Genomic DNA, 144,179 nt, shown 5'->3' with positions numbered 1-144,179 from the left:
CAAACGGAAAATGCAAATGTGATCGCACACTACATCCAGCGACTCTGCCCTCCATGCTGATGAGACATTGGTTTATATTTTGGCCAAGCATATTAAGCCACTCCCCGCGTCAAGGTCGTCTCAATTGAGTGGTCCCTAACTCTTGTTCCTACCTGTTCATGGGCCATAACAGCCACATGAAATCCAGGGAATGCAGGTCAGCATGCAAGCCAAGTACACTTTGCTTGTAACCCCGTCCGGTGCCATTACAGTTTCATCGGATCCAGGGATTCAAGTACCAACATGCATGCTGAAACCACCATATACTTCTCCTGGAGCCAGATGGCTAATGGTAGGTTCTATATAAGCAGACTCAGTTTTATACTGACTTTAAAACCAGCCTCCAGGACAGATTAACTGGTCAGGTGTGCTTGACTCAAAGGAGATCGCCACGCCTCCAATATATGTTACAAAGAAAAAAATTATAGGGGGTTGAGTCCGCACAACCTGCCTGCAGGTGCACATCACTATGGCGAAATACATACACAAACGGAAAATGCAAATGTGATCGCACACTACATCCAGCACTCTGCCCTCCATGCTGGATGAGACATTGGTTTATATTTTGGCCAAAGCATAGTAAGCCACTCACCGCGTCAAGGTCGTCTCAATTGAGTGGTCCCTAACTCTTGTTCCTACCTGTTCATGGGCCATAACAGCCACATGAAATCCAGGGAATGCAGGTCAGCATGCAAGCCAAGTACACTTTGCTTGTAACCCCGTCCGGTGCCATTACATCTATGAAATAGCCCGAAGCCTCAAGCAGGCTTCGGAGCTTATTTCAGGACTATACCAATACAGGCCACTAGGTGGCAGCATTGTATTGGTATAGTGCAAATGAAGTCTTCAATGATGGCTATTTAGCCATCAATGAACACAATGGGCAATCTAATGATTGCCAGTTATTGTCACCCAAGGTGACTTAAAAGAAGTAAAAAAAAAAAAAAGTAAAAAAATGTTTTTACAAATATAAAAAAAAAAAGTTCAAATCACCCCCTTTTCCTTAAAATAAAAATACTTAATAAAAAAAAAAAACATCATGGGGATCGCCACATGCGAAAATGCTCATACAATTAAAATATAACAATATTAATGACATACGGCAAATGGCATAACTGGAAAAAAAAATAAAAACAGCCAATTTTGTCACTTCAACTACCCAATATTTCTTTATAAAAAGTGATCAAAAAGTCGCACACACGTCAAATCAGTATCACTAAAAGAACAGACCGTCCCGCAAAAAATGAGCCATCACACAGCCCCGTATACATAACTGTAAAAAAGTTATAGGGGTCAGAATAGGGTTATAAAAAATTATGTTTTTTTTCCTCAAAGGTTTAAAAAAAAAAATCTGTATTAAAACACCAGAAAAATTATACAAATGTGGTATAGTTGTAACCATAGGTAAACTGGATCAGTGGCTACACCAAACTGGAAACAGATGGTAAGGTGCTCTACCCAGCGACTCACCCCAATGTCGCAAGAAACAAGTAATAATGATAGTAATTGGATTTGGGAGGCACTCAATATATCTGGGGTTGTGTGTATTAACCACAATATACATGGTGTTATTAATAATTTATTATATTTACAGATGAGGCAATATAATGAGAAAAATAAAAATATTAAAAAATGTTATTATAGTTGATCAAATAAATAAAAAATGAAATATTAAAAAAGAGTCAATGAAAATAAAAAAAATGGTATTAAAAAAGTGAAGCCTCAATATAGTCACGGTGTATGGAAATATAGGACATTCACTATTGATTAGTCATTGTAGATGCCATTAGTATCCAGTAGGGGGAACAGTTGTGACAGAGTTCTTGATGATCCAAGTCCGTACCCACTGCATAGTAGGTGAGTAACTCAGTGCAGAGCGATATAGAATCGCATAGGCTCTTCCTTGCGGCTGATCTGCAGCTATGTGTGTCCAAAGAGTCTTTCCTTTCGTTTTAGCGATGCTGCAGGAACAATATGTGTCTTCATACAATAGGATAGGAAGAACACGTTCTAAATAGGCCAAATGTTCTCTGGTAAACTGGAATGGTCTGTTTGGTATTCACAATGGCCTGCAATAAATTAGTATTTGAAGCTATAGCTATATTCTATATATGCTGTGCACAGGAGAGAGTGTCCGCTGAATTAGCGATATGCCGCTCCAGAATTAGAGCACTTATTAGGCTGATCAAAGACTGTATTAATGTGAATGGTAAGGTTTTCATCTACATTGCCAGTCCAGATGTCCGCGGGAAGAATGTCGCCTGGCCGAGCTCTACCTGCCCATGGCGTGGCGTCCCACGTGAGCGGGAGCTGCGGCGGGGTGCTTGTTCTTAAGGTTAAGGATCCTTTGTATCGACCGGCTGGTCTGTTAAATAAAACGGCCAGGCTGGTGCTGAACTGGTCAGCTCTGGGCACCTCCGAGGTGAGGCAGGGGACACCAGTGTTTTGGGTCCCCTGCCAGCACTGCGATTGGCTGGAACAACGCTCCAGCCAATGGCAGCGCTATAGCTGCACAGGAAGAGGCAGAACCTCCCTGCATGCAGCCATTCTAGCCGGTGACTGCATGCCGAGAGGTTCTGTGCTTCTCTGTGCTCAATCTGCTGGGATTTGTGGTTCTACCATAGCTTTCACTGCCTTTACTGCTCCTGTATAGAAGAACAACATCTGGCACATCTGCTGCAGTGATTTTTTTTTTCTTCAGCAGAAGTTCCAGATCCCTAATCCACTCCCCTAATCCCTATTGAGTTGGCCAGTGAGGGAGAAGAGGATGCCACTTTCCTCTACTCCTCTACCCCCTCATCATCATCATCGTCCGCCGATGAGGAACCCTCTAGAAGGCGCCCCAGGGTAGCAGCGGAGGCAGCCCCCCAGAGTGACCCCATATAGACCCCACCCCCTGATGATTATCAGCCCCAAATTCCGGATTTTGTGGGTAACTCGGAATACAGATAGCCAGTGCGGGCTTCACAGAACAAGATTTTTTCAAAATCTTCTTCTCTGAAGATTTTGTAAATTGAATGGTGGCCCAAACCAATTTGTACGCCTAACAATTTATAGCTCAGAACCCTACCTCGCCATATGCTAGACCCCTAGGTTGGACCCTAGTAAGTGTAGCAGAGATGATGAAGTTTTGGGGGACTCCTGCTGCATATGGGCGTAATAAAGAAGTCAAACGTTAGACAATATTGGAGTTCGGACATTTTCTACCAGACTCCAATTTACAGTCAGACCATGACCCAGCAGACTTTTGAGTAAATTCTGAAATTCCTATACTACAACGACAATACACATTGCCCACCCCAAAATGATCCGACATTTGACCGTCTGTTCAAGGTTAAAAGATGAAAAACAGCATGGGTTTACTTCAGGGAGATCATGTCAAACTAATCTTATTGATTTTTTCGATTGGGTGACTAAAATAATAGATGGAGGAGGTGCAGTAGACATCGCTTATCTAGACTTTAGTAAGGCTTTTGACACTGTCCCACATAGAAAGCTTATCAATAAAGTGCAGTCTTTGGGCTTGGACTCCCATATTGTTGAATGGATTAGGCAGTGGCTGAGGGACAGGCAACAGAGGGTTGTAGTCAATGGAGTATATTCAGACCAAGGTCTTGTTACCAGTGGGGTACCTCAGGGATCTGTTCTGATACCCATATTGTTTAATATCTTTATCAGCGAAATTGCAGAAGGCCTCGATGGTAAGGTGTGTCTTTTTGCTGATGACACAAAGATTTGTAACAGGGTTGATGTTCCTGTAGGGATACACCAAATGGAAAAGGACTTAGGAAAACTAGAGGAATGGTCAAAAATATGGCAACTAAAATTTAATGTTGATAAGTGCAAGATAATGCACCTGGGACGTAAAAACCCAAGAGCAGAATATAAAATCAGTGATACAGTCCTAACCTCAGTATCTGAGGAAAGGGATTTAGGGGTCATTACAGTCATGTGAAAAAATTAGGACACCCTTTGAAAGCATGTGGTTTTTTGTAACATTTTTAATAAATGGTTATTTCATCTCCGTTTCAACAATACAGAGAGATTAAAGTAATCCAACTAAACAAAGAAAACTGAAGAAAAGTCTTTTCAAGATCTTCTGTAAATGTCATTCTACAAAAATGCCTATTCTAACTGAGGAAAAAGATAGGACACCCTCACATGTATTCCCTCTTAAATTGGCTCATATCTCACACAGGTATATCACACCAGGTGCACATAATTAGTAGATCGTTACTCTGCATGTTGAATGAGGCTTGCCCTATTTAAACCTCAGACATTTAGTTTGGTGTGCTCCTGACTGTTGAAGTGAGAGTGAGCACCATGGTGAGAGCAAAAGAGCTGTCAGAGGACTTCAGAAAAAAGATTGTAGCAGCCTATGAGTCTGGGAAGGGATTTAAAAAGATCTCAAAAGATTTTGAAATCAGCCATTCCACTGTCCGGAAGATAGTCTACAAGTGGAGGGCTTTCAAAACAACTGCCAACATGCCCAGGACTGGTCGCCCCAGCAAGTTCACCCCAAGAGCAGACCGCAAGATGCTAAAAGAGGTATCCAAAAACCCTAAAGTGTCATCTCGAGAACTACAGCAGGCTCTGGCTACTGCTGATGTAGAAGTACATGCCTCTACAATCAGAAAGAGACTGTACAAGTTTAACTTGCATGGGAGGTGTGCAAGGAGGAAACCTTTGCTTTCCAAGAGAAACATCAAGGCCAGACTGACATTTGCCAGCGATAAAGTTGACAAAGACCAGGACTTCTGGAATAATGTTCTTTGGACAGATGAGTCCAAAATTGAATTATTTGGACACAACAGCAGAGGACATGTTTGGCGTAAACCAAACACAGCATTCCAAGAAAAGAACCTCATACCAACTGTGAAGCATGGAGGTGGAAGTGTCATGGTTTGGGGCTGCTTTGCTGCAGCAGGACCTGGTCAGCTCACCATCATAGAATCCACGATGAATTCTACTGTGTATCAGAAGGTGCTTGAAGAACATGTGAGACCATCAGTTAGAAAATTAAAGCTGAAGCGGAACTGGACCATGCAACATGACAATGACCCAAAACATACTAGTAAATCAACCAAAGATTGGCTGAAAAAGAAGAAATGGAGAGTCCTGGAATGGCCAAGTCAAAGTCCAGATTTGAATCCCATTGAGATGCTGTGGGGTGACTTGAAAAGGGCTGTACGTGCAAGAAACCCCTCAAACATCTCACAGCTGAAAAAGTTCTGCATTGAGGAGTGGGGTAAAATTTCCTCAGACCGATGTCGAAGACTGGTAGATGGCTACAAGAACCGTCTCACTGCAGTTATTTCAGCCAAAGGAGGTAACACTCGCTATTAGGGGCAAGGGTGTCCTATCTTTTTCCTCAGTTAGAATAGGCATTTTTGTAGAATGACATTTACAGAAGATCTTGAAAAGACTTTTCTTCAGTTTTCTTTGTTTAGTCGGATTACTTTAATCTCTCTGTATTGTTGAAACGGAGATGAAATAACCATTTATTAAAAATGTTACAAAAAACCACATGCTTTCAAAGGGTGTCCTAATTTTTTCACAAGACTGTATTTCAGAAGACTTAAAGGTAGGCAGACAATGTCATAGAGCAGCAGGAAATGCTAGCAGAATGCTTGGGTGTATAGGGAGAGGAATTACCAGTAGAAAGAGGTAGGTGCTCATGCCGCTCTACAGAGCACTAGTGAGACCTCATTTGGAGTATTGTGCTCAGTACTGGAGACCATATCTCCAGAAGGATATTGATACTTTGGAGAGAGTTCAGAGAAGAGCTACTAAACTGGTACATGGATTGCAGGATAAAACTTACCAGGAAAGATTAAAGGACCTTAACATGTATAGCTTGGAAGAAAGACGAGACAGAGGGGATATGATAGAAACTTTTAAATACATAAAGGGAATCAACAAGGTAAAAGAGGAGAGAATATTTAAAAGAAGAAAAACTGCTACAAGAGGACATTGTTTTTAATCAGAGGGGCAAAGGTTTAAAAGTAATATCAGGAAGTATTACTTTACTGAGAGAGTAGTGGATGCATGGAATAGCCTTCCTGCAGAAGTGGTCGCTGCAAATACAGTGAAGGAGTTTAAGCATGCATGGGATAGGCATAAGGCCATCCTTCATATAAGATAGGGCCAGGGGCTATCCATAGTATTTAGTATATTGGGCAGACTGGATGGGCCAAATGGTTCTTATCTGCCGACACATTCTATGTTTCTATGTTAGGCCCGTCCTTGACCACTTTAACACCAAGTTTGCTGAGGTGTACACCCCTGATGAAAAATGTATGCGTAGATGAGTCCCTGTTACTTTTAAAAGGGAGGGTTAGATTCTGCCAGTACCTGCCTAGAAAACGGGCAAGGTATGGCATAAAAATTTACAAACTTTGTGAGAGTAGCTCCGGGTACACCCACAAGTTCCGCGTTTATGAAGGGAAAGATTCCCGCATAGAACCCACAGAATGCCCCCCATCCTAGGAGTTAGTGGAAAGATTGTGTGGGACTTACTGCACCCACTGCTGAATAAGGGTTACCGCCTCTATGTGGATAACTATTATACCAGCTTACCCCTATTCAGATCCATAACTGCCAGAAGTACTGTGGCTTGCGGCACAGTGCGCAAAAATCAGAGAGGCCTCCCTAGATCCCTGTTAGGGCAACCACTGAAAATGGGTGAAAGCAGGGCTTTCCTCCATGAGAACATGCTGGTTAAGTACAAGTACAAGAGGGATGTCCTTTTACTGACTACCATTCACACAAATACCAGCTCCCCTGCCCATGTGCGAGGTACCACTACCACTGTCCCCAAACCAGTTTGCATCCTGGACTACAATAAGCACATGGGAGGGGTTGATCTTTCAGATCAAGTTCTGAAACCCTACAGTGCCACACGAAAAACAAAAGTGTGGTACAAAAACCTGGCCGTACGCATTGTACAGGTGGCAATGTGCAATACGTAACTGCTATTTCAATCTGCAGGCCACAGAGGGACTTTTCTTCAGTTCCAAGAGGTGGTAATCAAGGCCCTCATTTTTCAAAGCCAGGCTGGGGAGGGTCCCAGTACTTCTGGAAGTCATGGTGCCCGCGTTGTACCAGGGCAACATTTTCCAGGTCAAGTACCCCAGGCAGCAAGGAAGGGAAGGACCCAAAAAAGATGCAGGGTGTGTTCCAAAAGAGGGATAAGGAAAGACACCATTTACCACTGCAAAACCTGCCCTGAAAAACCTGGCCTGTGCATGCAGGAGTGTTTCATAATCTATCACACATCCATGGAGTATTAATTTCATCCTTGATGTACCCTGTAATTTTGCCACCTTATACCTCTGATTTAGTCTGCATAGCTTACATATCCACTTTTCACCAACCACTACATATTCATTTCTGTGAAACACCTGTTAGGTCAAAAGTGCCCTTTCCACCACTTAAAATGTTTCTTTCTGAAATGGGGTCACTTCTTGGGGTTTTTCATTTCTGGGGACCACAGGAATTTTTTTAAATGCGACATGGCAGCTAAAATCCATGTCTGCCAATTAAGGCCTGCAAAAAACATATTTTGCACTTTGCCTCTAGAGGCCTGCTGGGCGCCAATACAGCAGGCTATGAGCACATATGGGGTGTTCGTAAAATAGGAAGAAAATGGGGAACATATACTGGGGTGCATTTTCTCCTCTAACCCCTTGTGACAGTGAAAAATTGGGGTCTGCTAGTAATTTTTTCAAATGTGTGCTTTGAAATGCTTCTCTTAAGTAATTCTGCACCTGTTTGCTAAAAAGTACCCTTTCCACCACTTAAAATGTTCGTTCGGGTTTTTCATTTCTGGGAACCTCAGGAATTTATTAAATGCGACATGCCACCTAAAATCCATGTCTGCCAATTCAGGTCAGCAAAATCCATATTTAGCTGTTTGTATCTAGAGCCCTGCCCATACATCATTTTTTTAGCACATTTTTTTTAGCACATATGGAGTGTTGGCGTATTCGGGGGGAAACGGGGAACAAAATGTGGGGTGCATTTTGTCCTGTTAACCCTTGTGAAAGTGAAAAACGCGTGAAAACGCCCAATGGGTCTAAGTGCTCACTACACTCCTTGAAATATTCCTTGAGGGATGTAGTTTCCGGAATGCGGTCACTTTTTGGTGGTTTCCACTGTAGGGCCACCTCGGGGTGTCTTCATATGTGACATAGCTCCCAATTACCATTCCAGCTAAATCCTCTCTCCTAACCGCCATATGGTGCACCTTCCACTCTGAAGCCTGCCATGCATGCATCCATACATCATTTTTTGAGCACATATGGGGTGTTGCCGTATTTGGGGGTAAATGGGGAACAAAATGTGGGGTGCATTTTGTCCTGTTACCCCTTGTGAAAGTGAAAAATGTGGGTGTAAAGCAATTTTTTATTTTCACAGCCGAGCGTTTCCGAATTCTGTGAAATGCCTGATGGGTCTAAGTGCTCACTACACACCTTGAAATATTCCTTGAGGGGTGTATTTTCCATAATGGGGTGACTTTTTTGGGGTTTCCAATGTCAATTATTCCGGAGAAATCTGCCTTCCAGAAGCCATTTGGTGCTCCTTTCCTTCTGACCCCTGTGGTACGCCCATATAGCAGTATACAAGCACATATGGGGTATTGCTGTAATCAGGAGAAAATGGGCAGTAAATTAGGGGGTGCATTTTCTCCAGTTCCCCCTTGTGAAAGTAATTCTCGTGGGGCACCTAAAGGGTTAACAAAGTTTGTAAAATCAGTTTTGAATACCTTGAGGGGTGTAGTTTCTAAAATGGGGTGATTTATAGGTGGTTTATAATATGTAAGCCCTAGAAAGTGACTTCATAACTAAACTGGTCCTGAAAAAATTTGGGTTTGGAAATGTTCTTAAAACTTTTAAGATTTGCTTCTAAACTTTTAAGATTTCTAACGTCCCCAAAAAATAAAATGTCATTTTCAAAATGATCCAAACATGAAGTAGACATATGGGGAATGTAAAGTAATAACTATTTTTGGAGGTATTACTATTATAAAAGTAGAGAAATGTAAATTTGGAAATTTGCAAATTTTTTTATTTTTTGGGGTAAATTTGAAATTTTTTAATAAATAAAAATGAATTTTTTTGACTCAAATTTACCACTGTCATGAAGTACAATATGTGACGAGAAAACAATCTCAGAATGGTCTGGATAAGTAAAAGCGTTTTAAAGTTATCACCACATAAAGTGATTTCAGATGTCAGATTTGCTAAAAATCGCCTGGTCCTTAAGGTGAAAAATGGCAGGGTCCTGAAGGGGTTAAACACATTTACCTAGGGTGATCCGCTCCGCTGGTGAACTTGATGCCCAATCAGACGGCAGAAGCTCGCCTGTCACAGCTTCACACAACGCATCTATTAAACCTCTTCCCGTCCGCCCATAGGATATAAACGTCCTATGGGTGGATCTCTATTTCTGAACGCACGTTTTAAAACGTCCGTTCAGAAATTGCAGCTGCACGCTAATCGTGCAGCTGCTGATCGGGTTGCCCGCTGTCAGTGACAGCAGGGCAACCCAGAGAGGAGGCAGGGACAGTGCCCAGGTGTCCCTGCCTTCAGGATCGCTGCAGACACAGCGCTCACCGAGCGCTGTGTTTGCAGAGCAGGAAGCGCTATGCGCTTCCTGTTCCGGCCCGGCGGTCATGTGACCGCCGTGACCGGAGAGTGCAGGGGCTGTGTGAATTATGCTGTACAGCCTCTCTGGGGGGTGCATTTCTTCTGTAACTGGGGCTACTATGTCAGCCCCAGTTACAGGAGAAATCAACAGTGAAAAAAAAAAGAAAAAGTGAAGCAAATGTCCCCCAGAGGTCTTGTATGACCTTATGGGGGATGAAAAGTGTAAAAAAAATAAATAAATAAATAAAGGGTTGAAAAAAAAAAATTTAAAAAAGTTTCACATGTAAAAAAAAAAGTCCCCAAGTAAGGAATAAAAAAATAAAAGTTAAAAATAGAAAAAATAAAATAGACATATTTGGTATTGCCGCGTCCGTAAAAACCAGCTCTATAAAAATATCACATGAGCTAACCCCTCAGGTGAACACCGTAAAAAAATAAATAAAAAAACGGTGTCAAAACAAGCAATTTTTGTCACCTTGCATCACAAAAGGTGCAACACCAAGTGATCAAAAACGCGTATGTCCCACAAAATGGTACCAATAAAACCGTCACCTCATCCCGCAAAAAATGAGCCCCTACATAAGAAAATCTCTCAAAAAATAAAAAAACTATAGCTCTCAGAACATGGACACATTAAAACATAATTTTTTTGTTTCAAAAATGCTATTATTGTGAAAAACTTTAATAAATGAGAAAAAGTATACATATTAGGTATCGCCACATCCATAACAATCTGCTCTATAAAAATGTCACTTGACTGAACCCCTCAGGTGAACGCTGTAAAAATAAATAAATAGAAACTGTGCTGAAACAACCAATTTTTTGGTCACCTTGCCCCATAAAGTGTTATAATGAATGATCAAAAAATCATATGTACTCAAAAATAGTACTAATAAAACTGGCACCTCATCCCCTAGTTTCCAAAATGGGGTCACTTCTTGGGAGTTTCTACTGTAAGGGTGCATCAGGGGGCTTCAAATGGGACATGGCATCTAAAAACCATGTGGAGTTCCTTTTCTTCTGCGCCCTGCCGTGTGCCCATACAGCAGTTTATGACCACATGTGGGGTGTTTCTGTAAACCGCAGAATCTGGGTAATAAATATTGAGTTTTGTTTGGCTGTTAACCATCGATGTGTTAAAGAAAAAATTGGATTAAAATGGAAAATCTGCCAAAAAAGTGAAATTTAAAAATTTGATCTCCATTTTCCTTTAATTCTTGTGGAACGCCTAAAGGGTTAACAAAGTTTGTAAAATCGGTTTTGAATACCTTGAGGGGTGTAGTTTCTACAATGGGGTCATTTATGGGGGTATCCACTATGTAGACCCCACAAAGTGACTTCAGACCTGAACTGGTCCATAAAAAGTGGGTTTTGGCAATTTTCTTAAAAATTTGAAGAATTGCTTCTAAACTTCTAAGCCTTCTAACGTCCTAAAAAAATAAAATGACATTTCCAAAATGATGCCAACATAAAGTAGACATATGGGGAATGTTAAGTAATAAATATTTTATGAGGTATCACTTTCTGTTTTAAAAGCAGAGAGATTGAAATTTAGAAAATTGCAAATTTTTCAAATTTTTGAGTAAATTTGGGATTTTTTCATAAATAAAGGTGAAATATTTTGACTCAAATTTATGACTATCATGAAGTACAATGTGTCACGAGAAAACAATCTCTGAATGACTTGGATAAATAAAGGCGTTCCAAAGTTATTACCACATAAAGTGAGATATGTCAGTTTTGCTAAATTAGGCCTGGTCAGGAAGGGGGCAAATGGCCCAGATGGCAAGTGGTTAAGGGCCTGTTGTGGTAGCCCTCAATGCGGTTGTCCCACAATTCCGGCCAGGCCTGCTCTAAAGTAATTAGTCACTCCGCATTGAAAGGACGCATGGCCAAATAAAATAGGATTTTCCAAGAGCAAAATAATAACTGTAAAATGGGCTCCAAATGTGAGCTGACAAACTGTACTGAGCAGGCTGGACTTGCTGAGACAATCAGTAGGAACTAGATCCACCGAGTCTCCCTAGCAACCATCCGTGAAAAATGGACCTGACATGGATGACATCCGTGAGGGATCCATGTTTTTCACGGACTCATTGACTATAATGGGCGTGAGGGATCTGGGAACACAGACCAAGATAGGACATGAATCCGTGCTAAAACACGGACCCGCGGACCGTGCTAAAACACTGAAACACACATTCAAATGAATAGGGACGTGTGCTGTCCGCGGATAACACATACGTGAAACACTGAGATGTGAATCAGGATTTAGACAGCGATCGCTGCCTGCTCACTGAAGGATCAGATTGCATCATCCAATAAAAGTATATTGGTGGGAGGAGTGTGCAAGAGCTGAGTGAGACAGGACCACAAGAAACATCAAAGAGACTGCTGCAGTGAAATAGGAAGTTTCTATTATAGCTTAAGTGCTTTATTCAGTACTTTCCTTTAATGTCCTGTATGATCATGTGGCTGCTTCTGAGTGGCTGTGAGAAAGTTAGCTTATTGAAAGGTTAAGTGTGCTTTAACTGCTCATTTGCATGTGGGCTAAAAGTACTTTTTTGCCAGAATTAAATAAAGGACTGTTAAATGAAAGGTATCATTGCATTCAGGTTTGCCAGCTCTACAAGCAATTTTGTCTGGTTTTACACTATTTCTTGGTGACAGATTTCCTGTAATGGGTTGGACCTTGACTTTCAGGGTAGCTATCTGTAAGTGGCATTAGAGTTGGGGTGCAAGACCTGCAGCACTTGGGCCACATGCAGTCCTTAATACCATTCTATGCAGCCCCCAAGCATCTGGACATAGAAATGTCTGTGTGGCTAAATATAATGTCCATGTCAGGGAAGAGTAGCACGCAGTGCACAGGCCCGGCGCTTTAATAAGTCCGACCAAGCGGCTGCCTTAGGGCGCAGAGACAGGGGGGCGGAAAAATGAAAAATTTTTTTCTTTAAATACCCCGTATTTTTTGCCCCTGGGTCTTATGGGGCGAATACTAATGAAGCGCTTCATTAGTACTGGAGGACCGGGAAGCAGTGATGGATCTGTACTCACCGCTTCCTGGTCCTCCGCTCGGCTGTCTGCTGTATAGGGCTGTGCACCATGTGACCTCACTGTGCGTAGCCTTCACAGCTGACAGCCGAGAACCAGTAAGAAGAGAGAGAGAGCACTTGTGGTGAGGTGCGGCGGCGTCCAGGAGCAGGAGAGGTAAGTTATTTTTTTATTTTTTATTTGCGCTGATGACTGACATGTGGGGGCATGATGGCGGGCATGATGGCTGACATGGGGGCTGATGGCTGACATGGGGGCATGATGGCTGACATGGGGGCATGATGGCTGACATGGGGGGCATGATGGCTGAAATGGGGGGCATGATGGCTGACATGGGGGGCATGATGGCTGACATGGGGGCTTATGGCTGACATGGGGGCTTATGGCTGACATGGGGGCATGATGGCTGACATGGGGGCATGATGGCTGACATGGGGGGCATGATGGCTGACATGGGGGGCATGAGGGCTGACATGGGGGGCATGAGGGCTGACATGGGGGCATGATGGCTGACATGGGGGCTGATGGATGGGGGATGATGGCTGACATGAGGGGCATGATGGCTGACATGGGGGGCATGATGGCTGACATGGGGGGCATGATGGCTGACATGGGGGGTATGATGGCTGACATGGGGGGTATGATGGCTGACATGGGGGCATGATGGCTGACATGGGGGCATGATGGCTGACATGGGGGGCTGATGAATGGGGGCTGATGGCTAACATGGAGGGCCGATGGCTGACATGGGAGGCTGATCTGAGGCTTTGGGGGTCTGATTTGAAGTCTGATTAACATTGGGGGTCTGATTGCTGGTCTGACCTGAGGTGCAATGGAAAATATTTTTTTCTTATTATCCTCCTCTAAAACCTAGGTGCGTCTTATGAGCCGGTGCGTCTTAGAGGGCGAAAAATACGGTCCTCAAACCAGCGATTGTCTGAAGCAGAGAGAAGATACCAGGACCACACAAAGGAGAAGCCAGCTGCTGCAGACGGGACCAGGGCTAGGTGTGCTGCGAGGAAGGGGGGGGGGGGGGGCGCCCTGGTAGTTCAAGAGCAGGGATGGGTAAGTACTAACAGTGCACTGTGTAGCTATCTCTTGTATTTAAGTTAGAGAGTAGGCAGTCTATGCATATGGTTCTCTCCATTGTAGATTATGGGGGTTGTGAAATGTTAGGCTGTTACCACAACACATGATGAACTTGAATAGAAAGATGCACATGCAAGTATGGTCTCCTTTATGGAATCCTGATTGAAGAAGAAAAGCATCCCATTGTTCCATTGAGGGTCCAGGAAGTGAAAGTTGCCTGTCAGACATTTATTGCAGTGCATGGGGAAGTCATAATGACAATTTCTGTAATATACTTTAATTACTGAAATTGTATGTTTCTATTAGAAAAATAGTTCTGAAGTGGCCCGTTTCTTGCATTAGCAGTGCTCCCTATGTTGTATTTACCGAACTGCTACTGCCCTAACTGCCTACAGCCTATGCTATATAGCCTTAAAACTGTATATATATATATATATATATATATATATATATATACACAGCACAGAACAAAAGTTTGGACACACCTCATTCAAAGAGTTTTCTTTATTTTTATGACTATGAAAATTGTAGATTCACACTGAAGGCATCAAAACTATGAATTAACACATGTGGAATTATATACATAACAAACAAGTGTGAAACAACTGAAAATATGTCATATTCTAGGTTCTTCAAAGTAGCCACCTTTTGCTTTGATTACTGCTTTGCACACTCTTGGCATTCTCTTGATGAGCTTCAAGAGGTAGTCCCCTCAAATGGTCTTCCAACAGTCTTGAAGGAGTTCCCAGAGATGCTTAGCACTTGTTGGCCCTTTTGCCTTCACTCTGCAGTCCAGCTCACCCCAAACCATCTCGATTGGGTTCAGGTCCGGTGACTGTGGAGGCCAGGTCATCTGGTGCAGCACCCCATCACTCTCCTTCATGGTCAAATAGCCCTTACTTTCAAAGTTTTCCCAATTTTTCGGCTGACTGACTGACCTTCATTTCTTAAAGTAATGATGGCCACTCGTTTTTCTTTACTTAGCTGCTTTTTTCTTGCCATAATACAAATTCTAACAGTCTATTCAGTAGGACTATCAGCTGTGTATCCACCTGACTTCTCCTCAACGCAACTGATGGTCCCAACCCCATTTATAAGGGAAGAAATCCCACTTATTAAACCTGACAGGGCACACCTGTGAAGTGAAAACCATTTCAGGGGACTACCTCTTGAAGCTCATCAAGAGAATGCCAAGAGTGTGCAAAGCAGTAATCAAAGCAAAAGGTGGCTACTTTGAAGAACCTAGAATATGACATATTTTCAGTTGTTTCACACTTGTTTGTTATGTATATAATTCCACATGTGCTAATTCATAGTTTTGATGCCTTCAGTGTGAATCTACAATTTTCATAGTCATGAAAATAAAGAAAACTCTTTGAATGAGAAGGTGTTTCCAAACTTTTGGTCTGTACTGTATATATATATATATATATATATATATATATATATATATATATAGTGTGGTGATGTGAACAGTGAAATGTGTGAGAAAGTCCGGGAAGGGGTGTATATCTCACCCAGATTCCTCAACTGGGTGAGGTAAATAAGGTCCAGGATGGTACTGGCTTCAGCAAACATAGTTGCTGAATCTAGTTTTCTTATGTAGTTAATGGGCTGGATTTTTTTGGACTGGGGAAGGTAGGCTTGGTAGTGGGACCTCCCCAGTCCACCCCTTTCCAGGGCCTGTTTTTCCATAAGCCTGAGGGATCTCCAGGTGTCATCTGGGATTGTTAATAGTGTTGAGCGCGAATACTCGAATTGCAAATTTTTATGGCGAATATTGGCACTTTGAAAATTCGCAAATATCTAGAATATAGTGCTATATCTTTGTAATCACGGATATTCTAGTTTTTTTTTAATCAGTACCCATGATACCTCACTGCTTCTTGCTTGGGCCAATGAGAAGGCTGCGATATCTTTGACTTTAGAAGTAGTGTTGATTGTGAATTTTCGTATTGCGAATTGTTATTTCGTATTTTACGATTGCCGATTTACGATTGCCGAGGACTGGAGATCACGAATTCTTAAATTCACGAACATATGATGAATAGTCGCCTAAATAGTCACGAAATACCGCGAATTTGAATATTGCCCCTGCCAATCATCACTGATCGTTAAGGGGAAATAAAAACCTGTCCCGGCTGTCAGTTTGAGAGAGAGAGCGAGAAAAAACTTTTTAACAGAGTGCGGCTGCGGCTCTGTGAGTGTGGTCTCAGCCGGGCTAGGCTGAGGGGCCACGAGGCTGGGAGATAGCCTGGAATTTGGGGGACTCGTATTTGCTACAGCCTGGAGGCTGCTGGACTATTTGGCTGAGAAAGCCGCACCTGAAACAGTGTGTGAACTGAGATGTATAGGTGAGTCAGAGAGACACATCATATTTGTTTAGTTAGTGTCTAGACGGGCAGGTGTTTCTTTTGCTTTGTTTGTGCTGGTGTGTGAAGACTGCCAAATAAATGCACTGTTTGGACCTTAAACCTGGTGAGTACGACCCTCTAAGAGAGCGATCCCTGACAATATATATAGTTATAGTTCCCTACCTGGCTGCTATCTCTATTACTGTTCCTGTGTAAGCCGGGAGCAATGTGTAAGAAGCGGACAGCTACATGAATTACTGCAAGTCGTAAGCACTGAGCGCTTGCTATTGAGAAGGCAAGAAAACAAATAACAGCTGTTCTACACTATATAAGGACAGCTGTATATTATAACTGTCCTTATATAGTGTAAAACAGCTGTTACAGGTCTCCCTGCCTTCAGGGAACTAACATGGCAAAGCTTCACTTTTCACATATGATAGGAGGGAGGGGGAGTGGGAGCGACTCAACTCCATAAAGGCACCAGAATTCACTAAGTCAGCGGTCCTTAACCACTGGGCCGCAGCCCAGGACCGGGACCTGGAAGATTGTTTGGCCGGGCTTCGGCAATATAGAGGAGTGGAGACGCCAGGCGCATGTGTGCATGATGTGCACATCACACATAGCAGGCAGCCCGTACATAGCAGGCAGCCGTACAACTATGATGCTGGCCAGCCACACCAATGATGAGAGAGTGGGCGGAGGAGGAGAGGGACTGTGGCCACTGTGCCACCAATGATAATTAACCAGAGGACTTTTCATGGGTCCGGACTTTATTAACTAAGTAGCAGGACATGTAGAGCCGCGCCCAGGGATCTCCCTACACTTACTATTATATCTGGGTGCCGCTCTGTTCGCCCGCTGGGGCCCCCGTTACCGTCTCCTGCGCTGTATGCTAATTAACACTATCGGAACACTGGGGAGGAGACATCAGTTTCTCTCCCTGGGTGTTTCTTCTCCCTGGCTGTAGCGCTGTACAATCACTGCACAGAGCGTCACAGCCAGGGAGAAAAAAAAACTCACCTTCTCCCTGGCTGTGACGCTCTGTGCTACGATTAAACAGCGCTACAGCCAGGGAGAAGGAACGCCTAGGGAGAGAAGCATGGGAGACGGTAATGGGGGCCACAGCAGGCGAATGGAACGGCGCCCAGATATAATAGTAAGTGCAGTGACATCCCTGGGCGCCACTCTACATGTCCTGCTACTTAGTTAATAAAGTATGGACCCCTGAAAGGTCCTCTTAAAGATACAGGACGTGGGTGCGGCACCTGAGGGGTTAACTGCTGCACCCGCCTCCTGTATCTGTAATAAGGGTTAATTATAATTGGTGGCGCAGTGCACCCTCCCAGTATTAAAAACATTGGTGGCGCAGTGCACCCTCCCAGTATTAAAAACATTGGTGGCGCAGTGCACCCCCCCCCCAGTATTAAAATCATTGGTGGCAGTGGCCACAGGGTCCCCTCTCCCCTCTTCCTGATTGGTGGCAGTGGCAGCTTCTGATCGGAACCCCAGCAGTGTATTCCTGGGGCTCCGATTGGTTACCATGGCAGCCAGGATGCTACTGAAGCCCTGGCTGCCATGGTAATCTCCCTGCTACTATGTGCACTATGCACAGGGCAGCAGGGACAGTGTAAAGTCCAATTCACCCTAATCAAGCTATATTGAGTTTAATAGGACAAGGGATGGAAAGATCCCAGGTTCTAGCTCCTAAGGGGGGAAATAGTTATTTAAAAAAAGTTAAAAAAACACCAAAATATAGTATAAAGTATAAATCACCCACTTTCCCAATTTTACATATAAAATATATAAACAATAAATAAATAAACATATTACATATCGCCACGTCTGAAAATTCCAAACTTTAATTAATATATCAAAAAAATTTCCTATGTGGTGAGCGCCGACACAGAAAGAAAAACAAAAAACCAGGCCCTGCCCACCCTTAAGCCCCGCCCCAGTAACCCCCGCTCCCTTCTTCCCCACCCGGTCCCTGGGAAAATTGTCTTGCATGAAACTGGTCCTTGGTGCAAAAAAGGTTGGGGACACTGCGCTAAGTAGTACTGCAGTGACTGCATCACCCACAATTTGACCAGGTGGGAGTTAGGCTTGCTCTCCAGCGAATTGCTAAGCTTGTACAGTTGTTTTGTGCCCACATATTCCATTATCAATGGCTGATGGAGTAGGGGAAGGAGGGGAAAAAGTAGTCTGAGTGGGAGAGGCAATAACTGATGATGACAATAACAAGGAAGTGTACTGCACATGGATGCACATTGATTTCCTGCTCTTTATTTGCCCTGAGTACCACTGTCATTGCCAATGCCATCACTACCATGGCTATAGGTGCCACTACTACCACCTCCACTAACATAGCAATGCATGGGGTCCCCTGCTTCCCCTTGAACCTTGTCTTCGTGGCTGTCCATACCCTGACTGTTCTCTCATAAGTCATCAACAGGAAGTACCTTCCATAGCACATGGGGTTTTGTTGCTTCTTAGGAAAATGTTCCCCACTAGTAGGGGACAGTGAAGAAACAGAGGATTCAACTGAAAGACTTTTCTGGGGTTGCAAGTAGAAGGAATAGGTGGTATGCTATGACCCTTTGCTCTAGGGCATGGCGTGAGACTCAGGAGTGACATCCACATCATACTGCTGTGCCTTAGATGGGAAGTCAGCCATTTAGTCTACAATGTCATCCTCTTTGTTTTCAATAATAATGTGGCACCTATGGGAAGCCAGGGAAGACTGTGGCCTAATACTGCTACTACTACTACTACTACTGGTCAGATGTTCTGCTACTGCCCACATCCTGACTCTGGGATGACAAGGCCTGGGTCCATTTTCCATACATTTTATTGTGAGGCCGATAATTGAAAAGTCACGGGTTTGGTACACAGATTATTAAATGGTACTAGCAAAATTTAAATGTCCCTCCTCTTCTAGAAACACACTGCTCATTTGTATTGACAATTTACTTCCACAGGTATAACAATGCAATGTATGCGGTAAAACTATGCATTCAATAACACGAGTGTAAAGATTGCGTTATTGCAGTTTTGCTTTTGCTGTAACTACCCATTATTTTGTAGCAATATGCAACGTGTTTAAAAAGATAGCATAGTTGCCAAAAAATGCTTTTGCTATAACTGAACGTTATCTTTCAGTAATATTCAATGCATTTAATAACACAGGTGTAATAATGGCATTATTGCCGTAAAATTCTTTTGCTATAACTTATTATCTTGCAGTAATATTCAGCATGTTTAATGACATTTTTGTACGCAATTCATCTGAAACAAATCGCAAGAGCTTCGGATTCGTTTGGAGGAAGAATTTTTGGGAAATTTGTAACAAATCTGATTGGTTTAGAATGGATTCTCTCATCTCTAAGCTAAATGTATGGAATCGGTACAGGACCTACATCTGTATATGGAGTCATAAGTATGGAGGTTGCATTGCTAACACCATAGTAGATTATAGTAGATTTAGCAACTGCCTCATCATTAATACTGAAATACTGATATCTAAGCTTAATGAAAGAGTTTCCACTTGAATGAAAATCTCCTGGTTTCCAAATAGGCTAACTCTTTCAGGGAAAATTGCTTGAATGTGAAACTATAGCTACGTGGCCTTTTAAAAGCAGACCTTGACAGCTTCCTCCTACTACTTACCCTATGTGCTGTGATAAGCATTTAAACGTATGCTGGAACTGATAAATCATTGTTTAGCTATGTCTAAAAGGGCCAGTAAATGGTATGAAATTGCAGCAGTGCACTAAACGGTTATTTGATAATGAATGAAATTGTTTGAAAATACTGTTAAAATGTCAAGTTCTTACATACAGGCGATTACTCAGGATGGGAAGGCAAACACAGAAACAGCACTGACATCATAAATATACTGCTACAAGTGCATTTATTTGAACAGAGTAAATTGTACGTGCCTGGTGCAAAGCCTTATAAATGGATACCTGAGATAATTTAAATCTGTGAATGTAATTGCATTGGTTTAACTTATTTAACTCTCTTTACAATATCATTTATAGAAGGCTATGTAAGTAAAGATAAAAATGATGATAAATTCTTAAAATACTAAGGAAATAGAGATTGTTTTACAATGTAATTATATTGTCAGATAAAATTATTATTCAAATGTACAAACAGGACAGGGAATATACATTAAAAGTCCATTACTATGAGCACAGATATCTTTTGGAGTGGCATTTTACTCATCAGTGTAATTTAAATTTACGTCTTTATTATCTTATTAAATATGGTAAAGGAAAAAGTGCACACATCCTGCTTTAAAAAGAAACCTGAATTAACTAACAATTTTCAACTTTTTAAAAAAAGGATTAGACTTTAAAAAAAAATTAAAATATGAACTTTTATAAATGTATCTGGAATGGATTTCTAGGGAACATTTTTCAGTGGGTTGTCCCAAAATAAAGGGGTTCTCCAGGCTAGAGATATTGATAACCGATCTTCAGCATATGCAATAATGTGCAGGTGCACACTACCATAGTTGACATGCACAAGCTAACAAAAAGTATATGTAGCAACACCCTACACCAAGCACACAGATACATGCAGTTACTGGAAACATGGATTAATTTGAATTGCATTACTGCAATACTTACCATACATAAAAATCTGAAGTTCTTTGTACACAGTTTTGAACAAAACTTGTGTTGTGTCCATCTACCAATGGCAAGGTGGCTTATACAGATGGGAACCTATCAGAATTGCCTTGCCTGTGCATATAGCCTACAACATTCAGGGCAGTATAGGATCCTGCTATAGTATATTCTGTTTAACCCCTTAAGGACTCAGCCTTATTTCACCTTAAGGACTTGGCAATTTTTTGCAAATCTGACCAGTGTCACTTTAAGTGCTGATAACTTTAAAAAGCTTTGACTTATCCAGGCCATTCTGAGATTGTTTTTTCATAACATATTGTACTTCATGACACTGGTAAAATGAAGTCAAAAAAATTATTTTTTATTTATAAAAAAATACAAGATTTAGCAAAATATTTTAAAAAATTGCAAATTTCCAAGTTTCAATTTCTCTACTTCTATAATACATAGTAATACCTCCAAAAATAGTTATTACTTTACATTCCCCATATGTCTACTTCATGTTTAGATCATTTTGGGAATGATATTTTATTTTTTGGGGATGTTACAAGGCTTAGAAGTTTAGAAGCAAATCTTGAAATTTTTCAGAAATGTTCAAAAACCACCCAAAAATGAACCCATTCTAGAAACTACACCCCTCAAGGTATTCAAAACTGATTTTACAAACTTAGTTAACCCTTTATGTGTTCCACAAGAATTAATGGAAAATAAAGATACAATTTCAAAAATTAACTTTTTTGGCAGATTTTCCATTTTAATAATTTTTTTCCAGTTACAAAGCAAGGGTTAACAGCCAAACCAAACTCAATATTTATGGCCCTGATTCTGTAGTTTACAGAAACACCCCATATGTGGTCGTATACACCCCATATTTTGCTCTATATTACACTTTTTGTGAGGCAAGATAACAAGAAATAGCTGTTTTGGCACCGTTTTTATTTTTTGTTATTTACAACATTCATCTGACAGATTAGATCATGTGATATTTTTATAGACCAGGTTGAAACGGATGCGGCGATACCTAATATGTATACTTTTATAAGTTTTACACAATGATTTCTTTTTTTAAGCAAAAAAAAATCATGTTTTAGTGTTTCCATAGTCTGAGAGCCATAATTTTTTCAGTTTTTGGGCGATTACCTTGGTTATTCTGGTGGGAGAGCAGGGCGGCATGACGTGAGTTCGGACGTGCCGCGATCCCCCCGCCCCCAGCGCCGGCTCCAGCTCCGGCCCCTGCAGCAGCGATACACGCGGTCCTCCAAGAGCCGCTGACTGAATGAATCGCCGGGTACACAGCGCCCCAGGAGGAAGCATGGTGGGGCGAGCAGCGGTAATAGTGCCAAGTGTGTGGCTTTGAAATCCCTCAGGAGCTGTGTCTCCCCCTTGTTCACCCGCCTCTTTGCCCCTCCACCGCTCTCGGCGTCAGTCCCAGCTCTGCAGCGTTGCCTGAGATTTCATATGAGCTGCCGTGTGAGTAAGCTGTCAGCACGTATGTACTGCGCTCCAGGAAGAGCAGGTTTTCAGTGCCGAAGGAGCGGATAGAGCCCTCTCCAGAAGTTGTATCTTTGCCTCTTCCTGTCCCACTCTTGGAGCTGAGCATTGTAAATGGATGTGCTCCCCCTCTCTCCACTCCTTACAGTGCACAACCGGCTCTCATAACAGTGCAACAGTGTAACAGTGCGACCTACACCATAGTGCACAACCCACCCCCCTTTTCGCCCAGAATCACTGGGGGTTACTCCTTATCGTGAAGTCCTTCCTTCAATACTGGATAAAAGCAGCTGCGCCTCACCCAAAGACGCTGCCCGGAACTGCCGCCATGTTATTTTTTAGGGGGGCTGCAGTGCCAAGGCTTATCTCTCCGCTTGCTGATATTTAACGTGGGTGGAAGGCGTAGAAAATACCTGGTCCATCTCTACCTGAACAGCCTTCCAAGATCCGGGAATCTTGGAACTTTGGAACATCGGGAGATTAAGGAACGTAAGACTTTCTGCTCTTTGGTATTTTACTACTGTATGATAATAATAATAATAATAATAATAATAATAATAACTTGATATACCAGGGGAAAAAGTTGTGTATCCCTTTCTCTCGGCCTAAGATAGACCTATAGGAGTGAGAGGAGAGGGGAGAAGGAGGAAAGAGGAAAAGGAGGGAAAAGGAGGGAAAAAGAGGGTGTAAGGGGGAAAAGGGGAAGGAAAAAAAAAATAAAAATCCAGTATGGCACCCAAGCCACAGAATAGAAAATCGGTTGGCAGCTCCTCACCAAAGGGTGGTACAGCTCGGAGTAATATTACGCAGTTGGACAAATATCTTAAATCCTCACCTATACTAAGTAAGACAAGAAGTAATCAGAAGCAGCCAATGCAGATAGAGGACGGTGAAAACCCATCAAACAGAGTAGGAGAAAGTAAAGAACCAGAAATGGACAATCAGATATGTAATATTGATCATAAGTTAACAGGGATACTGGATGCGGTCAACATAACTAATCAAGCACTAAGCACTTTAACAAACACGGTGGAAGCAGTACAGACTGATATCTCAGTAATAAGAGATGATCTAAATAAAATGAGACAACGCATTAAGGAATATGAAACGCTCACCTCTGAGTTGCAAAAAGACACCAATCAGATAAAGAGGAGGATGGAGAGAGTGGAGAGCGATAATAAGATGCTGAAGGAAAAATTGGCAGATCTGGAGGACAGATCTAGGAGAGGCAATTTTAAATTGGTGGGCTTCCCGGAAGGAGTAGAAAGAAATGATCCAACAGAATTTATTCAAAAATGGCTCTCGGATAATGTATCATCTGCAGAGGCAGCCTCATCATATATAGTGGAGAGAGCACACCGCATTCCGACAAGAAAACCTCCACCAGGCTCAATGCCCAGACCCTTGTTAGTTAAAATGGTCTCTTCTAGAGATCGGGACTATATTGTTAGGTGGAAACGAGAGATACAGACGGTCAAGTACAACGACTCTAATATAGAGATATATCCGGACTTTTCCAGAGTCACGCAGGAGAAAAGAAGAGAATATAAAGATGTAAAGAAGAGACTGATACAGGCTCAATTAAAATACTCCATGATGTACCCCGCGAAATTACGGGTGATTCATGGAGACACCGTTCACTTCTTTATTAATCCAAGCGCGGCGGCCGATTGGATGGACTCAAAGGGTCTTAAATAATCTAGCTGCAGCAATATAGGGGGGAGCTGGGGGGGGGGGGGGCGACGGTGTTGGGAGGGGGGGGGATAGCTCAATGTTAGAGGCCTATGAATCGCATTTCGCGATCTACAGGTCAGCATGGGGGTGGGGAAGGGGGGGGAGGGGGGGTATCTTTTCTTCCTGCTGGAGCGGTCGAGATTCGTGGGGGTGCCCCTCTGCCTTTGCCCGGCGCCGTCCTAAAGTTAGGAGCCAAAAAAAAAAGGGACTAAAACAATAAATAAAAATGTCTAGAATCTTGACATGGAATGTCCGCGGATTTGCGGATAAAATTAAGAGGTGTGCTGTGTTCGATTTGGTCTCTAGACATTTACCAGCTATAGTCGCTTTGTTGGAGACACATTTAACAGAGGAAAAAGTGGCGGCGCTCGGCAGAAGGAGATGGGCCTCCCATGAATATCATTCGTGCTACTCTATATATTCACGCGGGATTAGCGTGTACGTTCATAGACAGGTAAATTACGTACCAATAGAACAACTAATCGATCAGGAGGGTCGGTATGTTTTTCTTCACTGTGAGTGGCAGGGACAAAGGAGTATAATTGCTTTTATTTATATCCCACCACCTTTTTCAACATATGTGTTAAGTAGACTGATGGAGTACATCTCGGCACGAGAGGAGTGCCCGGTGCTGGTGATGGGTGATTTCAACTCGGTCATGGACATTAAACTAGATAGGATATCCACCACCACCAATTATGAACAAAATACCAGCCCCGACACGTTATTGTCCCGAATTGGTAAAGAAATGGCATTGGTGGATATATGGCGATCTCTTTACGGTAACAAGCAGGTATATTCATGTTTTAGTAAGACCTATAGGTCCATGTCACGAGTTGATCTGGCCCTCGCCAGCCCGGGACTTATCAACAGGGTAAAAAAAATGAACTATGAAAGCCATGGTATCTCTGATCACTCCCCGGTTACTGTAATACTGGATAACAATAATAAATTTTGTAAAAATATAACTTTTAAACTCAACCCCCATTGGATTACATTAATAAAAGAAGTGGATAAGATCGACGAGGAAATTAAACTCTTTTGGAGTGATAATATCAACTCAACACATATACATATGGTTTGGGACTCCTTAAAGGCATATCTGCGCGGTTTATACTCATATCAAATTAGGAAACAGAAGAGGTTTTTTGCGCAAACTCAAAAAGAAAAAGAAGATACGATTGGTCGGATAATGGGTGAGATTGTTCAGACCAATACCCCTGAAAAACAACATCAATTAAAAAAAGCACGGGAGGAGTATAAGCAATATTTATATAATAAAGCACAGAATAAACTGTTCTTCTCGGGGTTAAAGACCTTTAGCGAATCCGGTAAACCAAGCAGAGTATTATCCACCATAGTTAAAAATCAAAGGGGTAGCAATAACATTAATGGAATTAGGACAGAGGCGGGAAACATTTTATGGGACCCCGATAACATCTTAGGGGAATTTACCCGATATTTTTCTATGTTATATCAGGCTGGACCTATAGAACAGGGAGGAAAAATAGATGAATATTTAGAAAATATTAACATCCCTGAATGTGACCAACAAGATATAAATTGGCTGAACAGACCGATCCAATTGAGTGAGCTACAGAATACGTTAAAAACCATCAAGGGTAATACGTCCCCGGGTCGGACGGCTTCCCATTCGAAATATATCGAAAACATGAGGGGACTATGCTCCCTCAAATGTTGGAGGTATTAAATCAATCATGGATATTGGGTTCCCTACCCCCCTCATGGATGGAAGCAACCATCACACTCATCCTAAAAAAGGAGAAGGACCCGTTGTCAGTTGCATCGTACCGCCCCATCGCTCTGTTAAACACAGACTATAAAATCCTCGCAAAACTGTTGGCCAATAGATTGAAAGCGGTTATACATAAAGTGGTTCATGAGGACCAAACCGGGTTTATCCCTAAAAGGAATATTCAGGATAACATAAGAAGGGCCTTCCTGAACATCCAGATGGGGAGTGGGGAGGACTGCTCCATCCTGTCCTTAGACGCCGCTAAGGCGTTTGACAGGGTGGAGTGGCCCTTCCTCTGGGGAGTGATGTCACGAGTGAGGTTGGGAGAATACTTCACGAGATGGGTCCAGATTCTCTATCGAAACCCGGTCTCTAGGGTCTGAGTCAATGGGGAGTACTCCCCCCTTTTTCCCCTGACCAGAGGAACACGTCAGGGATGCCCCCTCTCCCCTTTACTTTTCTCGCTGTTTTTGGAGCCAATGGCATGCAGAGTTAGGGCAGATAGGGAGATACAGGGTTTCGGATGTGAGGGAGAGGCCGACAAAATAAGTCTCTATGCGGACGATGCTCTATTATTTTTGGGGGAGGGTCATAGGAATCTACCCAGGGTTATGGAAATCATAGACGAGTTTGGATCCCTCTCTGGATACGAGATAAATTGGGAAAAATCTAAATTTCTCCCATTGAGGCGCCCTGTCCCACCGGGTTATAACCATCGGGTGAGTATCCTGACCCCAGCAGAATCGCTATTATATCTGGGTATCCATATAGGGACTGAGTTGAAACACTATGAGAAATTGAACATACTCCCAATAATAGACAAGGTTAAAGGAAAAATCAGAACATGGCTAAGGTTGCCTCTGTCACAAATTAATCGCATAGCGCTTATTAAAATGACACTATTACCAATGTTACTATATGTACTCAATGCAAGTCCAATAACGATAGAAGATAAGTTCTTTAATAAATTAGAGTCTTTTTAATGAATTAATATGGGGGCGCAAACGAGTTAGAATCAAAATACAGTACCTTTATAAAGAAGAGGGCGGTATTTCCGCCCCCTTTCTAAAAGGATATTACTTAGCTGCACAGCTGAGATGGTGTGTAAGGAACCGAAAGAATAAATGCATACGGCTTATTTTTAGTGAGAACTGTGGACCTAGAGAGGATGTCTTCTCTATTCTTGAGAAAGGCCCCTCTGAGAAGAAAACAATAATAAACCCTTTTAGAAAAATGCTTGAGCACACCTGGCAACAAGTTCGACGCATGGTCGGAGTATCCCAAGCAGTTCAGTACACTCCCCTGTGGGGGAATACACACTTACCACAAATTAAGCAAATGGGTGACGTTAGATACTGGGAAAAACAGGGGATACATTTAATTTCACAAGTTTTTGATAGGGGACAGATTAAACCCTTAAATGAAATCCTTCCGGATATTTCAGCAACACTAACTGATAAATTTCGCTACGCACAATTACGACACGCTATACACTACACTGAAAATAAGAAATATTTAGATATTGTACAGTATTCCTTTTTAGACTTTTGCTATGATATGACGGCAAACACTTCCGCTGTATCTTTAATATATGCTAAGTTAAAACACGAATACACCAATCAGATTATATTTAGAGCTGAAGGTAAATGGGAAAGGGACCTACAGAACGTGGAACCCATTACATGGGATATTGTTTATAAAAATATTAAAAGGTCCACAGTCTCCCCTGCCCATGCATGGATCCTCCTAAAAATTATACACCGTCTCTATTATACACCGGCTTTTTTACACAATCTTTATAAAGATAGGAAACAGAACTGCTACAAATGTAACAAAGACAGAGGTGAATATAAACATCTGCTGTGGGAATGCCTGGGTATAAAAGAGTACTGGGCTAAAATATTTCGGAAATTACAGAACAGCTCCCCCCTGAAATATGAAGCTCGCATTGACCTTGTGATTCTGGGCACCTTCCCAGAGATAAATAAAAATAAAATTGAGCAATTACTCTGGTTCCGGGGTATTGCTTTGGCTAAAATAATAATAGTTAAATATTGGGGTTCCATAAAATACCCCAATTTCCAGGAATGGATAAAATATATGGACAGGGTAATGCTTTATGAATATAACCTTGCCTATACTGAAAAAAAAAAAAGTAGTTTGGCGGCGGATATGGGGTAGGTGGAAAAAATAACATCAAAAATAACACCAAATAATTAAAATATTAAACAGAAACAGCTGGTACTACGGCCGCTCCGCGGAAGAAAAGGGGTGGGGGTGGGGGTGGGAGTGGAGGGAGGGTGGTTATAAAATAAGAGGGGGATTTGTTACACGATGAAATAATGATGTAATTTTTGGTACTGTACTTTGCAAAAAAAAAACAAAAAAAACAGCCAAACCAAACTCAATATTTATGGCCCTGATTCTGTAGTTTACAGAAACACCCCATATGTGGTCGTAAACTGTGGTACGGGCACACGGCAGGGCGCAGAAGGAAAGGAATGCCATACAGTTTTTGGAAGGCAGGTTTTGCTGGACTGTTTTTTTTTACACCATGTCCCATTTGAAGCCCCCCTGATGCACCCCTAGAGTAGAAACTCCAAAAAAGTGACCCCATCTAAGAAACTACACCCCTCAAGGTATTCAAAACAGATTTTTACAAAAGTCGTTAACCCTTTAGGTGTTCCACAAGAGTTATTGGCAAATGGAGATGAAATTTCTGAATTAAATTTTTTGGGCAAATTTTCCATTTTAATTCATTTTTCCCAGTAACAAAGCAAGGGTTAACAGCAAAACAAAACTCAATATTTATGGCCCTGATTCTGTAGTTTACAGAAACACCCCATATTTGGTCGTAAACAGCTGTACGGGCACACGGCAGGGCGCAGAAGGAAAGGAATGCCAGAAGGTTTTTGGAAGGCAGATTTTGCTGGACTGGAATGCCAGAAGGAAAGGAATGACATACGGTTTTTGGAAGGCATGTTTTGCTGGACTGTTTTTTTTTTTACACCATGTCCCATTTGAAGCCCCCCTGATGCACCCCTAGAGTAGAAACTCCAAAAAAGTGGCCCCATTTTAGAAACTACGGGATAGGGTGGCAGTATTGTTGGTACTAGTTTAGGGTACATATTATTTTTGGTTGCTCTATATTACACTTTTTGTGAGGCAAGATAACAAGAAATAGCTGTTTTGGCACCGTTTTTATTTTTTGTTATTTACAACATTCATCTGACAGATTAGATCATGTGATATTTTTATAGACCAGGTTGAAACGGATGCGGCGATACCTAATATGTATACTTTTATAAGTTTTACACAATGATTTCTTTTTTTAAGCAAAAAAAATCATGTTTTAGTGTTTCCATAGTCTGAGAGCCATAATTTTTTCAGTTTTTGGGCGATTACCTTGGGTAGGGTATGATTTTTGCGGGATGAGATGACGGTTTTATTGGCACTATTTTGGGGTGTGTGTGACTTTTTGATCGCTTGCTATTAGGCCCCTTTCACACGAGCGAGTATTCCGCGCGGATGCGATGCGGGAGGTGAACGCATTGCACCCGCACTGAATACTGACCCATTCATTTCTATGGGGCTGTTCACATGAGCGGTGATTTTCACGCATCACTTGTGCGTTGCGTGAAAATCGTAACATGTTCCTCTTTGTGCCTTTTTACACGCAACGCAGGCCCCATAGAAGTGAATGGGGTTGTGGGAAAATCGCAAGCATCCGCAAGCAAGTGCGGATGCGGTGGATTTTCACGCACGGTTGCTAGGAGACGATCGGGATGGAGACCCGATCATTATTATTTTCCCTTATAACATGGTTATAAGGGAAAATAATAGCATTCTGAATACATGCATAGTAAAACAGCGCTGGAGGGGTTAAAAATAAAAAATTTAAAATTTAACTCACCTTAGTCCACTTGATTGCGTAGCCCGGCCTCTGCTTCTGTCTCCTTTGTTGAATAGGACCTGTGGTGAGCATTAAGTACAGTTACAGGACCTCACTCATTAAGTACAGTTAAGTACGTCACTCCGGTCATCACATGGTACGTCACATGATCTTTTACCATGGTGATAGATCATGTGATGACCGGAGTACTTTTTGTGATGTAAGCTAACAAAAAAATGGTTTATTTAGCACATTTTTTTTTTTTTACGGTGTTCATCTGAGGGGTTAAGTCATATGATATGTTTATAGAGACGTCGATACGGACGCGGCGATACCTAATATGTATACTTTAAAAAAAATACCAATTTTTTTAAACTTTATTTGGAGAAACTGACGTTTTTGTTTATTTTTACTTGAAACTTTTAAGTTTTGGGGGGGGTAACTTTATTTTTTCAACTTTTTTTTCACTTTATTTTTTGTCCCACTTTGGGACTTGAACTTTTGGGGGTCTAATTCTTTACAATGCATTCCAATACTTCTGTATTGGAATGCATTGGCTGTATGAGTAATACTGTGTGTATTACTCATACAGTTTCCGGTCTGTGAGATCCAGGGGGCTGGATCTCGGAGGCTTGTCACCGCAAGGCAGCGCGATGCCTTCCTTAGGCATCGCGCTGCCTTCCATGCCATCAGGTCCCCCCTACAGCCGCATGGGGACACGATGGCACCGCCACACGCCGCCGCAAACCGCAGGTCTGAATTGACCCCCCCGCGCATTTAGCCAAGATGATTTGAGCAGGCACCAGGTTCCGATCACCGCCCGCCGGGCGGCGGTGATCGGAAATACACATGACGTACTGGTACGTCATGGGTCCTTAAGGACTCGGGAACCATGCCGTACCGGCAGGGGCGGATTAAGTGCATGATAGCCCGGGGCTGTCTACCCAACTTGGCCCCCCCCCTCCATTTTAGTTTAGTTTTTATTTTGTATGAAGAGGCTGCGGTGATTCATGGGCGCCAGAGTCTCTTCTTAGGCCATATGACATCTTCAGACTAAAAAAAAAATACCCCAAATTGGGTCCTAAACTGAAAAATTTGGTCGCCAAATTTAAAATACATATAATTGTAATAAAAAAGACATAGAGGAGAATACAGCACCACATACCTCTTACATCCAGTGACATCTCCTGTCATGTAGACCTTCTCTTTCCTCTTCTCCTCCATTTGACCCAGACCACCATGGCAAATTCTTTCAGCCGCATCTCATCTCTACAGTTTGTAACACAGACACGTTAGATTTCTCAATTTTTCCATCAACCTCCCCATCCTGTGTCCCCACAGTGTCATCCTGCCACCCCCAATACTGTGCCCGTTGTGCTCCCCAATGCCCAAGGAACTATACTGCTGAAAAAATAGTGACCCTAATAGACATAATTGGGGTAATTTATCAAACTGGTGTAAAGTAGAACTGGATTTCCAAAAGAGCTGTCAAATATGAAAGGTGGAATCTGATTGGCTGCTATGGGCAACTAAGCCAGTTCTGCGTTACACCAGTTTGATAAATTACCCCAAATGTTCCTATAGTGTCCACAGCAGCTATAATGTCCCCTAGAGTGACCCCAGTAATAATAACACCCTATATTGTGCTCCAGGTAATAATCCCTGTATAGTATCCCCAGAAATAGAATTGCCCCTACAGTGCCTCCCCAATAGCAACACCCCAATATAGTAATTTCCACCACACTGCCCCCACATAGTAATCCCCCACACAGTAATTTCCCCCAAACTGACCCCATATAGTAGTTTGCCCTCACACAGTAATTTGCCCCACACTGCCCCCACATAGTAATTTCCACCACACTGCCCCCACATAGTAATTTGCCCCCACACTGCCCCACATAGTAATTTGCCCCCACATAGCAATTTCCCCACACTGTTCCCACATGGCAATTTCCCCACACTGCCCCCACACAATCGTTTCCCCACACATAGTAATTTGCCCCCACACAGCAATTTGCCCCCACACTGCCCCATCTAGTAATTTGCCCCCACATAGTAGTCCCTCTCATAATAATTTGCCCCACATAGCAATTTGCCCCCACACTGCCCCAACTAGTAATTTGCCGCCACATAGTAGCCCCACTCATAATAATTTGCCCCCACATAGTAATTTGCCCCCACATAGTAGTCCCTCCCATAATAATTTGCCCCCACATAGCAATTTGCCCCCACACTGCCCCAACTAGTAATTTGCCCCCACATAGTAGTCCCTCTCATAATAATTTGCCCCCACATAGTATTCCCTCCCATAATAATTTGCCCCCACACTGCCCACACATAGCAATTTGCCCCCACACTGCCCCAACTAGTAATTTGCTCCCACATAGTAGTCCCTCTCATAATAATTTGCCCCCACATAGTAATTTGCCCCCACATAGTATTCCCTCCCATAATAATTTGCCCCCATACAGCCCCCACGTACTCGATTTATCTTCCCTAATATGTCCTCCTGTGTGTCCCCCCCCCCCAAAGTAGGCACATGAAATAAAAAAATAAAAAATGAACAAAAAATGAAAAGATAAATACTCACCTATGTCCAGGGCCAGGCGCTTGCTCGCAGAGGAAGGCGGGATGAGTCAGGCGCGTCACAGTGCTGCGTCCCGGCACAGGCGCGCAATGACGTCATCACGCACGCCTACAAGGCCTGAAGCCTATGGCGGTGATCGGTGACGGGACAGGGAGCTATGCGCTCCCGTGCCCTGCCGCAGTATGTGGGCGTTCGGGTCAGCGTTGGGCCCCCCATCGGTGCTTGGCCCGGGGCTGCCGACCCGAACGTCCCTATTGTAATCCGCCACTGCGTACCGGTACATCATAGGTCCTTAAGGGGTTAAAGACCTTAAGTAGATGGGCAGCATAGCATGGTCCAGACTGAGTCAGCCACTCCCCCATATGTACAATACAAAAAATAACAGCAGAGCAGCACCTCTAAACATTATGTAATAAAATGCAGGTGAACACTACCATGGCTGACAAGCAAAAGCAAACACTGTATGAAGCAACACTCTGCTCCAAATGCAAAGACACATTCAAATACTGGAAACAACTCTGAATTGCATTAATGCTATACTTACTATGTATGAATATTTGAAGCACTTTGCGCACATTTGTGATCAAAATTGTGTCGGGCCCATCTACCAATGGCAAAGTGACTTCTACAGATGTGAACTTAACACTTTCAGAATTGCATCTCGTGGGCATAAAGCCTACAACATTCAGGACAGTGTAGGATCCAACTATAGTACAGGGTGGCCTACAAAAAAGTAACCCACCTCCAGTGACAAGATGAACAAGCAAGTGGTTTGTTTATTTTTACCCACAAGTCACACGTCTAGATATCTTTTGGCACGTCAGATTTGGTTGGCTGATACTGCTTGCAGCTCTACAACAGTGTTAGTGATGTTAGTGACGGATAGTGTTTGTGATGTTTTCCTTCAGTTCATCCAGGGGATGTGGATTGTTAGTGGACACTTTCTGTTTTAAATTTCCCCACAAATAAAAATTGTATGTGGACAAGTCTAGGGAACATGATGGCCATAACTCCTTGCTCACAGTTCGTTCCTCCGTAAACAGTTCATGAACCCGTGTCAGTGAGTTCTGTGAGGTGCGGTATGTTGTGTCATCTTGTTGTCACGAGGGTGTCAAGAACCACGCCTGACTCCGTTATACCCGGGGTCAGGAAGTCGCAGCGGTTGGCTGCACGCTCTATGTAAGATAGAGCTGTTTCCTTATGGTAGCTTTCTGGGTTTGCTTTGCAAACCCTTTTGGCTCACTCAGGGATCCGTAGCTCCTTCTCCTCAGCTGTTCCTTGTCCAGCACTCCCAAACCTCCTTATATTCCCCTCTCACACTTCTCTGGTTGCCAGATATAGAGCTTCCTGCCTGGACATCTATTCTGACCCTCTGGAGCTGTGTTGCTGCGTTCTCTGGTAGTTGGTCCAGAACGCTACCCTCCGGATCCCTGTTAGACCTTTGTGGTCTATTGTGGTCGCCCACCTGGGTGTATGCGTTTGTCTGTTTTGTCTGTCCTCTCCCTGGTGTTTCCCTCTTAGTGACAGTGGTGCAGACTAGCGATCCCACCGGCCCGTTCACTATCTAGGGCTCATTTTAGGGAAAGCCAGGGTTTAGGCACGTGATCGCTGCACGGGTGAGGAACCCGTCTAGGGACGTCAGGGCAGTCAGGTGCCAGCCGCAAGGTGAGTTAGGGGTCACCACCTTTCCCTCTCCCTTGGGCATGGCTTTCCCTTTTTCCTCCCTGTGCGTGACGCCGGTCATTACATTTGTTGGAAAAAGCAGGAAATTTTTTCTTCTGGTGTTAGATGGTTGTAAAACTGTTGAAAGATGTCCAGGTAAATTGCAGTATTCACAGTTGAAAATTGGGCTTACTATTCGTGTTCCTGACACTGCACACCGAACGCCAATTTTCTGGCCGTGAAGTGTTTCATGAAGTCAATGGGGATTTTCAGCAGACCAGTACCTCATATTCTGGGAATTTACATGACCTGATAAATTATACTAAGCTTCGGCCGTCATAAGGTACAGTAATGAGTCCGAATGTCTGTCAGCAATCATAGCAACCAAGTCCAGTAATTCACACCTTTAGCTATGTCAGACTCTTTCAGTTTCTGCACACACATTATTCGGTACAGTTTCAGGTTCAGAGATTTCAGCGCTCACTGGTATGTCGTTCTTGATGCATAAGTTTGCAGTCTGAGTTGCTTTTGGGTGCTACTTGCAATACCCTGCTGAATTTCATGCACAACTTCAGCCGTCCAGATTAATGGAAGACTCGGTTTCTTCATGTTTGCAACAGAGCCAGTTTGACGCTATTTACGAACCAGGCTCAATACAACGTTTAGCTGGTGGTTTTGTTCCTGGGTACTTGTTGGCAAAGGGCTTTTGCCTTTCCTTAATCGATTTGCTTCGCACATAGCCTTCCACAATCCCTATTCGCTGTTCCAGGGAGAACACCATCTTTCTGACACAATAGGTTACTTATTAAACTAAATAATAAATTGTTCTTAGTTGCCCATAGCAACCAATCAGAGCTCAGCTTTCAGTTCCTCCAGGGCTCTGAAAAAACAAAAGCTGAGCTCTGATTGGTTGCTATGGACAACTAAGACAGATTTACTATTCGGCAGTTTGATTTGGAGATATTGGAGGCGGACTACTTCTTTGTGAGCCACCCTGTACATTCTATTTAAAATCCTTGGGCAGATGGACAGGAGTGCACAGTCCAGACTGAGGCAGCCACTCCCCCATATGTACAATGAAGAAAAGAAAATAAGACCAAAATCTTATCTGCCCAACTCTGGTAAATTGTGTATACTCTAGCTACACTGCTTTTGTAACCCCCTCTGTGCTCTGCACATTTACTTCGATTGACAGGGCTAGACATCAGCATGCAGATGGCAGAGCTGTGCCCTTGAGCTGTGTCATAGATGTCCATACAATATGCACTACTTACTATAGACTTACCATGTTGAGAATAGATGTTTTCTATGCTTAGAAAGCTAATACAAAGGTCGATTCGCTCAAGCCTAATGATAAGGCTATAGCCTGGAGGTAAGTAGTCAGCCTTGCATGTAGATGTTTTTATTTTTATTTATATTGGAAATATAGGTTTTTATGCTTACAAAGCTAATACATACAGTGGCATGCACAATTTTGGGCACACCTGGTCAAAATTACTGTTTACTGTGAACAGTTAAGCAAGGTAAAGATGAAATGATCTCCGAAAGGCATACAATTAAAGAAGAAACACTCTTTTTAACATTGTAAGCAATATCAGTGTATTATTTTGGTTTCGTACAATTGTAGAGCAAAAAAAAGGAAAGGCGTATCTTACAAAAGTATAAGATAACTTTGACCGAGCAAGGTCTCAGACATTAAATAGCCTGTTCGGGTTAAGGCTTGTTCCCAATTATAAGGAAAGCCAGATGATGCAAATTTCAAAGCTTTATAGATAACAGACTCCTCTAACCTTGTCCCAGAATTCAGCAGCCATGGGTTCTTCTAAGCAGCTGCCTTACACTCTGAAAATGTAAATGGTTAAGGCCCACAAAGTAGGAGAAGATAGCAAAGCATTTTCAGGTTGCCATTTCCTCTGTTTGAAATGTTATTAACATGAACATTGGAGTTTAAGAGAAAGTCTGAAAGAAGGTCTGGAAAACCAAGAAAAAATTTCTGAGACGGCTGCTTGTAGGATTGCTAGAAAGTAAGGATGAACAAACTGGTTCTAGCTTCTCAAAAAGTTCAGATTCAGTCAAACCAAAATTTTTGAGAGAGTGAGACTAGTACACAAATGTGTGTTTCTCAACAATATATATATGCATTGTCTAAGTGGTACTCTTTCTCTTTTTGAATTGTCCATGGTACACCGCGTACGCAGTATTGTAAGCCAGACAATGCCCTTATTATGACAAGCACATGTGCGCAGTATTGTGGGCAGGGCAATGCACCTGGTAAGCTGAGTAAGTGTGCACAGTATTGTAGACCAGGCAATGTTCCTCTGGGTTTCTGGGAAATATATTTAAATTTGCTTTCCTAAACCTATCGACGCCGGCAGATATTGCTTATATTTTACCCAGAATTCCAGAGGAGCATTGTCTAGCCTACAATAGTCGTCAAGTATGTCAACTAGTCTCCATTATAGAAATAATACCCACCCAGAGGTTCCGCCTAAGGCTTTGCAACTAGAAATGTTGTTCTCATCTGCTTTTCTCTGATTAAGGGCTTTTGTCCTGAAAGATCTGGTTGTAGATGTGAGGTTGGCTTAGCTATTTTTCTAGCTTTACTGCAAAATTCTATTTAAAAGGCAGTATAGTATCTCTGCCAATCCTCTGTGTGAAAATAAGGCACATGTTCTCTTGTTCTTCTAGAAATAGAACTAGCTTACATGCTTTATTGAGTGATGTATTGTGGGATGTTGTAATTCTCTTGTTTAACTTTCAGTTGAATGTCACTTTGGAAGTCTCTCTGGTTCATATGATGTTGAATCAAAATGGTAAAATAAAATTGCTAAAGGTGTTGTCTGTTTTTGCTATACAGGAGATGTATGCTCGTGTAAACAGTAAAGCTATAATTATACCTACTTCCTGCTCAACAAGTAGGTAACAGTAAAGAGAGCACAGAAGAAATATGAGCACTACATTATTTTCACACAGCAAATTGGCAGAGATGCCTTGCTGCCTTTTAAATCTGCTTATGTAGCAAAGCAAGAAAAATAGCTTAGTCAACCTCACATCTGCAAGTAGTTCTTTCAGAACAATATTTCTAGTTGCAAGGCCTTAGGGGGAACCTCTGGGTGGGTACTATTTCTATTATGGAGACCAGCTAACTATTGTAGGCTAGACAATGCTCCTCTGGATTTCTGGGTAAAGTATATACAAGCTGCTGGTGTCAGGTTTAGGAAAGCTAATTTGAATATTTTTCCCAGCAACCCAGAGGGGCATCACCTGGCCTACAATAGGCTTGTGAATAAACCATTAATATGCACTAGTTTTATTAAGATAGAAAACTTTTATTTTAAACATAGTAAGGCTATAGTAAAAAATAGTGTATATGATATGTACATGTTAGGACACAGCTCTGCTCTCAGCATGCTGATGTCTAGCCCTGTTAATCAAGGGTAGGGGGGAGTGTGCAGAGCATAGGGTTGTTACAAAAGCCGTGCACCAAGGATTCAACCCCGCTCCCTGGTGCCCCACTATGCTCATTTGCTTATGAATAAAAATAAGCTGTTTAACGTACAGCCAAAAGAAAGATATTGTTTTAATCAGCATTATAAACCCTACCAGGCAGTATGCTTGGTATAATAGGATTAATCATGCTGACAGAGGCTCTTGAAATGGCCACCTATTAATTTCACTAGGAAGCATGTAATAAATGTGACATTTACCCTGCAGTGGCTAGCCACAGCTTCCCCTGGAAATATCAGTTGTTCACTGGGAGTTTCAGAACTTTGACATATAGTGATAAGCTAATGACCAAGCATTCATCAATTAAAAAAGGCTTCTGTTGAAGTGACAGCTCCCTTAAAGAGGACCTTTCATTGGTTTGTAGTAAGTGAGATAAATATCTGTACCTGCGGGGTACCCCCCGCTGATGCTGCCACCCTGCCTGTTTTTTTAAAATAGCGCTCCTGCACCCCGTTATGGCCCCCTGCAAATTTCGTGCTCAGTATGCCAATACTGAGCATCGGAGCAGTGGGGAGGAGATGCAGTCTTTCTCTGTGGGCGTCTCCTTTTCCCCTGCCTGTAGCGCTGTCTAATCGCAGCGCAGAGCATCACAGCCAGAGAGAAAAAACCTTCCTGGCTGTGACGCTCTGCGCTGCGATTGGACAGCGCTACAGGGGAGAAGGAGACGCCCACAGAGAAAGACTGCGTCTCCTCCCCATCAAAGGGGGCCCAGCATGCATGTGGAACCTACACTCCCTGAATTTTATGGTAGCTGTCATGGCACATAACAGGTTTAATTTAGTGTTAGGTTCCCATCTTACAAAGATCGCCTTGACATGTGGAAGACGGGCCCAAATCATTTTGTACAAAATGTATTTGCCAAGCATCTCTAATTGACAAAATAAGCATAGCATTAGAATATTTTTTTGTACTTTATTTGGTTTGCAGAGTGCTGTTGCATTGTATTTTTTACTTTGTGTTTTCAGCCATAGCAATGTGCACCTGTGCATTGGGATGTGCTGACTGACCTCCTTTTTTTCTTTGCAGTTTGTACTGGAGGTGTGCCTGACACTTCAGTCATGCACTCCTGACCAGCCTGTCTGCCCCACTCACTGGAAGTCTTTTGGCACCAGGAGAGGTATAGGGGGGACTCTCATTGCATTTGTGGGTAGCCATCTGGCACCGGGGGAGGTGTGGCATGGTCTTGGCATGCATGTTGGTACCTGCATTCCCTGGATTCAATGGAGGCCATTTTGACACCAGAAATGACAAAAATCAAAGGGGGACTTATTCAATAAAACCAAAAAATTATCATTCCCTAATCATTTTATTTTAATACATTTAGATAGTAGAGGAGCCCTACTGTCTGAATACACAGAACACAACTGTTTAAAGGAAATCTATCACCAGCGACCTCCCTATCCAGCTGTTTCTATAGACACATAGCTGTGGTTCACCTGATAAAAATGCTGTTTTTCTTTTGTTGACCTGAGGTTCAATTCCCAAGTTATTTTACTGTAGCTTAACCATCAAACTGTTTTGCCCATGCTCAGCTTGGGCTCTGGGAAAAGCACTTAACTGTTCTGCCTGAGCTGAGCTCGGGCAGAAGTGGAATGGGGGGGGGGGGGGGGGGGCTGCTTTAGCTGCTAATATCTCCTGATTGGTAGCAGCTAGAACCATAGGTCTTGTTTGAAAGCCGGCATTAGCCCAAGATAAGCAGGAGACATCACTGTTAGAAATCGAGTTGGGAATAATTGCAGATAAAACCTGCTTTTACTTTCACTTTCAGCTGCATTCACTGCATCCTGATTTCTAACAGTGATATCTTCCAATGTAATGAAGATATTGCTGTTATGCCAGCTTTCAAATAATACAAAATATATATCTAGCTGCTAAGAAACCAGAGATATGAACAGTTAAAGAAGCCACCCCTCCTCCCCTTTAGTCTGGAGGAGGAGTGGGAGCAGTTGCAGAGCTGACAGGCTGCAGGAGGAAAGGAAAAATAGTAAAAATATATAGAAATGTAGCATTATCATCATTGTATGACCACATTATAAAATTATGTTATTTAAAGTGTAACTGTCGTTTCAGTTTATTTTTTATATCATATAGGGATGGAAATGTTTTGTAATATACTTTATTAGCTAAATATATTTCTTTATTCTAGAAAACAGGGTGTAAACAGTCTACTTAGCAAAACCCTAACAGTGTTGCTAAGGAGAGTCTGTCTTCAGCGTACTTCTGAGTGCTGAAGATTCCTGTGTGTAGCAAGTCAGATAGGCAGGGTGATGGTCAGTGATAAGGCATATACAGTATACATAGTATGTCTTCAGCGCTCAGTAGAATTGAAGACTGAAGAAAGACTTTGCTGAGCAATGCTCAGTTAGAGCTTTGCTAAGAAGACTCTTTACACCCTGTTTTCTAGTACAAAGAAACATATTTCCCTAATAATTACTGTATATTGCAAAAATATTTAACATCCTTGTCCCTACACTATATTAAAAATTAACTGAAACGACAGTCACACTTTAAGACACTGGTTGGAGATCTATTAAAAATACTATTTTAATTGAAACTGAGCAGAGGCTGAGATTTTTGCAAGTATTAATATGCTAGAAAGAGTAGAAATATCTTGATTAAAAGGAAAAAAGCGTAGAATAGAACCACAGCTAACATGATAAAATATAAATTGTAAATGAGAAGCCATTTATGCTTATTTTATATCTATAAATTAAACAAATGGACTTCCTCCAGAACTTTATTCTAGGTCTTAAAAATGATATGCATGTCGCGTGAGCATTGCCAATTTTTCCAGCACAGGATATTGCTCTGACTGGGGTAATAACTAAGCCCAGAAATGATTGCAATTTAGAAGGGATCATTTATTATCCACCAAATTGGCTTGTTATTTACAGTTCGTATTAAAAATATTGAATATGGAAATGGTTCAACTTTTAAAAAATTAGTAATATTGCTAAATTAAGCTTGAGCTTCATCCAACAACAAGAGACAATCGTTTTTAAAGTGTATGAATGGTTTATAGCTAATGATTATTAAAACTAGAGCAATGAGAGCCGCCTGTGCAGTAAGACAAATGCCTAGATTTGTCATTGTAATGCAGCCTGCTTATGTAGTTATTGGATTTTGAGTCATAGCTAACCCTCTCCAGATTCTGTTATATTGACTCTGACAGTGAAAGCTACAATTCTGCTGCTCAAAATTCTTTTTGTATAAAATTACTTCCTAATACTTCTAAAATGCCATGACCAAACCTCGCCACTCCAACATACCCATTAAGGATAGCATACAACCTCAAGGAACTCGACAGGATAGCATCCGTGTTTAAAGACACTTAAAGGAGTTATCAAACAAATTCAACAATATATATAAACAATATATATAAATCTCGACTAATGAACACTATTATTTTAATTATATTAATGCAAAAAAAGGCCTCTCTGATTTTCACTCTTTTTAGCTTTTATACTCACCCCTTGTAACGCACCTAGTTGATCAGTTAGGATCTCAACTGCGGAAGCAATGGACATCCACTATTATCCCACCGCCCTTGTTTTTGGCTGTGGGATTCGCGGTTACTCAGTACCCCAGGCATCTCTCTCAGTCTTGGGCGGAGCGTTTGGGGTAAAAAAATCATTTACCGCTATCCATATAATTAGTTACTGCTGGAAAGGAAGGTCCCCCAGTATTACAGGAGTCACAAGTTAGTATAAGCTTGTGCACAGTTCAGAGTTAGTATATAGTATGCCCTCAGTTTAGTCTATAGTATGCCATAGGTTCAGGGTTAGTATATAGCATGTTCTCAGTTTTAGTATATAATATGCAGTGGGTTCAGAGTTAGTATAGCATGTCCTCAGTTTTAGTATATAATATGCAGTAGGTTCAGAGTTAGTATAGCATGTCCTCAGTTTAGTATATAATATGCAGCAGGTTCAGAGTTAGTATAGCATGTCCTCAGTTTAGTATATAATATGCAGCAGGTTCAGAGTTAGTATAGCATGTCCTCAGTTTAGTATATAATATGCAGCAGGTTCAGAGTTAGTATAGCATGTCCTCAGTTTAGTATATAATATGCAGTAGGTTCAGAGTTTGTATAGCATGTCCTGAGTTCAGTGTTGGTTTGGGAATATCGCCTCACACCAGCAGGAACCACCCCACTCTGAGTTCCAGGACCTTAATCAGAGCAGGTAACAGGCATATACTTGCGGTTAGTTGGTCCTGGCTAGGAAGCCAGCAGTGGGGAAGCCAGTGGCAAGAAGATAGGCAGTCCTTCACAATGTTGTTAGGGATCCAGGTCTGGATATGTGGACAGAGTCCTCAGATGCAATGGAGCTAGCAGGGTGCGCACTCCATTAGTGGAACACCCTGCTTAGCACCTGTCTTCTATTTAAGGCCCGGAGGTAAGTGGGCGGAGTCACAGGGAGCCGCTGCGATCCAGGCTGTACTGTTACAGTACCCCCCCCTTAAGGGACCCCTCCGGGGTACCCCACTAGGAGATGGTCGGTTGGGAAATCTTCTATGGAACAATCTTTGGAGTCTGGGAGCATGAACGTTTTGCACATCTTCCCAAGAGTCATCCTGGGGACCATACCCCTTCCATCTAACGAGATACTGGATATTCCCCCGTCTTCTTCTGGAATCAATGAGCTGCTCAACTTCAAATTCTTCTTCTCCTTGGACCTCTATTGGCAGCAAGGGTCGAGGATCATTTGATGGGAACGGCCTAGGTCTAAACGGCTTCAGTAGTGACACGTGGAATGTGGGATGTACCTGTAATCGAGGAGGAAGGGTGAGTCTCACCGTGTTGGGGTTAATAATCCTATCTATCGGAAAAGGACCCAGGAATTGTCTTCCCAATTTCTTGGAAGGTACCCCCAACCGAAGGTTTCTTGTTGATAACCAAACCACGTCTCCGACCTGGTAGGGAGGATTTTCTCTCCTACGACGGTCGTAGTAAAACTTCTGTCTTTCCTTTGCCCGTTGAAGGTTGTCTTTTAGCGTCTTAAGGGTAGTTTGCAAAGTGGTCAGATAATCGTCTGTGGCTGGAACGTTTGTGGGAAGGCTGGTTTGAGGAAAAGACCTAGGGTGAAATCCGTAATTAGCAAAGAATGGAGTATGTAATGTGGAGGAATTCGTAGAATTATTATAGGCGAATTCAGCGAGAGGAAGTAGGCCCTCCCAGTCATCCTGGAGAAATGAGCAGTGACATCTGAGAAACTGTTCCAGACACTGATTCACCCCTTCAGTCTGCCCATTAGTTTGGGGGTGATAGGCGGTAGACATTCTGTGGTCGATTTGAAGTCTGGAACAAAGTGCTCTCCAGAATTTGGATACGAATTGCGAACCCCTGTCTGATATGACCTGGCTAGTAATTCCATGTAACTTAATAATATTAGACAGGAATACCACGGCCGTTTCCTTGGAGGAGGGTAACTTCTTGAGGGGTACGAAGTGTGCCATCTTAGTCAGCAAATCCACTACCACCATGATGGTGTTGTTTCCTGTGGAAAGGGGAAGTTCAACTATGAAATCCATCGAGACCCATTCCCAGGGTCTGTTGGCGATGGGAAGACTCATTAGGAGACCATAAGGTCGGTTCCTGTCAGTTTTACATGAGGCACAGGTCTCGCACGTGGAAACGTATTCCTCAATTTGTTTGGTCATCTTTGGCCACCAGAAGTTCCTGCGTATCAGGGTTGTGGTTTTAGCAATGCCGGGATGTCCCGCGAGGGGTAAATCATGGCAAAGTTTGATCACCTGATTGGTGAGGGAGGGTGGTATATACAGTTGGCTGTCCTTGTAAATTAGCATGGTCATTAATTAGAGCATCCTTGAGCTGGGTTTCCAACGTTATGGTGGCAAGGACGAGTTTCTTCGGTGGAATGATCCATGTGGGGGCCGTGTCTGAGGTGCGAATTTCAGCCAGTCGTGACAAGGCGTCGGCCTTCCCATTTTTTGAGCCTGGTCGGTATGTAATTTGGAAGTTAAACCTGTCGAAAAAAAAACTCCACCGTACTTGGCGGCCTGATAGTGTTTTATTGGTTTTCAGGTATTGTAGATTACGGTGATCCGTATAAATTGTGATGGGGTGTATTGATCCTTCAAGTAAATGCCTCCAATTTTCCAGGGAGCATTTTATGGCGAGAAGTTCCTTTTTGCCTATGGGGTAATTGAATTCGGCGGTATTTAGCGTCCGGGAGTAGAACCCAATAGGATGTAACGGAGTTGAAAAAGAGCTTCGCTGGGACAAAACGGCTCCTATGGCTGCCTGGGATGCGTCTACTTCCAGCACGTAGTGATGGTTCGGATTTGGGAGAGTCAGTATCGGTGCCGTAGTGAACCTGTTCTTTAATAACTCAAACGCTGATTGGGCGTCCTTGGACCAAACGAACTTCGTGTTGACACTAGTTAAGCGGGTTAGTGGTTTAGTGGTAGCGGAGAAATCTTTAATAAATTTCCTATAGAAGTTTGAGAACCCCAGGAACCGTTGAAGAGCTTTCCTGGAATCCGGGATCGGCCAATTTTGGATGCAAGTGATCTTTGAGTGATCCATCTGGATACCCTTGGGTGAAATTATGTATCCGAGGAAGGGAAGAGAAGTAGTCTCGAACACACATTTTTCCTGTTTGACGTATAAGCGATGAACACTTAACCGTGCAAGAACCCAACCGACATGTTTCCTGTGATCGTGTAAGTTATCGGAATACACTAGTATATCATCAAGATAGATGATTACACATACGTCCAGTAGATCCCTAAAGATGTCGTTAATAAAATTTTGGAATGTGGCAGGGGCGTTGCACAACCCAAAGGGCATCACTGTATACTCGAAGAGTCCATACCGAGTGCGGAAGGCTGTCTTCCATTCATCACCTTTTCTGATCCTAATTAAGTTGTATGCGCCTCTCAAATCCAGCTTGGTGTAGATTGTTGCTGTTTGTAATCTTTCTATGAGTTCGGATATTAGCGGCAAGGGGTACCGATTTTTAATTGTTACTTTGTTCAAGGCTCTGTAATCTATGATGGGCCTTAGGCTTGAGTCTTTGTTTCTCACGAAGAACATCCCTGCTGCTGCCGGAGGTTGAAGGCTGAATAAAACCTTTTCGTAAATTCTCTTCTAGGTACTGTTTGAGGTGAACAAGTTCTGGTTGTGCCAATGGATAAATTCTACCCGTGGGTATCTCACTACCCGGCAGCAAGTCTATGGGGCAATCGTAAGATCTATGGGGCGGAAGAGATTCTGCCTTCTTTGCGCTGAATACCTCAGCAAAGTCTGCGTATTGGCTGGGAACCTGGTTCACTCCCACGTGCATGAGAGATTTGAGAGGAAAGCAGGTCTCCATACAATAAGGTGACGTAAACTGAACTCTCCCCTGTTTCCATAGGAGGGTTGGCTGGTGTATTTGCAACCATGGCAACCCAAGAATCACGGGAAACAATGGAGAGTGTATGATATCAAGGGATAAGAATTCTGTGTGGTTATTTTCACATGTCACCATGAGGGGTTAAGTCTGACTGTGGATAGGACTAGAAGTGGTACCGTCAATGAAACTCACTGATATCGGAATGTTTTTTCTCATGTGGGGAATTTTATTTCGCTCAACCAGATGCATGTCGATAAAATTCCCCGAAGCTCCCGTGTCCACCATGGCTTCAACGGTAATCCGGTTTTGGTCCCACTGTAAGGTGAGAGTCGTGTATATGTAACCACCAGTACTATTTTTTGTACTGCCTAAGGTACAAAACGTGCCGCTCTTACCTTCGCACTTCTTACGTATCGCGGGGCATCCGTCAACGGTATGGTCAGCAGACGCACAGTATAAACAGAGGTTGAGGTTACGTCTCCTGGCTTTCTCTCTCTCGGTCAGAGGTCCTCGGATCGCCCCAATCTCCATCATCTCTACAGCAGGACCCTGGCTGGACTGTCTTGGGTTGGGTGTGAAGCCTGAGACTCTCTCGGCTCTGTGTTCCCTCAGCCGTCTGTCAATGGTGGTGGCCTTCTGCATCAAGGCATTAAGTGTAAGTGGTAATTCTCCTTGGGCTAATTCGTCCTTCAGGGCCTCGGAAAGACCTGGGCGGAACTGATTCCTAAGAGTGAGGTCATTCCATTCAGTCTCCCGGGCCCAGCTAGTGTATTCCGCAATAAAGTCCTCTACAGGTCGCCTCCCTTGTTTAACCACCTCAGCCCCCAGTGCTTAAACACCCTGAAAGACCAGGCCACTTTTTACACTTCTGACCTACACTACTTTCACCGTTTATTGCTCGGTCATGCAACTTACCACCCAAATGAATTTTACCTCCTTTTCTTCTCACTAATAGAGCTTTCATTTGGTGGTATTTCATTGCTGCTGACATTTTTACTTTTTTTGTTATTAATCGAAATTTAACGATTTTTTTGCAAAAAAATGACATTTTTCACTTTCAGTTGTAAAATTTTGCAAAAAAAAACGACATCCATATAGAAATTTTGCTCTAAATTTATAGTTCTACATGTCTTTGATAAAAAAAAAATGTTTGGGTAAAAAAAAAATGGTTTGGGTAAAAGTTATAGCGTTTACAAACTATGGTACAAAAATGTGAATTTCCGCTTTTTGAAGCAGCTCTGACTTTCTGAGCACCTGTCATGTTTCCTGAGGTTCTACAATGCCCAGACAGTACAAACACCCCACAAATGACCCCATTTCTGAAAGTACACACCCTAAGGTATTCGCTGATGGGCATAGTGAGTTCATAGAACTTTTTATTTTTTGTCACAAGTTAGCGGAAAATGATGATTTTTTTTTTTTTTTTTTTTTTCCTTACAAAGTCTCATATTCCACTAACTTGTGACAAAAAATAAAAACTTCTATGTACTCACTATGCCCATCAGCGAATACCTTGGGGTCTCTTCTTTCCAAAATGGGGTCACTTGTGGGGTAGTTATACTGCCCTGGCATTCTAGGGGCCCAAATGTGTGGTAAGGAGTTTGAAATCAAATTCTGTAAAAAATGACCTGTGAAATCCGAAAGGTGCTCTTTGGAATATGGGCCCCTTTGCCCACCTAGGCTGCAAAAAAGTGTCACACATCTGGTATCTCCGTACTCAGGAGAAGGTGGGGAATGTGTTTTGGGGTGTCATTTTATATATACCCATGCTGGGTGAGAGAAATATCTTGGCAAAAGACAACTTTTCCCATTTTTTTATACAAAGTTGTCATTTGACCAAGATATTTATCTCACCCAGCATGGGTATATGTAAAAAGACACCCCAAAACACATTCCTCAACTTCTCCTGAGTACGGGGATACCAGATGTGTGACACTTTTTTGCAGCCTAGGTGGGCAAAGGGGCCCATATTCCAAAGAGCACCTTTCGGATTTCACTCCTCATTTTTTCCTGAATTTGATTTCAAACTCCTTACCACACATTTGGGCCCCTAGAATACCAGGGCAGTATAACTACCCCACAAGTGACCCCATTTTGGAAAGAAGACACCCCAAGGTATTCCGTGAGGGGCATGGCGAGTTCCTAGAATTTTTTATTTTTTGTCACAAGTTAGTGGAAAATGATGATTTTTTTTTTTTTTTTTTTTTTCATACAAAGTCTCATATTCCACAAACTTGTGACAAAAAATAAAAACTTCCATGAACTCACTATGCCCATCAGCGAATACCTTGGGGTCTCTTCTTTCCAAAATGGGGTCACTTGTGGGGTAGTTATACTGCCCTGGCATTCTAGGGGCCCAAATGTGTGGTAAGTAGGTAAATGACCTGTGAAATCCGAAAGGTGCTCTTTGGAATGTGGGCCCCTTTGCCCACCTAGGCTGCAAAAAAGTGTCACACATCTGGTATCTCTGTATTCAGGAGAAGTTGAGGAATGTGTTTTGGGGTGTCTTTTTACATATACCCATGCTGGGTGAGATAAATATCTTGGTCAAATGCCAACTTTGTATAAAAAAATGGGAAAAGTTGTCTTTTGCCAAGATATTTCTCTCACCCAGCATGGGTATATGTAAAATGACACCCCAAAACACATTCCCCAACTTCTCCCGATTACGGAGATACCAGATGTGTGACACTTTTTTGCAGCCGAGGTGGGCAAAGGGGCCCATATTCAAAAGAGCACCTTTCGGATTTCACAGGTCATTTTTTACAGAATTTGATTTCAAACTCCTTACCACACATTTGGGCCCCTAGAATGCCAGGGCAGTATAACTACCCCACAAGTGACCCCATTTTGGAAAGAAGAGACCCCAAGGTATTCGCTGATGGGCAAAGTGAGTTCATGGAAGTTTTTATTTTTTGTCACAAGTTAGTGGAATATGAGACTTTGTATGAAAAAAAAAATAAAAAAAAAAATAAGCATTTTCCACTAACTTGTGACAAAAAATAAAAAATTCTAGGAACTCGCCATGCCCCTCACGGAATACCTTGGGGTGTCTTCTTTCCAAAATGGGGTCACTTGTGGGGTAGTTATACTGCCCTGGCATTTTCCAGGGGCCCTAATGTGTGGTAAGTAGGTAAATGACCTGTGAAATCCTAAAGGTGCTCTTTGGAATATGGGCCCCTTTGCCCACCTAGGCTGCAAAAAAATGTCACACATGTGGTATCGCCGTATTCAGGAGAAGTTGGGGAATGTGTTTTGGGGTGTCATTTTACATATACCCATGCTGGGTGAGAGAAATATCTTGGCAAAAGACAACTTTTCCCATTTTTTTATACAAAGTTGGCATTTGACCAAGATATTTCTCTCACCCAGCATGGGTATATGTAAAATGACACCCCAAAACACATTCCCCAACTTCTCCTGAGTACGGCGATACCAGATGTGTGACACTTTTTTGCAGCCTAGATGCGCAAAGGGGCCCAAATTCCTTTTAGGAGGGCATTTTTAGACATTTGGATACCAGACTTCTTCTCACGCTTTGGGGCCCCTAGAATGCCAGGGCAGTATAAATACCCCACATGTGACCCCATTTTGGAAAGAAGACACCCCAAGGTATTCAATGAGGGGCATGGCGAGTTCATAGAAATTTTTTTTTTTGGCACAAGTTAGCGGAAATTGATATTTTTAATTTTTTTCTCACAAAGTCTCCCGTTCCGCTAACTTGGGAAAAAAATTTCAATCTTTCATGGACTCAATATGCCCCTCACGGAATACCTGGGGGTGTCTTCTTTCCGAAATGGGGTCACATGTGGGGTATTTATACTGCCCTGGCATTCTAGGGGCCCTAAAGCGTGAGAAGAAGTCTGGAATATAAATGTCTAAAAAATTTTACGCATTTGGATTCCGTGAGGGGTATGGTGAGTTCATGTGAGATTTTATTTTTTGACACAAGTTAGTGGAATATGAGACTTTGTAAGAAAAAAAAAAAAAAATTCTGCTAACTTGGGCCAAAAAAATATCTGAATGGAGCCTTACAGAGGGGTGCTAAATGACAGGGGGGTGATAAATGACAGGGGGGTGATCAATGACAGGGGGGTGATCAATGACAGGGGGGTGATCAGGGAGTCTATATGGGGTGATAACCACAGTCATTGATCACACCCGTGTAAGGCTTCATTCAGACGTCCGGATGCGTTTTGCGGATCCGATCCATCTATCAGTGCATCCGTAAAAATCATGCGGACATCTGAATGGAGCTTTACAGGGGGGTAATCAATGACAGGGGGGTGATCAATGACAGGGGGGTGATCAGGGAGTCTATATGGGGTGATCACCACAGTCATTGATCATGCCCCTGTAAGGCTTCATTCAGACGTCCGGATGCGTTTTGCGGATCCGATCCATCTATCAGTGCATCCGTAAAAATCATGCGGACATCTGAATGGAGCTTTACAGGGGGGTAATCAATGACAGGGGGGTGATCAATGACAGGGGGGTGATCAGGGAGTCTATATGGGGTGATCACCACAGTCATTGATCATGCCCCTGTAAGGCTTCATTCAGACGTCCGGATGCGTTTTGCGGATCGGATCCATCTATCAGTGCATCCGTAAAAATCATGCGGACATCTGAATGGAGCTTTACAGGGGGGTAATCAATGACAGGGGGGTGATCACCACAGTCATTGATCATGCCCCTGTAAGGCTTCATTCAGACGACCGGATGCGTTTTGCGGATCCGATCCATGTATCAGTGCATCCGTAAAAATCATGCGGACATCTGAATGGAGCTTTACAGGGGGGTGATCAGGGAGTCTATATGGGGTGATCACCACAGTCATTGATCATGCCCCTGTAAGGCTTCATTCAGACGTCCGGATGCGTTTTGCGGATCCGATCCATCTATCAGTGCATCCGTAAAAATCATGCGGACATCTGAATGGAGCTTTACAGGGGGGTAATCAATGACAGGGGGGTAATCAATGACAGGGGGGTGATCAGGGAGTCTATATGGGGTGATCACCACAGTCATTGATCATGCCCCTGTAAGGCTTCATTCAGACGTCCGGATGCGTTTTGCGGATCCGATCCATCTATCAGTGCATCCGTAAAAATCATGCGGACATCTGAATGGAGCTTTACAGGGGGGTAATCAATGACAGGGGGGTGATCACCACAGTCATTGATCATGCCCCTGTAAGGCTTCATTCAGACGACCGGATGCGTTTTGCGGATCCGATCCATGTATCAGTGCATCCGTAAAAATCATGCGGACATCTGAATGGAGCTTTACAGGGGGGTAATCAATGACAGGGGGGTAATCAATGACAGGGGGGTGATCAGGGAGTCTATATGGGGTGATCACCACAGTCATTGATCATGCCCCTGTAAGGCTTCATTCAGACGTCCGGATGCGTTTTGCGGATCCGATCCATCTATCAGTGGATCCGTAAAAATCATGCGGACGTCTGAATGGAGCTTTACAGGGGGTTGATCAATGACAGGGGGGTAATCAATGACAGGGGGGTGATCAGGGAGTCTATATGGGGTGATCAGGGGTGATTAGGGGTGATCAGGGGCTAATAAGGGGTTAATAAGTGATGGGGGGGGGGTGTAGTGTAGTGTAGTGGTGCTTGGTGCTACTTTACTGAGCTACCTGTGTCCTCTGGTGGTCGATCCAAACAAAGGGGACCACCAGAGGACCAGGTAGCAGGTATATTAGACGCTGTTATCAAAACAGCGTCTAATATACCTGTTAGGGGTTAAAAAAAACACATCTCCAGCCTGCCAGCGAACGATCGCCGCTGGCAGGCTGGAGATCAACTCTCTTACCTTCCGTTCCTGTGAGCGCGCGCGCCTGTGTGCGCGCGTTCACAGGAAATCTCGCGTCTCGCGAGATGACGCGTATATGCGTGACTGTGCGCAGCGCTGCCACCTCCGGAACGCGATCCTGCGTTAGGCGGTCCGGAGGTGGTTAAGGCTGCGTATAGCGGTCTCAGCGGTCAGCTGTTTACTATGGTCCTCGTAGAGAAGGGCCATTTTTTCAAGGAACAGAGGGAAGGAATCCAGGACTGGGTCTTCCTTTTCTAAATAAGTATTGGCCCATGCTCTGGGCTCCCCCCTGAGGTAAGAGATCATGGTAAGTACTTTTGTTCTGTCAGTTGGGTAAGTCCGGGGCTGCAGCTCAAACATTAGTTTGCACGCGTTCAGGAAATCCCTGAACTGCCTTCGGTCACCCGAGAATATCTCAGGTGGGCTGACCTTGGGTTCTGGTCCATCACGGGGGTGTCCTGGCCCCTGAGTGACAAGTTGCCGTAGTGCCTGGTTTTCTAGCTGGAGATGTTGTACAGTCACGTTGAGGGTCTCCACCCTCTTAGTGAGGGTGACGAGGTGACCTGCAACCTCCGCTGGATCCATGTGGGTTCCACTAATATGTAACGCACCTAGTTGATCAGTTAGGATCTCAACTGCGGAAGCAATGGACATCCACTATTATCCCACCGCCCTTGTTTTTGGCTGTGGGATTCGCGGTTACTCAGTATGTACCCCAGGCGTCTCTCTCAGTCTTGGGCTGAGAGTTTGGGGTAACAAAATCATTTACCGCTATCCATCGAATTGGTTACTGCTGGAAAGGAAGGTCCCCCAGTATTACAGGAGTCACAAGTTAGTATAAGCTTGTGCACAGTTCAGAGTTAGTATATAGTATGCCCTCAGTTTAGTCTATAGTATGCCATAGGTTCAGGGTTAGTATATAGCATGTCCTCAGTTTTAGTATATAATATGCAGTTGGTTCAGAGTTAGTATAGCATGTCCTCAGTTTTAGTATATAATATGCAGTAGGTTCAGAGTTAGTATAGCATGTCCTCAGTTTAGTATATAATATGCAGCAGGTTCAGAGTTAGTATAGCATGTCCTCAGTTTAGTATATAATATGCAGCAGGTTCAGAGTTAGTATAGCATGTCCTCAGTTTAGTATATAATATGCAGCAGGTTCAGAGTTAGTATAGCATGTTCTCAGTTTAGTATATAATATGCAGTAGGTTCAGAGTTTGTATAGCATGTCCTGAGTTCAGTGTTGGTTTGGGAATATCGCCTCACACCAGCAGGAACCACCCCACTCTGAGTTCCAGGACCTTAATCAGAGCAGGTAACAGGCATATACTTGCGGTTAGTTGGTCCTGGCTAGGAAGCCAGCAGTGGGGAAGCCAGTGGCAAGAAGGTAGGCAGTCCTTCACAATGTTGTTAGGGATCCAGGTCTGGATATGTGGACAGAGTCCTCAGATGCAATGGAGCTAGCAGGGTGCGCACTCCATTAGTGGAACACCCTGCTTAGCACCTGTCTTCTATTTAAGGCCCGGAGGTAAGTGGGCGGAGTCACAGGGAGCCGCTGCGATCCAGGCTGTACTGTTACACCCCTCTGCTTCTCTGTTCTCTTCACTGTCTGTGGGCAGGCAGTAGTTCATCCCATGTGACCATTAAGCAGCTGCATCTCCCAGGAGTTAATGTCTCCACCTGTCTTCCTCCCACACCTATAAAATTGTACCTCACACACAGCCCCAGCGATTCCACTAATAATTAGCACTATGGTAGGCAGCAGAATTTACTTCTTCACTGTCTATAGAGCTATATATTTCTATGAGTTTAGGCTTAAATTAATGAAAGGTCTGCTGGACTGCTTAAACTTCTTCTGTATGAGATCATTACACCAGCACTAAGCAAAGCTACTGAGCCATCACTACTGTGTTTCATAATTCTTGTAGACTTAAAGCTTGTTCAAGATGTGCCATTTTTTTGCCACTGAGCATATTATATGTAATGTAAATTAACCAAAACTGTAACGGCACAGTGGTCCAGATTTATTAAGCCTGTAGATAGTGTAAACTTAGACAGGCTGCCTAGACCAGCACCAGATGTATCACAGTGGCTCAAGCTGGATGATAGATTTGGTATATGGATAGCCACTTTTGTCTAAGGCCTCATGCACACGACCGTATGTGCTTTGCGGTCCGCAAATTGCGGATTCGCAAACAAAAACTGATAACGTCCGTATGGCATCCGTTTTTTTTTGCAGATCCGTTATTTTTGCGGATCCATTGTAATAATGCCTATCCTTGTCCGCAAACTAGAAAAAAATAGGACATGCACTTTTTTTTTTTGCTGGGCTACGGAATGGACATACTGATACTGACAGCACATGGTGTGCTGTCCGCATTTTTTGTGGACCCATTGAAATGAATGGGTCTGCATCCTATCAGCAAAAAAAACTGAACGGACAAGGAAACTAAATACGGTCGTGTGCATGAGGCCTAACTCTGTACCAATTATTAGTTGGCTTACATTGAGACAGAATTTTAGGCGATATCCCTTCCTTCTATGCTCTGGTCCCTTTTTAAGAAAGAGAGAAAAAGTATAAGAACCCTAGTTACACCAAATTGTGCAAAAATTGTGCCAATTTGCACCACTTTTTAGACAGGTTCTAGGCACAGACACAAATCTGGGCCAATGCCTGCACAGTGTTGTCTTACAGCAGTGGGGAAATACTTATTTTCTCTTAGATGTCAAGAGAGTGTATAGGTGCTTTATCCAACATAAGCATGGTTATCAAAAGTGTATAATTGAGAAAGAGGTAGTTAAAAGGATTGCCCCATCTTGCTGTTTCCACATTGAGATGGGACTTAGCACTAGCTAGTCAATGGGGCAAGATGTCATACTACAGTATATTATAGTATGCCTAGTAACATACTAACCTGGGAAATGTTGATTTCTCTGTCACCGATGTTGTTTATACCAATCTGTGCCTCAAAAATGCTGATATGGCACAACTGTGGAGTCATTGGCAGTAAGTCGGGTACTTGTTTGTTTCCAATATGAGGTATGATTCAATGTCTCCTAAGGGCTATACAAGCGTTGGATCTAGGCAGGTGAATGCATTACCTCTCTAGTTACCTTTGCCTTTAATTACCTAGTTTATGTCAGGTTTCTTAGGGCTGAATGTCAGACCACAGATGCTTATGTCTTCTGCTTCTTAATGCTCTTACAAACATGAACAGGAAAATGCTAACAAGCCATCATCCATTACCTAATTATATTTATCCAGACAGTGAAAATTGAAAAAAAGTCAACGGCAAAAAATATTGTTTCTCATTTGGCAAACAAAGACTAATTTTACAGCTTAATTATTCCTTGTAGTGCCATGGAGAGCATATTCTGTTAATCATAGCTTGGATATTTCTCTGAGGTTTGAAATGTGTGTTGACTTCCAATTAAGTCTAGTTCCCCTCCTGTAGCTGAGTTCACTAATGGGATTTAAATGTTTGTGACTCTTTATTGGAGACATGGGTGCCTCTGACACAGATAGACTTTACCCCACTACTATAGATAATTGGCTTTATTCAGGTTTCTGTGTGTATATTTACTTTTCTATGCAAAGTCTTAATTTTCTTTTACATCGCCTTATGTGGAATCGAATCTATAATCAGAGAGCAGTTCTAATACAATTATATACATAAGCGGATCCATTTGAGGGTATTTTTTTTTTTTCTAGAGGGTATAGTTTATTAATAATATTTGATAAACTGACTTTGAAGCCTTGCCAACTTTATTCTGTTTGAATGCCAGAAAAAGTAGAGCGGTTTCTTCATAAATATGATGCTCATCAATGTCAAAAATGTGGTGCCAATATTCAAAAAAAGTAAAAAAAAAAAAGGGAGCCTGGAAACTATTGGAGGTAAAATATTTAAAGGGTTTCTTAGTGATAATATTCTGAAGTATAACCTTGCAATATGGTGTTAAAATGGTGGATTGCTCCTGCCAAACTAATCTTAACAGCTGCTAAGTTCCAGACCGGACTAGGGTAATGCTGAGATTGTTGTATATCTAGATGCTTTAAAGGCGTTTGATACTGTACCATATAAAAAATAGTTACATAAATTGAGATTGTTGGGAGTAGAGGAAAATCTGTGCAACTGGATTAACAACTGGCAAAGTTATAGGAACCAGAGCATAGTTATTAATGTTATTGCCTCAGATTGAGGCACAGTCACCAGTGGGGTGCCACATGCACCAGTGGGGTGCCTCTTCTTTTTAATTTGTCTATTAATGACCTAGTAGAGGGGGTTACAGAGTAGAATTTCAATATTTGCAGATGATACTAAGCTCTGTAAGATAATGAACACAGAGGAGGATAACAATATTACAGAGGGATTTTGGAAAGTTGGTAGGAAAAATGGCAACTGAGTAGCAATGTGGATAAATGTAAACGTATTCACTTGGGCAGAGGAAAAAGGACATACAGTTATGTAGTAAATGGTAAAAGGTTAGCCAACACATCATCTTTTTAATATATCAAGGGGAGAAAAACAGAACTGGATCGCACATCCACAATGCTATGCTTAGATCTAATTAAATTGGCTTCTCAGCGCAATATTAAAGAGTACAACCCCCTATACTGCATGCTGTACAAGAGGCATTAGTGTACATTTTGATCAAAAGGCATAAGCCCACTCACCACGCCAAGGTAGCCTCATTGAGTGGGACCTACTCTGACAAAAAAGGCGCAGCACAATGGGGTGACAAAGCGGCACTGCCCTAGTAGGTGGCAGGACCCAGGAGTCAAATAGCAACCCTGCTGTCCGACAATGCCACCCATGGCCCTGGGTCCCACCAACCCACCAGTACAGTGCCACAAAAACAAAGGCCACACGCAGTACTGCACTATGTGAACAGTTGTCCAACACAACATGTCCATTGCAATCAGGAACTGCAGGTCAATTTCCACTTAAATGAAGACTTCTGTGATTAAAACCACCTGTGCCGAATCCTACATTTACTTATTCCTATATCAGCCATGAACTAAGATGTGTAATTCAATACCAATTATTATTACCAATTATTCCAGTGCCTAGCATACCAACCAATAGCATCCAGTCCGCACCCCTTAGGGGTGCCAGGTCTTAATGATAACCATCCCCATCTTTTGCTGGCTTTACTTCTTCCAAACCATCCTTCTTAGGGATCGTATACGGGCCATTTTTTTTGTTCCATATAGGTCCGTATACGGAACCATTAATTTCAATTGTTCCGCAAAAAAACGGAATGTGCATTCCGTTTCTGTATTTCCATTTTTCCGTTCCGTTCAAAGATAGAACATGTCCTATTATTGCCCGCAAATCACGTTCCGTATGTCTTCCGTATCCATTCCGTTTTTGCGGAACCATGTATTAAAAATTTTATACCCAGCCCAATTTTTCCTATGTAATTACTGTATACTGTATATGCCATACGAAAAAACGGAACGGAGCCTGTAACACTACTGAAACATAAAACGGAAAAACTGATCCGTTTAAAAATGGACCGCAAAACACTGAAAAAGCCATACGGTCATGTGAACGAGCCCTTAGTCTCCGTGTCCTAGAAAAGTCAGCAAGATGCAGAGAGGAGGACATATTCTCATCAATATTAGATGATGTGGAAAAGGAGGAAAATCAGATGGCAGAAAAAAGGGCCCCCACCTGTAGGGCAGGAGAGCGCTGGGGTAGAAGAAGTGGATATGCCAGAGCTGATTAATATTCTGTGTTTGCTGTCAAATAACCTGCAGGAGATTGCAGGCCAGAACAGCAATAATATGCATATTGTGCCCCTAACTAATCAAACCTCATACTGGCAATAGCCTGTTTAAAGGTGCATTAAATGTGTCGCATGGCCATTAACAATGAAGACCGACTATACAGTGCTAAATGAAAGGCAGCTGCGGGCTAGTTGGCCACTAGTGATGAGCGGCAGGGGTCATATTTGAATTCACAATATTTCGCGAATATTTTGTAGAATATTCGTGAATTTGAATATTCGTTATATTCTACGATTTTTTTACTCGAAAAATTGACAAGTTGATGATCTCATAATATGCGAATTTTCGGAATGCGAACTTTTATCACAAATTTTTCAATTGTTGAGCAAAAACATGATTCCTCCCTGCTTCTTGCTTGTAGGCTAATGAGTCATAGCACTATATCGAATATATGTGTTTTTTCGAATATTCGTAATATTCTAAAACAAGAATACATAGCAATACAGCGAATATTCGAAAAAAAAATAAAAACGAATATAGAGCAATTTAGCTAATATAGTGCTATATTGCTATATATTCTTGTTTTAGAATATTACGAATATTCGAATAAACTAATATATTCGATATAGTGCTGAGTCATTAGCCCACAAGCAAGAAGCAGGGAGGAATCATGTTTTTACTCGGCAATTGCAAATTTTTCAAAGTACCTATATTCGCGATAAAAATTTGCAATTCGAATATTCGTGATCAACACTATTGGCCACACGGTTCTTCACTGCAGCATGGCCAAAACGCACCTGCAGCACAGCTGCTCCGTGTAGCCATACCCTAAGGCAGAGTGGCCTGGGTATACCTGATTTATAGTGATTCATGAGGAATTAATTCGGAACAAATTCAACTTCTTGACGAACTTCAGCAAAGTTGCCGAATATAATTTTTCTAAACTTCACTCATCTCTAGTCACTACACTTCATCATCTATGCAATCTTTTGCTTTGCCTCTTTCAACCTCTTGTTAAACATAATTTGTCGCCTTGCAGTGACATACAGCCACATACCGCGAATCAAGAATATAACTTCTTCGATATCCTCCATTGACAGTAATGCAACTGCAGTGCTATGGGGCATCAGTATGACTACATTAACCCCTTAACACCCATGTACGGCGCAACCGGACGTGACTTAATGCCCAGTGCCGTGGGGCTCTGGGGAACAATCGGGGGGGTGGGGGGGGGAGTCGCGGCACCATGCCTGCTCTTACTGGCAGGCTGCACCGCCCCCCCCTGCAGCACCAGGCGCTGCGATAGGCGGATCAATGAGACCGAGTAAGCTGTCAGAGGCATCGGGGCGGGTCGGGAGGAGGTCACCTCCATGGTGAGGCAGGGGACACCAGTGACCAGTGTTTTGGGTACTCTGCCAGTGCTGCTATTGGCTGGAACAATGCTCCAACCAATGGCAGTGCTATAGCACAGGAAGAGGCAGAACTTCCCTGCATGCAGCCATTCTAGCTGGGGACTGCATGCAGAGAGGTTCTGTGCCTTTCTGTGCTGCTTGTGGCTTGCTGGGACTTGTAGTGCACACCACTGCGATTTAACCCCTTTCCTGCTGAAAAGAAGAAAGAAGAAAAGAAGAAGAATGAAGAACACCTGGAATAGCTGCACAGATTTATTTTTTCATTTGCAGCTGTTCCAGATCACTAAACCACCCTCCGTTTTTTTTACTTTTTTTGGTGGATATAAAAAGTCTACACACCCCTGTTAAAATGTCAGGTTTCTGGGATGTAAAAAAAAGATAAATAATTTCAGAACTTTTTCCACCTTTAGGCTGAGTTCACACGGGCGAGATTTCCGCGCGGGTGCAATGCGGGAGGTGAATGCATTGCACCCGCACTGAATCTGGACCCATTCATTTCTATGGGGCTGTGCACATGAGCTGTGATTTTCACGCATCACTTATGCATTGCGTGAAAATCGCAGCATGCTCTATATTGTGCGTTTATCACTCAACGCAGGCCCCATAGAAGTGAATGGGGCTGAGTGAAAATCGCAAGCATCCGCAATCAAGTGCGTATGCGGTGCGATTTTCACGCATGGTTGCTAAGATGACAGTCTATTCACTGTATTATTTTCCCTTATAACATGGTTATAAGGGAAAATAATAGCATTCTTTAATACAGAATGCTTAGTAGGTGGTCAATTGAGGGTTAAAAAATAATTAACTCACCTTCTCCTCTTGATCGCGTAGCTGCCGGTCTCTTCTTACTTCTTTAATCATGAGCTGCCGGCTAAAGGACCTGTGGTGATGTCATATCACATGGTCCAATCACATGATCCATCACCGTGGATCATGCGCCGAAACTTGTAAAGTACCGATGTAGATCGATCTGGGAAATATCTCGAAGTTGTTGCGCCTGCGCTGATTCACATCAGAGAGAAGAAAAATTGTAAGTTTTAGGGCATGCGCACAGATGTACATAGATTAATTCAGGTAAGAAATTTCTAAGTTGGCGCGCATGCGCCGAAGCTTATAAGGTACCGATGAAGATCGATATGGAAAAATCTCTAAGTGGTTGTGCCTGCGGAAACCCATATTAGAGAGAAGAGAAACTCTAAGTTCCAGAGCATGCGCAGTTTACTCTACATACAGAGGAGGTGCCGACACAAACACAGATAAATTCGGGTAAGAAATTTCTAAGTTGGCGTGCATGCGCCGGAACTTATAAGGTACAGATGTTGATCGACCTAGGAAAAATTTCTAAGTAGTGGTGCCTGCGCAGATCCATATTAGAGAGAAGAGAAACTCTAAGTTCTAGAGCATGCTCAGTTCACTCTACATACCGAGGAGGTACCGGAGAGGTGAGTAGGAGGAGCGATGATATGTGATATGACCGGAGGGTGGAAATCACAATATACCGACCTATTAGAGTAAAGGATGGGGCCGTGGGTGGCAATACTTAGATATCCTAATCTACCGGAATGCAGAGGTTCAGAATGACAGAAGGATGGTCAATAGAGGAATGATGTGATTGGCCACATAACAAACACAATGTGATACCGAACCTTTAAAGGATGGTTCCCGCCCCCTGAAGGTTTTGTGCCAATATTGACTGGTATTTGGAACTGTTCATAATTCCCTCTAGCTTAACTAAGGCCAGTGGCGTATCTATCACGAGGCAAACAAGGCATTTGCCTAGGGCGGCACTTGCCAATGGGGCGGCAAAATGCCTTGTTTGCCCCTGTCCCATCCGACTTATATGTTGCCGCCGGTATACTCAGAAGATCCGATGGTATATTCTAACCCCCAGGCGTTCCCATGGTGACAGGGACGCTTGCCTGGGGGTTAGAATATACAGGGCCACGCCGCTCACAGGAGAACATTTATAAACTAATCATTAGCTTTAACTTTAATCATTGGTAATCTCTTTACTGGATATCTTACTCTGTCTTGACTCTTAGCTCTGGTAACAGCAGGCAGTGCGGGCGGCGCTCACTCACTGACGTCACGCGCCTGCCTCCTAGTGGGAGGAGCAGGCGCGTGACGTCAGTGAGTGAGCGCCGCCCGCACTGCCTGCTGTTACCAGAGCTAAGAGTCAAGACAGAGTAAGATATCCAGTAAAGAGATTAGCAATGATTAAAGTTAATGATTAGTTTATAAATGTTCTCCTGTGAGCGTCGGGGAGGGGGATCTGTTGATGGCACTATTTAGGGGAGGGGGATCTGTTGATGGCACTATTTAGGGGAGGGGGATCTGTGGATGGCACTATTTAGGGGGGAGATCTGTGGATGGCACTATTTAGGGGAGGGGGATCTGTGGATGGCACTGTTTAGGGGAGGGGGATCTGTGGATGGCACTGTTTAGGGGAGGGGGATCTGTGGATGGCACTGTTTAGGGGAGGGGGATCTGTGGATGGCACTGTTTAGGGGGGAGATCTGTGGATGGCACTATTTAGGGGCGGGGGATCTGTGGATGGCACTATTTAGGGAAGGGGGATCTGTGGATGGCACTATTTAGGGGGGAGATCTGTGGATGCCACTGTTTAAGGAGGGGGATCTGTGGATGGCACTGTTTAGGGGAGGGGGATCTGTGGATGGCACTATTTAGGGGAGGGGGATCTGTGGATGGCACTGTTTAGGGGAGGGGGATCTGTGGATGGCACTGTTTAGGGGGGAGATCTGTGGATGGCACTATTTAGGGGAGGGGGATCTGTGGATGGCACTGTTTAGGGGAGGGGGATCTGTGGATGGCACTATTTAGGGGAGGGGGAACTGTGGATGGCACTGTTTAGGGGAGGGGGATCTGTGGATGGCACTGTTTAGGGGAGGGGGATCTGTGGATGTCACTGTTTCGGGGAGGGGGATCTGTGGATGGCACTGTTTCGGGGAGGGGGATCTGTGGATGGCACTGTTTAGGGGAGGGGGATCCGTGGAATGCACTGTTTAGGGGAGGGGGATCCGTGGATGGCACTGTTTAGGGGAGGTAGATCTGTGGATGGCACATAGGAAGGGGTGGGGTTTAGAGAGAAAGGGGTTTGGCCTTGACAGGAAGGGGTGGGGTTTAGAGAGAAAGGGGTTTGGCCTTGACAGGAAGGGGTGGGTCAAATTTATATTAGCGGGGTGCCCGAGTTTAGTCTCGCCTAGGGCAGCACAAAACTAAGATACACCACTGACTAAGGCCCCAGTTCCAGCTGAAGAAAAACAGCCCCAAAGCTTGATGCTGCCACCACCGTGCTTCACTGTGGGTATGGTGTTCTTTTGGTGATGTGCAGTGTTGTTTTTGAGCCAAACATATCTTTTGGAATTATGGCCAAATAGTTCAACCTTGGTTTCATCAGACCATAACACCTTTTCCCACATGCTTTTGGGAGACTTCAGATGTGTTTTTGCAAAATGTAGCCTGGCTTGGATGTTTTTCTTCGTAAGAAAAGGCTTTCGTCTTGCCACTCTACCCCATAGCCCAGACATATGAAGAATACGGGAGATTGTTGTCACATGTACCACACAGCCAGTATTTGACAGATATTCCTGCAGCTCCTTTAATGTTGCTGTAGGCCTCTTGGTAGCCTCCCAGACCAGTTTTCCTCTCGTCTTTTCATCAATTTTGGAGGGACGTTTAGTTCTTGGTAATGTCACTGTTGTGCCATATTTTCTCCACTTGATGATGACTGTCTTCACTGTGTTCCATGGTATATCTAATGCCTTGGAAATTCTTTTGTATCCTTCTCCTGACTGATATCTTTTAACAATGAGATCCCTCTGATGCTTAGGAAGCTCTCTGTGGACCATGGCTTTTGCTGTGGGATGTTACTAAGAAAATTTCAGGAAAGACCAACTACAGCAACTGAACTTAATTTGGGGTTAATCAGAGGCACTTTAAATGATGGCAGGTGTATGCTGACTCCTATTTAACATGATTTTGAATGTGATTCCTTAATTCTGAACACAGCTACATCCCCAGTTATAGAAGGGGGTGCATACTTATGCAACCACATTATTTAATTTTTTTTTTGTTTTCTTCCTTCCACTTAAAAGATTTCAGTTTGTTTTTCAATTGAGTTGTACAGTTTATAAGTCACATTAAAGGTGGAAAAAGTTCTGAAATGATTTATCTTTGTCTCATTTTTTTACAGCACAGAAACCTGATATTTTAACAGGGGTGTGTAGACTTTTTATATCCACTGTATATATATATATATATATATATATATATAGATATATATATATATATAAAAATTTCAGTTACTGTGAGTTTAGGTTTTTGCAGGAATGCACCATCTGCGTGTGTGCATTTTGCAGAGCACTGTAGTGAATTTTTATACAAATTTTTTTGCACACAATCTGAGTGCGTGCATGCGTGCTGCAGAGCACTGATCAGTAGTGTGCTCAGTAGCATCTGCAAATTTTTGACCAGCAGTTAGTGGTAGTTATTTATACAGTACAGACCAAAAGTTTGGACACACCTTCTCATTCAAAGAGTTTTCTTAATTTTCATGACTATGAAGGCATCAAAACTATGAATTAACACATGTGGAATTATATACATAACAAACAAGTGTGAAACAACTGAAAATATGTCATATTCTAGGTTCTTCAAAGTAGCCTCCTTTTGCTTTGATTACTGCTTTGCACACTCTTGGCATTCTCTTGATGAGCATTCTCTTGATCATCAAGAGAATGCCAAGAGTGTGCAAAGCAGTAATCAAAGCAAAAGGTGGCTACTTTGAAGAACCTAGAATATGACATATTTTCAGTTGTTTCACACTTGTTTGTTATGTATATAATTCCACATGTGTTAATTCATAGTTTTGATGCCTTCAGTGTGAATCTACAATTTTCATAGTCATGAAAATAAAGAAAACTCTTTGAATGAGAAGGTGTGTCCAAACTTTTGGTCTGTACTGTATATATATATATATATATATATTTCAGTTAATGTGAGTTTAGGTTTTTACACGAACGCACCATCTGCGTACATCCATTTTGCAACCACTGAGCACCAATCAGTAGTGTCCATTACTCATTGCGTCTGCTCAGTTTGCACTGCAAGTTATTTTTTGTTGCAGAAAATACTTTTTTTTGTGCAGAAATATATTTTTTTGTGTGCAGAAAATACTTTTTTTTGTGCAGAAAATACTTTTTTGTTTTACAACTTTTCTTCTAAATTTAATTTCAAATTTATTGCAAGCCCCTTCACTAAATAAAGATTTACACATTTCACACATCACACCCCAATAAAATAAAAATGTCCCATTCATCCCAACAAGTATACTCAGCTGAAGAGGCATACGCCATCCTTGCCTCCGATACTGAGTCTGCTAGTGAGGCAGAAGAGGATGCCACTTTCCTCCATTCCTCTACCCCCTCATCATCATCATCCGCTGATGAGGGACCCTCTAGAAGGCGCCCTAGGGTAGCAGAGGAGGCAGCCCCCCAGAGTGAGTTCACATGGACTGCACCCCCTGAGGATTATCAGCCAAAAAAAACTGTGGGAAACTCTGGAATCCAAATTGACTGCACGGGCTTCACAGAAATAGATTTTTTCAAAATCTATTTCTCAGAAGATTTTTTTCATTTAATGGTGACCCAAACAAATTTATATGCCCAGCAATTTATTTCCCAGAACCCTACTTTGCCATACACTAGACCCCTAGGTTGGACCCCAGTAAGTGCAGCAGAGATTATGATATTTTGGGGACTCGTGCTGCATATGGGCGTTGTAAAAAACCACCATTAGGCAATATTGGAGTTCGAACATTTTCTACAGACTCCAATTTACAGTCAGACCATGACCCGGAATCGATTTAATTCAATTCGGAAATTTCTGCACTACAATGACAATGCACAGTGCCCACCCCAAAACGACCCAACATTTGACCGTCTGTTCAAAGTTAGGCCTGTCATTGACCACTTCACCACAAAGTTTGGTGAGGTGTACAACCCCGATAAAAATATTTGTGTACATGAGTCCCTATTGCTGTTCAAAGGGAAGATTAGATTCCGCCAGTACCTGCCTAGCAAACGGGCAAGGTATGGCATAAAGTTATACAAACTTTGTGAGAGTAGCTCCGGGTACACGCACAAGTTCTGCATTTATGAAAGGAGAAATTCCCGGAGAGAACCCTCAGAATGCCCCCCATCCTAGAAGTTAGTGGGAAGATTGTGTGAGACTTACTGCACCCACTGCTAGATAAAGGTTACCACCTCTATGTGGATAACTGTTATACCAGCATACCCCTATTCAGGTCCCTAACTGCCAGAGGTACTGTGGCTTGCGGCACAGTCCACAAAAATCAGAGAGGCCTCCCTAGATCCCTGGTAGGGCAACCACTGAGAATGGGTGAAAGCAGGGCTCTCTTCCATGATAACATGCTGGTGGTTAAGTACAAGGACAAGAGGGACACCCTTGTACTGACCACCATTCACACTAACGCCAGCTCCCCTGCCCCTATACGTGGTACCACTACCACTGTTCCAAACCAGTTTGTATCCTGGACTACAACGGGTATATGGGAGGGGTGGATCTTTCAGATCAACTTAAAAAGCCCTACAATGCCACACGAAAAGAAAAAGAGTGGTAAAAAAAGCTGGCCGTACACATTGTACAGTCGTGGCCAAAAGTTTTGAGAATGACACAAATATTAGTTTTCACAAAGTTTGCTGCTAAACTGCTTTTAGATCTTTGTTTCAGTTGTTTCTGTGATGTAGTGAAATATAATTACATGCACTTCATACGTTTCAAAGGCTTTTATCGACAATTACATGACATTTATGCAAAGAGTCAGTATTTGCAGTGTTGGCCCTTCTTTTTCAGGACCTCTGCAATTCGACTGGGCATGCTCTCAATCAACTTCTGGGCCAATTCCTGACTGATAGCAACCCATTCTTTCATAATCACTTCTTGGAGTTTGTCAGAATTAGTGGGTTTTTGTTTGTCCACCCGCCTCTTGAGGATTGACCACAAGTTCTCAATGGGATTAAGATCTGGGGAGTTTCCAGGACATGGACCCAAAATGTCAACGTTTTGGTCCCCGAGCCACTTAGTTATCACTTTTGCCTTATGGCACGGTGCTCCATCGTGCTGGAAAATGCATTGTTCTTCACCAAACTGTTGTTGGATTGTTGGAAAAGTTGCTGTTGGAGGGTGTTTTGGTACCATTCTTTATTCATGGCTGTGTTTTTGGGAAAAATTGTGAGTGAGCCCACTCCCTTGGATGAGAAGCAATCCCACACATGAATGGTCTCAGGATGCTTTACTGTTGGCATGACACAGAACTGATGGTAGCGCTCACCTTTTCTTCTCCGGACAAGCCTTTTTCCAGATGCCCCAAACAATCGGAAAGAGGCTTCATCGGAGAATATGACTTTGCCCCAGTCCTCAGCAGTCCATTCACCATACTTTCTGCAGAAGATCAATCTGTCCCTGATGTTTTTTTTGTGGAGATGTGGTTTCTTTGCTGCCCTTCTTGACACCAGGCCATCTTCCAAAAGTCTTCGCCTCACTGTGCGTGCAGATGCGCTAACACCTGCCTGCTGCCATTCCTGAGCAAGCTCTGCACTGGTGGCACTCCGATCCCGCAGCTGAATCCTCTTTAGGAGACGATCCTGGCGCTTGCTGGACTTTCTTGGACGCCCTGAAGCCTTCTTAACAAGAATTGAACCTCTTTCCTTGAAGTTCTTGATGATCCTATAAATTGTTGATTGAGGTGCAATCTTAGTAGCCACAATATCCTTGCCTGTGAAGCCATTTTTATGCAACACAATGATGGCTGCACGCGTTTCTTTGCAGGTCACCATGGTTAACAATGGAAGAACAATGATTTCAAGCATCACCCTCCTTTTAACATGTCAAGTCTGCCATTTTAACCCAATCAGCCTGACATAATGATCTCCAGCCTTGTGCTCGTCAACATTCTCACCTGAGTTAACAAGACGATTACTGAAATGATCTCAGCAGGTCCTTTAATGACAGCAATAAAATGCAGTGGAAAGTTTTTTTTGGGATTAAGTTAATTTTCATGGCAAAGAAGGACTATGCAATTCATCTGATCACTCTTCATAACATTCTGGAGTATATGCAAATTGCTATTATAAAAACTTAAGCAGCAACTTTTCCAATTTCCAATATTTATGTAATTCTCAAAACTTTTGGCCACGACTGTACAGATGGCAATGTGCAATGAGTACGTGCTATTTCATTCTGCAGGCCACACAGGAACTTTCCTTCAGTTCCAAGAGGTGGTAATCAAGGCCCTAATTTTTCAAACCCAGGCCTGGGAGGGTCCCAGTACTTCAGGAAGTTACGGTGCCTGTGTTGTACCAGGGAAACATTTTCCAGGTCAAGTCCACCAGACAGCACGGAAGGGAAGGACCCAAAAAAGATGCAGGGTGTGTTCCAAATGGGAGATAAGGAAAGACACCATTTACCACTGTGAAACCTGCCCTGAAAAACCTGGCCTGTGCATGCAAGAGTGTTTTAGAATCTACCACACATCCATGAAGTATTAATTTAATTTCATCCTTTATGCTCCCTGTAATATTTCCAATTTATATCTCTGATTTAGTCTACCTTGCTTGCATATCCACTTTTCAACAACCACTACATATTCTTTTTTGTGAGACAACTGCTAGGTCAACAGTGCCCTTTCCACCCCTTAAAATATTTGTTCGGGGGTGCTCTTTCCAAAATGGGGTCACTTCTTCGGTTTTTAATTTCTGGGGACCTCAGGAATTGATTTAATGCACATGGCAGCTAAAATATATGTCTTTTTATTCAGGCCTGCAAAATCCTTTTTTTGCAGTTTGCCTCTAGAGCCCTGCTGTGCGCCCATACAGCAGGCTACAAGCACATATGGGGTGTTTGCAAAAAGGGGAGAAAATGGGGAACATATCCTGGGGTGCATTTTCTCCTTTAACCCCTTGTGAAAGTAAAAGGTTGGGGTCTGCTAGTAATTTTTCATTTTTACAAATGTGTGCTTTAAAATCCTTTGTCTATTATTTCTGCCTTCTGTGAGACACCTGTTTGCTGAAAAGTACCCTTTCCACCACGTAAAATGTTCGTACGGGGGTGCTCTTTCCGAAATGAGGTCACGTCTTGGGGTTTTTCATTTCTGGGGACCTCAGGAATTGATTTAATGTGACAAGGCAGCTAAAATCCATGTCTGTTTATTCAGGCCTGCAAAAAACATATTTTGCAGTTTGCCTCTAGAGCCCTGCTGTCACAGGGAGCCGGTGGCGTGCTTTTCATTCAGAGCGCCGCTAAACATACAGTGCAGTGAGGACGTGGTCGACGTCTTCGTCTCCATGGGGAGCAGGGAGCGGGGAGGACCTGGCCGCACCCACCTCCTCAGCGTGGCCGGCGTCCTCCGTCCCCTAGACAACGAGCAGCAGGGGATATGAGCGCCGATACTAATGAATCGGCGCTCAGCTGTGTCATGAGCAATCAGAGTCACGTGACGCTGGCTGGCCACGTCACGTGACTCACCTGTAGGGGTTATTTAAACAGGCAGCCTGCTGGCCACAGGTTGCCTGTGATTGGTCTTGCTACCCTCACCAGCATTGTGTATGTCGTGTACTTTGTATGTTTTGACCTCGGCACTGTGTTTGACCACGACCTTGTGACCTACTTGTATTTGACGTGACTAGTGATGAGTGAGCATGCTCGGCCGAACTGCCATATAGACTCCCTGATCACCCCCCTGTCATTGATCACCCCCCTGTCATTGATCACCCCCCTGTAAGGCTGCTTTCAGATGTCCGTATGTTTTTTACGGATCCACGGATACATGGATCGGATCCGCAAAACACATACGGACATCTGAATGGAGCCTTATAGGGGGGTGATCAATGACAGGGGGGTGATCACCCTATATAGACTCCCTGATCACCCCCCTGTCATTGATCACCTCCCTGTAAGTCTCCATTCAGACATTTTTAGCAAGTTAGCGGAATTAGTTTTTTTTTTCTTACAAAGTCTCATATTCCACTAACTTGTGTGAAAAAATAAAATCTCACATGAACTCCCCATACCCCTCACGGAATCCAAATGTGTAAAATTTTTTAGACATTTATATTCCAGACTTCTTCTCATGCTTTAGGGCCCCTAGAATGCCAGGGCAGTATAAATACCCCACATGTGACCCCATTTCGGAAAGAAGACACCCCAGGTATTCCGTGAGGGGAATATTGAGTCCATGAAAGATTAAATTTTTTGTCCCAAGTTAGCGGAAAGGGAGACTTTGTGAGAGAAAAAAAAAATATCAATTTCCGCTAACTTGTGCCAAAAAAAAAAAAATTCGATGAACTCGCCATGCCCCTCATTGAATACCTTGGGGTGTCTTCTTTCCAAAATGGGGTCACATGTGGGGTATTTATACTGCCCTGGCATTTTAGGGGCCCTAAAGCGTGAGAAGAAGTCTGGGATCCAAATGTCTAAAAATGCCCTCATAAAAGGAATTGGGGCCCCTTTGCGCATCTAGGCTGCAAAAAAGTGTCACACATCTGGTATCGCCGTACTCAGGAGAAGTTGGGCAATGTGTTTTGGGGTGTCATTTTACATATACCCATGCTGGGTGAGATAAATATCTTGGTCAAATGCTAACTTTGTATAAAAAATGGGAAAAGTTGTCTTTTGCCGAGATATTTATCTCACCCAGCATGGGTATATGTAAAAAGACACCCCAAAACACATTGCCCAACTTCTCCTGAATACGGCGATACCACATGTGTGACACTTTTTTGCAGCCTAGGTGGGCAAAGGGGCCCACATTCCAAAGAGCACCTTTCGGATTTCACAGGTCTTTTACCTACTTACCACACATTAGGGCCCCTAGAATGCCAGGGCAGTATAACTACCCCACAAGTGACCCCATTTTGGAAAGAAGACACCCCAAGGTATTATTTTTTGTCACAAGTTAGCGGAAAATGATGATTTTTTTTTTGTTTTCTTACAAAGTCTCATATTCCACTAACTTGTGACAAAAAATAAAAACTTCTATGAACTCACTATGCCCATCAGCGAATACCTTGGGGTGTCTTCTTTCCAAAATGGGGTCAATTGTGGGGTAGTTATACTGCCCTGGCATTCTAGGGGCCCTAATGTGTGGTAAGTAGTTTGAAATCAAAATCTGTAAAAAATGGCCGGTGAAATCCGAAAGGTCCTCTTTGGAATTTGGGCCCCTTTGCCCACCTAGGCTGCAAAAAAGTGTCACACATGTGGTATCTCCGTACTCAGGAGAAGTTGGGCAATGTGTTTTGGGGTGTCATTTTACATATACCCATGCTGGGTGAGAGAAATATCTTGGCAAAAGACAACTTTTCCCATTTTTTTTATACAAAGTTGGCATTTGACCAAGATATTTACCTCACCCAGCATGGGTATATGTAAAATGACACCCCAAAACACATTGCCCAACTGTCATGTGCCAGTATCAAGTGCCAACCCCCCCTTGTGCCAGTATCAAGTGCCAAACCCCCCCATGTGCCAGGATCAAGTGCCAACCCCCATGTGCCAGTATCAAGTGCCAAACCCCCCCATATGCCAGGATCAAGTGCCAAACTCCCCACCCCCATGTGCCAGGATCAAGTGCCAAACCCCCCTATGTGCCAGGATCAAGTGCCAAACCCCCCACCTCCATGTGCCAGTATCTAGTGCCTCCCGCTCCCCCCATGTGGCAGTAAAAGTCCGTTATAAAAAAAATAAGACGCCTCTCCCTTCCCTGCCCCACAGCACAGGCATCTATATCGCTGTCCTGAGGACGGCGATACCGATGATTATGGAGATGAACGCTTCCACAATGGAAGCGTTCATTTCCCTGTGACCTGCCGGTGTCGGGTGGTGGGCTTGGGGGCCCCTAAGGACTCGGGGGCCTGGTGGCAATTGCCCCCCTTGCCTCTATGGATCGCCGGCCCTGGATAGAACAACAGGGACAGGTAGAAAAAATTCCAAAGAAACCGCGCATTCCTCTAATCATAAAATACCACCCTTGGATAAACAAAATCAGGTCTGTCATTCCAACATTGGAATGTAATAGCCCAGTCTTATTTGCAGGTAGAAGAATTTCAAAGCCCACCGATGGTTTGTTATAAAAGGGCAAGCAACATCAGGGATAAAATAATAAGAGCTGACATTGGGAGTAAAAGAGGGTTCTCCAGACAGAGCACGCTCTCCACTACAAGATCTGGAACCTTTCCTTGTGTGAGTTGCATACATTGCTCCAGCATCATTAAAGGCACACATCTCACTCATCCACACACAGGGGAAAGGATACCCACACTGGGCACATTTACATGTAACAGCCAATTCATCATATACAGTCAGGTCCATAAATATTGGGACATAGACACAATTCTAACATTTATGGCTCTATACACTACCACAATGGATTTGAAAGGAAATGACAAGATGTGCTTTAACTGCAGACTGTCAGCTTTAATTTGAGGGTATTTACATCCAAATCAGGTGAACGGTGTAGGAATTACAACAGTTTGCATATGTGCCTCCCACTTGTTAAGGGACTAAAAGTAATGGGACAATTTGATTCTCAGCTGTTCCATGGCCACGTGTGTTATTCCGTCATTATCCCAATTACAGTGAGCAGATAGAAGGTCCAGAGTTCATTTCAAATGTGCCATTTGCATTTGGAATCTGTTGCTGTCAACTCTCAAGATGAGATCCAAAGAGCTGTCACTATCAGTGAAGCAAGCCATCATTAGGCTGAAAAAACAAAACAAACCCATCTAGGAGATAGCAAAAACATTAGGCGTGGCCAAAACAACTATTTGGAACATTCTTAAAAAGAAGGAACGCACCGGTGAGCTCAGCAACACCAAAAGACCCGGAAGACCGCGCAAAACAACTGTGGTGGATGACTGAAGAATTCTTTCTCTGGTGAAGAAAACACCCTTCACAACAGTTGGCCAGATCAAGAACACTCTCCAGGAGGTAGGTGTATGTGTGTCAAAGTCAACAATCAAGAGAAGACTTTACCAGAGTGAATACAGAGGGTTCACCACAATGTAAACCATTGGTGAGCCTCAAAAACAGGAAGGCCAGATTAGAGTTTGCCAAATGACATCTAAAAAAGCCTTCATAGTTTTGGAACAACATCCTATGGACAGATTAGACCAAGATCAACTTGTACCAGTGTGATGGGAAGAGAAGAGTATGGAGAAGGAAAGGAACTGCTCATGATCCTAAGCATACCACCTCATCAGTGAAGCATGGTTGTGGTAGTGTCATGGCGTGGGCATGTATGGCTGCCAATGGAACTGGTTCTCTTGTATTTATTGATGATGTGACTGCTAACAAAAGCAGCAGGATGAATTCTGAAGTGTTTCGGGCAATATTATCTGCTCATATTCAGCCAAATGCTTCAAAACTCATTGGACGGCGCTTCACAGTGCAGATGGACAATGACCCAAAGCATACTGCATAAGCAACCAAAGAGTTTTTTAAGGGAAAGAAGTGGAATGTTATGCAATGGCCAAGTCAATCACCTGACCTGAATCCGATTGAGCATGCATTTCACTTGCTGAAGACAAAACTGAAGGGAAAATACCCCAAGAACAAGCTGGAACTGAAGACAGTTAAGCAGTAGAGGCTCTGTGATATATTATATTGATACTTTTCGTAACCCTATAATACTACTGTGATTAGTTTGCAGTAGAGGCCTGTCAGAGAATCACCAGGGATGAAACCCAGCGTCTGGTGATGTCTATGCTTTCCAGACTTCAGGCTGTAATTGACTGCAAAGGATTTGCAACCAAGTATTAAAAAGTGAAAGTTTGATTTATGATTATTATTCTGTCCCATTACTTTTGGTCCCTTAACAAGTGGGAGGCACATATGCAAACTGTTGTAATTCCCACACTGTTTACCTGATTTGGATGTAAAAACCCTCAAATTAAAGCTGACAGTCTGCAGTTAAAGCACATCTTGTTCGTTTCATTTCAAATCCATTGTGGTGGTGTATAGAGCCAAAAATAATAGAATTGTGTCGATGTCCCAATATTTATGGACCTGACTGTATATCCTGAAGTGCCCTTGTGGTCTAGTGTATGTAGGTGATACCTCTATGAGGATGGAGGACAGGTTTTCAAAACACAAGTCCACCATACTGTAAGGAAACCTGATGTTACCCATTCCTCACCATTTTCACTTACATAGACATACAGTTGCTCAATTACGCTTCCAGATCATTGATAGTGTCCCCCGACCGCGACGTGGCGGCAACAGGCAGAAACTTCAGCTTAAAAGAGAGGCTTATTGGATTCATCGTCTCCAGACACTGGAACCTAGAGGACTAAACCGGGACTATGCATTAAATAGCTTTTTATAAAAACCTTTTGATGATGATAATGTCCTTTATGAACTATAATGATTCCCACTATGCCACAGACTTTTGTTATTCAACAAACTTCCCCCTTCTTTACCCCTCCCCTTTTGCTTCTCCTTCTGTTTACTGTTTGTTTACTTGGTTGCCATAACTACCTCATGCAAGGTCTGAGGTTTAGGCCTCTTTCACACTTGCGTTGTTGGGATCCGGCGTGCACTTCCGTTGCCGGAGGTGCCCGCCGGATCCGGAAAAACGCAAGTGTACTGAAAGCATTTGAAGACGGAGCCGTCTTCAAAATGCTTTCAGTGTTACTATGGCACCCAGGACGCTATTAAAGTCCTGGTTGCCATAGTAGGAGCGGGGAGCGGTATACTTACAGTCCGTGCGGCTCCCGGGGCGCTCTAGAATGACGTCAGAGCGCCCCATGCGCATGGATGACGTGATCCATGTGATCACGTGATCCATGCGCTTGGGGCGCCCTGACGTCACTCTGGAGCGCCCGGGGAGCCGCACGGACGGTAAGTATGCTGCTCCCCCGCTCCCCGCTACACTTTACCATGGCTGCCAGGACTTTAGCGTCCCGGCAGCCATGGTAACCACTCTGAAAAAGCTAAAAGTCGGGTCCAGCAATGCGCCGAAACAACGTTTAGCTTAAGGCCGGATCCGGATCAATGCCTTTCAATGGGCATTAATTCCGGATCCGGGCTTGCGGCAAGTCTTCAGGATTTTTGGCCGGAGCAAAAAGCGCAGCATGCTGCGGTATTTTCTCCGGCCAAAAAACGTTCCGTTCCGGAACTGAAGACATCCTGATGCATCCTGAACGGATTTCTCTCCATTCAGAATGCATGGGGATAAAACTGATGCCGGAAGAAAAGAACGCAAGTGTGAAAGAGCCCTTAGCAGGTTATTTAAATGGGTGATGTTTCACTGTTTGTTCACACTTTGACAAAGGCAGATTGTATGCCGAAACGCGTCACTGGAATGTGACAATAAATCACAGAAAGATTATCTAAACAAGCAAGTGCCTGTCTCTTTTCTCCTTTTCTACAAGGGACGCCGGCCCTGAGACACGTGCACCGCTACTCTACTTCAAACCGTAGTGCCGTGGCCGGCGTCCTCTGTCCCCTAGACAACGAGCAGCAGGGGATCTGAGCGCCGATATTAATGAATCGGCGCTCAGCTGTGTTATGAGCAATCAGAATCACGTGATGCTGGCCACGTCACGTGGCTCACCTGTGGGTTTGTTTAAACAGGCAGTCTGCTGGCCACAGGTTGCCTGTGATTGGTCTTGCTACCCTCACCAGCATTGTGTATATCGTGTACGCTGTGTGTTTTGACCTCGGCACTGTGTTTGACTTCAACCTTGTGACCTTGGATTTGACGTGAGCTTTTGGCTGCTGACTGCAGATTGTGTTTTGACCTCGTTATTGTATTGCTCCCTGTGTACCTGCGTGACCTCCTGGCTTTGACTTTGGCTTGCCTGACTCTGTTATGGTATTCCTCTTACCTTCTTAGGCCCCTGCAGGTATCTAAGCGAGGGACTGCCACAAGTTGTACGCAGTCGGTTAGGACGGGCTGTGCAAGAAGGCAGGGACAGAGGTGGGGTGGAGTTTAGGGCTGCACTTATCCCTACTCTCTGTCGTGACACCTGCTGTGCGCCCGTACAGCAGGCTACAAGCACATATGGGTTCTTTGCAGACAGGGGAGAAAATGGGGAATATATATTGGGGTGCAATTTCTCCTTTAACCCCCTGTGAAAGTGAAAAATTGGGGTCTGTTAGTAATTTTTTATTTTTACAAATGTGTGCTTTGAAATGAATTTACAAGTATTTCTGTCTTCTGTGAGACACCTGTTTGCTGAAAAGTACCCTTTCCACCACTTAAAATGTTCGTACGGGGGTGCTCTTTCCAAACTTCTTGGGGTTTTTCATTTCTGGGGATCTCAGGGATTTATTTCATGTGACATGGCAGCTAAAATCCATGTCTGTTTATTCAGGCCTGCAAAAAGCATATTTTGCAGTTTGGCTCTAGAGCCCTGCTGTGCGTCCGTACAGTAGGCTACAAGCACATATGAGGTGTTTTCAAAAAGGGGAGAAAATTGGGAATATATATTGGGGTGCAATTTCTCCTTTAACCCCTTGTGAAAGTGAAAAATTGGGGTCTGCTAGTAATTTTTCATTTTTACAAATGTGCGCTTTGAAATGATTTCACAAGTATTTCTGTCTTCTGTGAGACACCTGTTTGCTGAAAAGTACCCTTTCCACCACTTAAAATGTTCGTATGGGGGTGCTATTTCCGAAATGGCGTCACTCTTGGGGTTTTTTATTTCTTGGGACCTCAGGAATTTAATTAATGCGACATGTCAGCTAAAATCCATGTCTGCCAATACAGGCCTATCAGCAAAATTCATATTTTGCAGTTTGCCTGCTGTGCGCCCATACAGCAGGCTGCAAGCACATATGGGCGTTTCCTGAATGGGGAGAAAATGGGGAATATATTCCTGGGTGAATTCTCTCCTTTAACCCCTGTGAAAAAAAAATATTGGGGTCTGCTAGTAATTTTTTTTTTTTTCACAAATGTGTGCTTTGAAACACTTTCACAAGTGTTTCTGTCTTCACCTGTTTGCTGAAAAGTACCCTTTCTACCACTGAAAATGTTCGTACGGGGGTGCTCTTTCCATAATAGGGTCACTTCTTGGGGTTTTTCATTTCTGGGGACCTCAGGAATTTATTTAATGCGACACGGCACCTAAAATACATGTCTGCCAATTCCGGTCAGCAAAATCCTTATTTAGCTTTTTGACTCTAGAACCCTGCTATGCGCCCATACATCATTTTTTGAGCAGATATGGGGTGTTGGCATATTCGGGGAGAAGTGGGGAACAAAATGTTGGGTGCATTTTGTCCTGTTACCCCTTGTGAAAGTGAAAAATGTGGGTGTAAAGCAACTTTTTCTGGAAAAAAATAAAAATTTTCATTTTCATAGCCAAGCGTTTCCTAATTCTGTGAAATGCCTGATAGGTCAAAGTGCTCACTAAACACCTTGAAATATTTTTGAAAGGGTGTAGTTTCTGGAATGGGGTCACTTTTTGGGGGTTTCCACTCTAGGGGTTCAATTGCAAGATGGCCCCTGTCAATTATTCCAGTGAAATCTGCCTTCCAGAAGCCATTTGGTGCTCCTTTCCTTCTGACCCCTGTGGTACGCCCATATAACAGTATACAAGCACATATGGAGCATTTGTGTAATCAGGAGAAAATGGGCAATACATTAAGAGATGTATTTTCTCTGGTTCCCCCTTGTGAAAGTGAAAAATTTGGGCTTAACCCCTTAGGGAACCATGACAAACCGGTACGGCATGGTTCCCGAGTCCTTAACCCCTTAAGGACACATGACGTATTGGAACGGCATGTTTCCCGAGTCCTTAAGGACACATGACGTACCGGTACGTCACGTGTTGTTCCGATCACTGCCGCCCGGCCGGCTGTGATCGGAACAAGGTGCCTGCTCAAATCATTGAGCAGGCACCTCGGCTAAATGCGCGGGGGGGTCCCGAGACCCCCCCATGTCGGCGATCGCAACAAACCGCAGGTCAATTGCTGACACCCTGGTATAAACGGCTGACATCTGTGATGCGATGTCAGCCGTTTAAAACTTTCCATACCGCGGTCCGTACGGACCGCTGTATGGAAAAGGTTAACAGCTCAGGGAGCTCCCTCCCTCTCCCATCAGCCCCCCGATGCCTTTGCAGCCCCTCGATGGAGAGGGAGAGAGCCCCCAGACAGCCCCCCTCCTTACCCTTCCCTGTCTGCGCAGTTCTGGCCACTACTGAGCAGACGGGGAAGGTTCCCATGGCAACAGGACGCCGTCTCAGGCATCCTGCTGTCCATGGTGCTGAACAGATCTGTGCTAAAGGCACAGATAGGATCAGGTGCCAACCCCTCTTCCCCCCCATGTGCCAGTATCAGGTGCCTCTCTCCCCCCCCATGTGCCAGTATCAGGTGCCTCTCCCCCCCCCTCATGTGCCAGTATCAGGTGCCTCCCCCCATGTGCCAGTATCAAGTGCCCACCGCTCCCCTCATGGCAGTAACAGTCGGGTATTAAAAAAAATATATAAACACTTCTACTTACCTCCATGTCAGCGATGCGATGCAGCCTCTTCCTGTGTCCCGCCCTGTATGTCCATATATGGAGTCAGTGCTTGTATTTCAGAAAAGATTTCTGCTGGGATTCGAACCCACAATCTTCTGTATCAGAGGCAAAGCATTTAACAACAAGACCATAACAGCTGCCTATGAGACTTCTACTGTTATAGCTGGCTAAGTGTACATCTATACACATGACAGCTGCTCATATATAGAGATATAGCAGAGCTGAGTGTGCTGGGACAGCTGTCATATAGAGATATAGCAGTGCTGGGTGTGTTGGGGCAGCTGTCATGTGTATAGATGTACACTTAGCCAGCTATAACAGTAGAAGTCTCATATTTTTTCAACCAGTTGTAATGCAGCCTTTATGGTTGTGAGGGTAAATGCTTTGCCACTGATACAATGGAGGTTGTGGGTTCGAATCCCAGACACATCAGAAGCCTTTAGGAGACAGTAAGATTAGATCACATTAGCGAGGGTGAAGGGGCCCTGAACATTAAGACATCGATATTTAACTAACTTGAAAATAAACTGTCACACACGCTGCCGGGACGCCGGGCCCCCTTGGCAGCCCGGTCCCCGAAGCAGCTGCTTCCCCGGTAGTTACGCCACTGCTGCCACCCTATCCCCTAGTTTCTAAAATGGGGCCACTTTTTTGGAGTTTCTACTCTAGGGGTGCATAAGGGGGGCTTCAAATGGGATATGGTGTCAAAAAAACCAGTCCAGCAAAATCTGCCTTCCAAAAACCGTATGGCATTCCTTTCCTTCTGCGCCCTGCCGTGTGCCCGTACAGTAGTTTACGACCACATATGGGGTGTTTCTGTAAACTACAGAATCAGGGCCATAAATATTGAGTTTTGTTTGGCTGTTAACCCTTGCTTTGTAAAAGTAAAAAAAATATAAAATGGAAAATCTTCCAACAAAGTGAAATTTTGAAATTGTGTCTCTATTTTCCATTAATTCTTGTGGAACACCTAAAGGGTTAACGACGTTTGTAAAATCCATTTTGAATACCTTGAGGGGTGTAGTTTCTTAGATAGGGTCACTTTATGGAGTTTCTACTCTAGGGGTGCATCAGGGGGGCTTCAAATGGGACATGGTGTCAAAAAAACCAGTCCAGCAAAATGTGCCTTCCAAAAACCATATGGCATTCCTTTCCTTCGGCGCCCTGCCGTGTGCCCGTACAGTAGTTTACGACCACATATGGGGTGTTTCTGTAAACTACAGAATCAGGGCCATAAATATTGAGTTTGGTTTGGCTGTTAACCCTTGCTTTGTAATTGGAAAAAAATTATTAAAATGGAAAATCTGACAAAAATGTGAAATTTTGAAATTGTATCTCTATTTTCCATTAATTCTTGTGGAACACCTAAAGGGTTAACAAAGTTTGTAAAATCAGTTTTGAATACATTGAGGGGTGTAGTTTATAGAATGGGGTCATTTTTAGGTGGTTTCTATTATGTAAGCCTCGCAAAGTGACTTCAGACCTGAACTGGTCCCTAAAAATTGGGTTTTTGAAAATTTCTGAAAAATTTCAAGATTTGCTTCTAAACTTCTAAGCCTTGTAACATCCCTAAAAAATAAAATATTATTCCCAAAATGATCCAAACATGAAGTAGACATATGGGGAATGTAAAGTAATAACTATTTTGGAGGTATTACTATGTATTATAGAAGTAGAGAAATTGAAACTTGGAAATTTGCAATTTTTTATCCATTTTTGGTAAATTTGGTATTTTTTATAAATAAAAATGAATTTTTTTTACTTCATTTTACCAGTGTCATGAAGTACAATATGTGACGAAAAAAAACAATCTCAGAATGGCCTGGATAAGTCAAAGCGTTTTAAAGTTATCAGCACTTAAAATGACACTTGCAAAAAATGGCCAAGTCCAGAAGGTGAAATAGGGCCGATTCCTTAAGGGGTTAAAGTCCATTTTTCTGGAAAGAATTGTAATTTTTAATTTTCACAGTCAATTCCATGAATCACCTTTGAGGACAAAGTACTCACTACACATCTTGAAATATTCCTTGAGGGGTGTCGTTTCCAGAATGGGGTCACTTTTTGGGGGTTTCCACTCTAGGGGTACCTCAGGGTGTCTTCATATGCGACATAGCTCCCAAAAGCCAATCCTGCAAAATCTGTCCTCCAAAAGCCCTATTGAGCTGCTTCCCTTTTGAACCCTGACATGCACCCATACATCATTTTTCAATCACATATTGGGTATTGGCGTATTCAGGTGGAAATGGGGAACACAATGTGGGGTGCGTTGTGAAAGTGAAAAATGTGGGTGTAAGGCCTCATGCACACGACCGTTGTTGTGTTCCGTTCCGCAAAATGGGGTTCCGTTGGTCCGTGATCCATTTCCTGTTTTTGGTTCCGTTGTGTTTCCGTGTGTCTTCCGTTTTTTTTTATGTCCGTCAGAAACAAAGGAAGGGAAAAAAAAAGTGTAATTTTAATATCTCCACCTAGGATTCTGGTATATATGCTGGTCATCTGAGTTTGGTTTGGTGGCCATTTTCTGTAGTCTTTACTTGGTACAGAGGTTCGTTTGGTTGCTTGTCTTTGCTGTTTTACCATGGCAGATGACTCTGAGGAAGAGGTCGTATTGCACTGGCTTGTTTCTCGGCGATGGGGACAGCGATCGGTTTTGTTGGACGAGGAACCTAGTAGAAGGCGGCGTTTTTGGGTCCATCCAATTGTTTCCCAACGCTATCGGAAAGGACACTTTCATACCCTCTACCAAGATCTTTGGCAGCATCCAGAGAAGTTTTTTTCCTTCTGTCGGATGTCAGTGTCTACATTTGATTGCTTGCTGTCGTCTCTACGTACTGTCCTTACCTTCATGGACACCAATATGAGGCGCAGCATTTCTCCGGAGGAAAGGCTCATCGTCACGTTGAGGTAAGCAATATATTACTTATAGTTTAAACAGTAATGTGCACTGCTTCTTGCAGGAGGAACATGTTTCTGGAAATGGCTTGTGTCACACATGTGCTAATGTTTGCTGAAGTAACCTTTCTTAGTCCTTAAAGTTTTGGGCTAATTGTAAGCTCTTTTTCTTGGCTTAAATTCATGACACATAACATGGCAAGAATCAAGGCAGTTGTTTTTTTTTATTATCAGGTTTCTAATTTGTGGACATGTAACGTCATCATAATGCATAGTGTTCACATCATCCTGTAAGTCGCCCATACCTTCTGCATGCAAATGGCGTAAACACAGGTGTTGGAACTTAGTTGTGGGAGTACTACCCACACCACAATTGCTGCTACTTTTTCTTTAATAGAGACATATTCGCGTGAAATATTTATATAAATACGTGAATGGACATAGATTGTTTAAACACATGTCTCGTATACAACATTGTAGGCGAATTATGTATGGGATGTTCCTTTTTATTTGCTGCTTACTGATATGGATTTTTTTCCCCCTTACAGATTCCTTGCAAGTAGGAACTCTTTTGCCATATCATCTGGCATCAACTCCGAGAGACGGTGATGCCACAGCCCAAGACAGACGATTGGGTTCGGATCGCAGAGGGATTCAATCTCTCGGCGCAGTTTCCCAACTGCATTGCGGCAATGGATGGCAAGCACATCCGTGTGAAGAAGTCTCCTCACTCAGGGTCCCGATTCTTCAATTATAAACAATATTTTTCGGTAGTGCTTATGGCTGTTGCTGACAGTAACTACCAATTTATAATGGTTGATATTGGGGCCTATGGAAGCACAGCAGATGCACGCAACTTTAGTGCTTCTAGAATGGGTGAGCGGCTTCGTGCCAACCAGCTTGCCCAGAAGACTGCCCGGATCTGCTTGTCCGCCGGCTCCATTTGTCATCATGACGGATGAAGGGTTTGCATTGACTCCCCATGTTATGCGGCCCTTCCCAAAGCGTGGACTGGATGTCAGGAGGCGTATTTTCAACTACCAGTTGACTCAAGCCGTCGGTATGTTGAGTGCGCTTTTGGAATACTCTCTAGCAAGTGGAGAGTGTTTTTGTCATCCATACAGATGGATACGGAGAATACTACCCTGGTGATTGAAGCTTGTGTGGTTCTACACAACTTCACTAGGATTAGTGAGGCTTCCTCTTCTGTTGACATGGAAGATTTTCCTATGTCATCAGGTTTGGGTTTGGAAAGGACCCTGCATAGACGACCTGGGACTGCAGGCATTGCAGTTCGGGAACTCTATGCAGACTACTTTTACAGCCCAGAGGGGTCCTTGCCATGGCAGAGGGACGCTATTCGTGTCAGTTTTTAAAATCTTCTGGACTCTTTAGTTTTTTATTATTTTGCAGATAGATTATGTTAATTTATGGTCGTAGTTGAGCGTAGGGACTCGCAAGAGATTGAGGACCCTTGACGTGGGCTTGCGGGCTGAGGTTTTTTGGCCATCACATAGTTAAAAGTAAATATCAATACTAAAGATGTTTTCCACCAAATGTCACCGACAGTAACATCGTTAGTATTTAGCGTAATGGCCCAAAAAATATTCTAATGCCTCATGTTCACATTAACAAAATACAGATTATGTTCCTCAAAAATAAAATTTTCTTTCATTCCAAACAGGTGTGCGTGTATATGTGTTTAGGACATGTGTTGAAGAACTGTAAATGTTTGGTGTAAATAAAGAAATTACACAAGCCATTTTTAATTTTGGATTCCAAATTTTCATTACTAAGCATTAAAGAAATGATACCAAAAAGAAAATTAAAGAAATGATACCAAAACAATAGGGTACAAAAACATGTAACATTTCTGATCATCTGGCATTATATATCAAAAAGGTCTCGTGTAAACTGGGGCCACTGATCCTGGCCACATGGCCAGGATCAGTGGCCCCAGTTGCAAAACTGGGTTGGTAACTAGGTGCTGTTGGTTCTTGTGAGCGTTGGTAAGTTGCTTGGGGAAGGGGTGGGAAGATGGCCCTTGAGGTTGGTGTTGAGGCTGGTGGCAGCTGCGCCCATGGTGCTGTGGCGGGATATTCAAAATTTCCATGCACAGATGATTTATCTTGGAGTGTATGTCTCCCTGGTAAGGGGAGGCATACATTTTAAGAACGAGGGCCATTGAAGCCACACATTCTTGATGCCTGTCAATGGGCACTTGCTTCATTAATGGAGCCAGGCCCCTCAGCATTAACTCCTCAATGCCATCACTCCTCCTCTGGGCAAGGAATTCAATGACTCGGGCATCTATCATCTCCCGAGCCGGTTGCCCAGAGGAAGAGTGAGGGACATTGCGGTGACGCCTGGGCTGCGGCTGCCGTACTGGTGGTGGGCTCCGTGGAGATAGGGTGGGCTCGGCCTGTGATGGCTGGTCCGGCTCCTCAGCGGGCGTTGGGGCAGGACTAGTTGTCAGAGAAAACACTGCCGGCCTGGCTCGGACTGGACCACAGGGGTACAGGTGAATCTCCCGGTGGGCCCCTGAGCAAAGTGGGCCCCTAGTCTCCCACCCCCTGCAAAAGTGGCACATAACACAGTAGACTTACTGCACTACATACATATATTCAGTGTACAGCACCCTAACCAGCCTATGTTCATATTAAAAACTTGTTAAATTATTTATTATATTTGAATGTATCCGTACGGTGGGCCCCCAAAATAAATTTTACTTGTGGGCCCTAGGTACCGCAGTCCGACACTGCTGCCGGCGTATCACTTTGGCCCGTCTCTGAGTCCTCAGGGTCATCCAGACTGTCCACAGTACTTTAAAGAAAAATGACATGAATACATATATTACATCATTTGCCTACTACATTTCAAAAGTAGTTAATGTTTGAAACATAAAAACAACTGTGTGTGAACTACATATACGTTGAGCATGCATACATCACAGATTTTATCATAATTCTGGATTATGACCTTCAATGTGATTTTTCCAATTTGGTTCCAAAAAAATATATACATTTGTATTGGGAATTAGCTCACAACGCCAAATGTGAAACTATTTGTAACAAAATGAATGGCGTTTGGATCAGTCCAGCACAAAACGAGGTATACACATTCAAGGACCAAAAGCAGTCCTGAAATTCTTCTGTATCTGGCCTGCTTCCACCATCCTACCATCCGTATGTAATGTCAACCCAAAAAAGAACATAATTTCTTAAAAAACAACATGGACCACGCATTACAAGGCCATGGTGGTAGTAGTAGTTACTATTCAGCTGTACGGACAGTGTTGGAGCATCATTATACTCTATAATAAGCGGATTCTGTATGTGTCATTTTATATAGTTGAACTTTGAAGACTCCATGTTGAGGTTTATAAGCCAACATTAAACATATGTAAATGACAATTACACTACAGAACAGGTACCAAATCCTAAAACCACCATAATAAAATTAGCTTGTATGTTCCACAAATTATGAACATAACTAAACATACCCAAATGGCTACGCTATTCAGGGCCACAAAAAGGCAACAGCCTTTTTCTTACATTTTCATATTTCTGACCTATCCACAGGATAAGTACACAAGATCATATTGGCAGGGGAACAACAGCCGCCCACCATGACGATCAACTGAAAAGACAATGCGTGCAGTGAGAATGGGCCATCTCCCTTCTCAATTCCTGCTCTGATTGCTGACATCTCTGTGACTTGTTCTAGAAAATAGAGCCACACAGGAAAAAAAGTGATACAGAAGGCGACATGTGCGCTCAGCACGTGTCGTCTCATCATACAGCTCATCATCGGTGATGTCTGTTGTTACTACCCCACAAAAATTATTTTGGTCACCAACACAAAGGATAGGTCAACAATTGTACAACGCCACACAACCCCTTACATTCTTTAGCACTATGGCTAAAATCCAAGATTTGGAGCAAATAATAACCAGTAAATAAGGTTTTTCACACAACAAAAATACTTATGGCCTCAAATCCATGACCGGGCGCAAAAACTGCAATTGTGCAGAGTACAGATATGGTCTCTTTTTTGAGCTGCCTTCGCCACTCCGGCCTTTACTAGTCAGATCCCGGCGGAATTGGTCCCGGCAGATGTTACACCTTGTTTTAGACTGTAAAGAAATTAAATATACAAATTACTGTTAAAAAATGTCAGCAACTAAAAAAAAAATATATCAGTACAAATAGTAAAGGGAAAAGTAAAAGTTAAATCAAGTTGACAAATCTGATAAATGTATGAATTGGCCGGATTATACAGCACATGGTACTGTACTGCAGGTGTGGGGATACTAATGTACAATAAGTTCAGGAAGGAGGAGATTAGTCGTGCAAGCCATTTGGACTAAAAGTCTTTATTTTATGACATGGTGACAACTATAGGATGCTCAATTACAAAAGGGACACGTGTCACGAAAAAAAAAAGTGCACATACAGGTTTTAGACATGACTACTGTTTGCAGGAGCAAAGGGAGGATCAGCCATTTAATGTAAAAAAAAAATGGGCAATGGTATTTAGTGCACGACTCTTCCCCAAACCATGTACAGGTTTATGCAAAATTAAGCTGGCCCACAAAATATACAGTATTCTGACCTCATGGAATTTATTGCTACTTCATTTAGGGACAAACAGGGCAAGGACAGTACAACGACATTGCTATCACTTACCTAAAGCTGCACGGCCTCGGCCATCTGCTTGGGACCATTCGACCCGCCTCATGTTACGGGCCACTTGCTCCCAAGCCGAATCCTTGCGAACTGGGTCCTGATAAACATTGGACCGTGTGTCCCATAGTTCGGGCCTCTCCTGCACCAAACAAATCAATTTCTCCACATTCCAGCGGGGCATTTTAATAGCAAGGGAAAATACTAGCAAGCCACTCACTGCCACCCCACACTAGTGATTTTCACCACAGGTGCCTAGCAATTAGCATAACCTGTGACCTTGAACTTCCTGTATATATATATATATATATATTTTCATTTTATTGGCACAAGTTCTGGCAGACAGTTGTGCCATGGCAAATGATTGAAATAAAACGGACGCGGACACCGACGACAATCAGATGTGCCTCAGCATTTTTTAACAGTCCCATTGACTTGAATTGGTCCGCAAACCGTTTTTCGCGGACAAGAATAGGACAGGTTATATTTTTTTGACAGACTGGAACCACGGACCACGGACTCGGATGGCAAATGGTGGACTATCCGCATTTTCAACGGCTCCATAGAAATGAATGGGTCCGCATCGAAAACGCTTAATTTTTCATTTTCACGGCCAATCATTTCCTAATTCTGTGAAACGCCTGATGGGTCCAAGTGCTCACTACACACCTTTAAATATTCCTTGTAGGGTGTAGTTTCCAGAATGGGGTCACTTTTTGGAGGTTTCCACTGTAGGGCCACCTCAGGGTGTCTTCATATGCAACATAGCTCCAAATTACCATTCCAGCTAAATCCGCTCTCCAAAAGCGATATGGTGCTCCTTCCACTCTGAAGCCTGCTGTGTGCCCATACATCAGTTTTTGAGCCCACATGGGGTTTTTCTGTAAACTACAGATTCAAGGTAATAGATTTTGAGTTTTGTTTGGCTGTTAACCCTTAATGTGTTGCAGAAAAAATAGATTCAAATAAAAAATCTGCTAAAAAAAATATATTTTTACATTTCATTCCCATTCCCATTCCCAAAGTTTGTAAAATCAGTTTTGAAAAGCTTGAGGGGTGTAGTTTCTAAAATGTTAATGCCATAGCTCATCTCCATACTGAATCATTGGTTGCCGGCAGCAGGATCTGCCGCTCGCAAACAACAATTTTTAAGCATACTTCAAAATCCCAATTGATCGATGAACAAGCATCGTGTAATCGGCGGCAGTATTACACAGCCAGATCATCGCTAATGAGCGTTCGTAGGATAATCTTGCCGACCATTGGCCAGTGGAATACAGCCTTAAGCATGAATCTTGTGTGTTATCTCCACTTGTTTATACTGTAGGGACACACTATTACTAGATGAGGGTCTTCCTTTTTTTTTTTATTAATTCCTGAATGAAACAGTGGTGTCTGATTTTTCTGTAAATCTCATTAATACCTTTTGAATCCAATCTTTCCACTTCATTAAACAATGGTGATACGTTCTGTTTTATTGTGCTTCTTAAATAGCTTTTGGGGTATTTGTTTCTAAATTAAAATGAGAGCTAGATTACTCTATTGTGCAGTCATTTATTTTCGGGTAAATAAGGATAAATGGCCCTGTTGTCTTTTTTTGTTGCTGCTTTCTAATTTTCAGTAACCCATTAAATTAAATAATCTCAACATTTGACATGCATTTTACATATTCCTTCATATTCGTTACAAAGGAAGAATGAAGCGTTATTGCAGTGGAAGGAATATTTAACAGTCTATTGCAATTTAATTAACCTGAAATAGCAATAATGAAACATCTTTATTAAATATTTAATTGGAGTAGAGGTAAAAGGTTTTTATAACTATGTGAAGCCACCTTTGGCTTTTTTTTTTTTACACAATTCTGAATAATATCTGCCATTGACACGTAATTAACTTGCAATAACATACTTGTTAACTGCCAATTAAATGCTTATTAACTGTCCAATTAATTTATTACTTTGACTCATTTTTCAGTTTCACTTTTGTTGTTATGCCTATGTGTCTATAGCTATGTGTGTGTTTATGTAGTGAGTAAATATCCAAGCTGATTTGACCTGACTTTTTTGTATATAGAAGTAACAGAGAATCAATGAACAAGCAGCCACTGGAAATTGTTTGTAACCTACTGTGCCACTGCCAACCCATGGTACCTCTATGAGGCACTGTATTTCCCTGCAGTAACAATGCAAATACCTCTATAAACCTTTGCACACATTCAACTACAGTCTTGCCCCATAGATTTCTGTTGGTAATGTATTTTGGATCTGTACAGCATGGATCCTTAGTAACGTAATTTGCAGGAAGACTAAGCTTTAACGTTGACAGTAGAGATGAGCGAATTTTTCAAAAATTAGATTTGCCGGTTCGATACAAATATTTTTGCGGCAAATTTAATAAGAAAATGGCTATTTCCTGGGTGCAGAGAGCCTTTATAGTAGTGTAGAACACTGTGCCTTGCAGTAACACGCATAGGGAGTCTGCTTTGGTAGTGAAATAATACTGTGAGTCAGTATGATATGCAGATGACAGGCGTCGCTCTTAGAATCACTGCACACTTCACTTATTTGGACACCAAAACTGACCAAATAACTCAAGTGTGAGCTCAGCCTTACAGGTCGATGTTGGCGCCAAGAAGAAGCGCACTCCTTTTACACAGTCATCAGCTGATTCCACAAAGATGTCTACAGAACCTGTTCTAAGTTTGTGTTGACGTCACTTATTATTTTGCCCTTCCTCTGATCTGTCAGAACCATAACCCCCAAAAAACGGATTCTGTCTGTGGAGCATCCGCCTTCACTCGGTCAGCATTTGGTCAGTAATCCATCAGTATTGCTAATGCAAAAAAAAACAGGAGTGGATCTAAAACAGAGATGACACGGGAATGGAATATTTGCATGTCTTCTGTGTTTTGTACCCACTCCTGCTTTTGGCTACCAAATCACAAGCCAATTCTGATGGGACCATACAGGCCTTACAGCTGCTACACAGACAGGATCCATTGTGCATCTAATTTTTCCTTCCTTTTGACAGATCAGAAGAAGGGTCAAATAAGTGATGATGTCAGCCAGGCCGAAAGGCAAAATAGTGGCCCAGTCATGAAGTGGGGAGCGTGGGAACAGCATGAGAAGTCCACAGAGTGGCCCTATGACAAAGTGGTGAGGTGAAAGCAGCATGAACGACCACAGAGTGTCCCAATGACAGAGTCTGGAGGTGGCAGCAGCATGAGGAGGCCACAGAGTGGCAATGTGACATATTGTAGAGGTAGCAGCAGCATCAGGAGACCACAGAGTGGCAAGGTGACATAGTGTGGAGGTGGCAGCAGCATGAGGAGACCACAGAGTGGCAATGTGACATAGCATGGAGGTGGCAACACCATGAGGAGACCACAGAGTGGCAAGGTGACATAGTGTGGAGGTGGCAGCAGCATCAGGAAGCCACAGGGTGGCAAGGTGACAGTGTGGAGGTGGGTGGCAATACCAGTTCCAGCTGAAGATGGTGGGTGAAAGAAGGAGCACTTGGCATCAGATGTGTGGCATCAGGCGGGTGGCAGCATCAGAATAGTAGCTGAGGCAGGTAGCCAAAAGAAACCGGTCTCTTTTGTCACATAGTTGGTGTGGCACCATGGATGATCTAGTCTGATGGATCAGGCATTGGTGGGTGGAAATCTTGGCTGATCCATGCCTGATTCAACTTGACAAAGGTCAGTCTCTTCACAATTATGGTGGACAGGTGAGTTCTCCTTGGGGTAACTATGGCCCCCGCTGCACTAAACACCCGCTCTCATGCCACATTACTTCCTGGGCAGGACAGCATTTCCAGGGCAAACTTGGACAGTTGCAGCAACAAATACAGTTTGGATGTCCAGTAGTCCAGCGGATCTTCAATGACGCCTGGCAGGGTGCACTCCAAGTATGCCACCTTCTAGTTCAGGTTCTGCTTTATGTTTAGCTGCTGGTGAGTAGTTTTTTCACAAGGCGGGTGAAGAAAGCTGCTCATCAGCAACTCTAGACTCAGGCTGCTGCTGATGGAGCTGGTTCTGCTCCTGCCACCCCACCCCTCCCCAGCAGCCATGGCAATGGAATGTGAGCGCAGACGGCCCCACCGGTCAGACCTGCGAGAGGATGGATGATGGCGCAGATAGGCAGCGGACAACTGACTACATAGGATGTCTCAATAGTAGTTCAGTTTGTCCTCCCTCTCAGCGGGAGTAAAAAAGGCCCCCATTTTGGATCAGTGGCGAGGGTCCAACAAGGTGGAGAGCCAGAAGTCATCCCTCTGCCAAATGGTGACAATTCAGCTGTCACTACCCAACAAGTGAGCATGCAGTGGGCTATTTGTGCAGGTGACTCGGAGGGACTCCCTGCCTCCATCTCCACTGCATACTGCCACGGTGTGTCTGGGTCCTCTGCCTCGTCTTCCTCATCGCCCTGTAGCTCCTCCCGCTGCTCCTGCTCCTCCTCTCCTGTTACCTGTGTAGAAAACCCACCAATTTTGCTACACATTGCTTGTGCTCCAATGTCCTTCTCCTCCTCCTCCTCCTCCTCCTCCAGTTCAGCCCCCACAGGGCTCATGTGACCGTGAGATGTAGGTGCCACGTCTCCAGTCCCCTGACCAGCCAGATTTACCATCATCTGTTCCAGGACATGATGCAGTGGAATGACGTTGTTCAACCCGTAGTCCTGGTGACTGACAAATAACATGGCCTGCTTAAAGGGCCTGAGCAAATGGCAGGTGTCACGCATGAGCTGCCACTGGCTGACATCGAAGTTACACAGGGGACTACTCCTGTCTCCTTGGATAATCAAGAAATCGTTGATGACCTTTCTCTGTTCTTATAGTCGGTCCAACATATGGAGAGTGGAATTCCAACAGGTGGAAACGTCACATATCAGCCTATGTTGGGGGATGCCGTTCTGCCGCTGCAGCTCAAGGATGTTATGCTTGGGGATGTACGAGTGGCTGAAGTGCATGCAAAGTTTCCTGGCCATTTTTAGGATGTCTTGCAGATGGGTGGAAGACTTCAGGAACCGCTTGACAACCAAATTGAACACGTGTGCCATACAGGGCACATGGCTCAGCCCTCCTTGACACAGAGCCGACACCATGTTCTTCCCGTTGTCGGTCATGGTTTCTATTTTGAGTTGTTGCAGAGAAAGCCAGGATTCGATTTCTTGCTGAAGGACACGGAGCAGTTTCTCCCCTGAGTGACTCCGTTCACCCAGGCAAACCAGGTGAAGAACAGCGTGAGAGTGATGAGAGGGGTCGCAGATGGCTTGCATACACTACATGCCTCCAACATAATTCTTGGATCTCTCCATGAAAATAATGTATTTGCTGTAAATCGCAAGAGAGGCATAGTTGAAGACATTGACTTCACAAGAGATACAGAGCAGCAGAGTTTGCTTTGAAATTTAAAATTTTACCACTGCGTAATTCGGCCTATACAGCAAAAGGAGGTGTAAAATCACCCATCAATGTCTCAGAAAAAAGCCTGTTTGAAATTAAAAATGTCACCACTACGTAATTCGGCCCATACATCAAAAGGAGGTGTACAATCACCCATCAATTTCCCCCCCAAAAAGCCTGTTTCACATATAGATTTCACCACTACATAATTCAGCCCATACAGCAAAAGGAGGTATACAATTATCCATCAATTTTCCTGAAAAAAACATGTTTGAAATAAGAAAATTTCACCACTACGTAATTCGGCCCATACAGCAAAAGGAGGTATACAATCACCCATCAATATTCCCAAAAAAAGTCTGTTTCACATAAAAAATTTCACTACGTAATTCGGCCCATACAGCAAAAAGAGGTGTACAATCACCCATAACATTTCCCCAAAAAGCCTGTTTGACATAAAAAATTTCACCACTACGTAATTCGGTCCATACCACAAAAAGGGGTTTACCACATATAACTGCACTGCTGAACGGCAAATAGGCCCTAATTTTTTTCCACTTTTTCACTACACAAAAGGCTTTTCAACATATAAGTGCAACGCTGAGCAGCGAATATATTTTTCTTTTGCCACTAATACACGGCAAAAAGGTCTTTAGAATATATAACTGCACCGCTGAACGGCAAATATATATTTTCTTTTTCCGCTAATACACGTCACAAAAGGCTTTAGAACAGATAACTTCACCGCTGAGCAGCAAATATATATTTTCTTTTTCCGCTAATACACTCCACAAAAGGCTTTAGAACAGATAACTGCACCGCTGAGCGGCAAATATATATTTTCTTTTTCTGCTAATACACGTCACAAAGAACAGATAATTGCACCACTGAATGGCAAATATATATTTTTCATTTTTCGCTAATACACGTCACAAAAGACTTTAGAGCAGATAACTGCAGCGTTGTGCTGCAAATATATTTTTTCTTTTTCCGCTAATACATGTCACAAAAGGCTTTAGAACAGATAACTGCCCAGCTGAGCGACGAATATATATTTTCTTTTTCCGCTAATACACATCACAAAGGCTTTACAACAGATAACTGCACTGCTGAGCGGCAAATATATTTTACTTTTGCCACTAGTACATGACAAAAAGGGCTGTAATTTTAGCACTTCACCACACAACGGCTAATAAGCCCTTTTTTTACATGCCAAAAAATGCTTTAGAACATGTAGCTGCACCGCACAAGGGCAAATAAGACGTATAAATATTTTCTTGTAATAAACCCTGTTAATGCCTGCATCAATCAGCACTTGCACCCTAATAGGAACGGTTTGCTGGAATTACAGAGCTGTATAATGTCAATTTGGATCCCCAGTCAGTGCTGCAAGATGTAATAGGAATGTTCCTATTACCCAGGCTGAAACCTCCCCTACTGAACCCTTTTCAACATAAAAGCTGTGGAATTATTCCTCACTATCCTTTCCCTACACCTTGAATAATCTTTCCCTGCACTTGTAAATGCTTTTTTTTAGCACAAATATATATTTTTTCTAACACTGTCCCTAGCGCCTGCAGACGTCTCTCCCTGCACTAAGTACACTGGTAAATGGCAGAACCTAAGATGGCTGCCGATATTTATAGGGCTGTGACATCACAGGGCTGGCTGGCTGCTGATTGGCTGCATGCATGGCATTATGGGGATCCCCCCTTCCCAGAGTTCCTTTTTCCATGTCCTCACACGTGCAGCAGCCATTTTAGGAAAAAATGCGATTCATTACCATGAATCGCTAGGAAATTCGGCTTTGGTGCGAATCAAATTTTTCCTGAGATTCGGATCGAATTCCACTTCGTCAGCTTTGATTCGCTCATCTCTAGTTGACAGCAATGAAATCACTGATCCCTCATCTTTACTATTCAGGAAAGCTGAGAGGACCTTCAAGAACATCTGAAATGCTTAAAATGTTGACCTGGATGGGCAACCATCACATGGACACACTTGCTAACTCCTTGATTGATCATGATTCCTTTTGTGAAATTCCCTTAAATCCTTTGGGCACTCTTCATCTTTTGTTTTGATTTCATTCTCACCTATTGTCCTGTTAAAAACTGGAGAGCTGATTCTGTTTCCAGATCCTTCAATCCTTTTGATGCCAACGACTCCACTGACTCATTGCCGACTCACATCATTGAGCCTATTTGCATCCTAGCAGCTATTGACATCTCCTGGTGATCCCCCAAGAGGACAAATTCTGGTTCCTGAGAGATTTTGCAGAGAACTTTCATCATGGACTTTACTTTTCGGTCACCCTGGACTCAAACATACTGATGGACTTCTTTCCTGTTTCTATTGATGGCTTAATTGGGAACAAGACATGAAAAAGTGTGTCACTTCCTGTGCTCAAAGCAAATGCCCCTGGCTATCAATTCTCAGACCTCTACAGCCTTTACCTATGCATCAAGAATCCTAGTCTGCATTATCTATGGACTTATGCTCACTACTCTCTATGGACTTCTGCTCACTACTATCTAGGTAGTGGTGAATCGCTTCTTCAAGATGGTGTGTGTCATGGCACGGTGTGAGTAGATAACTCCACAACGACCACAAGAGGGAAGGGAAAAGGTACTAGGCCTGGAAACTAGGGAAAGGGGGAAAGGTCACCAACTAGTGAATCCCTAAACCGAGCCCTGACTACTATAAGTATGAACAGACCTTGATGGTAAGAATGTTCATACGCTGGAACTTAGGGCCTTATCTGACCCTAAAGGGCCCTGTAAATAGTGTCAGGACAAGAGAGGACCTGTTCTTTCCCAGCTGAAGGAAAAGGAGACTGTCATGATACTGGTGTAACAGAACTGGAAACCGATGGCCAGGACTTGGGAGCAGAGTATATATAGTACGGATGTAGCAGAACCCACGTTGTTGTGCCCCGCACAGATGAGGCAGAGTCTGTAGACGAGAACCGAGGTCAGGATTAGCAGAAGTCAGGGCAGGCGGCAAGCTGGCAGGAAAGGGAGACGAGCAGAAGGTCAGGTCAGGCGGCAAGCAGGTACGAAGGTCCAAGGACAGTCCGGGTCGGCAACAGGAGGTAGCAGGGAGAACCGCTAGGGCACAGAACACACAGAGGAGTGAGTTCCAGCAAGAGGATTGCAGACTAAAAGCCAAACACAATACTCTAGCAAAGACAGGAAGGTCTGGCCAGTTTAAAAAGGAACAGGAACAGGAAGTGAGATGGCAACCAGGAAACACATAATCCACCATCTTGACTGAGGGCAAACTTGAGGGCAAGGTAAACTATATCAGGGTGGTTTCTGACATTGAATCCCTCAGGCCTAATACCAAAAGGTAGGGGAAACCACGAACAAGAAATAGGGAAAAGAAACTTAACTCCAAAGTATGCAGACGAGCAAGAACTCAGAGGAGAACCAGATGTAGTGTCCCACTACGTAAGGGTGGGCACTACTAAGGGACATGTTGCCCCCACCTCCTGTGGGAAATTGCTATTGTGTTTTGTATTGCATTGTAATGCATATTTTCATGTTATTTCCTGTGTACCAGGCCTGCTAGGGGTGTAGTTTCTCCTCCCAAGCTGTAGAGGGAGCTAGGGAACACCCTAATATATAGTTAGGCCCAGACAGGAAAGAGTTAGTTCAGTCCAGTTCAGGAGGCTAAGTAGCTCAGTCTAGCCTGCCTGAAGTCCTGAGTAAGCAAAGCTCAGAAGTTTGTCTAGGAGAGGTTTCCTCCTGAAGTTATTCTGCATCTAGCAAAGTACAGAGCAGTGCTAATTGTATCCAGCCAAGTAGAAAGCTAAAGGGCAGAGGTTTATTTGCAGCAAGTGGATTTATACCAGAGGAAGGTTTCCCTAGCCAAGGATAAAGCCAGCTATTAGGCATTCGGGCCTTGGAGAAAGTCAGACAGGATTCTGCAGAAAGTACAGCCTGATCTGTGAGTTTATTCCCTTTGAGTTATCTTGCCAGGATTATACCTGCCATTTGTGTAAAGCCTGCCTGTTACCAAATCTACTTCATATGGAACTGTCTGAAGCCTGTATATAGTTGAACTATTCAGTAAAGTGGAGTTCTAGTTCACCATAAACGTGTGTACCTCAATTATTCTTCCAACAAATCGGTGTGCCACCGTTACCGACACTGGCGTCACGAACTGTAAGGGATCTTGCCACCGGCACACTAAACTTCCAACACCCATGGCACCTCACCTACCACCCGGCCTGGTCCCTATATTCAGAGAGTGCCCCAGAGGATCTATGTGCCAGCCTCTCTAACACTGCTGTACGCCTGCCCAGGGTCTTCTACAAACTGTGAGTACTAAGAGCAACCCTCGTTCTGCCTATTAACCCGTGACCTTACATTCGCTCACCCTGAAGGACTGGCGTACTGCATATTTTGGCGTCAAGAACAGGATGCGAATATTTCTACGCCATAGTGGAATCTGAACTGTGTGCCATAATTGCCTATTAAGTGATAAATGCCCTATCTGTTTATTTGAAGATTTGGGGCCAAAGAACTGTGGACAATCGCGGTGTAAAACCGTACATTGTGGACTGTTTGCTGCTTTCTGAGTCACCGCTTGCTGTCAGTGAATTGACAGCATTATGCTGCAAGATGGCCGCCTAAGCTGACTGGAATTATCATTGCGCCATCGTTGTGTCCGCCTGGCGCGAAAAAGAAAAGAAGGCGCCGCCCTACCTGCAAAGAAGATACCGCCTACCATGAATCTTGAAGCTCAGAGAGGCCGCGCCTATCTCCTGACGCTGCGTGTGGGACCTCCGCATGACGTAATCACATACCTCGCGAGACTTGGACTGTGCATCACCGGAGTGAGTAAAACTTCTGTATTAACCGGCCCCTTTGTATTCAAGTACCGGGAAGATTGTGATCCTTGTTGGGAGACTGGGGGGAGGTCCCTCGTTAGTGATAAAGGACTTGATTCGGGGGAAGCACATCCAATTTGGATTTTGGCCTGCTCCGCTGCTCCTTAAAGGGCCATACCCTCTCCATGGTCACCCTTAGCAACGGCTTGAGAGAGCGAAGTCCAGCGTGAGTCTGCCTACAGAACTTGCCCCCATAGACCACGCCATGTCCGCATCTGAGGAAACGGGCAGGTGGCCCCCAACGAGCCTTCTGTAATTCACGCAGATGAGAACAGGGCGCCCGCCGCTGCGGCAGCATCCAGTCTGATGCCGCTGACCATGCCATATTATCTTGGGGCCCCCTGGTTCCCACGATATTCCGGGGAAGCCCACAAACTGAAAGACTTTAAAGACCAGATCATGGCCTTATTCCGGCTTTATCCTATCTCCGCTGACCAACGGATGGAGATTCTCTTAGCGCAGTTAGAAGGGGCCGCCCGCAAGGCCCAGCTCCGAAAAAAATAACATGGAACAGATCTTTGATCGCCTCGGCACCACGTTTGAAGCCAGGACGGTGTCGGAAGTTAAGATGCGATTTTTCAGCAGGAAGCAACAGCCCGGTGAGTCACTTCGTGATTTTGCTTTGTCCCTGCAAGAGACCTTGAGGGCCGTGGTCCAGGTGGACCCCCGGGAGGCTGAGGACCAGGACCGGACTCTGAGAGAGCAGTTCATTGCGGGTGTAAACGCTGAACACTTAAAGGGCCAGCTGAGGATGCTGTCGGCCCAACACCCCAATTGTGCGTTTTTGGACTTTAAAGAGCTGGCCATCAGTATCCTGGGTCAAAACCCGCCCACAGGGCCGGCGTCCTCCCTTGAATCTCAGGCCTGCCAGCCAAAAAATATTGATGTGAAAACGTCCAGAGCCAGTCAAGCCACCCAGGCTCCAGTAACAGATATGGTGGCGGCGTTAATGGAGGAAGTTAACCATCTCGCTAAGAGCCTGGAAAAGGTGTGCAGGAAAATAGAGGAATGGGAAAGACCATTGTTATTGGAAGACGAAAGCCCCCTACCTCAAAGGCTCCTCCCGCCTGCATATAAAGAGGTCTACCCCAAAGAACCCGATGGGCGACCGAGTTACCGGTCTAAGAATCGCAAACAGCCTGTCTGCACCTATTGTAAAAAATATGGCCATACTGAGACAACGTTTTGGCAGTTAAACGGTACACCCCCGAGGTCGAGGACCGCCCCTTGAGAGGTAGAACAGTAGGTCCAAAGGATCCAAGTTGTATGCCCAGATACGTGGGATCTCGTCCGAAAATTAACATATGCATTAACGGGATACCTTTTGAAGCCCTGCTGGATACTGGATGTCAGGTCACCACCATCCAACGACCCACCTTTGACAAATTCTGGGATTCAAGTCTCCTCACCCAGCCACCAGAATCCTGGCTGGATATCATTGCTAGGAACGGCAAGCCGGTGAAAGTCCATGGGTACTAGGAACCTACCCTTCAGGTGGGAGAAGCCACCTTACCACAGCAAGGTGTGATTGTGGTGCAAGCCGGAGATAAAGGGGGACATCCCGTGATCTTAGGGACTAATGTCTTTAATAATTGTTACTCCGAGGTACTTGAGGCCCTGAACCAATCCATACCTTCAGCTTCACCTGCTTCTAAAAGAGTCATTCAAAAAACTATCAGTGTGCTGTGTGCTCAGCAAAAATTTGCGAATGGAAAAGGAGAAATCTGTACTGCCCGGATCCGGGATAACCGTCCGGTAATCCTGCCACCGAATTCCCAGATCATTCTGTGGTGCTGTGCTGTACTAGGGATCCAAGGCCAAGACTATAGAGCCCTGGTGGAGTATGTCCAAATTGAAAATCATCCCTTCGTGCGAGCAGCCAAGAGCCTGGTGACTGTATCTCAAGGTAAAGTGCCTGTCCGTTTGATTAATTTCAGTGATCACCCTGTTGCTCTCTCTAAGCACTGCCCTGTTGCTCAGCTTTTCCAGGTATCCTTACAGGATGTTATCCGTCTGCCTGCCACGGAGATGTCTCAAACTGCACAGAGCAGCAGCACCCCTACCAGCACCTCTTCAGTATCCTGGTGGGAGGAACTTCATGTGGGGAACGAATCCACCCCGAAGGATCAAATAGAGGGAGTCCTGAATCTGGTGAAAGAGCATCACCAGGCTTTTAGCAAGCACTCCACGGACTATGGAGAGGTCAGTGTAATCAAACACACCATACCTACTGGCTCTCATCCTCCTATCAAGGAGAGATACAGACCCATACCACCTACTACCTACCAGTCCATAAAAGAGATGATACAGGAAATGAAGGACTCCAACATAATCCGGGACAGTCACAGTCCCTGGGCTGCACCCCTAGTTCTTGTTCGTAAAAAAGATGGCAGCATTAGGTTCTGTGTGGACTATAGAAAAATCAATCAAATCACCCACAAAGACGCTTATCGTTGCCACGCATTGAAGAGTCTTTGACTGCCCTGGGGTCATCAGCCTGCTTCTCAACTCTTGACTTAACCAGTGGATACTGGCAGGTGCCTATGGCCCCGGAAGACAGGGAAAAGACCGCTTTCACCACGCCTATGGGCCTGTTCGAACTCAACTACATGCCTTTTGGACTGTGTAATGCTCCAGGGACGTTCCAGCGGTTAATGGAGCGTTGTTTAGGCCATAAGAAATTTGAGACTGTACTGCTATACTTGGATGACGTCATTATCTACTCCAAGACATATGAGGATCATTTAAAGCATCTGGCCGAAGTGTTTCAAGTCCTCGCTAAATATGGCCTTAAAGTCAAGCCGTCCAAGTGCCATCTGCTGAAACCAGCTGTAAAGTACCTGGGCCATGTTGTTAGTGCAGAAGGAGTCCAGCCTGATCCTGATAAACTTGCTGCTGTCCGTAATTGGCCTACTCCTACCACCGTGAAGGAGGTGAGAAGTTTCCTCAGTTTTGCAGGATATTACAGACGCTTCATTCCGCATTTTGCACAGATTGCGGATCCGGTCCAGGAACTCCTGAGGGGGCATCCCAAAAAGAGTCCAAAGACTCCTATCCCTGTTGAATGGAATGAGGAATGGGAGATTGCCTTCCAGCTCCTGAAGAAGAAGCTGACCGAACCCCCTGTCCTGGGAGCCGTGTTAGCTCAGGTGCAAGACAACAAAGAGAGAGTGATTGCCTACACCAGCAGATCCCTGAGGGGAGCTGAGAAAAACGATCAGAATTATAGTTCCTTCAAGTTGGAGTTCCTTGCTTTAGTGTGGGCTGTGACTGAAAAATTCAAGGACTACCTTGCTGCCACTTCGTTTGTCGCCTTCACTGACAACAATCCCCTGGTGCATCTGAATACAGCCAAGTTAGGGGCTCTGGAACAAAGATGGGCCTCCCGCCTTGCCAACTATGACTTCACTGTGAAATACCGGGCAGGCCGCTCAAATGAGAATGCTGATGCCCTGTCTCGGCTTCCCACTACAGAAGCACCAGATGAACCAAAGGATGCCTGAGAAGAAGTGGAGATGCCGGGGTTTTACAACAAGTTTGCTCAGCAAGATAATGTTCACACTGAAAATAATTCAGCTGCTAATCCCTCTCCACCGAATAATCCTGAGTCCAGGAGCGAAGAAGAAAGGTGGATTAAGCTCCAGTCAGAAAGTAGAGTCCTTGGTGAACTGCTCGACTTCCTTACTAGTGGAAGAACTCCTAAAAGAGTCCTTAGGAAGAGTGCAAACCCAGAACTATTGAAATTGTGGAGACATCGCCATCAACTCTTCCTTCAAAAAGGCCTGTTGTTAAGAAGGAGCCTGGATCCAGTGTCCTGCGATAGAGTGTACCAGATCCTCATACCACGTCGAGACGCCGGTCTTGTATTAGAGATGTATCATAACCGGTCCGGACACTTCGGCGTGCAGAAAACCATTCGCAGAAGGCCACCATACGCAGAAGGTTTTATTGGATTGGAAGGAGGGAAGACATTGAAAAATGGTGCCGGGAATGTACTGCCTGTGCCGTCGGGAGAAGTGAGCGCCATGACCAGAGAGCGCCTCTCCATCCTATTGTGAGTAAAACTCCCATGGAGCTTGTTGCCATTGATCATGTGAAGTTGGAGCCATGTCGCTCAGGTTAAACTTATGCCATGACCATTATTGATCACTTCACTAAGTTTGTTGTAGCAGTGCCTGTGAAGGACCTGACAGCCAAGACTGCGGCAGAAGCATTCTGAAAGCATTTCCTCCAGCCCTACGGTTGCCCAGAGAGAATCCTCACCGACCAGGGGTCTGCGTTTGAATCACAGTTGTTCCAGGAGTTGTGCCTGCTACACAATTGCCAGAAGGTCTGGACCACAGCCTATCATCCGCAAGGTAACGGACTCTGTGAAAAAATGAATCAAACTCTCATTGAAATGTTGAGAGCAGTACCCCCTGAGACGAGGGGTAATTGGCCTACTCTGCTGCCACAGCTTATGTACACGTACAACAATACAATTCACTGCTCCACCGGGTACACGCCTTTCTATTTGATGTTCGGCCGTCAAGGGAGGCTGCCTGCCTCCCTGGACGTGCAAGTACCCGATGTCATCAACCCACTAACAAAGACTGATTGGGTGATGGAGCATCAAACACGTCTTCTTAATGCCGAAGAGATTGTTCAGGAGCAATGGAAAGTGCCCGAGAGCGGCAGCAGAGAGACTATGACCTGGCTGCTCATGCGGAACCTCTTGCCATAGTGGTGTGGTTGAGGAATAACCACTGAACCAGCAAGCTGGCCAGTAAGTGGGAGAGTACTCCCTACGTCATAACTGCTATTCCTAATGCTGAGACCCACGTTTATCAAATTCCAGGGAAGGTAAAGGCTCCCAGATCGTACACAGGAATAGTTTAAAGCCCTGCATAGAAGGAGAAACTGCAGCAGGGGACATTGAGCCAGAGTCTCCTGAGCCAGAGTTGTCGGCACAACCTGTTGATCCTATGCAGGCTGTTGAGAACCTGTTACATGACAAGGACCCCCTTCATTGGTTCCTCACTCCCTGGTTGAACTTGGTGGTATCGGCTCCAGTTCCTGCTAGTCCTCGAACCCCAGGATGACCTGTCCCAGGGTGTACCAGAAAGGGCTCCAGAGCCTGTGGATCCCTCTGGCCCCCTTGAGCCAAGGCAAGAAGAGTCTCTGCCGGTAAGGAGGTCCACGCGGCCTACTAAGGGGCACCCACCTGTGAGATTCGGAGACTACGTTGTTGACCAGAGTAACCCTCCCCGGAAAACTCCTGTTTAACTGTCTACAAGACCCGGGTATGGACTCATATTTTTCTTTTGAGCCTCCAGGAACTTTTGTTACTATGGCATTCTTATCATTATGGACTATCCTGGTCATTCCTGATACGTTGTACCAGGTCAGCGTCCCCGTTCCATGTACCAACTTATGAAGATAACGACGCCCCTTTTCACCGCCCTTGTCCTTTGCCAGCGGAGCTGCCTGCCAATCTCATTGTGAATGTAGTGATTGTTGTATATGCCTGCTTTGCATTTTTGTCTTTCAGGTTACAGTTTCCAGCTGGGTGGGCCCCCTGTGTTGCGCCGAGGACGGGCAACCTCAAAGTAGCGGGGTATGTAGTGTCCCACTACGTAAGGGTGGGCACTACTAAGGGACATGTTTCCCCCACCTCCTGTGGGAAATTGCTATTGTGTTTTGTATTGCATTGTAATGCATATTTTCATGTTATTTATATGTACCAGGCCTGCTAGGGGTGCAGTTTCTCCTCCCAAGCTGTAGAGGGAGCTAGGGAACCCCCTAGTATATATAGTTAGGCCCAGACAGGAAAGAGTTAGTTCAGTCCAGTCCAGGAGGCTAAGTAGCTCAGTCTAGCCTGCCTGAAGTCCTAAGTAAGCAAAGCTGAGAAGTTAGTCTAGGAGAAGAAGTTTCCTCCTGAAGTTATTCTGCATCTAGCAAAGTACAGAGCAGTGCTAATTGTATCCAGCCAAGTAGAAAGCTGAAGGGCAGAAGTTTATTTGCAGCAAGTGGATTTATACCAGAGGAAGGTTTCCCTAGCCAAGGATAAAGCCAGCTATTAGGCATTCGGGCCTTGGAGAAAGTCAGACAGGATTCTGCAGAAAGTACAGCCTGATCTGTGAGTTTATTCCCTTTGAGTTATCTTGCCAGGATTATACCTGCCATTTGTGTAAAGCCTGCCTGTTACCAAATCTACTCCATATGGAACTGTCTGAAGCCTGTATATAGTTGAATTGTTCAGTAAAGTGGAGTTCTAGTTCACCATAAATGTGTGTACCTCAATTATTCCTCCAGCAAATCGGTGTGCCACCGTTACCGTCACTGGCGTCACGAACTGTAAGGGATCTTGCCACCGGCACACTAAACTTCCAACACCCAGGGCACCTCACCTACCACCCGGCCTGGTCCCTATATTCAGAGAGTGCCCCAGAGGATCTATGTGCCAGCCTCTCTATCACTGCTGTACGCCTGCCCAGGGTCTTCTGCAAACTGTGAGTACTAAGAGCAACCCTCGTTCTGCCTATTAACCCGTGACCTCACATTCGCTCACCCTGAAGGACTGGCGTACTGCACAGACACCATCTCTTCACAACCAAAAAGGAGCTATCAACTGCATAGCATGATGGGTGAGGCCAGACGAAATAGCGGAGTTGGAATGACCACTTAAGCTACACCTAAGACCAGACGTGTGATCATACCCAGCAACAACAAAGAAAAGTGAAACCAGAGAGGCTATCAGATCACATCACGTGCAGCCAGTCTCTTAGATCTTCTGACACCTGTCACAAGAGAGTCCGTGACAGTGTGCTTTGTTTGTTCTCTTTTATGGCTTGCCCTCTTTGTCACAGCTTGTAAGTCTTTTTCAAGGAGACTTTTATTTCCATGGTCTTGCTTATCTTTTCTGACTGAAGAGTTCAAGTTATCATCAAATTATGGAGATCTCTGGGTAAATGCTGAGGATTTTCTTAGACTTCTCTTCTGCTTATCATCCACAGAGCAATGGTCAGACTGTCAGTCAATCCATGGAGCAATATCTTTGCACTTTTTCTAATGTCCACTAAGCAATTTGGTCAGAACTTCTACCTTGGATTAATTTTGCCCATAGAAATTGTCTTCCTCTGTCCACCCCCAGCCATGGAGTGGGCTTGTCTTGACATCCATGACATCTGGACTGAGATTAAAGCAAATCTGTCTGCTACTGCGGTCAAGGTTAAGAAGAGCGCTGATAAATGTAGATGCCCTGCTTCTAACAGCTCTCCTGGCGATAAAGTTTGGCTCTTGACAACAAATATCCACCTCAAAACAACCTGCAGGAAACTTTCTCAAAGATTTATCTGTCACTTCAAAATGGTCAAACAAATTAAGGCAGTTACATTCCATTTGAAATTACATTCTACTCTCAAAATTCTTTACGGATTCCATGTGTCTCTCCTCAGGTTCCCTGTGGTGATCAAAACATCATCTTCATTGATTGGAGGCGATTTGATTTTGTCATTGTCAAACTGTTCTGGGTAGGGACATAATGGGTGTGTGTGTTTGTCTGTTGCTCACCTATTCCGGATCATAGAAAGAGAGAAACATGGAAGATTGACAGCAGAAAAAGAACACCTGGTCCATCTAGTCTGCCCTTACTGTATATTATTTATTAATTCTTTTTTATCCCAGGATAAACATGTGTTTCATAGACATGTTCACATACTGTAAATTTCCCAACCACATCTGCTGGAAATTTGTTCTAAGCTTCAACCACTCTTTCAAGTAAAATAATATTTCCTGACATTGCTCCTGATTTTACCCTCACTAATTTCAGATTGTGCCCCTTGTTCTTGTGTTTAGCTTCTTAGTGAGAACACATCCCTCCTGAACCTTATTAAGGGTACTTTCACACTTGTGGCAGAGGATTCCGGATGCCGGATCCGTCTCTCCGGTGTCATCCAGAAAAACGGATCCGGCATAAATTTTTTTACATTTTTTTGCGGTCTGAGCATGCGCAGACCGCAATGCCGGATCCGTTTTGTCGGAAAAAATGCCAGATCCAGCATTCTGGCAAGTGTTTCGGAATTTTGGACGGAGATAAAACCGCAGCATGCTGCGGTATTATCTCCGTCCTGAAAAGTCAAAAAAGACTGAACTGAAGACATCCTGATGCATCCTGAACAGATTGCTCTCCATTCAGAATGCATTAGGATAAAACTGAAAAGTTATTTTCCTGTATTGAGACCCTAGGACGGAACTCAATGCCGGAAAAGTATAACGCTCTAACACCTCTGGATAGGTCATCAGTATCTGATCGGTGGGGGTCTGACACTCGCCGATCAGCTGTTATGAGAAGGCAGCGGAGCTCCTGTGAGCACAACTGCCTTCTCGCAGCTTATCAAGCACAGTACCGTACATTGTATAGCGGCTGTGCTTCGTATTGCAGCTCAACCCCATTCACTTTAATGCTCTAAGGCCATGTGATTGATGGACGTGTCATCACTGGTCTAGGGAAAGCAGAGAGAACCCTGTAGGAGTCACAGGAGTACCACTGCCTTCTTAAACAGCTGTTCAGAGTCCTGAGTGTCAGACCCCCACCGATCAGACACTGAAGACCTGTCCTGAGGATGGGTCATCAATAAACAAAATCTCAGAAAACCCCCTTAAACCTTTAACATATTTAAGGCTACTTTCACACTTGCGTTAGGAGCGGATCCGTCTGGTGTCTGTACAGACGGATCCGCTCCTATAATGCAAACGCTTACATCCGTTCAGAATGGATCCGTCTGCATAACTGTTTTTTTCAGATCTGATTTTTCACTTCGTGAAAACTCAGATCCGACAGTATATTCTAACACAGAGGCGTTCCCATGGCGATGGGGACGCTTCAAGTTAGAATATACTAAAAGAACTGTGTACATGACTGCCCCCTGCTGCCTGGCAGGTGCTGCCAGGCAGCAGGGGGCAGACCCCCCCTCCCTCCCTCCCTCCCCTGTATTTAACTCATTGGTGGCCAGTGCGGCCCCCCCTCCCTCCCCTGTATTTAACTCATTGGTGGCCAGTGCGGCCGCCCCCCCCCCTCCCTCCCCTATATTTAACTCATTGGTGGCCAGTGGGGTTAGTTAGCACAGAGATGCTAACCAGGATGGGCCCTTTTGCTGATCACACTCAGGACAGGGGACAGCAGACTCTCTGGCGCCGTGTGTCAGCATGGGCGCTTCATACCAGAGAATGAACAATAAGTGTAATCCTTCATAACTTGTTCAGGATGGGGCTGACGTCTTCAAAACCCAGCTCATCATATCTGGTATGATGGGGGCATCGCATGGACACCAGACATGGCGCATTAACTCGCCTTCATCTTCTTAAAATAAGGATCTCATCTTCTGAGCGTCCTGGACATGTCTCATTTGATATGCTAGGACTCGGACGATGAGATATGAATTATGAAGAAGGTCTGGGGTCTGTAGTTTCCCAGTTGGTCTGGTGAAGATATCTTTTTGATATTTTCATACCTGTTCCCTAGGTGGCCAGTGGTCCGGCTACATGGGTAATGAAGCTAAGCCCAGAGGGGCTGAGTCAGAGGTAGGAGGGAAAATCCCCCTCAGGCCTGCCCCTGGAGGAAAGGCATAAACATGCAATCCCTGGATATTTGGGTGTCACAAAGTGGGAGATCTAATCGAATTTGTTTGTGCACCATGATTCTGCCCAAATCTCCTGGGAGGAAAGGACTTTTACCACGCGACTGCTAAGTATCAGAACTTTCTATATTTTCTCCTTTTTCTTTTACAATTGTTTGCCATTTATGTATTTCTCTTGTTAATCAATGTTTGTAACCAAGTACTGTTTATTTTTAATACATTAAACCTAAAAGTGTGATGGTTTGTCTTGTAACCTTAAGAACCTGTTAGCTCCATGAAGAGTGTGTGTGCAGTCTGAGGCTGTATGTTGTTTTACCGTGAGGCTTACTATCGTGTGGGTGTGTCTGCTTGCGAGTGGAACACTCAGGGATGTCCTGTCAACCTTATAACTGACGGGTGGTGGCAGTGAATGTTTTGTGTTAGTGTGTGGGTGTGCTTGCAGGCTTCAGGGGGCGATTTATGCTCGAGTTACGGCTCGGCGCAGGGTGTAACAGCGTGTGAGGACGTGAGGTGAATCGGCCTGAAGGGCTTGGGCAACCCTTGTCACGTGACGCGGTGGGCTGGTCTGGTCCCCGGTACGTGACAAACTGTTTTGCTGATCACACTCAGGACAGGGGACAGCAGACTCTCCGGCGCCGTGTGTCAGCATGGGAGCTTCATACCAGAGAATGAACAAGTTATGAAGGATTACACTTATTGTTCATTCTCTGGTATAAAGCCCCTATGCTGACACACGGCGCCGGAGAGTCTGCTGTCCCCTGTCCTGAGTGTGACCAGCAAACGAGCCCACCCTGGTTAGCATCTCTGTGCTAACTAACCCCCGGGGAGCAGTTTGCTGTTTTCACAGGTATGACGCAGACATCTCGGCACTATATGCAGCCTTCAACCAATTCATCAATGGCTGCTGATCTGGCACTACAAAAACATAAATACATAATGTATATGAATGCGAATCACACTGGACTATGTTATACTATGACATATACCCATAAAACACATATCACAGCAATCATAATAACTAGGAATAAGGCGGTCCTTATTCCTGACACTGTCTGGCATCAGGACACCTAAATCCTTCTCTTCTGAAGTCCTCGCTAACACAGAGCTGCCAATACGATATTCTGTCTGAGGGTTCCTTCTTCCCAAGGGCATTATTTTACATTTGGAAACATTGAACTGCAGTTTCTAGTGAAGCTCAATCTTTTTTCATGTTACAAACCACCCCCAGGAATATCAACCCTATTGCACACTTTTGTGTCATCTACAAACAGACTAACTTTACCTATCAAACCTTTCCCTTTGTCAGCCTACAAAGATATTAAAAAGAATAGGACCCAGGACAGACCCTTGAGGTACACCACTTGTGACTCCTCTCTCTTCAGAATGTACCCTATTAACAACAACACTCTGATATACTTAGATTGTAAGCCCTATTGGGAACAGCAACTACTGATAATGTCTGTAAAGTGCTATGGAATATGTCAGTGCTATATAAGTGCGTAGAACAAATAAAAATAAACAAAAATATCTGTCTAACGGCCAACTATATATCCATTGGACTATCCAGGGATTAAGTACAATCTTCAGTAATTTATATATCAGCTCATTATGTGGCACTGTATCAAAGGCTTTGCTAAAATCCAGGTAGGCAATATCCACGGGACTTCCTTCATCCAACACTTTTGTGACATAGTCAAAGAATTCAATAAGATTAGTTTGACATGATTGGCCCTCAGTGAAGCCATACTGTTTTGGGTCCAATAAGTTATTGGATTTTAGGTGGTCAAATTTTGTTTTGAAGGTTTCTATTATTTTTACTACTACAGACATTAAACTCACTGGTCTGAAGTTTACAGCTCCCTTTCTGCTACCCTTCTTGTGGATCCAGTGATATGCTCTGCCATGCTCCTTCTATCTCGCCAGTCCTGCCCTTTCTCCCGTGCATGTGGTTGTAGCAGCAACCTGGCAGACAGGGATGGTGTGTTACCTGTTTCCAGAATGCAGCATTCAGCTTAACTATGCAGTAAGCAGTCATTCCACTCTGCTGTGTGGCCTCTGCTACAACAACTCTAAAACTTCACTCCGCTATGTCAGCTTTACCACATCTGCTTATCTACATCAACTTTGCTACTCCATTCTGCTGCATCAGCTCCATCATATCAGCATAGCAGTCTAGCTCCATCAACTCTGCTATACTAGTTTCCAGTCCACTGCTACAACTTTGCTACATCACTCCATTTCACTGGCATCTAGTCGCCATTGTGAGGTAAGTTTTGCTGCTTCAGTCGTCTGTCCTCAGCCCACAACTGCATTAGGTTCCCAGTTCCACTTCACTTACTTCCTGACTTTGCTACATCAGTCTACCTTCTCAGCTGTAGCAAACCATCTTATCCATGGGACTCAAGACCTACTCTTCCATACAAACATAGGTGTGGTCCCACTGTACCAACTAACCAGTTTGACTTTGCTCTAGTCCTAAGGGCGTTATCCTGGCAATCCCCTAATTTTCACCCTTGAACCCCATGCAGGGATCTGGCCTTCACTGCAGGGGACCCACAAGGTTGCTACCTCTTGGAATAGCCTGGGTGTAATTGGCAGCTGACCCAGGGGGTCAGAGACACAGGTTCAAAGCACTGAGAGGTCAGGCAATATTCGAAGATGGTAAACAGACAGAGTTTGTAAAATTCTGTGAAACAATCAGAGGTCAGGGCAGCAAAGGGTCAATACAGTAGACGGGCTAAGGTAAGGGCAGGCAGTGGAGAATCAGAACGGGTATAACAGGCAGAAGTTCAGTACACAGGTAGACAATCAGAATCTGCCTGTTCACCGGTAAACTAGTAATCTAGTAACCTAAGTTCAGGCAAGGAGTCAGCCCAGCATTTATAGCAGAAGCTGATAAATAATTAAAAGCAGCCGTGCAACTTCACACAGAGTAAGAAGAGGAGGAGAGTGGTGTTGAAGACAAAAATGGTAATAGTAGTAGTTCAATGAATAATGTTCCTAAATAAATAAATAAAATTAGTGGGGCAGCAAATGGACCTGGGCCACCGATATAACCCTATATGTAATTCTCAGTTGTCCCTGAGATATTGGGTGGAACTTATACTAGTAGGGTCTACTATGATGTCTCCTATTCATAGCACACATAAACTGGGGAAGATTATGCTCCTTTATCTCCATCTCTGATTTATAAAAAAAAACTGCGGAGATATGGAAGACATTATAGAAAAGTACTGTGCAGTGTAGATGTGAATCCAGTAGCTGTGCGACAGTAACACACTTACTATTAACTGTAGCAGCAAGGCTGTGTAAGTCTGTCTGCATCTCTATTACTCTGCTACTCCACTTTCCACCCTCTTCCCTCTCTATATACCTCTATGAGTGGCATGTACATATGACAAGTTACTTATATTGTACTATACTATTGATTAATAGTTTGTTGAAAGAACAGTGACCTATTAAGTATCTGTCACATTTTATGGTTTTACAATGGATTTCTACCATCAGATCCACATAAAGTAAAAAAAACAAACATCTCTTTGATGGATGTCCCTGGAGTCTATATTACTAGCACTCTATGCTGTTAGAAGTGTTATGTGGGCAGCGTAACCACATTCACCAAATTTCAAACATATGATGATCTTAAAATGAAATGGAGGTAGTATGGTCATGTAACATGCCAAAGCCCTTAGATCTTTCACTTTGGTCCCCCAAACGTAAGTTTCCAAGATGCTTTATTTATCTTTTGTTTTTTTACACTTGATAATTCTTGGTGGGAGTGCTTGGAGATGGATCCTCAATGATCAGATATTGATGACCTATCCTAAGGAATGGTCATTACTATTGTACTCCTGGAAAACCACTTAAATGTGTATATCTTTACTGCTTTTTGAACAGGAAAAAAACACATGTATAAAGACTCCTTGTGCCCCTTTTCTGGCATAAAAAAGTCACAAGAACCCCTCTTCATTCATTGACCCTTGCCAATTCACTAACATTTATGTAAGGAAACTGTCGTAAATGAGGACTGAAAACTCCTCCAGTCAGGAACTTGGACATGGACTTCCTGAGGATGTGCCTAATTTATGAGGAGGTGTGCGCCTTCTCATAACCTTGGCATAGTCCCTGGCAGCGCAGGGGGTATCAAAGATAAATGACCCTTAATATGTACAAGAGATACGAAAAGAAAGATTATAGTGAGTTATGCAGATTGATTTCTTTGAGTTTGTTATATGTTATGTTGTTTGTTACATCACTTAACATGTATTCATTATTTGTATTGTTTATCTTAAAACGTGCAAGAATAAATAAACAAAAAGTTAAAAACTAGAGTCCACTACACAATTCTTGTGGCAGTTTCCACTTTCAGTTACCCTTGGGAAGTTACATTGGGTCAGTGTCAGATTGTGGTGATGACACAAGTCTACAAAAGCTACTGCAAGGTCAAACCAAGTTTTTATTGTAAGCTTCCACCACACACTACAATGTGTTACTAGCTTACAATTCCCAGAGGTTCTCACTATGCTTGATGAATGAGCAGGAATGGCTTTGCTGTCCAGTGATTTGCACAAACATTTATAAAAAATTGTCCTTTCACTACCAATGCAATGAATATTCAATCAAAAATGGCCTCTTGCAGTCTTTTGTGTATTGAGATTGAGTTTACCTGCTGAAAGATGTGAAATTTATTTCTCTGCCCTTTGACCACCATACATCACTTTCTCGCCCTTATCTATAAGAAACAATAAGTGTAGTTTTAAGGGTTTGTGGAAGGCTGTGTGAGAGATGTATATTTGCTGACATGTAACCTGACTACAGCCAAACATCATTACCCCTGTGACTGATTGGAGGGCAGCCCTCACTTAACAGTTTTGTATCCCTCCTGCAGCTGAGCTCCTTGACCATGCTTGCTGAGCTGACACAGCCTTTCAAGCGCTGTTACCAGTTCAATGGTTTTCTTGTATGAAAAAGGCTCCTCTTCATTTGAACCTCTTCATCTTGATCATTGCTGATGAGCTATCAATAATTTCAAGCTGGTTGAGCATTTGGCTGAAGGTTAAATAAATCCAGTCTAGCTGTTTACATTATTTTACCAAGCATTATAACGTATGCCTGATCTCATTTTCTTAGCAAGCTGCTAAGGTTCTAGAACACACAATACATGGCTTTCACATACACTTAGAGGCGTTCTATCGGTTAATGGGAATAGCTCAGAATAAAAAAACTTACAAATATAGTTATCACATTTACTTATATACTTGATGTTAAAAAAATTTCAACATAAGCTCTTATTTCTGCAGAACATGACATAAATAGGTACACACATTATACAAAAAATGTAGTTTACCTAAGCATACAAGATTTTCTCTTAATCCATACGTGTACATCAATTTATACATTATTTTATGAGACTTCCTCTTTCCCTGACTTCTTGTATGTATTCCCTATTCCTTATAAACTATTAGGCCTCTGTGCCCTGAAAGCTTGCAAATATCAGTTTTCTTGTTATCAAATAAAGATATCATTCCTATAATACATTTCTCTTTTCTGACATAAAGATATTTAATATTAGGGTACCTTCACACTAGCGTTATTCTTTTCCGGTATTCAAATCCGGCAAAGGGTTTCAATACCGTAAAAAAAGGCATCAGTTTTGTTCTAATGCATTCTGAATGGAAAGCAATTAGTTCAGTATGCATCAGGATGTCTTCCGTTTCGTCCCTTGTACGGTACTTGACCGGAGAAAATATCGCAGCCTGCTGCTGTATTTTTTCCGGCCAAAATTCCAGAACACTACCGCACTTGCCAGATCCGGCATTAATTTCCATTGAAATGTATTAATACCGGATCCGGTTTTCTGGTCTGCTCATGCGCATGGTATTCTGGATGATACCGGAAAGACGGATTCGGTATTTCAACGAATAAGTATAACTGATCCGGATCCGAAAAAAATAAATAAATATCAGTTTGCATATGGATATCTGGATCTGGCAGGCAGTTCCAGCAACGGAACTGCCTGCCGGATCCTCACAACGCTAGTGTGAAAGTACCCTTACATGGACTTTAAAGCGAGTTTGTCACCAGGAAATTCACTATTAAACCAGACACAATGCCTTGTGGGGACAGCTCAGTTAAATCTAATAGTTCAGGAAGCAGAAAACATCTCGGCAGGGGTGTAGCTAAAGGCTCATGGTCCCTGGTGCAAAAGTTCAGCTTAGGCCCCCTTCCCTCAGTGCTTTGTGGCCAGGGGCAGGGAAGCACTGCCTGAGATAAAAATTGAAATAGCACCCTTCCCCCCTTGCCAAATTCTTGCCCTAACCCCTTTCCTCCAGCAAGAGGACTAACTTCAAGATTCTGGGCCCCAGTGCAAAATCTATAACAGAGCTCTCCCGGCATGCACCATATAATACTGGTGTATTTCTATTTAGCACAAGGGTCTTTGGGCACCCACAGGCTCCTGGGCCCTCTAGCGACTGCTACCTCTGCACCTCCTATAGCTACACCCCTGCATCTAGACATGTAAAAAATACGTTATCTCCACTGATGATATTGATCGAGTTACTACTGCCTCTATTTGTATCATATGGGTGTTGACCAGATCCCATGTTGGGAACTGGTTGATGGGGAGCTCACCCATTTTTTCATGGCATAGGTAACTGTTACTTACTTTAGGCTGCTTTCACACAGTCAGTGTTTGATCAGAGAATTACCTCAATCTGACAGTGGAGCTCAGGAGGTGTGTGTGCTGGGATCTGAGGCTTGTGCTGTGCTGGAGGGCTGAGACCCGTCTGCAAGGGAAACGGGCCCCCTAGAAAGCCTGCTATGGACTGCTGGAGGCAGAACTGCCAACAAGGGGATTTTTGCTATGTGGACTTTCCATTGTGTGTGAACTAACACCAAAACTGCAAAGTGACGTTTTGTTTTTGCTTTATGTGTTAATAAAGACAGAAGTCTGATTTAAGAACTGGTAATTTGCCTCTGTACTGCGTCCGCACAACCTGTCTACCTGAGCTCCACTGCCAGATGGAGGTAATCCTTTCCACCTGGCAGTGCTGGCTGGTTTTTAGGCCTAGAAAAACACGGCCTGAAACATGGGGAGTAGTCACCCACCCAGCACTTTGACTCCCAGTAAGAGCCATCCCGGATCAGCTATTTTAGCCATATTAAGTATCAAGGTGTCAAACAGCAACTGCTGCTGACATATAAGAACTATCTCTTACTCCACCGAGGCCAGGAACCTCAGTGACACGTACCTATCATCCACGATGATTCCTTGTACCTTCTTACAATATATATATATATACCGTTTCAACTGCTCAGTGCAGCCATTTTCAAGCCAGGCATAAACGCAGCTGAAAACATATCCAGCAAAGTGGTGGCCGGCAGTGCCGGGTCCATCCACCAACAAGCGTTCTTATTGGGAAGCTTGGCTATTTTCGGAATCCCTATTGAAATGAATGGGGGCATACTGTTCTTGCATGGCCACCGCTTCCATTCACTTCAATGGGGCCTACAGAAATAGCTGAGCCAGCGCTCAGCTGTTTTTGGTGGCCCCATAAAAATAAATGGAAGGCATCTGTGCATGCACAGTATGCCCTCCTTCACTTTGCCGGCTGCATTTATGGGATAGGTGCAGGTCCCAGAGGTGGGACCCACACCTATCAGATAATGGGGGCATATCCTAGCAATATGCCTCCATTTTCTGAGAAGGGAAAACCCGTTTAAAATTTTGGAATGGTCAAGTCAATGTCCCAACCTTAATCCAACAGAATTGTTGTAGATGGATCTGAAGCAAGCATTTCATGGGTGGCAATCCACCAACATAACAGAATTGAAGCTGTTTTGTATGGCGTAATAGGCTAAAATTCCTCCAAGGACTAATCAACAATTACCAGAAACTTTTAGTTACAGTTAATACTGCACAGGGGGTGTCCATATACTGAAAGCAAAGTTCATATACTTTTTCCTCTCACATACAAGTGATATTGGATCATTTTCCTCAATAAATAAATGTCCAAGTCTAATATTTTTAACTCATTTGTTTGATTTGCTTATCTTTATCTACTTTGAGAGCATGTATGAACATCTGATGTAGTTTTAGGTCAAATTTTTGCAGAAAAAAGAATTTTTGAATAAATTTTTTTTGGAAAGTTCTCAAAATTCCAAGCAGCGCTTTATCTACATTTTTTTAAAAACTTTTTATAGTATATACCAAAACTTTGGTGCTCGAGTAGAACACTTTGGCATGCCGAGCATGCACTTTGGTAGAGCACCCAAGCACAATGGAAGTCAATGGGGGAACCCGAGCTTTAAACCAGGCACCCCCTGCTCTGAAGAGGGGAAGGTGTCTGGTTCATAGGAAAAGGTTAGAAATTGATGGAAACACCACTGAAATGGTTTGGGAACAGCATGAGGAGGATGTCTGGATGCATCTTGGACTCCCAGGTCGCTGCTGAGAACAATGTTGTCCAAGTAGTATGCCACTTTTACAGACTGGCAATAATTCGCACCAAACCGAAGATAAAATCGATTTTAGAGGAAAAATTGTTAGGAAAAATTATTTCCTGTATATTTACTTGTATATAAAGTGCAAGTGCAGCCAAAAATTACAAGGAAGAGGCACTCCGATACAACCTGTATATCACATAAAGGAGTTCCTCATTCACATTATGGTACAATTATTCAGGTAGTAGGACTCCTACACTCATAAAGCCTATTCACTAAGTGAAAGGGCTGCCAAAAATTACAAGGAATCGGCACTCCAATACACCCTTTGTTACACATAAAGGAGGGCATCATACACACCCTTGAAAAATTGTGGCCTGCTGGTGACCCTCAAAAACATTTGGAGCAAGGGACTTCTGGTGACCCTGTAAAACATTAGGGGCGAGGGCCTGCTGCTGATCTGACCATCTAAAAAATTAGGGGTGAGGTCTGCTGCTGAGCTGACCCTCTAAAACATTAGGGGCGAGGGCCTGCTGCTGATCTGACCATCTAAAAAATTAGGGGTGAGGGTCTGCTGCTGATCTGACCATCTAAAACATTAGGGGTGAGGGCCTGCTGCTGAGCTGACCATCTAAAACATTAGGGGTGAGGGTCTGCTGCTGATCTGACCATCTAAAACATTAGGGGTGAGGGTCTGCTGCTGATCTGACCTTCTAAAACATTAAGGGTGAGGGTCTGCTGTTGAGCTGTCCATCTAAAACATTAGGGGCGAGGGCCTGCTGCTGATCTGACCATCTAAAAAATTAGGCGTGAGGGTCTGCTGCTGAGCTGACCTTCTAAAACATTTGGGACGAGGGCCTGCTGCTGATCTCACCATCTATAACATTATGGGCGAGGGCCTGCTGGTGAACCTCTAAAACATTAGGGGTGAGGGTCTGCTACTGAGCTGACCCTCTAAAACATTAGGAGTGAGGGCCTGCTGCTGAGCTGACCCTCTAAAACATTAGGAGCGAGGGCAGCCTAATAAGCATGTTGATATGATGGAGGAGGAGGAGGATGAGAAAAGTAAGACTGAAATATATACTCTTTTTTTGTGGTGGAAGGGGTGTATGGGAATACAGTGTATTCAATACATCATAAAAGCTACATTTAAAGTGCCTTTATGTTCACCGCTTTCCTCTGGAGGAGTAGAGAAGTCAGGGGCAATCCAGGTCTTGTTCATTTTGATAAGAGTCAACATTTTCAGTTGACAGGCGGATGCGCTTATCAGTTATTATGCCCCCAGCAGCACTAAATACCCACTCTGACAAAACGCTAGCAGCAGGGCAGGCCAGCACCTCCAAGGTGATCATGGTCTGCTACGTACTTCTTCTTCTTACTAAACTTTTCCCTCCTTGTGACACTAGGCCATGCATCAGGGTGAGGGGTGTCATGAAACTGTCCCAGGCCTTGGAGAGTGTTACCCTGCCTCTGTTGGAACTGTTGTGTGTTCCCCTCATCTCCCCTCCTCAGTTGCCCAAGGAACTACATACTCTTCTGCCAGCATTGTCAGTTGGAAATTTTTGGAGCAATTTTTGGAATTGCACCATTTTGCTAGTCCTCTTTACCACAGGAATGAGAGATTAGAAGTTCTCTTTGTAGCGGGGGTCGAGAACAGTGAACAACCAGTAATCAGTGTTGGCCAAAATGCGTATAACGAGAGGGTCACGGGAAAGGCAGCATTACATAAGATCAGCCATGTGTGCCAGAGTCCCAACAGACAAGACTTTGCTGTCCTCGTCAGGAGGATGACTCTCAATCTCATCATCCTCTTCCTCTTCTTCGGCACATCCTCGCTGAACAGATGGAATTAACCTGCTATGGCGATGACCATGTTGCAGCTGGTATTCAACTACTGCCCTCTGCTGCTTACAAAGCCTGGCCAACATGTGGAACGTGGAGTTCCAGCGCATGCTCACTTCACACAACAGTCGTGAGCTGGCAATTGCAAGCACTGCTGCGGCGTTGCTAGACCGGCAGCAGCTGTAGATGACTTTCGGAAATGGGCACACACGCGGCGCACCTTCACCAGTAGTTCAGGCAAATTGGGGTAGGTTTTGAGAAACTGCTGAACCACTAAGTTGAACATGTGGTCTAGGCATGGTATGTGTGTGAGCTTGCCGAGCTCCAAAGCCACCACCAAGTTACGGCCATTATCAGACACAACCATGCCTGGTTGTAGGTTAAGTGGCGAGAGCCACAGCTCAATCTGATCCCTTATGCCCTGCCATAGCAAATTAGTCACGTAAGCAAATTAGTTTCAGCATGGCCTGTTGCCGCTTCCCCACTGCAGTGCTACACTGCTTCCATCTGACTGATGGCTGACTGGTGCTGCAAGATGAGAATTCAGAGGTGGAAGTGGAGGAGGAGGTAGAGGAGGAGAAGGGGAGGTGGCAGCCACTAATGTAGGTGGTGGCAGAAATCCTGATGGAAGTAGGGCCCACAATCCTTGGCGTCGGTAGCACCTGTGCCATCCCAGGGTACGACTCGTTCCCGGCCTCCACAATGTTCACCCAGTGTGCCGTCAGGGAAACGCAGCATCCCTGGCAAAAAGCACTTGTCTTTGTGTTAGTCGTCAATTGGACATTCCCAATAACTGCGTTGGTCAGGGCACGGGTGATGTTACGGGACACATGCTGGTGTAAGGCGGGAACGGCACACCAGGAAAAATAGTGGCGGCTGGGGACTGAGTAACGAGGGACCACCGCCGCCATCAGGCTGCGGAAAGCCTCATTGTCCACAAGCCTAAATGGCAAAATTTCCAGGGCCAGCAATTTGGAAAGGTGCACATTTAGTGCTATGGCCTATGGGTGTGCGGCTGGGTATTTGCACTTTCGTTCAAAGGCCTGGGGTATGGACATCTGTATCTGTGGATGTGCTAGCTAATGGTGCTTGCGAAGGTCCAGGTGCAGGGCGGGAGGCATCCGGGCCTGCGTCTTGGACAGGGGATTGGCCAGCACGTAACACAGGGGAAGAGAAGGCAGTGGTGTGACCCCCAGACACTGATTGTGGACCCAGGCATTCGGCCCACCTATTTGATGCCATGTGGGGGATCATGCTGGTGGTGGTGAGGTTGCTAGTGTTCAAGCCCCTGCTCATTTTGGTACGGCATAGGTTGCAAATGGCAATTCTTTTATTATCTGCACTTTCCTCAAAAAAGCGTCAGACTGCGGAACACCTACCCCTTAGCAAGGGAGATTGCCGCAAGGGGGTGCTCTGGGGAACAGTTGCAAGCCTGTTTGGTGTGGCCCGCCTTCTCCCTTTTTCCACCTTACTGCCTCTTCCAGCCTGTTGCGGTGCTGCGGATCCCTCCTCCTCTGTACTGCTGTCCTCGCTCGGCTTGCCACCTTCCCAGGTTGGGTCAGGCATTTCATTGTCCACCACCTCCTCTTCCACTTCTTCACTCTGGTCATCTTCCTGACTTGTTGACCTAACAAGAACCTCACTTAATGACAACTGTGTCTCATCCTCATGAACCTCTTGAGATACTAATTGCGGTTGACTTATTGGCAACTGTGTTTCATCATTATCATCCACCTCGTGAAACACTATTTGCCGTTCCCCAAAATCATCTTTTTCTGACTGTGGATGCTCAAGAGTTTGGGAATCAGTGCACAAGATCTCCTCATGTCCCTCTTCAAGCGGGCTTGGCGAGAGGGCCAAATCAAGGTGGGAGGAAGGAGGATCAGGGTGAGGATTCTGTTGACCAGGCTCTTGGCTACTAAGACTAGACTTTGTGGAAGACAGGGCGGTGCTTAACCAACTGGAAGCATTATCTGCTGCAATCCAACCGACCACCTGGTCGCACTGGTGTGACTTCGAGGGTGGTGTCCTGCTCCGCCCTGCAAACTGGGACAGGAAACCAGGTATCATGGATGATTGTGTTTCTTGTGCTCTTGCAACCGGCACAGTTTCACCGCGCCCAGGGCTATGGCCTCTGCGTGCACCATCAGCAGCACGGCCACTTCCCCGTCCCTGCTCGCCTTGAGCATATGCTTGCAAGTATGTCACTTGTACAGTAGCGCAGGTTTTGTAAGTGTATGCGCAAATAAATTAAACAGAATGTCACTGATACTTATAATGTGCAAACGTTATACAGGAGATGTAGCACAGGTAATGTCGCTGTCAGCACAGGTGAAATTATTTTACTAAATGTCACTGATATTTATGATGCGCAAACGTCATACAGGAGATGTAGCGCAGGTAATGTCATTGTCACCAGCGGCGAAAAAATTTAATTGAATGACACTGATATTTAGGATGCTCAAACGTTATACAAGAGATGCAGCGCAGGAAATGTCGCTGTCACCAGCGGCAAAAAAATTATACCTAATGTCATTGATATTTAGGATGCTCAAACGTTATACAGGAGATGTAGGGCAGGTAATGTAGCTGCTGTCCCCAGTGGCTAACGTTATACAGAAGATGTATCGCAGGTAATGTCGCTGCTTTTACCAGCGGCTAACGTTATACAGAAGATGTATCGCAGGTAATGCCGCTGCTGTCACCAGCGGCTAACGTTATACAGGAGATGTAGCGCAGGTAATGTCGCTGCTGTCACCAGTGGTTAACGTTATACAGAAGATGTATCGCAGGTAATGTCGCTGCTGTCACCAGCGGATAACGTTATACAGAAGATGTATCGCAGGTAATGTCGCTGCTGTCACCAGCGGCTAACGTTATACAGAAGATGTATTGCAGGTAATGTCGCTGCTGTCACCAGCTACTAACATTTTACAGGAGATGTAGCGCAGGTAATGTCGCTGCTGTCACCAGCGGCTAACGTTATACAGAAGATGTATCGCAGGTAATGTCACTGCTGTCACCAGCGGCTAATGTTATACAGGAGATGTATCGCAGGTAATGTCGCTGCTGTCACCAGCGGCTAACGTTATACAGGAGATGTAGCGCAGGTAATGTCGCTGCTGTCACCAGCTACTAACATTTTACAGGAGATGTGGCGCAGGTAATGTCGCTGCTGTCACCAGCAGCCAAACAATTGCATGCAATTTAGCGCACATTGCGCTAATATATTTTGCAGCCAGATAAAACAATAGTCCTTAAAAAGACTGTTGGGTCTCTAACACCTTTCAACACTCAAAACTCCCTAAAAAAACACTATTCCTCTCCCTACACTATCTGTCCCTTCTGCTGCATCTCGCCCTGACTAAGTCTGAGCCGAACCATGTGTCATCGGGTGCTATATAGCACCCGATAACTCTTTCCGGCCAGCCAATCACTGTAATGCCAGTAACTAACATGGCTACGGCATTGCATTGAGTGGTACTACTACCCTGCACATTTATTGGCTGCGTGGCAGCCAACAAACGTGCGGGGAGGAGACTCGAGCATCGCGCTCGAGCACACGCAATGTTTGGCCAAATACTGCGATGTGCCGAGCATCGCGAAGCTCAAGTGAAAAAGGTGTTTGGCCGAGTATGCTCGCCCCAACACTAGTTAATTTTAACTATGTGTATTAAGCATAATAATATTTTTTAAGTCACAGCTAACAGTTATTTTTCAGCTTCTCCAGAAGTAACCAGAGGTGACATTGTTTTCTAAATGACTTTTAGTAAAGTTGATATTCTTTGAATGAGGAATAATTCCAGTCAGGAAACAAGTTATACTGTAGTGTTAAATCTACCATTTCCCCATGAGCCAGATTCATTAATAGATCTATAAATATAGACTGTAGAAGTATTGCCCTAATAAAAACTAGGGCTCTGTGATCCATTAATTACCAATGGCAACTTGGCACCGAACATAGATAGCCCATGAATCAGAAATGCTAATGTTACAAAGAGCCATGTGTGAATCATGGCAGATAGATTATGGCAGATAAACTATATGTTATGTCACTTCAAATATAACTGTAATACAAAAAATGTGTAGTGAAAATGAATACAGATCCTCCAAGTTGTTTTTGACATATATCACTTTCTACTAACAAGCAAAATTATAGAGCAGATGCATGTCGGTAAGATGACAGTTTAAAGATCAACAAGAAATTCAGCAAATTTTGTTCTGGTGACTTTTTCGGTCAATGCTTACCATTTGTAATGTGGTCCAGAAAAATCTAAACTGAAGCTTACTTGGCTATTGCTGGCCATGGCATTTAAGTTGTTAGACAAAGGAATTGGGCTACCTCTGTCACACACACTATCACATCACATCATCACCCACCGATTGCAAGAAGTGTGACAGAGGCAGCTGGGGAGAGGGTGGGGGTGGTGGTGGTGTGGGCTAACAATGGCCCAATGTCTGTGATCTAACTATAACAATTAGCAGTACGCTGACAGGTATAATACACAGCAATAAGGAAGTATTATTAGATAAAGAGCATCTGTCAGCAAGGTCAACCTTATTAGTCCAGGCCTACTACTTGGTAGGGTTGACCCTGCTGATTAAAATGATACCTTATTTATGTTGCAGCATAGCCCCATTCCTAAGAAAATTCTTTTTTTCTTGCTGTGCAAATGATGTTGAGGCACTGAAGGGGCTGGCCCAAGCCCTCGGAGCACCAGTTTCTCACTACCCTGCAGCCACAGACACTCCCCCTTCCCCCTCAATTGACCGGGCCAGACATCTCGCCTGGCCCTGTGTTCCTTTGCTTGTGGCGCTATTTGTCTGAATATCGGCACATTCGTAGTGGATCTGCTGATGCTTCCTAAGCGGCACAGATACCTAGCGCACATGTGTCGATGACGTCAGCAGACACCGAGAAGTAGAGATGGCTGCTCAGACTGAGGAGTTGAACAGAGCCTCCGTTTACACCAAAAATTTATTCTAGAGCATTTTTTGAATCCTGTGTTGTGCTGTTCCTCTGTTATTCATTCTTGAAATCTATGAATATATAGACAATTGGGGGTTATCATTCAGTTTTTTTAAATGGAACGTGTAACTATGCAATCTGATAGATCTATGAGAATGTTTTAAATGTGTAGTAGGCACAAAGCTAAATGGAGGTTAATGGTTTTTATGGGCTTTTCCTGCTTTTCCATTTTTTCCTGAGTAAAATAATACATTGTGCTATTCTGTCTACCAGAAAAAAAAAAAGAGAAACTGGACCTGAAGACATAGCTGAAGTCAATTATTGGCATATAGTGAAATCAACAGGAATGTTAATATATACCGTATTTTTCTCTTTATAAGACGCACCTGATGATAAGACGCACCTAGGTTTTTGAGGAGGAAAATAAGAAAAAAATATTTTGAACCAAAAGGTGTGCTTTTGGTAGCTTTTGAACTAATGGTGGTCTGTGGATGATGTACTGTTATGGGGATCTGCGGATGACGCACTGTTATGGGGATCTGTGGATGACACTGTTATGGGGGATCTGTGGATGACGCACTGTTATGGGGGGATCTGTGGATGACGCACTGTTATGGGGGGGATCTGTGGATGACGCACTGTTATGGGGGGATCTGTGGATGACGCACTGTTAAGGGGGGGATCTGTGGATGACGCACTGTTATGGGGATCTGTGGATGACACTGATGGGGGATCTGTGGATGACACTGATGGGGGATCTGTGGATGACACTGAGGGGGGATCTGTGCATGACACTGATGGGGGATCTGTGGATGACACTGAGGGGGGATCTGTGCATTACACTGAGGGGAGATCTGTGCATGAAACTGATGGGGGATCTGTGGATGACACTTATGGGGCTCTGTGGATGACACTTATGTCATCCACAGATCCCCATAAGTGTCATCTACAGATCCCCCATCAGATGCATCAGTGTGGAGGGAGGAGGCGGAGACACTCATGGCGGGGCCCGGTGCAGTGACTCTACTCTAATACAACGGGCCCCGCAACTGTTAAACATTCAATCTGATCTATATCTAATAGTATATGCTCTGTACGGCTCTTACTGTAGTACCGTAAGTATAGCGCAGACCGGCATCTCCATCGGTCATGCGCCGCTTGCCGCACCTCCTTCCTCATGCGCCGTCTGCTCCAGCTCCCTCTGTCATGCGCCGCCTGCCTGCTTATCTCACTTTATGAATGAACAGGCAGGCGGCGCATGACAGAGGGAGCTGGGGCAGTGTCACGGAACCATGAACCAGACGTACAACAAGAGATAAGTGAAAATAAGAAGGCTTTATTGAAAATAAAGCTGTAAAGCAAAAGTCCAAACGGATGGTGAAACCGAGCAGAGTCTTTGCGAAGCCAGAGGTCAGGAACCAGAAGGGTAGTCAGACGAAGCCAGGATCAGGAACCAGCAGGGTAGTCAGACGAAGCCAGGATCAGGAACCAGCAGGGTAGTCAGACGAAGCCAGGATCAGGAACCAGCAGGGTAGTCAGACGAAGCCAGGATCAGGAACCAGAAGCAGCAGCAGTCTTAGAAGCATGTGAACACAAGAGGACCAAGCAAGGAACTGAAGCCACAGACCTCCTATATATATGAGCTAGGCATCCAGCTCCTCCCAGGGGAAGGAGGAGCCGCAGGGTGGAAGGCTACAAGAAACCCAGGACCCAAGATGGCCGCCAGCACATGTCAAACGAAGGAGAGCAGCAAGCAGGTAAGACCATGACAGTACCTCCCCCTCAAGGGCCCCTCCTCCGCGGAGCACAAAACGGTTTCTGAGGGAAGCGTGCGTGGAAGGCTCGGAGCAAGGCAGGAGCATGGACATCTGCGGAGGGAACCCAGGAACGCTCCTCTGGACCATAACCACGCCAATGGACCAAAAACTGCAACCGACCGCGGACCAGGCGTGAGTCCAGGATATTGCTCACCTCATATTCCTCACGATTGCCCACTTGGACCGGACGAGGCCGAGGAACCGAGGAAGTGAAACGATTACACACCAGTGGCTTCAACAGGGAGACATGAAACACGTTGGAGATCCGCATGCCAGGAGGAAGCGCAAGGGCATAGGCTACCGGGTTTACCCTGCGAAGCACTCGGAAGGGACCAACAAAGCGAGGCGCCAGCTTGGGAGTGGGCACTCGAAGGTTGAGGTTGCGGGTGGACAACCATACACGGTCTCCGACCTGGTAGGAAGGAGCAGGCGCTCGTCTGCGATCAGCCTGGAATCTCTGGCGCTGCGCAGAGACCTCAAGGGACTTCTGGATCTGTACCCAAGAAGCACGTAGGACGGAAAGGTGATCCTCCACAGCCGGAATATCCTGGGGAGAGAATACCTCCGGTAACACGGCAGGTTGGAACCCATAATTGGCCATGAAGGGAGACGTCCCAGAGGAAGAGTTCACCGCCGTGTTCCTGGCAAACTCAGCCCAAGGCAGGAGGTCAACCCAATTGTCTTGGTGATCGGAGACATAGCAACGAAGGAATTGCTCCAAGGCCTGATTGGATCGTTCTGCGGCCCCATTGGACTGAGGGTGGTAGGCCGAGGAGAAGGAGAGATGAATCCCCAACTGGGAGCAAAAGGCGCGCCAGAACCTGGACACAAACTGACTCCCCCGATCCGACACAATCTCCTTAGGCAAACCGTGCAACCGGAAGACCTCCCTGGCAAAAATCGTGGCCAACTCTTGTGCAGAGGGTAACTTCTTGAGAGGAACACAGTGGCACATTTTGGAAAACCGATCCACAATCATGAGAATGACCGTATGGCCTCGGGATGCAGGGAGGTCCACAATGAAATCCATCCCCAGGTGTGACCATGGGCGCTCCCCGGTGGCTATGGGTTGCAGAAGGCCCAACAGAAGGTGCCGAGGGGACTTACTCTGGGCACAAACGGAGCATGCCGCTACATATGCGGCGATGTCGGAACGTAGGGAAGGCCACCAGAACAGACGTGAAACAGCCCAGGACAGCTGATTCTTTCCAGGATGCCCCGCGGTCTTGGAGTTATGGTAGGTTCGCAACAACCGAGTGCGCAACTCCTCAGGCACAAAACATCTGCCGTTGGGTCTCCCAGAGGGAGCACCAGATTGAGCCGCCAAAATCTGCTCACCCAGGGGAGAGGTCAGGCTGGTGCGAATGGCGGCCAGGATCTGATTCGGAGGTATGACCGAAGTCGGAATCGACTCCTCCCTGGACAGCTCGGAGTACTGCCGTGATAAGGCATCCGCCCTGATGTTCTTGGAACCGGGTAGGTAGGAGACCACGTAATTAAAACGTGACAAGAACAGAGCCCATCTGGCCTGACGTGGTGTCAATCTCTTGGCCTCAGAAAGGTAGGTCAGATTCTTGTGGTCCGTCAGGATGAGAACCGGAACCACCGAACCCTCGAGCAAGTGCCTCCATTCTTTAAGGGCCTGCACGATGGCCAATAACTCCCTGTCACCAATCTGATAGTTGCACTCCGCGGAAGACAGTTTCCGGGAGTAAAACCCACAAGGAAGCAGAGGACCCTCTGGTGTTCTACGCTGAGACAGAAGGGCGCCTACTCCCGTCTCAGACGCGTCCACCTCGAGGACAAAGGGCAACCCAGGGTTGGGATGCGACAGAATCGGAGCCGACACAAAGGCGGACTTTAGGGCCTCAAAAGCTCGGATGGCCTCGAGCGGCCAGACCTGGGAATTACTGCCCTTCCTGGTCAGATCCGTGAGAGGCTTGGCCAGCATGGAAAAGTCCCTGATGAACTTCCGATAATAATTGGCGAAGCCCAAAAAGCGCTGCAGGGAACGAAGACCACTGGGCTGGGGCCACTGTAAGACAGCCGAAACCCTCTCAGGATCCATGGAGAACCCCTCAGCGGAAATGATGTAACCTAAGAAGGTTACCTGGGATCGGTGAAATTCGCATTTCTCAAGCTTACCGAACAGCTTGTTCTCTCGTAACCGTTGCAACACTCGTCTGACATCCAGAATGTGGGCCTCCATGGATTCAGAATATACCAAGATGTCATCCAAATAGACTACCACACACTGCTGCAACAGGTCACGGAAAACATCGTTGATGAATTCCTGAAAGACTGCGGGCGCATTGCACAACCCAAAGGGCATAACCAAGGATTCGTAATGACCGGTCCTGGTGTTAAACGCGGTCTTCCACTCATCGCCCGCCTTGATCCTTACCAGGTTATATGCCGCCCTCAGGTCGAGTTTGGTAAAGACCGTGGCCCCTTTAAGGCGATCGAACAGCTCGGAAATCAAGGGTATCGGGTAAGCGTTCTTGATCGTGATGCGATTGAGACCCCTGTAATCGATGCAAGGCCTCAACTCACCGCCCTTCTTTTTCACAAAGAAAAATCCAGCCCCTGCCGGGGACGAAGATTTGCGAATGTGTCCGCGTGAAAGCGCCTCCCTCACGTACTCCTCCATGGCCTCATTCTCCGCTACCGACAGTGGATAGACTTTGCCACGAGGAGGAACGGCACCAGATTGTAACTCTATGGCACAATCGTATGGGCGGTGCGGAGGTAGGGCAACCGCGCGCACCTTATCGAATACATCCCGGTACTCCTCGTATTCAGGAGGCAATAGAGAGTCCGAGGAAGTACACAGCAACTTGACAGACCCATGGATGCAACTAGCCCCACACTGCGGTGACCACGAGAGGATCTCGACCGATCTCCAATCGAAAGTCGGATTATGCTTCTGGAGCCAGGGGTACCCCAAGACCACCGAGTAGTGTGGAGACGAAATAACCTGGAGGCAGACCGACTCTCTGTGAACGGCACCAATGGCTATCCCCACTGGAAGGGTCTCATGAGTCACGTGTGGCGGCAGAAGGGGTCTGCCGTCTATCGCCTCAAGAGCCAGTGGGGAACCTTGAGCCTGCAGAGGAATGGAATTGGCGGCAGCGAACACACTATCAATGAACAAACCACCAGCACCAGAGTCCACCAACGCCTGGGTCGTCACCGAGCCCCCGACCCAGGAGAGGACAACAGTGATCAGTGGTTTGTCAACACGGGAAACCGGGGACGAGGAGACTCCACCCAAGATCTGCCCCCGACAGGATCTCAGGGTACGAGCGTTTCCCGGACGGTTCGGACATGCCAACCGAAAATGCCCACCGAGACCACAGTACATGCATCGGCCCTCGCGTCTCCGGAGTGCCCTCTCCCCCTCGGACAGGCGAGCAAACCCCAGCTGCATGGGTTCACCCCCAGACAAGTCATCCCCAGGAGGCGTGGGAGGAGAGGGAGGCACGGGTGGGACAGCAAACGTAGGCACCAACCTGTTAGAAGACCTCCGCAGGTTCTCCTTAAAGGAAGGTCTCTCCCTGAGTCTGGTGTCAATCAAAATCAGGAAAGAAATAAGAGACTCGAGCTCAACTGGTAGGTCCTTAGCTGCAACCTCATCCTTCAAGGCATCCGAGAGACCATGAGAGAAAGCAGCGACCAGAGCCTCATTATTCCAGCCCACCTCTGCTGCCAGGGTACGAAACTCAATGGCGTATTCAGCTACGGATCGTGAACCCTGTCTGATGGACATAAGGAGCCTCGCAGCAGAGGCAGCACGAGCCGGCACATCGAATACCTTCCGAAGAGAAGCAACAAAACCGGAAAACTCGGCAACCACCGGATTGTTGTTCTCCCATAAAGGGCTGGCCCAGGCCAAGGCCTTGTCCGAGAGCAGCGAGATCAAGAAGCCCACCTTTGATCTCTCAGTAGGAAAGGCATGTGGCAGCAACTCGAAATAAATGCCCACCTGGTTAAGGAAACCTCGGCACTGAGTTGGCTCTCCCCCAAAGCGCTGTGGAAGAGGGGCAGAACCGGTCATACCCCGAAACACCGCAGGCGCAACAACAGGTGTCGGGGTAGACTCTGGCGCAACAACCGGAGCGGCAGTAGGAGCGAGCCCAGGAGCGACAACCGACCCATCGGCAACGGGAGCGAAATGAGCCGTGCGTTCAAGCAGGGTTTGCAACGCCACAGCGAACCGACCCAACAGGTGATCCTGCTGATCAAGTCTGGCAACCAGCATGGGTAGCGAGGATGGCCCTGTACCGTCAGAATTCATGGCTTGGTCCTAATGTCACGGAACCATGAACCAGACGTACAACAAGAGATAAGTGAAAATAAGAAGGCTTTATTGAAAATAAAGCTGTAAAGCAAAAGTCCAAACGGATGGTGAAACCGAGCAGAGTCTTTGCGAAGCCAGAGGTCAGGAACCAGAAGGGTAGTCAGACGAAGCCAGGATCAGGAACCAGCAGGGTAGTCAGACGAAGCCAGGATCAGGAACCAGCAGGGTAGTCAGACGAAGCCAGGATCAGGAACCAGCAGGGTAGTCAGACGAAGCCAGGATCAGGAACCAGAAGCAGCAGCAGTCTTAGAAGCATGTGAACACAAGAGGACCAAGCAAGGAACTGAAGCCACAGACCTCCTATATATATGAGCTAGGCATCCAGCTCCTCCCAGGGGAAGGAGGAGCCGCAGGGTGGAAGGCTACAAGAAACCCAGGACCCAAGATGGCCGCCAGCACATGTCAAACGAAGGAGAGCAGCAAGCAGGTAAGACCATGACAGGCAGGCGGCACATGACAGAGGGAGCTGGAGCAGACGGCGCATGAGGAAGGAGGTGCGGCAAGCGGCGCATGACCGAGGGAGATGCCGGTCTGCGCTATACTTACGGTACTACAGTAAGAGCCGTACAGAGCATATACTATTAGATATAGATCAGATTGAATGTTTAACAGTTGCGGGGCCCGTTGTATTAGAGTAGAGTCACTGCACCGGGCCCCGCCTCCTCCCTCCACACTGTCACTGATACTTCGCTGGCCGCGCTGTGCAGCATAGCAGCCAGCAAAGTATTTGCTTTATAAGATGCACGGCCATTTCCCCCCCACTTTTGGGGGGGAAAAAGTGCGTCTTATAAAGCAAAAAATACGGTACATTTATTTTTGTTTATCTGTAGAAATGACTGAAGAGAGAAAGATCAATGTGCATGAAGCCTCAGCTATGTCCAGTATAATCAACTAGGAGACAATGTTGCATGGAGCTCTGTCATAAGACCTCTGGTGTAGCTATTGGGCCCCTTCTACCTCCATCCTACAAATATTCATGAAGATGGTCACATTAGGAATGACATTGGTGCTATATGACAGGACAGGGATAGGTACGTCATAAGTGATCGCTTCACTGTGGCATTCACTGGAACTAGATGAAAAAAGGCTGACTGCAGAGAACAAAGTTACACTTAGCATACTACAAATATACGTATAATATACTGTTACACATACCGTATATACTCGAGTATAAGCCGACCCGAATATAAGCCGAGGCCCCTAATTTTACCCCCAAAAAATGGGAAAAATTATTGACTCGAGTATAAGACTAGGGTGGGAAATGCAGCTATAATGCAGAGTGTAGGGGGGCCTTGTCAGCTGCTATAGGCACGACATGAAGGGTCAAACCTCATACTGGAGGCCACATACACACAGGCTGTCCTGGCCTTCTCTGTCACTGTGGTGACTACATCCGTTACCTGCGTGTTGCACGCTTCTCCCCATCATGGATCTCCAGGCAGATCTGAGGTGACCAGAAGTAGACCAGAGAGAAGAAGGCTGTGCAGGGCCGGTACTTACTGTCGGTTTAAATCTTGCGGTCTGCTCCCAGTGTAAATCTCGCGGCCCGCGTGTCTAGCGAGATTTACACTGGGAGCTTAACAGAGGTGCCGCGCGGACGTGCTGGGAGCTGACCGGAGCAGCTGTCAAGGTAAGTAACAGCTTCTCCGGCCCCCAACATGTCATGGTCTGTATTATGGCAATGTAAGTTGCCATAATACAGACCTAGACTCGAGTATAAGACGAGGGGGCTTTTTGAGCACATTTATACTCGAGTATATACGAGTATATACGGTATATTACAAACTTGTCTTCGTATTCATTCACATTTTCGTACACAGGAGTTCACTGCAAAACTTTAAAGAAATAAAAGATTAGCACCTTCCTGCCGAAGCCAATTCATTTTTTCTATTTTGTTTTTTCCTTCCGGCTTTCCAAGAGTTAAAACTTTTTTATTACCCATTAACGTGACTGAAAGAGAGCTAGTTTTTTTGTGGGATGAGTTGTACTTTTGAATGTTACTATTGAATGTTCCATATAATATTTGAAAATATAAAAAAAAAATTACGTGTTGGAATAAGGAAAAAATATAATTTTGCAAAAAATAAACTAAATAGATTTTAGGGTTTGTTTTAATGATGTTCAGTATCTGGTAAAAACATTCTTCAGTTCAGTAATTTTCATAAATTTATTTTTGTTTTACTACTTTAAAACAATGAAAATCTTTTCCTTTCAATCGCTTTTTGTCTTCATATTTTGCCACTCATGATTTTTTTTTGTTTTTCCATTAATAGAGGTATTGGAAGGTGAGCTGTAGTTTTTATTGGTACCATTTTGGGGTACATTTGGTTTTTCTAAAACATTTGTATTACATTTTTTTGAAAGGCAAGGTTGCAAAAAAAAAATAAAAAAATTCTGTCATTGGAATTTTTTTTACTGCTTTCATAGCAAGTGATATATCTTGTGGTGTTTTAATATTTTGGGCATTTTCAGATGTGGCAATACCAGTCATGTTTATTTATTTATTTTATTACAAATTGGAATTGTATTCTTACATTTTCTTTTATTTTTTTACTACGGTATTTTTTTTACAGTCCCTCTAGAAGATTCAAACATGCAATTGATCCATCACTTATACTATACACTGCAATACTTATTGCGATTTTACCGGTATTCCATTAAACCCACCAAGATATAGGTACAATGTAATTTTAGCTTACTTAAAGAATATCTTCACAAATCCCATTGTTCTAGAATATAACTTCTGGGGTGATATTCACTGTTTCCTCCCTGATCATGTTTATCGGGGACAGAGGCAGCACTGTAGACCAAAATATCCTTGTAGTCATTGATGAATTTAACTCCTCGTTAATGTACAAAATATGCAGAACGTACAGATTGTTAGGTGAAAACCCAGGTTGCAGGTGGCCAGAAAAATGGCTTAAAAGCCCCCTCGTCCTAGCAAGACTCCAGACTTTTCTGGACCATCTTCTGTCTGGGCAGTCTCCATGCATGTTTTCTACTTATTTCTATTTTTCACTCTTAATCTCTTTTCACTATCCTTACACTCAAATCTCACACTCAATAAACTCTCTGCTTTAAAGATGTACCAGGTGCTAGACATTTCTATCATTGTAGCCCTTTATTTCTGTACATATAATAAGTGACATTGTTGTTAAAAGCTTTGTATCTAGGTCTATAACAGTAAATGGAAAAATTTTACGATCCACTTAATAGGTATAACAAAGATACATATAAACATCTTTTGGTTTCCCAGCTCATTGAATTGTATGTAAAAATCAATAGACATATTCTTTGGTGGGGTAGTGGAATAAAAGTTGTGTAAACAGCTGCGGATGTATATCACAACACGTCACATAAATACTTCACTATCAAACAAGAAATGTAAATGATACCACATGCGCTGTAATTGAAAATTTTATTATACATTAGTGAAGTCACCCATTTGTCTAATCATAATCAGTTCCAATAAAATCTCATTTAGGAAAGTTGAATGAGGTTCAGGGTGGATGGTTAGAAGAACTTTCAGGCAGGTATCTCTATTTATAAGGCTATGATTTAACTTAGCTTTTCGGAACAAATTGCTTTTATTTGACTTATTACTTAACTTGATATTCTAATATTCAGTTTTACAAAATGGCTGATGTAATATTATTAACCAGTAAGCATCCGTCTCCTACTGTATACATTTAAATGGATGTGGGTATTTATTCACCCTGAGGCACTGGATGGTCCATGGAATGTAATATTTCCCCATGGATTTCCAGACCAAGTCTATCTTCTTGGCACAGTTTCCTTGCGGACACTGCCAAAAACTTCTGTGGGTGTCCACTCACAGATTAGCCAAAATGAATAGGAAAAAAAGTTGGTGGCAGACCTACCACTTTCCAAATTACAAACCATGGCAGAAACCAAGGGTCAGCCTTGGTTTTCTAGGGTGAATTTTCCAGTTGAAAAAAATCTGCCACGTGAACATACCATAAAGAAGTCTGATTTCATGATATTGATGACCATTCTTCAGGATGAGTTATGGATATCAGATAAGTAGGGGTCCGACTCCCAGAATCTCCACCGATGTTTGAAGAGGCTGCTGCACTTGTTATAGCACTGCATCCACTTCAATATTTACCCGCACACAGTCAGGATTCTAGCTGCGTAGTTACAGCTGTTCATCCTGTTCACTTGAATGGGAAAGTAAGTTATGAATACACTGCATCACCACTGCAATCTAAACTGCGCAGGTAAATACTGAAGAGGGATCATCACTAATACAAGCTCCGTGGTCCTTTAATTAACTTATTGGTGAAGGTGCCTAGAGATGGAACCCCACCGATCTAAGATTGATGACCTATCCTGCAGATAGGACATTAATATCAGAGAACTGGACAACCCCTTCAAGGTTCTAAGTGTTGGATCCTGCATTTTAAGTGAAACAAATTTTTTTCCCTCTAAAGATTAAAGATTAACTTTGTCATGAAATAAGTGCAATTCTGTAAATTTGAATACAGATCAACATACAGTCTAAATGTCTGTGTTAGAAACTTTTAAAGGGGTTCTTCAACAAATGACACTTATCACCATTCCACAGACTGCTTATTATTTTTTATTGGAGCAGTGCAAAACGAAGTGTCTAATGTCAGGGTCTGCATTACCAAACATTGGACATAAAACATTTCATATTACTTTCGGTACCTAAAGCAATGGGGCAGATGCATAATAGTTCTTGTGCCTAGAAGCCATTGTGCCAGGTTTTCTGTTTCATGTCCATTTCTTGGCATATTTTAAAGAGGACCTTTCACCACTCCTGACATTCCTGTTTTAATAGCTCCATGCATTCCCCACATACTAACAATTCTGGAGCATCTATTCATATGTCTCTATGTTGTGCCATTCCTTTATAATTTCTATTAGAAGTTATGAATGAATTGCTAGCAGTCTGCAGTAAGGGTACAGAGGGGAGGTAACAAGTTGGGGGGAAGGGGGGTGTACCTGCACAGACTGACTCTATCCAATCAGTGCTGTCATATTCAGACTGTGCAGGTACACCCCCCCAACTTGTTACCACCCCTCTGTACCCTTACTGAAAGCTAATAGCAATTCAATCATAACGTCTAGTAGAAATAATAAAGGAATGGCACAACATACAGACATAAGAATAGATGCCTCAGAATTGTTAGTACATGGGGAATGCATGGAGCTATTAAAATAGGCAGGTCAGGACTGGTGAAAGGTCCTCTTTAAAAGTTACAAAGGATACCATAGTAGACATGTCTTCATCTGGGTAAATTTTATGAGTTGCGTTTTGTTGTCTAAAGTATAGTTCATATTCACAGAATGGAGTGGCTCTACCAATCCATAGGATAGAGAGGTGCTCACTATCTGAGTGTTAACTCCAAAAACACCAGAGGGTTAATAAAATTGTAAAAATGAAGAGATGGCACTCAGTATCTGGAGGACTGCTCAAAACAAATAATTTTATTATTTTTACTAGTGCAGTTCTCAAATGTTAAAAAGTTAAAATGTCATACAAAATATGTAAATTGTACAGAAATTAAATAACAAAAGGATAAAACATCACAAATGATGGTAAGGTAAAAAGTCACTCAAGGTATAAATGTGTATGTCAGACAGCTTGTAGGTGCTTTCTAAATTTCTGATTAATTCTCCACAGAAAGATTAATTATCGATAATTCGGCACTACATAGGCTGTTCTGAAATTTTCGATAGTCACCAATTCTTCAGTTAGAATAATAATCGTTGATTCTTGATGTTATAACGCAATGATAGACTTTCGATTTAATTATAAGATCTTAATTTGAATTTATGAAAAAGTCATATTATTCTTATGTCACAATTCTTAAGTTTATCGAATTGTAGAAATTCGGGAGTTATTAGCTCTAGGTGGCGTCCCACCTGTTATCGAGCTGCCTTATTCCCTTACCTCCAACCTCTGAATGCGGCTTTTTCGTTTGGTCGCCGTTCCTTCAGCGTCCGACGTGTTCAGCTTCTCATTAACTTAGATTAGATTGAGAATGGAACTATATCATTCCAGGAAGTTTTCGAGTATAAGTTCTTATGTAGGACGAGTCAGTCACTTGAGAGGTTATCAGAAAGGAGGTAAAAATACAGATGTCCTTGCGTACTCCAGAATGGTGGTAGTGTGGGGTCCAGATTCCTCCCAGGAATCTGGACCCCACACTACCACCATTCTGGTAGTGGGGGAATAAGGCAGCTCGATAACAGGTGGGATGCCACCTAGAGCTAATAACTCCCAAATTTCTACAATTCGATAAACTTAAGAATTGTGACATAGGAATAATATGACTTTTTCATAAATTCAAATTAAGATCTTATAATTAAATTGAAAGTCTATCATTGCGTTATAACATCAAGAATCGACGATTATTATTCTAACTGAAGAATTGGTGACTATCGAAAATTTCAGAACAGCCTATGTAGTGCCGAATTATCAATAATTAATCTTTCTATGGAGAATTGCACTAGTAAAAATAATAAAATAATTTGTTTTGAGCAGTCCTCCAGATACTGAGTGCCATATCTTCATTTTTACAATTTTATTAAAGTATAGTTCAGCTCCAAGGTGGTATAAAAGATTGTGTAAGATTGTGTTAATGAATGTTAATGAATGTGATCTCTTGTGTTGCATTAAATTCCCTATCCATGAAAGGATCATGTGCCGTATTGTGTCATACATCAGTATTTATGTGGTGCTTTGTGTCACACATCGGTATTCATGTGGCGCATTGTGTCATACATCGGTATTCATGTGGCGCATTGTGTTATACATTGGTATTCATGTGGCACATTGTGTCACACATAGGTATTCATGTGGCGCATTGTGTCACACATAACTATTCATGTGGCGCTTTGTATAACACATCGATATTCATATAACGCATTGTGTCACACATTGGTATTCATGTGGCGCATTGTGTAACATTGGTATTTATGTGGCACAGTGTGTAACACATCGGTATTCATGTGGCGCACTGTCATCGGTATTCATGTGGATCAGGGTCACACATAGGTATTCATGTGGCTCATTGTGTCACACACAGGAATTTATGTGAAACATTGTGTCATACATCGGTATTTATGTGGCGCATTGTGTAACACATCAGTATTCTTGTGTCGCATTGTATAACACATCGATATTCATGTGACACATTGTGTCACACATCAGTATTCATGTGGCACATTGTGTCGTACATCGGAATTCATGTGGCGCATTGTGTCATACATCGGTATTCATGTGGCGCAGTGTGTCACACATAGGTATTCATGTGGAGCATTGGGTCACACGTCGGTATTCATGTGGTACATTGTGTGATACATTGGTATTTATGTGGCGCATTGTGTAACACATAGGTAATCATGTGGCGCTTTGTGTAACACATTGGTATTCATGTGGCGCATTGTGTCACACATACGTATTCATGTGGCACATTGTGGCACACACAGGTATTCATGTGGCACATTGTGTCACACATAGGTATTTATTTGGCACATTGTGTCATACATCACTATTTATGTGGTGCATTGTGTCACACATCGGTATTCATGTGGCGCTTTGTATAACACATCGATATTCATGCGGCACATTGTCTTACACATCGGTATCCACGTGGCACATTGTGTCATACATCGGTATTTTTTTTGTGGTGCCTTGTGTCACACATCGGTATTCATGTGGCGCATTGTGTCATACATCGGTATTCATGTGGCGCATTGTGTTATACATTGGTATTCATGTGGCACATTGTGTCACACATAGGTATTCATGTGGCGCATTGTGTCACACATAGGTACTCATGTGGCACATTGTGTCATACATCAGTATTTATGTGGTGCATTATGTCATACATCGGAATTCATGTGGCGCTTTGTATAATACATCGATATTCATGCGGCACATTGTGTCACACATCGGTATCCATGTGGCACATTGTGTCATACATCGGTATTTATGTGGCGCCTTGTGTCACAGATCGGTATTCATGTGGCGAATTGTGTAACACATCGGTATTCATGTGGTGCATTGTGTCATACATTGGTATTCATGTGGCGTATTGGGTGTCACATCGGTAATCATGTGGCGCTTTGTGTAACACATTGGTATTAATGTGGTGCATTGTGTCATACATCGGTATTCATGTGGCACATTGTGTCATACATTGGTATTCATGTGGCACACATCGGTATTCATGTGGAACATTATGTAACACATCGGTAATCATGATGGCGCTTAGTGTAACCAATTGGTATTTATGTGGCGCATTGTGTCATGCATCGCTATTAGTAACATAGTTTAGAAGACTAAAAAAGACATTTGTCCATCCAGTTCGGACTTTTATTCTGCGAGTTGATCCAGAGGAAGGCAAAAAAATAGCCCTGAGAGGTAGAAGCTAATTTCCCCCACTTTTGGGGAAAAAAATTCCTTCCCGACTCCAATCAGGCAATCAGAATAACTCCCTGGATCAACGACCCCTCCCTACTAGATATAGCCTGTAATATTATTACACTCCAGAAATACATCCAGGCCCCTCTTGAACTCTTTTATTGTACTCACCATCACCACCTCCTCAGGCAGAGAGTTCCATAGTCTCACTGCTCTTACCGTAAAGAATCATCTATGTTTGTGTACAAACCTTCTTTCCTCCAGACGGAGAGGGTGTCCCCTCGTCACAGTCACAGTCCTGGGGATAAATAGATGATGGGAGATATCCCTGTACTGACCCCTGATATATTTATACATAGTTATTAGATCTCCCCTCAGTTTTTTCTAAAGTGAATAACCCTAATTTTGATAATCTTTCAGGGTACTGTAGTTGCCCCATTCCAGTTATTACTTTAGTTGCCCTCCTCTGAACCCTTTCCAGCCCTGCTATGTCTGACTTGTTTTACAGGAGCCCAGAACTGTACACAGTACTCCATGTGTGGTCTGACTAGTGATTTGTAAAATGGCAGGACTATTTCTCATCACGGGCATCTATGCCTCTTTTGATGCAACCCATTATCTTATTGGCCTTGGCAGCAGCTGCCTGACACTGGTTTTTACAGCTTAGTTTGCTGTTCACTAAAATTCCTAGGTCCTTTTCCATGTCAGTGTTACCGAGTGTTTTACCATTTAGTATGTACTGGTGACTTGCATTATTCCTTCCCATGTGCATAACCTTACATTTGTCAGTGTTAAACCTCATCTGCCACTCCTCTGCCCAAGCCTCTAATCTATCCAGATCCCTCTGTAGTAGTATACTGTCCTCTACCGTGTCAATTACTTTACACAGTTTAGTGTCATCTGCAAAATTAGATATTTTACTGTGCAAGCCTTCTACAAGATCATTAATCAATATATTGAAGAAAATAGGGCCCAATACTGACCCATGTGGTACCCCACTCGTGACCCAGTCTGAGTGTGTACCGTTAATAACCACCCTCTGTTTTCTATTACTGAGCCAGTTACTTACCCACGTACAGATATTTTCTCCCAGTCCAGGCATTCTCATTTTATATACTAACCTTTTATTTGGTGCAATGTCAAATGCTTTGAAGAAGTCAAGATATACGACATCCATTATTTCGCCGCGGTCAAGTCTAGAACTTACCTCCTCGTGTTATTTGCTTATTTTCATTGAGTTACTCTAAGATAGCAATGGCATATCTTAGAAAATCTTCAAACTGTTTACCGACGACATCGGTAATATATTGGCCTATAGTTTCCAGGCTCTGGTTTTGGACCCTTTTTGAATATTGGCACCACATATGCTATGCGCCAATCCTGTGGTACACTCCTGTCAGTATAGAGTCCTTACATATCAGAAATAAGGGTCTGGCATTACTTAATTCTGTTAGGATATGGGGGTGTATGGCATCTGGTCAATTTTTCTATTTTACTCTTTTTAAGACGCCGCTGTACTTTTAATGGGGAATTTACTTTTACATTCTGCATTTGATCTAACATTATTTTCCTCAGTGAATACAGTGGCGAAAAAAATATTTAATCGCTTTGCTTTCTCCTCATCGCTCTCTGCAACTCCCCCCTCATTACTCTGTAAAGGGCCGACACCTTCAGATTTATACTTTTTATCATTTATATAATTGAAGAACATTTTTGGGTTAGTTTTACTCTCTTTGGCAATTAATCTCTTGGTCTCCATTTTGTGGCTGTATTTTTATTTTTGAGGACTTTGTCCCAGTTAGTTAGGCCTATGGCCTCTCTTAGTTGGCTAAATTTAGCTGTTTTGAAGTTTGGTATTTTTGTTCCTCCCTGAAGAAACACTCTTTTGAATGACAATTGGAGGTTATTACTTTATGGTCACTATTTCCCAGGCATCCCCCAACCTGCACATCTGTTGTTCTGTCAGGTCTATTGGTTAATACTAAGTCCAGGACGGCCGTCCCTCTAGTCGGGTCCTGAACCATTCGGGAAAGGTATTGTCTTTGGTTATTGCCAAGAACCTGTTTCCTTTATGAGATATACAAGTTTCAGTTTCCCAGTCTATATCTGGGTAGTTGAAGTCCCTCATAATAACAACCTCATTATGATTTGCCGCCTCGTCTATCTCGTTTAGTAGTAGATTTTCTGTAGACTCTGGTATATTACTGTTTTTGCCTCCATGTATTTCTACCCAGTGACTCCAAATGTTCATGTCCCTCACTTAAATCTTCCTGGGCTTTAGACAGGACTTTACTTAAAGGCAGACCCCTCCCCATCTTCATGTGGAGCATTGTGTCACACAACAGTATTTATGTGGAGTATTGTGTAACACATTGGTAATCCCCTGGCGCATCATATCACACATCGGTATTCATGTGGCGCATTGTGTAACACTTTCACCATCACATGGGGAAATACATTGCATCTACCCAACAAAATAAATGACAGACCTTCTCAATCTTGGGCACAATTAACAACATAAACACTTTTAGCCTTTCATTCACAATTTACGACACATTTACAAAGAGCGCACTATTCATAAATATGCCACAAATGACAATAAATTCTGCAGCTAAATACACTATTACTCAGTTTCCCCACAGTTCCTTAATTAAACATCCTAATTTTCTATATGACTGGAGGAATCTAATGGCATGATTTACATGTAGATATCCACCAGAACATACATTGCAAGCGAAAAACATCTGATCTCGAAACTTCTAGTAGTAAATCAAGTAGAGCAATCTGTTATGTTTTAAATCCACATAATGTGTGATGTAAGAGATTGCTTCATTGTCTCAGAATTGGCATCTTCAGGGCATATGTCTCCATGGACAGTCAGTCTGTATGCAGTTAGCCAGTATATCTAAAGACTCATACACATTTGACTATTGTCGGCTGAACTGGTCGACAATTTAATATGTATGGAGAACAACCGACTTTCTCCTGACGGATGATGTTGGGAGACAGAAGCATGGGATGCGTGCAATTTTAACGGGGTGTCTGGCAGCGGCTTTCTCCTCCCTCCCCATTAAAATCACATAAATGATCAGCTGAGCCAAGCGTGTATGTGTATGGGGGAGTCGGGAGAAAAAGCTTTCAAACTGAACCTAGCTGACTGAAATTGCAGTAAATGCCAAGTGATTGATGCTTATAGTAAATGTGATGAGAGGTACATGTACTACTAATTCCTATAGGCTTCCTGAGTAACATAGCTTTAATGTAGAGGCCCATTAATATGATTGTTTCCCCCTGATATTAGCAATCATTATGATTATGACACCTCTAATAACACGTAGCAATATATTACAAGAATTTCCAAGCCTGAGAATGAAGGGAGCATGGCTGATTGTTTGCTGCATGCTGTCCACTGTTTTTAGCTACACAGAGGCACCTCCGCTGTGAATTCAAGTGAACGCTGCTGGTTGCAGAACGCTGCTGGTTGGGAGTGCCACTATGCAGGGAAAATGTGGAAGGGAAAGCAGCGGGGATCAGGGATCAGTTATCTTGTCTTTTCATTCTCAGAAACATTGTGGATGGGAGATCACTAACAAAATAGAACACATACTCATATCCAGTGTCGGACTGGGCTGCCTAGGGCCCACCAGTAAAATTTATTTTGGGGGCCTGCCGTACGGATATATTCAAATATTATCTGCTCACACAGCAGCAAGATGCTACCAGATGACTGAATATGGGGGTCCCTGCAGCAATTTTGAGAAGGTACATCCTGGGGAAAGGAGTATACTGGCAGCTTTCCTCTATACCTAGAAGTCATGTCAGCTCTGATCGGGTCTATAATAATAAACTGGGGAGTTTGTTTAATAATCTATCAGGTTTTTTATATGAACACAGGCTGGTTGAGGTGCTGTACATGGAATATATGTGTGTAGTGCAGTAAGTCTACTGTGTTATGTGCCACTAGTGCAGGGGGTGGGAGACTAGGGGCCCACCTTGCTCACTGGCCCACTGGGGATTCCCCTGTATCCCTGTGGGCCAGTTTGAGCCTGCTCGTATGTACTGATCTCCCGCTGCTGCCGTTCCCATACTGCCTGGGTATCTCTACCTGCTACTCTCTTATCCTGTCTCCACACACATAAAAAATGACAAAATATTCCCTGGCTGCAAGTAACACCCCGAGCTGGCATGATATGAGCTCACTTTTCTCCCCTGGTTCTAGACACTGGTGGAGTTCCCACCAATCCCAACTTTTGATATGTCTATTGCATATAAAAGTTGTCTGAAAAGTTATTGACGCTTATTGATCATGTGTTTTTTTGAAAGGTCACTCTATATAAATTGGCCCCGAAATTGGTTTCAAGAGAACCTGTCACCTCCAAAACACATTTTAAACCGACACCATTACCGTACAGTAACCCCCTGTGTGTTCCTACTCATGTTTTCATTCTTTCCACTGGTTTTTGTATCTCTTATATATATAAAAATGAGTTTCTGTCTGTCTAGACGTCTGTCTGTCTGGACGTTCTTTATGCGCGACAAAACGACTGGACCGATCTTCACCAAATTTGGCACACCAGGTGTCCCGGAAGGTTTTAGACCGGGTCTCAGCTCTCTAGGACTTACCGGTCCTTAGATATTTCCAAAGAATGACCTGCATTAGCCAATAGAAGCCAGCAAGCCTTTCACTTAAATCCGAACCACCATTTACACGGTCACATGTCCCTTATTAGCCAATAGAAGCTTGCAGGTCCTACTCCAGGTTGCCATAACAACTGATCACAGGTTTTAGCAGTTTGCAGGTCCTTAAATATTCAGCCATATGACGTATGACGGCACAACTACACTGCTACATAAATGGAGGGCAGGGGCCACGATTAAACAGACGGGCTCTGTGTAGTTCACTGTTAAAGGGGCGGGCACTGTGGAGGTCGCTGTTAAAGGGGCAGTCACTTTGGAGGTCACTCTTAAAGGGGCGGGCACTGTGTAAGTCACTGTTAAAGGGGCGGACACTGTGGAGGTCACTGTTAACAATGCGGCCACTATGAAGGTAACTGTTAAAGGGGTGGTCAATGTTAAAGTAGCGGGTACTATGAGGGTCATTGTTAAAGGGGCAGGCACTGTGGAGGTCACTGTTAAAGGGACCGGCACTGTGGAGGTCACTGTTAAAGGGGCAGGCACTGTGAAGGTCACTGTTAAAGGGGCGGCCACTATGAACGTCACTGTTAAAGGGGTGGTCAATGTTAAAGGGGCGGGCACTGTTCAGGTCACTGTTAAAGGGGCAGGCACTGTGGACGTTACTGTTAAAGGGGTGGGCACTATGAAGGTCAGTGTTAAAGGGGTGGTCAATGTTAAAGTGGCGGTCACTGTGATGGTCACTGTTAAAGGGGCGGGCACTGTTAAAGGGTTGGGCACTGTGGAGGTCACTGTTAAAGGGATGGGCACTGTGGAGGTCACTGTTAAAGATACTGTCACTGTTAAAGGGTTGGGCACTGTGGAGGTCACTGTTAAAGGGACAGGCACTGTGAAGGTCAATGTTAAAGGGGAGGCTACTGTGAAGGTCAATGCTAAAGGGGCGGCCACTGTCAAGGTCATTGTTAAAGGGGTGGGTACTGTAGAGGTCACATGGGGGAAACTGTTGATATCTTATTATGACACTGTCACCGCCAGGTCTCTGAGAAGTTCTAACAGACGTTCTTCAGTACCTCCTGCATGATGTTCTTTTGTTTTGGTTTCGTTTTGACATCTCTTCTCCCTCTCCCAGCTGTCATCTATTAGCAGTGATTGCCTCCCTTTATATCCCCTTCCATACTGCCTCACTTTGCGGTTTATACTACTTCCTGGATTGTGCTCACTGCTAGAAGTTGCAACTGCTGGTTCCTCAGATAAGTCTATTCCTTTATTTGTGTTTTCCTGTTGGCTTGATTCTAGGTGACCCTGACTCCTTCCGTATTGAGTGCAGGGAGCCGGTGGTCGTGTCCCCTCACTATTATAGGGTTTTCAGGTGTCACTCAGTCTAGGTACGTGGACATGCAATTTTCTATCATAGAGACCTCTGCATGGGCTGAGCAGTCAGGGAGAGCTCTAGGGCTTTTATAGGGCTCACCCTTTTGTTCCTTAGTTTTGGATCAAGTCAGTCGGATTTTTATTTGTTACTTCTTGTTTTCTCCCACTCCATCCGTGACATTATAAACCGCCAAAACCGTCTTAAGCATGGATCCGGTTTCAGCCTTGATTGACCGCGTGCAGGGTCTATCACTGGAGGTAGCAGATCTCCGTAAAACTGTCTCTCAGTTTCAGGTGACCGGTTCTGCTTGCGTTCATGGAGTTTGTTCTGAGCCTAAGATCTCGCTTCCGGATACATTCTCCGGGGGTAGTGAGAATTTTGTTCGTTTTACAGAGGCTTGCAAACTCCATTTTCGCCTACTTCCCCATTCCTCTGGTGATGAGGAGCAGAGGGTGGGGATCATCATCTCGCTGCTCAGGGATAATGCTCAGTCCTGGGCCTTTTCGCTGCCAGTGGGGGCACGGCCCCTCCTATCAGTGGATCAATTTTTTGTTGCCCTGGGTCAAATATATGATGATCCGGATCGTATTGCTCTGGCTGAATCTAAACTGCGTCTTTTATGCCAGGGTAAACAGTCTGCAGAGATATACTGTTCAGAATTTCGGAGATGGCAGCTGATACTGGTTGGAATGATGCTGCACTCCGAAGTCAATTTTGCCATGGTCTTTCAGAGGGATTGAAAGATGCATTTGCCTTTCATGAGAGACCTACCTCCTTGGAGTCTGCCATGTCTCGGGCTGTTCGTATTGACAGGCGTCTTAGAGAGAGAGGAGAGATCACTCCTTCCTGTCATACTCAGTCCAAGGACAGTGGGGTTGTCTCATTCAGTGCGCAGGAGCCTCAGTCTCTCTCAATCCCCTCTGAGCAGGAGCCCATGCAGCTGGGTTTGCTTGCCTCTAACAATAGAGGATTTAGCTCTCAGAGGAGGGTTTGTTTCTGTTGTGGAGGTATAAATCATTTGGCAAATGTTTGTCCATCTAGGAGATTCAGGGAGTTTTTTGAGGGTAATAAAGAAACAAAAAGAAAAAAGTCCTCTAAAAACGTTCCATCTGTTACTATTGGCAAGGTTGATGCAGAAATTGAAGGTTTTCCGTTTGCTTGTAGTTCCCGTTTTGTCCTACCTGCCAAGGTGGCACTAGAGAGCAAGAACATTGTTTGTGAGATTTTTGTAGATAGTGGAGCAGCTGTCAATCTCATTGATAATCAATTTGCTAATACACATGGTTTCCAGGTATGCACTTTGGGAAAAGACATACCTGTTTTTGCTATTGATTCCGCTCCACTTTCTCAAAAATCGTTAAAGGGCATAGTTCACAATATCCGTTTGACTGTGGGTGATGCTCATGTTGAGGATGTGTCATGTTTCGTCCTAAGCAGATTACCTACTCCTCTAGTGTTGGGGCTACCCTGGCTCACTAAACATAACCCCACCAATGATTGGCAAGCAAGGCAAATAAATGGTTGGAGTGACTTTTGCAGAGAGAATTGCCTCTCGATGTCTCTTTCAGAGGTTTCTACTAAGACTGTACCATCTTTTCTCTCTGAATTTTCAGATGTGTTTTCTGAGAGTGGTGTTCAGGAGCTGCCCCCTCACCGGGAGTACGATTGCCCTATTAATCTCATCCCAGGCGCCAAGCTGCCTAAATCTTGTTTATACAATCTCTCCCAACCTGAAAGTGTCGCTATGCGTACTTATATCTCTGAGAGCTGGGTTTTTTCGTTTGTTAAGAAAAAAGATGGTTCTTTAAGACCATGTGTGGATTTCAGGGAGCTGAACAGTATCACAATTCGTGACCTTTATCCGCTTCCTCTGATCCCGGACCTGTTTAACCAGATTGTTGGGGCTAAAGTTTTTTCCAAGTTGGATTTAAGAGGGGCATACAACCTGGTCAGGGTCAGAGAAGGGGACGAATGGAAGACGGCCTTCAATACTCCTGAGGGCCATTTTGAGAATTTGGTTATGCCTTTTGGTGCATATGGGTTTCATCCGCAGTTTGGGACATTCTCTGGAGAGGGGTCTTCTGGTTTACCTGATGAGGAGAGATTCTCCTCGTCTTTGTCATCTATTTGGCAAAAGATTCAGGATAATCTAAAGAGCATGAGTGAGAGATATAAGCGTGTGGCGGATAAGAGACGTGTGCCTGGTCCGGACCTGAATGTTGGTGATCTGGTGTGGTTGTCTACAAAGAATATCAAATTAAAGGTTCCCTCCTGGAAGTTGGGTCCTAAGTTTATTGGGCCTTACAAAATCTTATCCGTCATCAATCCCGTTGCCTTCCGTCTTGATCTTCCTCAGACTTGAAAGATCCATAATGTTTTTCACAAGTCCCTATTAAAACCTTATGTCCAACCCACTGTACCCTCCTCTTTGCCTCCTCCCCGATTGTGGTTGATGGTAATCTTGAATTTCAGGTCTCTAGGATTGTGGATTCTCGCATTATCCACGGTTCTCTCCAGTACCTCGTTCATTGGGAGGGTTATGGTCCTGAGGAGAGGATGTGGGTCCCAGTGGCAGACATTAAGTCCACTCTTCTTATCATGGCGTTCCATAGGTCTCATCCTGAGAAGGTGGGCTCTGAGTGTCCGGAGTCCACTCATAGAGGGAGGGGTACTGTCACCGCCAGGTCTCTGAGAAGTTCTGACAGACGTTCTTCAGTACCTCCTGCATGATGTTCTTTTGTTTTGGTTTCGTTTTGACATCTCTTCTCCCTCTCCCAGCTGTCATCTATTAGCAGTAATTGCCTCCCTTTATATCCCCTCCCATACTGCCTCACTTTGCGGTTTATACTACTTCCTGGATTGTGCTCACTGCTAGAAGTTGCAACTGCTGGTTCCTCAGATAAGTCTATTCCTTTATTTGTGTTTTCCTGTTGGCTTGATTCTAGGTGACCCTGACTCCCTCCGTATTGAGTGCAGGGAGCCGGTGGTCATGTCCCCTCACTATTATAGGGTTTTCAGGTGTCACTCAGTCTAGGTACGTGGACATGCAATTTTCTATCATAGAGATCTTTGCATGGGCTGAGCAGTCAGAGAGAGCTCTAGGGCTTTTATAGGGCTCACCCTTTTGTTCCTTAGTTTGGGATCAAGTCAGTCGGATCTTTATTTGTTACTTCTTGTTTTCTGCCACACCATCCGTGACAGACACTTGGAAACATAAAATGAAATAGATGAAATATACCTGTGTAAAGCCAGGTCCTTCTGCTAGTACTTTATAAAAACGCTGTTTTAATCTGTGTTTTCTCTATCCTCAGAGTCAGCTTGAAGTCAAGGGGGCAGTGGCCTCCTTGCTTAAAGTCAAGCTAATCCTGCCCCTTACCCATTCTACCTTTACTTTGATTGACATCCTGCTCTGAGGCTGGGATCATGCAAGTCTCGCGCATGCGTGGTGCGCTCCTTGTCACTGCGCGATCCCGGCTCCTGCACTCGGCCGGCCGTTTCCCTCTCTCTGCGCATGCGCCGAGCTTTTCTATCATGTGCGCACACCTGGTGCATGTGCAGAGAGAGAAAAGCGGCCGGCTGAGTGCAGGAGCCGGAGACAGGATCGCGCAGTGACAAGGAGCGCACCGTGCATGCGCGAGACTTGCACGAGCCCAGCTTCACAGCAAGATGTCAATCACAGTGAAGTGAGGACGGGTAAAGGGCGGGCTTAGCTTGACTTGAAGCAAGTAGGCTGCTGCCCTCTTGACTTCAAGCTGACTTTGAGGATAGCGAAAACACAGATTAAAACAGGGTTTATATAAAGTATACACCAACCAGTGGAGGAATGAAAAACATGATTAGGAACACACTGGGGGCTACTGTAAGGTAACAATGTCAGTTTAAAATGTGTTTTGGAGGTGAAAGGTTCCCTTTCAAACAAACTCCTGTATTAAACTATGCTTGGAATATCAGTTACAGTGCCTTGCCAAAATATTCATCCCCCTTGCCTTTTTTTGTGTTTTGGTGCCTCACAACCTGGAATTAACATAGATTGTTTGAGGATTTGCATAATTTAATTTACATTTACAGAACATGCCCACAACTTTGAAGATGTTTTTTTATTTTTTATTGTGAAGCGAACAACAAATAGGACAAAATAACAGAAAAGGTCATCGTGCATAACTAGTCACCCCCCTAAAGTCAATACTTTGTAGAGCTACCTTTTGCGGCAATCACAGCTCCAAGTCTCTATGAGCTTGCCAAATTTTAACACTGGGATTTTTGCCATTCCTCCTTGCAAAACTGCTCCAGCTTGGATGGTTTGCGCTTGTGAACAGCAATCTGACCACAGATTTTCTATTGGATTGAGATCTGGGCTTTGACTAGGCCATTCCAACACATTTACATGTTTCCCCTTAAACCACTCAAGTGTTGCTTTAGCATTGTGTTTGCGATCATTGTCCTGCTGAAACTCAAATCACGCACAGAGTGGTACAGGTTT

This window comes from Bufo bufo, chromosome 1 (genome assembly GCF_905171765.1).
Source record: "Bufo bufo chromosome 1, aBufBuf1.1, whole genome shotgun sequence".
In the NCBI taxonomy this organism is placed as follows: domain Eukaryota; kingdom Metazoa; phylum Chordata; class Amphibia; order Anura; family Bufonidae; genus Bufo; species Bufo bufo.
This window is presented reverse-complemented; position numbering follows the sequence as displayed.